This window comes from Aethalodelphis obliquidens, unplaced genomic scaffold (genome assembly GCF_003676395.1).
Source record: "Aethalodelphis obliquidens isolate GAN/ISIS:26980383/991018 unplaced genomic scaffold, ASM367639v1 scaffold30, whole genome shotgun sequence".
NCBI lineage: Eukaryota > Metazoa > Chordata > Mammalia > Artiodactyla > Delphinidae > Aethalodelphis > Aethalodelphis obliquidens.
Window position 1 is genome coordinate 21,458,098 of NW_020837974.1, and position 144,179 is coordinate 21,602,276.

The 144,179-nt window shown below is 40.4% G+C and overlaps 4 protein-coding genes and 1 pseudogene across 8 annotated transcripts in view; 2 read left to right on the forward strand and 3 right to left on the reverse strand.

The window, feature by feature from the left end:
* Positions 1-3,709: 3,709 nt before the first annotated feature.
* MOSMO (modulator of smoothened) lies at positions 3,710-66,314 on the reverse strand. Of its 3 annotated transcripts, XM_027126680.1 has the most exons (4): positions 66,126-66,314; positions 15,188-15,400; positions 5,938-5,970; positions 3,710-4,014 (listed from the first exon to the last, which is right to left on the reverse strand). In XM_027126680.1, the coding sequence occupies exons 1-4, from the start codon at positions 66,229-66,231 to the stop codon at positions 3,872-3,874; spliced, it is 495 nt and encodes a 164-aa protein (XP_026982481.1). In that variant the 5' UTR covers positions 66,232-66,314; the 3' UTR covers positions 3,710-3,871. The 3 variants fall into 3 exon arrangements, with proteins under 3 accessions (XP_026982481.1, XP_026982480.1, XP_026982482.1); XM_027126679.1 differs by lacking the exons at positions 3,710-4,014; positions 5,938-5,970 and adding an exon at positions 9,769-10,567 and having other exon boundaries at positions 66,126-66,305; XM_027126681.1 differs by lacking the exons at positions 3,710-4,014; positions 5,938-5,970; positions 15,188-15,400 and adding exons at positions 32,698-33,523; positions 45,765-45,843 and having other exon boundaries at positions 66,126-66,269.
* Positions 66,315-66,602: 288 nt separating this feature from the next.
* On the forward strand, positions 66,603-86,007 carry PDZD9 (PDZ domain containing 9). Of its 2 annotated transcripts, XM_027126682.1 has the most exons (5): positions 66,603-67,179; positions 71,950-72,192; positions 74,063-74,242; positions 80,587-80,776; positions 85,440-86,007. In XM_027126682.1, exons 2-5 carry the CDS (start codon positions 72,162-72,164, stop codon positions 85,834-85,836), a joined length of 798 nt encoding a protein of 265 aa, XP_026982483.1. In that variant the 5' UTR covers positions 66,603-67,179; positions 71,950-72,161; the 3' UTR covers positions 85,837-86,007. The 2 variants fall into 2 exon arrangements, 1 of the variants encoding a protein (XP_026982483.1); XR_003437088.1 differs by lacking the exon at positions 80,587-80,776 and having other exon boundaries at positions 85,440-85,543.
* A 1,071-nt stretch (positions 86,008-87,078) lies between these two features.
* UQCRC2 (ubiquinol-cytochrome c reductase core protein 2) lies at positions 87,079-118,783 on the reverse strand. The gene is made up of 14 exons (XM_027126683.1): positions 118,628-118,783; positions 115,776-115,859; positions 115,529-115,678; positions 114,509-114,573; positions 113,094-113,150; positions 112,753-112,877; positions 110,694-110,791; positions 101,224-101,281; positions 96,684-96,779; positions 96,180-96,379; positions 93,095-93,175; positions 90,747-90,823; positions 88,520-88,673; positions 87,079-87,348 (listed from the first exon to the last, which is right to left on the reverse strand). Exons 1-14 carry the CDS (start codon positions 118,658-118,660, stop codon positions 87,265-87,267), a joined length of 1,362 nt encoding a protein of 453 aa, XP_026982484.1. The 5' UTR covers positions 118,661-118,783; the 3' UTR covers positions 87,079-87,264.
* Positions 118,784-130,254: 11,471 nt separating this feature from the next.
* Positions 130,255-132,893, reverse strand: LOC113630797 (apoptosis-associated speck-like protein containing a CARD; annotated as a pseudogene).
* A 10,640-nt stretch (positions 132,894-143,533) lies between these two features.
* Positions 143,534-144,179, forward strand: part of CRYM (crystallin mu) — a 17,059-nt gene continuing 16,413 nt past the window's right edge. The window contains exon 1 of one of the 2 annotated variants that reach the window (XM_027126685.1): positions 143,534-143,865. In XM_027126685.1, coding sequence (XP_026982486.1) covers positions 143,696-143,865 — 170 coding nt within the window. In that variant the 5' untranslated portion in view covers positions 143,534-143,695. The remainder of the gene's footprint in view (positions 143,866-144,179) is intronic. The other variant, XM_027126684.1, reaches the window with a different exon arrangement.

A 144,179-nucleotide genomic window follows, 5' to 3' on the forward strand; every position in this document is an offset into this window, starting at 1 on the left:
ATACCGTAGTGATGTGTTATATTTAGTCCCTATTATCTTCATGTGTTAAAATGAGCAGATAATGGTGACTTTGATGGTTTTGTTTTCAGCATCTAAAATTCCTCTTTTTGGGAATTCCTTGGTGGTCCAGTGGTTAGGACTCTGCTCTCTCATTGCTAAGGGCCCAGGTTCGACCCCTGGTTGTGGAACTAAGATCCCATAAGCTGCTCGCGCCACGGCCAAAAAAAAAAAAAAAAAATCCTCTTTCCCTTTTTTTTAAAATTGAGGTATAATTGACATATAACATTACATTAGTTTCAGGTGTACAACATAATACGTATATATTGGGAAATGATCACCACAATAAATCTAGTTAACATCTAGTTAAATTTGTTTTTTATAAGCCACCTAAGTCTGTGGTGTTATAGTAGTCCAAACAGGCTAAGACAATATTATTGTGTGATATATTTCTTTAGGTATTAATTTGTATTTTGCTCTATTTCTTTCCTCCATTTCAAGCAGTTGCAGGTGCTTTTTAAGAAGCAGCTTGGGGCTTCCCTGGTGGCGCAGTGGTTGAGAGTCCGCCTGCCGATGCAGGGGACACGGGTCCGTACCCCGGTCCGGGAAGATCCCACATGCCGCGGAGCGGCTGGGCCCGTGAGCCATGGCCGCCGAACCTGCGCGTCCGGAGCCTGTGCTCTGCAACGGGAGAGGCCACAACAGTGAGAGGCCCGCGTACCGCAAAAAAAAAAAAAAAAAAAGAGAGAGAAGCGTCTTGAAGTCAACAGTTTTTTCTGTCTTTTGTAAAAGCCTAAGCTACCTGAAAGATTATAAAGTGACATGCCAAAGCACGGGATGTGAGGGATGTGTTTAATGTTAAGAGGAAAGTGGGAAGGTATAGAAAGATTCTTTCAGTTAAAGAGACAGAAACCCAGTTCAAACTGGCTTAAGGGAAAAAGGGAATTTATGTGATCAGATAAAAGAAAAATCCAGGGATAGTTCTGGCTTCAGGCATGGCTTGATCCAAAGGCTAAAATGTCAACAGAAATCTGTCTCCACTTCTCAGCTCCTTTCCTTCTGTGATGGCTTTATTCTTAGGTAGGCTCTTTAGGAGTGGTTGGTAAACTTGGGCCATCAGCACTAAGCTTTCCCCTCTATAGCTTTTAGCGCCCAAAGGAAGGAGAACAACTCTTTTCCAGCAGTTCCAGCAAAGTCCCAGGACATGCTCATTCTTGAACCAATCACTGTGACTCCAACTGGCCAGACCTGGTTTCTGCACCTAGTCCTGGAGCCAGAGGATGAAATCAGCCCCATGAAAAGAGCTGTTTTTGTTGTTTTATTTGTTTTGTTTTGTTTAACCAAAGAAGGGGACACTAGGCAAACAAGACTGAGGAAAGCCAAAGGGGAGAGAACAGTCCCCAGATAAACAGAGGTCAAGAAATCAGATCTGAAAAATCAGAGGGAGGAGGGACCTGCCCCGTGTTTGGTAGCAACAGTGGTGAGATGGCAAGACCTGAAAGGAAATGGGTCCTCGGTACATACAGGAAGAAAGTCCAGAGGCATAGGGGCTCACAGCTCATCAAAGGTTAGCATGCCTCAAGCGTGGGATTGGGTACTGTAGAACTACTGCACCATTCGGCCTGGAACAGTTGATGTTTCCGCAGCAATGGGTATAGGCAAATGACAAACGACCAGAGGGGACTTTCTAAAGTTTCAGCCATGGATCTGTGCACAACCCTAGGGTATCCCCAATGGCCAATAGATTTCCTACCAACAAGGAAGAAGGGATCTAGTTGATTTTTTAAAGTGCTACAGGGAGGATAGGAGATAGCTTCTTTGGGAAAATTTCCCTGGGTGCTCAATTCTCAAAAGGGTTCCGATAAAACCAATGGATAACATGGTATAATTCACCAGTCAAGGAAGTAAGTGCTATAAAATACCACTGAGCAATGATTGCAGAAATCTTGACAATGAGCAGGGAATGATGGCAGATTAAACACAACTTAATAACTTACATAATTTTTTTCTTTCAACAAAATATGTAATATTCACAAGTAGAGACTACTTTTTATGGTTGTTTGCATTCACATCCAGAAGAAGCAAACCATAGATTTAGCTGCTCATGTCTGAGCCAAGGAATCATGCAACTGGGACAAGCTATTTTTATTTCGTTTAGACTAGCCAAACTGGCAATGTGGGACAGCAGAAGCAGTCCTAGATTTGAAGTCAGGGAACCTAGGTTTGAAACCCAGATTCCCTAATAGAACTTTGGGTAAATTGCTCACCCTTCTGATCCTTAGTGTTTTCTAATCTATACAATACTATCTCCTACTTCATAGGAGGAGTATTAATTAAGATGACATATGGAAAAACACAACATGAATTTAATGTTAGTTTCTTTCTCTAAACTCTTATGAATGCCACTATTTGTTAACCACAGTTTTTCAAAAAATATGAATTGCCTTAATAGAGTACTTGATATGCTTCAGTTAGAGTGTCAGATTATTATGATATTTGGGAGGTTTCTGTCATCTAAGGGCTAAGTTCAGAGCAGCATTATTTGTAAGAGCAAAGACTTGGAAACAACTTAAATGTACAACAACAGGGGAAGAGAAATATATCTATATCTCTACAGTGTGTAATAGAGGTATCTATCTATACTATACAGCCATTAAAAATGAGGAAGATCTATATTTACTGACACTGAAAGATATTCATCATAAGTTAAAAAAGAAAGTAGTGGTAGTTATGTATAATATGATCTTGCTTTTGTTAAAACAACTGAACAGGACACACCCATCACACACACACACACACACACATATAAACACACCATACACACACATACACACTGTAAAGAAAGCAAAATGTCTGAAAGAATACCTAATAAACTGTCAACAGTGGTACTCTCTGGAAGGTGGATTGTGCGGGAGGGAACTTTTAATTTCCTATATTCATTAGAAAAAATTTACAGACAGGTGTTACTGTAAAAAAAAAATTCTTTTGTCCCACTTTAGGGTCATGTTAACTTCCTTCTCCATAGTAGCACTTAGGACAAGAGAAAAAGTTACTGAGACTTCCCTGGTGGCACTGTGGTTAAGAATCCGCCTGCCAATGCAGGACACAGGTTTGATCCCTGGGCTGGGAAGATTCCATGTGCCACGGAGCAACTAAGCCTGTGCGCCACAACTACTGAGCCTGTGCTCTAGAGCCTGCGCGCCGCAACTACTGAAGCCCGCACGCCTAGAGCCCGTGCTCCGCAACAAGAGAAGCCACCGCAATGAGAAGCCGGCGCACCTCAACGAAGAGTAGCCCCCGCTCACCGCAACTAGAGAAGGCCCCCAACACAGCCAAAAAAAAAAAAAAGTTACTAATGACCCAGAAAGCAGAAATGAGTTAAAGTATTTGAGTGGTGTGTGTGAGTGGGACTGCAACACACAAGTCCATTTTGCTCTAATTAATTAGCAAAATATGTAGAAGATGAGGTAGTAAAAAACTTTCTTAGATATGTGGATTATTTTTTTCCCCTAGAGTGGATAGTGGAAGGGGTTTTTTTTTGGGTGGTTCTTCAACTGCATTTGTATTTTGCCATAGAAAACAAAGCAATGTAAAAGAAAGGGTTTTTATTAAAGAAAATACTTGAATTGTCTTATACAACTAAATAAGTATTTAAACAACATGAAAAGAGTACCAGAGTCTATTTATTTATTTTACTGACTTGCCCCAAGAGATTTATTTTACTGACTTGCCCCAAGAGATAATAGAGATTGATTTAATGGTGACCAAACACATTGAAAGTATCTACTAAAATGCGCCATAAGATGGCCAGTTGGGGATAACCACATCTAAAATGAGATCAAATCCTTGAGTCTGTTCCTTTTAGCAGAAATAATTAAAACCATCTTGGCAGAACCAAGTCTCTGCAAAACATACCAAATGTATGGATGGCTTCAAGAGAACGGAGAACCCACAAGCTTGAAGAAGCCTCCAGAGTTCTCTTCAGGATCGACAGGGTACTTGCATCATCCTGGTCCTCTGTATAAGTATCAATATTAGAGCGCTGTGAGTTCAGTAGTAAAGGGTCTTGAGTCCAGAGAAATCCTAAGGAGGTCAGCAAGACTGGCATATTATACAGTCAAATACTTACCAGTAAAACAACCACACTTACTTATAAAGGCTGATGATCTATGCAAGCTTCTGCTTTCAGCAAAAACATTACTGAAACAATCCTGGAAGACAGGTGACTGGGCCTTTCACATCTCCAGGAAATATAGTTTCATAATTTTCCTTTATAACCTAGCCCCAAATTTAATCATGATAATTCATGTGTAAAGCACTGTGTCAGGTCTCTGGACTATGAGAAAGCCACATTCCTTGAGTTCAAGAGTTTATGATCTAGTTATAGAGAAGTGTTTAATAACATCAGCAGCTAACACTCGGAGGCTTACTTTGTACCAAGAACTTTCCACACTTTATCTCATTTAAACCAACAATAACCCTGTAAGGTAGGTACTATCAGGCCCGGTCTACAGATGAGAAAACCAAGGTGCACAGAGGTTAAGTGATTTATTAAGTGCTTTATTGTGGAACTGAGACTTGAATCCAGGCAGTCGATTCCCCTCTAGTAAGTTCTGTTACAGAGGAACAAGCAAAAGAGAAACAAAGCACAAAAAATTAGATTATTTCAAATAGAGGAGGGATTAAAGAAACTGCAAGGGGGAGGTCATACAGGCACAGCTAAGACAGAGAGCCAAGGCGTAGTAAAAGAATGGAGAATAGGCTGGTTTATCAGTAAAAAGCGAAAAGGGAGAATGATGGGAAATAAGGCTGAGGAGACAGCCTGAAGCCAGCTCGTTAAGGGTTTTCAGTATTATGCTAAAGAAGTTTGGATTTCATTCTGTAGACTGCTGGCGTGACAGGAACTCGAATAACGAAGTGAAAAGTTTCTTTTGTGTTAAGATTACTTTGGCAGAAATGATCTGGATGAATTGAAGTAGATGGAGATTAGTTGAAGAAAGATTCGTTTAAGTGGCTATAGAATTTGAACAACTGTCCTAGGCCAAAAACTGTCCAAGGCCTATTTGTCAAAGACATTCTTTTCTACATTGAGTGTCCTGAGACCTAGTTATGTGACTCTGGGAAAGTCCATAAGCCTTTGAGTCCTTGATTTCTTCATCTGGAAAATGGAAACACTGAACATGCTTTTAGATTTCATACAGCTCTGAAATTTTACAAGTCTTATGAAAAATTTCTTCTTGAAATTTAATCTTGGGTGGTCTTAGTCTTTGGAACTGGAGCTTCTTTGTAGAAACCTTAAATGTGATTCAAAATATCATCCCAGCATTTTTTTTTTCCTGCTGGGAAAAGAACCAAAATTCTAAAAAAATAATACAGCATTATGCTTTCTATCTTTAATACAATTTATAAATAACTACTTTTATTTTGTTGCTGGGTAACTGTGACCCAGAAGAGTTGACTTTGCATAAAAGGAACCCACAGTCCACTAGTCGTGGTGTTTTTCCTATAATCTTCTCATACAGTGGTTAGAAGGGAGTTGATGGAAGAGTAACTCAAAATAATTTTTTCACCCATGTTATTGTTTTTAAAGACAGTCTGTTGCCTTTTCCTACAGTATTACCAAAGAGAAGAAAAGTGTTTCCTTCCCCTCTCTTAGAAGTTCAGTATTTAGTCAACCATTACAATTTCCAGTGGACCTATTCATTAATGTTTATAGAAAAGAACTCTTCAAATACCTCTAATCTGTGTCATAAATCAGGGTGAGATTTGAATGGTGGAAAGGTAGGGTGACCAACTCATCCCTGTTTGCCTGGAACTTTCTCAGTTACAGCACTGAAAGTCTCATGTCCCAGAAGAGCCCTGTCTCAGGCAAACCAGGATGGTTGGTCACCCTAAGAAGATGACGTTAAGGTCCAGAAGCCAAGAACACCCAAATCCTACCTTGTCTTAAACTCCCAACTCCGCATGAGGCTCCTGCAGAGGCCATATAAAGGAGAAACAGCAGCAACGGGTAAGTATAGTGTTTCATTTGATTACTAGTTATTATTAGGCTAGGTCACTCCTGATACTCCTAGAGAGAGTTACAGTAAAGCTGTGATGGAGCACACGGATAAGTCTAGAGACCAAAGGGTTCTCTATTGCTCCTTCAACCCAAATTTTAAAATCTTACAAGCTAAGAGGACTTTGGCCTGAAATAAAGTAAAAACAGAAGAATGAAGCAAAGATGAAAGGGCTTAGGTCGATGTGCAAGGAAAAAAAGGAAAGAAAAATGAGAGCCTTGGCTCAGTACCTCTCTCCTGGTCCATGGAAACATGATGTAGAAGAGAGTGACACATGTGTGTGGTCTCTTATTGCTGAGTGCCTCTTCTTATTGGTAAACATAGCCTAATCCATGTTCTGGAACATTAATACATCTCCTCCCGAAGGGGGAGCTAGGAGTGAGAGTGGAAGAAGAGAGGGGAGACATTCCCCTGGCAAAATGCTAACAACAGAACTAAGCCAAGAGGCATGGAAGTGTCACTGTGTGAATATGTGAAACCTCTATAAGAAGTTCATTTCTGAAATAAATTTTTAAATTCAAAGCTTATTTCAAAGTAATAGAAGCCTTTTTAGTTTCTTTAGTAGACAATTTATTTTGATAAACTTGCTCAATAACAAAAATACAAGTGAAGAAAATTATGTTCATTTTATACAGTTTGTATTAACAATTTGTTTTGAAACTATTAATCGAAAAATGTTATAACCAATTAGAAAACAATTCTTAATAAAGTTGGGGTAATATACAGGCCTTGATGACAAACTTTAAAATCTCTTGAGGTGATATAACTAATAAGTCCTATGTAGGGAATCCAACCTACACAGGTCACTTTTTTCCTTCATATATTTTTATCTTTCAAAAATTAGTTCTGAAAGACAGCTTACTGTTTTGAATTGTGAATGTAAATTCAATATTTTAAAGAAGATCAAAGTGGGTTGCTAAAACAGTTACTACAATCAAAGTAACTGTGGCTAGTAGTCTTTTAATAAAGACAAAATAAATGCAACATGTTCCTCCCATGAAGCCCACGATGCAAAATAATAGCTAAGAGCAGTATATTCAAAGTTAGTTTCCAATACTTTTTCAGGGTCTTTCCTCTAAATCAATAGGTTGTATGTCACCAGGACTGTTCATTGTTTTACTTAAGAGATTAAACAGTGAATTCACAGAACATCAAGTGGGGATATCAAAGATTTAGGCAAAAGGGTAAAAACCAATGAAGTGTTTTGGTCATCTAGAACATTAAAAAGAAAAAAAAAAAAAAAGAGCCGTCCTTCAAAAACAAAACAAATGAAACGGAAAATAGGCTTATAAGAAGTAGAAGAGTCAGAAAAATTACATACACACATTAACAACATAGAACATGGATTACCTTTGGAAAGAATCATACTGAAATGTTTGCTTTTAATGAATTGAAGATTTTTCATGTTTACAGATGTTTAGGCATGTTCAATAGGAGCTTCCAAAACTTTCAAACTAATTAAGTCTTGTGCAAATAAAACCTATAAATATTTTTCAGCAGATTTTACAGTGATATTCTTAGGTATGAGAAGAATGCACACACTCTAAAAACAATGTAACAGACAAAAATTTGACAAATGATTGCACCATTAAACAGTGTTTTATATACAGTTTACAAGATATGATTTCCTGCTATAAATTAATACTGTACTATATAGTACTTATTATAGTGACCTTTTTAAATGCAACTGCTGACAGTTGTCTATCTTTTCACTTACAGGATTTATAGAATTTTATATGAATGAGTCCATTTCAATGTTTGGTCTGGAAGAGTACAAAGATTTGACTTCACATACTACTTGATGGGATGGTTTTAATCCTGGGTTAGAGTGCTGACTGGTTAGAGGGAGTTTTCCCCTATCAGCCCTTAGTGCACTGGACCTCCAAGACAATGATGAAATTAAAGACAATTTAATGGTTTGTGTAATAGATACAAATAAAACCTTAAATTCTGCAACCTTATATGCAATACCACTGTAAGTGAAAGACGTAAGCAGTGGGGAAATTCTTAGCAGCTGAGAAACTTTCTCTCCCCATGCTCATGATCCAGTTAAAAATATTTTGAGAAACTATTTACAATAAAATTCAACTTTTGGAAGAGAAAAGCTCTTGGTCATATCATAAGTTAATTTGAACCATACTTTGCTAACCCTTTATTTCAGTGGTATAATGGTGACAACCAAAGCTTTCCTTCAAAGTGATCCATTTGACTGAGGTCCAGTCAAATCGCAATGGGAACTGCCATCCCAAATGTCCACAGCACATGTCCAGTGGTATTCTTAGAACTGACTAGACATCGTAATACTTGGGGAAAATTAGTCTCCCTCAGGCATTTCCTAGAGGTTTCTTTGGACTCTGGGAAGGAAATGGGTGACATGCCCCCAGCACACTCAAGGAACTCACCCCAGTGGTGGTCTACCTCTTACCTGACTCCTGAGTGAGCTGAAACACTGGGGTTTTCTTCCACAATAAAATACTGCTGAATTAACAGTAAGATATATGAATGTCAAACAAGCCAGTGTGAAATACATCAGGCTCCTCCATTTCATACCTTGAATATCTGAGGAGGCAGCCCCATCTCTGAAGCAATCATTTAAAAAACAAAACAAAACAGTGCATTCATTTCAGTTTGTGTGAAACAAGGTACCCTAACTCTTCTGATAGGGACATTTCGGTTGCCGTTGCCATGAAAGACTCCATTGCCATGAAAAACCCTCCTGCCCCACATTTCAAACAGGAGATTATCTATTGTGTTCACCTGGAAAAACAACTAAGCATTGACATAAAGACATGGAGATGTGGAGAAGAGAAATACTATATTTTAAAACTATTTGTGGGCTCAAGGGTTAGCTGCAATGCTTCTTTCTGGAAGAAATGTAAAGCTGTGGGTCTAGTACAGCCCTTTAAAGTAAATGCAAAAATGTTAGCGTTTAGCAAACAAAGGCATATAGCATTTAAAGAAAATACTGTATTGCTCAGGTTTTTGGTAAAGGAGATTATTAATAATGCCTAGATGAAAAGAAACATAAATTTAATTTTTATGGCAGAGTGAAGTTAGTGTTATAAATAGCCAAAATATTGTAAATTGATATTACTAGTGAACTTTGTATTTATGTAAAGTTGTGTGCTTAAACATAGAAAATGCTTTACTAATGTAACAGAACGAGCCAGTAGAAAAAGAGAACCTCTGTACAACAGACAACAGTTGCCAATAATTTAAATAGTGTCAGATTCCCCAAATTATCAGGTTGACATGATCTTACCTTCTACTATCATAAACAAATAAATTAACCCTACAAAGAATTTTAGCTTAACTTAAAATTGCACCTAGAAGGGTATGGGATTATTTGTACCTATTACAAAAACCTGTTAAAATCAAGGGCTGCTACAAAGAATGAGGTAAACTGAAGACTCTCTCCACTATGCAGCCTTCAGATAAATGGCTTTTTTTCTATTGAGTTCTAGGTTTGCACACCACAGTGTTTTGCTAGCAAAGCATTCAGAGTTCTCTTCCAGGAACTGTTTGCATGTGTGTGTATATAAATTTACACACACACATACGCACACACACATATATACACACTGTATACTGCATCAGCAAAATATATATATTATATATATATTTATATAAATATAAGGAAAATTTCCCCCACCCAGCCCCCCGCCCCCCAACGACATGTTTCTTAGTGTTTGATTTTTTTTTTTTTTTTTTGTACACAGAGAATAGGGAATTTCAGAATTTTTACATACATTTTAGCAAACGAGTTTTGATCTATTGGCTTCTTGGTGCGGTAATGCAATGGCAATCCATTCTGGTGCCAAAGGCTCATACCATTACAAGGAAGCTGTGAACTCTAATTTCTTAGGAGGTGAGGCCAGCCCCACATGAACTTCTCTTGCATCCCTCTGGTCCGCCATGATTCATAAATACTTAGACTTATTTTTTCCTCCCTCAAATGAATCATTAGACGTTAAAAATGGAACCACAGAGTCACAAAGGGCCACATGCTTTTCAGTATAAAGCATTCTCCTTCACTAGGTTGCTATCACAGTGCAGACCTGACTGCCTGAATATGCTCAGGAGATTTAGTCAATATTGTCTGTATTTGGTTATGGAAAAGGCTCTCCTTATTTTTTGTTTTTAAATCCAAAGTGCATAGTGAGAACAAATCAAAGCATTTTTTTTTTCTTTTCAGCATCAGTTTCATCTAAGCATCTTCCTATGCGAGGACTACTCAGATGCCTTGCCTTTGTCCTCCCCACCCTCCAAAAATAAAAAAATAAAATAAAATTAAAAATAATAAGAGTCAAGCAATTCAGACATTCATCAGCCTGGTAAACAAACTTTGCCGGCAAATAGAAGTCCTACTATTGTAAAGAAAATTGATAAGACAAAAAGTACGTATGATGACCCAACTACTGTGTTGTTGGGTAATTTATATGGTTGACCTCCGACTTCATTGATGTAAAATCCTATTGGAAATATTAGGGCAGCCATACAGAAAAGGATCACTGTAAAACAAACCAGAACACAACATTAGTAACATGGTTTGGTGATTAAGAAAACAATGAAAATTTGGCACAAAGGAAGTTTATAAGAAGGGTTGTGGATTGATGACATGGTCAAATCTGTTACAATATGGATCACTTATCAAAAGATTTGTGTATACTACAGATCCCCAAAGCCTAACAATTAAATACAGTAAAAGCTAGCTTAGCCTTTTACATAGTTTTGAATATTAGCATTAAGGAAGGCCTCCAAACCTACTAAGTACTCGTATATACGATTCTTGACCATTTAAAGTAGTGACTAAGGGCTCTGGCTAGTGTCAGACAGGGGCTAAGTTCTGGCTCTACTACTTACTAATGGTGTAATCTTAGGCTTCTGAAATTCTGAAAATGGGTAAGTATATAGTACAAGGATAAACAAAACAATGTCAAGTCCTTCGCACAGTGAGTGACAGGTTGATAGTAAGTGCTGAATAAATGCTGTATATTATTATTGTCCTAGCATTATTTTGCCAATTCTCTGCTCTCTCAGTTGGTATTAACTATGAGGAATTGAGAAAAGGTGCATACAAATATAAATACTATTTATCTTACTCTGATTTAAAATCAGCTAGTGGAAAGAACCACAGGCTTCTGTGATGAGGAGCAAATTGTCAGACTGGTTATCTCTCATCACGGACAACGTTCCAAAAAAAAAAAATCTCCCAGGTTTCTGACTACAGAGTTTAAAGTGGGGGAGAGTGGGGAAATCTTCTGAATTTTGTATGCAAACACAATGAAATATATTATTTGCTAAAATGCTTCTAGAAAGATATCAGAAAACCCAGTGTCTGGGCAGAAGTAATTCCACAGTTGGCTGTTTTAGGAAACCGCGTGCTCCCCTGTGCTAACAAAGAAACACTCTTCTTAGGGAACACAAATTACCTATAGATAGGCTGGCGTTTCCAAGAAAATATTTTATGCTTTTTATTACTATTATTATTATTATTTTATGCTTTTTGAAAGCATGTTGGTCAAATGTTCATAGTCTTTCAAATTTCTTTGAAGGCAGAAACATTTCTTCAGTGTAATGTCATTCTATAGTCATTCCCAATATTAACTGAATGAGAAAACTTTTCTCAGTTAAACCCATCCCTAGCAATACTGACAGAGTCCTGGATAAATATACCAGCTGACACGTCCTAAATTATTTTTGTGTTACTCAATCTACAAAATTTAATAGGAGAGTCCTGAAAAAACCAGTTAGGAATATTTCCTGGAAGGAAGCTCCAGAAATGCTGTAAAACGTAACATTTTCTTAAGTAATACACTAGCTTAAGAAACACACCAGCACTCTCGTTTGCTTCGCACCATTTGGGTGGATTATTTTATATTAAGCAGACATAGAATCTGTTTCATTTTGGGCATATGACCACACCAAATAATGTTACATAAGCAGATTTAAATTCTTTTGGATACCTACTACAGAACAAATGAAAAATTCAGGTATTCAGTATTAGATCTTTTGGCCTTTCTGTTGTATAGTTAGCAATAAATAACTTTATTACTGCTGCCAGTGCCCCCTGATCTGTGGTATCTGTCACCAGTCTCTAATGGTGCTTATGCCTTAATACGGTTTGGTAAGTAAAATGAAACCACAATTAGACAATCTAATAAAAACAATGGGAAAACATTATTGCCTTAAAAACAATTTGTTCTTTAATGTGGATTAATCTCTAACCTCAAGAAACACTAAAATAATTTAGAAGTCCTTAAAAGATATGCAGATATTACTGTTGTTCATTCTGTTAATTGATGTGCCAACTTAATTCCTATCCTTTCCTATTTTCTACTGTAAAATAAAAATCTATCTTTTATAAAGGAGTAATCATTTAATGACTATATTTAAGGCAGGGTTTAATATTTTACAAGTGTTAAATATTTTCCAAATTGGTTAGGAAAAGCTTAATCAAATTTTAAGGAAGCAATGAACTCCTATCTAATTCTCCTATCTAATTCTATCTAATTCTCCTATCCTAATTCTATCCAATATTTGTTTTTAATCCAAGGAATCTAGTTCTCTACGCTGGGGAGATTTAATGTTGGTGGGTGAGGTTTTTTTGTTTTTGTTTTCCTGTTTTTTGTGGGGTTTTTTTAGCTATTGAGACTTGTGAAGTTACTTTAGATCTTAAAATACTGTTAATGCTGAAAATACGTATCAACTTTTGACAATTAAGTTCTGGGTCCTAAATAAGTCTGTAAAGACATAACTTCATATCCTGTAGAGCATAGATTTCTTGGTGGTGGAAGTCAATCAGGTGTACTGGTAGACAAGTAAATTACGGTGGCAAAAGCAAGGACAAGGGTCAGACTTGAAGAAAAAGGCACAGCTTTGTCACCCTTGCCCCCATAGGTGAGCCCCCTCATGTGTGGCTCTCCTTTGAACATTTCCACTGTGTAAATCCATCAGAAAATGTTAGCTTATATTCTTACCAAACTATAGCTTAACTGGAATAGAAGTGCATAAAATAGAGATGAAGTACATTTTCAAAGACTGAATGGAAACACTAGGGGGAGCCCAATCCCTCTTATGACTACCACCCCAGTAAACTAGCTCTAGGAATGTAGCTCTATGCTTCCTTAGATGACATCAACACCAAGATATATTGCTGAACGAAAAAACCAAGATACAGAATAGTATAAATAGAATAAATATGTATTTATAGAACACTCACACATATACATATATGTTTCTATGCATAGAACACCACTGGTAGGAAACCCCAGAAACTGGTGAGAATGGCTGCTTCCAGGAAAGGAGTATCAGACGACTGGGTGACAGGGCCACAAATGAGATTTACTTTTCACTTGGTGACCCTTTCATAGGCTTTGAATTATGTATCATGCACATATTATTTTAAAAAGTTAAATTATTTAAAATGGAAAATAAAGGAAAAACATTCTGCATTTCAAGGTAGCTATATATTAAATATGTACTTAAATATTTTCTCTTGAAGAGGAACGAAAAACAAGATAATCAAAGTTCTTTCCCTTTATTGGGTTATAAGAACCAATGGCTCATGTGAGCACCTTAATGCTTTTCTCTGACTCATATTACTTTGCTAAATAATATTTCAGATTTTTGGTATTCAGAGCACATGCACTCCCAAATTTCAACTAAATCCAGAAACTAAATCCTTCTTCTTTGATTTTATTTTACTCCTAAAGAGTGAATTCTAAAGAGTGGATAAGTAACTATATCTGTGAGTAAAGATTCTCTTTAAATTCCCCATCAATACCCTTTAATTTAGTAGCTCTGTCTCTATAACTGCCTCTAGACCCTACTATTTAGAAAAGAACTGTCTCAGGAGGTCTGTTTGACCTCAAAAAAGATCAACTTTTTTCACATTTCTTAACAAAGATGGAGAAGCCTTTTTATGTCAACTGCAACTTGATCTAAATTTTAAAATTAAGGGAGAAATACATACAAAAATAAAACAACAGATCCAGAAACATATACATTCTCTAAAGAGAGTTTCACAGAGAGATAGGGAGAAACAGAGACTCATGAACTAATATCCCTATCCTATGATCTTTAAGAATAAATTGAGTTTTAACATTAATAGGGATTATGCCTTAGCCCTGTAATACAAGTTCTACATGACAATATCAGGTGAAAGTAAGCTGTGTTATAATATTCATTTTTTAAAAACTTAAGAAAACCTGAGATGATTATAAGACACTGAATTAGAAATTAAATCCCATAGTATTTGGCATAGGGATAGTTATCCTGTTCTTTAGAGCAGGGTTTCTCAACAGGGCCCTATTGCCATTTGGGCCCAGATTAGTCTTTGCTGTGGAGGGCTGTTCTGTGCATTTGCACACTGTTCAGCAGCATCCCTGGACTCTACTCACTACATGCCAAGAGCATCCCCTTAGTTGGGACAATCAAAAATGTTTCCAGACTTTGACAAATGTTCCCTGGGGGACAAACCTGCTTTAGAAAGAAGCAAGCAGAATTACAGAAATCTTCCCTTTGAGCATTTTTGTTGCTTTTAGCTTGGGAAAAGCCTGCGTTGTGCTCTGAAATTAAACCAGTTTTGCAAAGTACATGAGAATGTGTAATATATAAGTATTATCACACCCTTGGGCATAGCTTAAATGGCATCAGAGATGTTGAGAAACGATTATTAAATAACCAAATGTGTTGATTTTTCAATGGTCACACCACAACTTATGGTAGAAACTCAAATCAATGATATTAAAAAGCAAATCACCACCTTAAACTAATTTGTATTTCTGTATATTTTCTTCTAGATTTATCTTTATTTGACAGACGATACCAATACCTTTAAGAAGAGGAAGACTCAGGTTAGTGGTAGCTCTGAGTCACAGACCTGGAACACTTAGGTCACAATGTGAGCAAAAATAAAATTCATTAAAATAGCACGTTATACAAAGCAATTAAGGTTTGGATGTCCTGGTCTTATGGTGAGAATTCGGAAGAGCTGATGGGACCGCGTAGAGTCTATCTGATGGCCGTACGCAAGTGGTGCCCTTTGATGATTAGAGAGTCCTTATTACTGAGTCTTGATTCCAGGGTGAGTGCCTTCTAGACAAATTTAGTTAGCACAGGTTACTTACTTCCAGTGAATGCTATCCATCGAGCATATTTTGTGGCTTCTCTTCGCCAGTGGGAAGCCACCAGCAAACCACATGTGACAGTCAATGAAATGATTCCCATGATGATAAAAAACAGTGTGGTGACCCACTCTGGGGGAAGCCGAGGTGGGATGCATGTCCGGTCTCGTCCATGGATTGTTTGACACTGTCGCACAAGGCCCACAGTGAGCGCTCCTGGAGAGATGCAAAACGTGGGAGTATTTTAGTGGGTTTGGCACACCCAGGGAATTGTCCCTACCAACACCCCTTTAGTCCTTTTCTCTCTGAGTGGGTCATTCAAGCACTGAATTCCAGAGTCCTATTCTTCAGCATCCTGCTGTAGTCCACTATGTAGTAATACTTTGTTTAAGGTACAAAGTGAACTTAAAAAAAAAAAAAAACCTCACAAGTCATAGAAGAAAATTCGTTCAGTCATTTATTAAATACTTTTCTGCGTACCTGTGTCTGGCACTGTTCTAGGCTCCAGGAAAATAACAGTGAACAAGAGAGATGAGGTTCCCGCTCTTGCTGAGATTACCATATTAGCAAAAAGAATTGGAACTTTTCTATTCCCAGATCCAAGACTCAAACGTATATGATTTTATTTTGGCTGAGGAGAAACACACGTTTTAAAAATTTGAAGGCAAACTTGAAATATGTCTAAGTGTAATACATAAATAAAATTAAATAATGGATTAAATACTGGAACTAATATTATTTTATTAAACTTAAAAGGTCTAAGAAAATTACAATATAAGTACTTTTCCACTAAATTCAAGAAAATGCTGGAAAAGCTAGTAGGTTCACCCCATTTGGTAAGTCAACAATTTTTGTACAATGTACAAGTACTCACAGTGCCAAATCATTACTAGTATGCTTCAGCAGAAAAGCATAAAGGCATCGGTGCTAATTTTTAAAGTGCCCCCTCTTCCATTTAAATAAATGAAAGTGGTTTTTGTAAAACATCAAGTGCTATTTTTAAACAAACATGTTCTCATGTCAAACCCAAGGAACCTCTCTATCAAATTTGGGGTGAATTAATTTACAGAGACCTAGATAAGGAAGATGAAAGAATTATTATTTTATCCTTTTCCCCAGTAAGAAGAACAATTAAAATGTCACTTTTGAGTAAAAGTTGCTTGCTTCCCCCTTTAAGGGCAACTGCAAATGGGAAAACAGCTGCCAGAAATACAAGAAAAGAAATTTCTGGAGCCACTGAAAACAACAGATTTCTGCATCTTTTATTGGTCTTATTTTCTCATTATGAACAACAACAACAACTACAACAAAAAGACATTAACCTCAAAAATCATAGCACCTGCCATGAACAAGTGCCTTTTTTGAGGACAGTCAGTAAAATTCCCAGAGGCATTTTGGGAAGCTGCCCTTGGTGGGAGAAGACAGACCAGGGCTGAACCTGTACATACAGATGTATATGTGGGTAGGTGGGGCTGTTGGAGGGAGGGGGTTTTCCTGCAACATGCCTTTGCCATTCGTACATTTGTAGAAATAAGCAATGTATTCAAAGAAAATGAAGAGAAAAATCAGTTCTGCTCTCAGAATTGAGTTGTGGTCTTTTTTCCTCTAATGCTAACTCTGACTATAACTTTTCAAAAGAGTGGAAGACGATAACGCAAACAAGTTGTACATTTTTCTCTCAAATAATCTAATAATTAGGCCCTTCTTGTGATCTCCGCATAGGTGCAAACAGCATTATAATTACAGGATCATCGCCAGCAAGATGGAGGCAGATGAGGGGCGGGAGACGGATAGAAAGTGAGCAAACTGTCACAGTAAGTAATGCCACCCTATCCCTCCTCCAAGCTGCTGTTTGGAGTGGAGTGATTCCACAGGCCAGAGAAGTAAATCAGTTCAAAGTTTTTGACAGTTACTAACATTTTTAGTATCATGGTCATTGCTTGAAACCAGAAAAGGGACGACAATAGGGGTGAGTAGGTACCAGGGAGTTGCATAACTGTTCTTAAAATGAAACATTAAAAAGTTTCCTTGAAAAGAAAACTTGAGGGAGAGGGCGTGTCTTATTATGATAAGGCATTTTATGGTAATTTTGGAAATAAAGAAGGCATTCACAGCAGTGCTCAAGCTCTTCTAACAGGAAACCACTCCTGATCACTCAGCAAAAATCTTCTAACAAATTACCCTCTGTAGTCACTATCTCATTTATAAAAGCTATCAGTACAGTGAGAATAGACAACAGGCAATGAAAGACCCTCTGGCAAAATTCAATATTATGGATTCTGATTATAGTAACAATTCTCTTCACAAATTTAAAATACAAAGAAACTTTCATTGGTAACTCTATAAATAGCTAGTGGACTGAGATTTACTTTTTTTTTTTTTTTTAATAAATTTATTTATTTATTTTTGGCTGCGTTGGGTCTTCGTTGCTGCACGCAGGCTTTCTCTAGTTGCGGAGAGCCGGGGCTACTCTTTGTTGCGGTGCGCGGGCTTCTCATTGCGGTGGCTCCTCTTGTTGTGGAGCACGGGCTCTAGGCGCGTGGGCTCAGTAGTTGTGGCTCTCGGGCTCTAGAGCACAGGCTCAGTAGTTGTGGCGCATGGGCTTAGTTGCTCCGTGGCATGTGGGATCTTCCAGGACCAGGGCTCGAACCCGTGTCCCCTGCACTGGCAGGTGGATTCTTAACTACTGCGCCACCAGGGAAGCCCTGAGATTTACATTTGAGAATTATTTTTTGCTGGCAAATATTTGAAGTTGTAGGTTCAATAAACCATAACTAAAACATTTCTCTTTCAAAATATTTTGAGTATCCTTATGTTGCCTCGTTTACTTTCCATTTATGGACATGGCAAGGAGGGCTCAAATTTAACTTCCTGTGCCTATAGGTTGTAAAGCTTTCTGAGTAGGATTGCTTTTTCCTCCTCTCCTGGCTGGCACACCACACCAAGTGAATACAAAGAGAACAAGTAAGAAAATGAAAATTATACCTATACTTTCTACAAATCAATGGAAATAACCTGACGGATGTTCCGCCGTAAAAGAAGAGTTATGCGTCTGTATTTACGAAAGTCCTTATCACCACAAATCAAGACCAAATATTCAACAGCTACATTCTGGAAGAAAAGAAAGCTAATGCTAACTAACAAGAAGGTGTACTGTATATAAGCAAATCAATTCATAAATATTTTATTGAGTCTCTTATGTGCTCACATTTTTGTAGTGGTCTGAGATTACAAAACTAATACTGTCACACTTTCAGTGAAAATAGAGTTTTCTTAAATTATGCAAAGGCTAGTGCAAACAGTGGTTGGTCAACATTGTCACTAAAATTCATTTTCTTAAGATTCTACGGCAATATAATTTATATCACAGTTACATATTTTCCATAAGCTGTCTGGGTGTAGGGATCTGCAAGGGTAACTGTGCTGCTACCATTGAATCTTGTAAATTCAGGTAACTGTTAGTACCCAAACTTTCACCAGGTCTTTAAACTTCATCTTTTGCCTCAAAGAATTATCTCCTCCCTGTAGATTCAAACCCATCACTCACATTGACTAGCCAAGATCTTTTACATCCTCCAAATTCTCTGAACACATTTAGACTGTATCACATAATCGTGCACTTGATTTTAAGGTAACTTCTTTTAACCCCAAACAGAAAATGAGCTTTTCAGGAGGGAACTGAACCTTCTGCTTCATTGGAAACCCTTAGAATGGCCTGCAGCAGTGGGCACAAAGCACGAATTAATAAACATTTGGTGAACTTAAATAAATTAAAAACAAGCTAAATTTAAAAATTATGCTGCATTAACTAGGTTCTCCTATAGAACTGTCTCAGTTTGATTTGTTGAAGCACACTAAATTAAGCATAAATTCAGCCATTCACTAATTTTTGTTTTATCCAACAGGTCTTTTGCCTCCTGAAGGGGCCTGTAATTCCATTTTCCAAATAGCCAATCCATCTTTACCCTGCAGCTGTTTCCTAGGTAACCAGTCTAGCCAAATAAAAACTTGCACACAATAGGAAAAAGGAAAACCAACTAGGAACTATAGCATCCCACATGCCTCTTAGTATCTCACCTGTGTTATCAAAACACAGAAAAGGAAGTCATAATGAATCTTACCCTGTTAAGTGGAGAATCTTAACTAAAGAGGCTTTTGACACCCATCATCTATAGATCCAGACACTGCTGAAATGATTTAACACAGTCTGAGCATGTCTGTTGCCACAATGAGGATGATTACAAGGCATGTCATCACTACATGTAAAAGCTGTGTCACCGAAAATTTGAAACACAGTAATTGTAAATCAGAAAGGCACACATTCCCACCAATCTGTCAGAGCAAATCATATGCAGTAACTGCTCACTAAACTGACTACGGAGAGGGTTTTCCAAGATAGGGCTGAATTTGAACAAAATTGTGAAGTTAACATTTGCTATTGCCCTCTCCCATCTCTCCCTTGAGTTCTCTTCCTACTCATGTTCTCTTCCTCTCAGGGGGCCCTCTTCGTTAGCTGTAGGTATTGTGAACGGGCCCACCCAATCCCTACAACTGATGTGGATTTCTTACTCTACTTTCTCCCTGGGGATATAAAAATCTAATCTTGGCAAGCTATCCTACTGGTAACACAAACCAAACACGTTACCACAAAAGTCTTAGTGACTGATAAAGGCTTAACATATTGCCCTTTCCAAGAGCACCTGTAGTTAAGTAAGGGACAATATTCCAACTTAACTGAAATTACAGAGTTTCATGTTTCAGTGACAGGTTGGCTGAGGAAATTTAGGAGAACCTGGAGGCAGGTGAGAAGGGGCCTGGTAGGGGGCCCCAATGTAGGCAGTGACACATACCTTCCGGTGTAAGTCATACCCTGGCAGCTCATACTTTAAATGAGTAGAAGCACAAGCACAGAAAATAATAGTCTATAGGTAACTTAAAAACTTCACATATTTAATTTTTTTCCTCCAGAAACACTGCTAGTGATGATTATTTTTTATCAGCTGTGATTTCTGGGTTCTACCTTAAGATGCGGGTGCTTATAAATAGTGAACTGGCCAAAAAGAGTCAACACGTAAAACAAGGAAACTTAATGAACCATACATAGGCAATGTCTGAAAACCCGAGTAACATAATAGGTTTATTAGGTCAGTCACTAGTGTCCACTATAGTAACAGTGTCCATTCCTGTTACTTTCACCTGTTCTTATACCTCCCTGGCACTTGCCCCTATTTTCTGCCCATCCATCACTTTCCTATTGTCTTCACTTCTTTCCTTATCCAGCCTAGAGTCCTTGATCCATCATATTACCACCTAACTTCTATCCTTTCACTGCACCCACCTGGCAAAAACCATAACCCTGATTCAACATAGGTTTTGCCCCTCCTGCACTTACCTCCAGTATGCTGAATGCTGATGAAGAAAATCGTATCTCAGAGCAGAGGTGTGCCACTATAAATTCCTAAGTTTCTATCTCATGACCATCACCACTACCCAGAAACTAATTAGATTTTCCTAATTCAGCGCTTCCCCATTCTCTACTGTGACCATTCCAAGTCTGCCGCACTCTCCCTCAATATGAGAGCCATTCACCACCCCTATCACTTAAGTAGGTGCCTGTGTCTGTTACTTTTCAGAAAAGATAGAGGCCATCAGACAGCAACCCCTCAACTGTCCACCATCAAAACTTATGAATTTATCTGCACACACTTGTTCTTTCATCCTATTGATCTTTCTCCCTTTGTTTTGGATCCCATTCCCTCTCACTTTCTTTGGGAGCTTGCCCAACTTATTATTTTCTTTCTCTTCTGGATTGCAAAATTGTTTGAATAAGCTTAATTCTTCCCTATTTTTTTTTCAACTGTTTATTTTTTATTTTATTTTTTGGCCGCACCGCGCAGCGTGTGGGATCCTAGCTCCCTGACCAGGGATAAAACCTGTGCCCCCTGCATTAGATGTGCGGAGTCTTAACCACTGGATTGACAGGGAAGTCCCCTAAGTCTCCCTTATCATAAAACAAAACTATCCCATCACGTCAAGCCATCCTCTGGTATCGACATGTTTGTGTTTCTGTCCGCTCCGCCTAGTATCCTTTGTCCCCTACCCTGTCAAGAGTCCCTGTCCCCACTTCCCAGAGTCTTGTTCACTCTTTAATCTACTGCAGCTTGGCTTTTACCCCAACCGCCCCACTGACACAGCTCTTGCCAGGCTCACTCATTCCATACTGCTGACTCTAATGGGCATTTCTAAGTCCTTTCCTTAATATTTTAGCAGCATCTGATACAGCTTCTTCAAACACATTTCCTTTCATTTTGGTGACTCCATGTTCTATTTATTTTCCTCATGCCCCTTTAGTTTTTCTTTCTCTGTCTTTTTTCACAGACACCTTTTTCTCTGCCATGTGTTAAAATTTGGCATTCTTTAGGGGTCTTTGTTGGATCTGGTTTTTCTTCTACACACTCTCTCTCCTCTAAGTCCAAATGTCCTACAAAGGTCTGGATGATATTGCTTTTTTTCCTTTTTTTACATTTGATGCTCAAATTCTTAAATTAACTCTTCAGTCATCTCTAACACACACACACACCCCAGGCCTTCGTATATGCTGTTCCCTCTGCCTAAACTACTCTTCCAAACTTCTTCTCCTGGTTTCTACGTATGATTCAAAACTCCAGTCACAGCTTAGAAGTCACTTCTGGGAAGTCTTCCTCGACAAGCTTACGTTCCCATTCTGGGCTGACTGCTCCTCTATGCTTCCATGGCCCCGTTCAAAGCATCATGACTGTCTCTCTGTTGAACTAGAGGGGGTCGTGAGAAATCCCAAATCTGTAGCCAGTAGGTCAGAAGTGCCCCGCCCCCCCGAACTTGTGGCAGTGTCTGAATTAGAGGCAATCTTGTGGAGGACAGAGCCCTTAATTTGTGGGATCTCTGCTAACTCTAGGTGGCTAGTGTCAGAATTGAAGTGTATAACAGTGTACTCAGTTGGAGTTAGAATATATACATTTATACAAAAACTTGTACATGAATGTTCATAGCATTATTCATAATAGCAAGAAAAGGGGAAACAACCCAAATGGCCATCAACCGATAAACAAAATCCATACAATAGAATATTATTCAGAAAAAATTTTTAAAGTACTGATACAAGCTGCAATATGGATGAACCCTATGTTAAGTGAAAAAGGCCAGACACAAAAGGCTACGTATTGTATTATTCCATTTATATGAAATATACAGAATAGGTAAATCCACAGAGGCAGAGACATCAGTGGATGCCAGGGGATGCGGGAGGAGGAATTAGGAAGTTTGGGGTTTCTTTTTCCTGGGGTGATGCAAATACTCTGGAATTAGATATTGGCGATGGCCACATACCACTGTGAATATACTAAAAATCACTGAACTGTACAGTTTAAAATGGTGGATTTTATCTCAAACGAAACCCAACAGCTTAGGTTTACCAACTTAATTTCAACAGTGTATCAAAATTTTTGCCCCAATATCCCTCTATTCCCTCCCTTTCTTTTGTAAAATTACATCTTTATACATTATAAGCCCATCAACACACTTTTATAATTACTGCTTTATTTTAAAGAGAAAAGAATTATTAGCAAAAAGATATTTATACTGACTTTTTAAACATCTTTATTGGAGTATAATTGCTTTACAGTGGTGTGTTAGTTTCTGCTGTATAACAAAGTGAATCAGCTATACGTATACATACATCCCCATAGCTCCTCCCTCTTGCGTCTCCCTCCCACCCTCCCTATCCTACCCCTCTAGGTGGACACAAAGCACCCAGCTGATCTCCCTGTGCTATGTGGCTGCTTCCCACTAGCCATCTATTTTACTTTTGGTAGTGTATATATGTCCATGCCACTCTCTCACTTCGTCCCAACTTACCCTTCCCCCTCCCCATGTCCTTAAGTCCATTCTCTATGTCTGCGTCTTTACTCCTGTCCTGCCCTTACGTTCTTCAGAACCTTTTTTTTTTTTTTAGATTCCACATACATGTGTTAACATACAGTATTTGTTCTTCTCTTTCTGACTCACTTCACTCTGTATGACAGTCTCTAGGTCCAGCTATCTCACTACAAATAACTCAATTTCCTTTCTTTTTATGGCTGAGTAATATTCCATTGTATATATGTGCCACATCTTCTTTATCCATTCATCTGCCAGTGGACACTTAGGTTGCTTCCATGTCCTGGCTATTGTAAATGGAGCTTCAATGAACATTGTGGTACATGACTCTTTTTGAATTATGGTTTTCTCAGGGTATATGCCCAGTAGTGGGACTGCTGGGTCATATGGTAGTTCTATTTTTAGTTTTTTGAGGAACCTCCATACTGTTCTCCATAGTGGCTGTATCAATTTACATTCCCACCAACAGTGCAAGAGGGTTCCCTTTTCTCCACACCCTCTCCAGGATTTATTGTTTATAGATTTTTTGATGATGGCCATTCTGACCGGTGTGAGGTGATACCTCATTGTAGTCTTTTTTTTTCTTTTTTTTTTTGTGGTACGTGGGCCTCTCACTGTTGTGGCCTCTCCCATTGTGGAGCACAGGCTCCAGACGCGCAGGCTCAGCGGCCATAGCTCACGGGCCCAGCCACCCCGCGGCATGTGGGATCTTCCCGGACCGGGGCACGAACCTGTGTCCCCTGCATCAGCAGGCGGACTCTCAACCACTGCACCACCAGGGAAGCCCCCTCATTGTAGTTTCAATTTGCATTTCTCTAATGATTAGTGATGTTGAGCATCCTTTCATGTATTTGCTGACAATCTCTATATCGTTTTTGGAGAAATGTCTATTTAGGTCTTCTGCCCATTTTTGGATTGGGTTTTTTGATACTGAGCTGCATGAGCTGCTTGTACATTTTGGAGATTAATCCTTTGTCACTTGCTTCATTTGCAAATATTTTCTCGCATTCTGAGGGTTGTCTTTTCATCTTGGTTATGGTTTCCTTTGCTGTGCGAAAGCTTTTAAGTTTCATTAGGCCCCATTTGTTTTTGTTTTTATTTCCATTTCTCTAGGAGGTGGGTCAAAAAGGATCTTGCTGTGATTTATGTCATAGAGTGTTCTGCCTACGTTTTCCTCTGAGAGTTTTATAGTGTCTGAACTTACATTTAGGTCTTTAACCCATTTTGAGTTTATTTTTGTGTATGGTGTTAGGGAGTGTTCTAATTTCATTCTTTTACATGTAGCTGTCCAGTTTTCCCAGCACCATTTATTGAAGAGGCTGTCTTTTCTCCATTGTATATTCTTACCTCCTTTATCAAAGATAAGGTGACCATATGTGCAGGGGTTTATCTCTGGGCTTTCTATCCTGTTCCATTGATCAATATTTCTGTTTTTGTGCCAGTACCATACTGTCTTGACTACTTGCTTTGTAGTATAGCCTGAAGTCAGGGAGTCTGATTCCTCCAGCTCTGTTTTTCTTTCTCAGGATTGCTTTGGCTATTTGGGGTCTTCTGTGTTTCCATACAAATAGTGAAATTTTTTGTTCTAGTTCTGTGAAAAATGCCATTGGTAGTTTGATAGGGATTGCATTGAATCTGTAGATTGCTTTGGGTCGTAGAGTCATTTTCACAATGTTGATTCTTCCAATCCAAGAACATGGTATACCTTTCCATCTGTTTGTATCACCTTTAATTTCTTTCATCAGTGTCTTATAGTTTTCTGCATACAGGTCTTTTATGTCCTTAGGTAGGTTTATTCCTAGGCATTTTATTCTTTTTGTTGCAATGGTAAATGGGAGTGTTTCCTTAATTTCTCTTTCAGATTTTTCATCATTAGTGTATAGGAATGCAAGAGATTTCTGTGCATTTTGTATCCTGCTACTTTACCAAATTCATTGATTAGCTCTAGTAGTTTTCTGGTAGCATCTTTAGGATTCTCTATGTATAGTATCATGGCATCTGCAAACAGTGACACTTTTATGTCTTGTTTTCTGATTTGGATTCCTTTTATTTCTTTTTCTTCTCTGACTGCTGTGGCTAAAACTTCCAAAACTATGTTGAATAAGAGTGGTGAGAGTGGGCAACCTTGTCTTGCTCCTGATCTTCGTGGAAATGATTTCAGTTTTTTCACCATAGAGAACGATATTGGCTGTGGGTTTGTCATATATGGCCTTTCTTATGTTGAGGTAAGTTCCCTCTATGCCTACTTTCTGCAGGGTTTTTATCATAAATGGGTGTTGAATTTTGTTGAAAGTTTTCTCTGAATCTATTGAGATGATCATGGGTTTTCTCCTTCAGTTTGTTAATGTGGTTTATCACACTGATTGATTTGCGTATACTGAAGAATCCTCGCATTCCTGGGATAAACCCCACTTGATCATGGTGTATGATCCTTTTAATGCACTGTTGGACTCTGTTTGCTAGTATTTTGTTGAGGATTTTTGCATCTATGTTCATCAGTGATATTGGCCTGTAGTTTTCTTTTTTTGTGGCATCTTTGTCTGGTTTTGGTATCAGGGTGATGGTGGCCTCATAGAATGAGTTTGGGAGCGTTCCTCTCTCTGCTATATTTTCGAAGAGTTTGAGAAGGATTGGTGTTAGCTCTTCTCTAAATGTTTGATAGAATTTGCCTGTGAAGCCATCTGGTCCTGGGCTTTTGTTTGTTGGAAGATTTTTAATCACAGTCTCAATTTCAGTGCTTGTGATTGGTCTGTTTATATTTTCTATTTCTTCCTGGTTCAGTCTTGGAAGGTTGTGCTTTCCTAAGAATTTGTCCATTTCTTCCAGGTTGTCCATTTTATTGGCATATAGTTGCTTGTAATAATCTCTCATGATCCTTTGTATTTCTGCAGTGTCATTTGTTACTTCTCCTTTTTCATTTATAATTCTATTGATTTGAGTTTTCTCCCATTTTTCTTGATAAGTCTGGCTAATGGTTTGTCAATTTTGTTTATCTTCTCAAAGAACCAGCTTTTAGTTTTATTGATCTTTGCTATTGTTTCCTTCATTTCTTTTTCATTTATTTCTGTTCTGATCTTTATGATTTCTTTCCTTCTGCTAACTTTGGGGGTTTTTTGTTCTTCTTTCTCTAATTGCTTTAGGTGCAAAGTTAGGTTGTTTATTTGAGATGTTTCTTGTTTCTTGCGGTAGGACTGTATTGCTATAAACATCCCTCTTAGAACTGCTTTTGCTGCGTCCCATAGGTTTTGGGTCATCATGTTTTCATTGTCATTTGTTTCTAGGTATTTTTTTATTTCCTCTTTGAATTCTTCAGTGATCTCATGGTTATTTAGTAGTGTATTGTTTAGCCTCCATGTGTTTGCATTTTTTACAGATTTTTTTCCTGTAATTGATATCTAGTCTCATAGCATTGTGGTTGGAAAAGATACTTGATACAATTTCAATTTTCTTAAATTTACCAAGGCTTGATTTGTGACCCAAGATATGATCTATCCTGGAGAATGTTCCATTAGCACTTGAGAAGAAAGTGTAATCTGTTTTTGGATGGAATGTCCTAATAATATCAACTAAGTCCATCTTGTTTAATGTATCATTTAAAGTTTGTGTTTCCTTATTTATTTTCATTTTGGATGATCTACATACTGACTTTTATATCCACCTTTGTAGTTACCTTTATTGTGCCCTATTTCTTTGTGTCGATTCAAAACACTGCCTAGTGCCCTTTTCTTTCAGTTTGAAGACTCCTTTCAGTATTTCTTATAGGACAGGTCTCTTAGTGATGGATTTTCTCAGTTTTTGTTTATCTTAGAATATCTTGATTTCTCCTTTGTTTCTATGGGATACTTTTGCAGAATTTTTAGTTGACAGTCTGTTTCTTGCAGCATTTTGAATATGTCATCCCACTGCTCTCTGGTCTCTTGGTTTCTGATGAGAAGTCAATTGTTAATGGTATTGAGGACCCCTTGTACATGAGGATTCACTTTTTTCCTGCTGTTTTCAAGATTCTCTTTATGTCTTTGGCTTTTGACTGTTTGACTATGACGTGTCTAGGTGTGAATTACTTTGAGTCTATTCTACTTGGAATTTGTTGAGATTCTTCAATGTGCAGATTAAAGTTTTTCATTAAACCTGGAGAGACTTTGGCTATTATTTATTCACATATTCTTTATGTCCCTTCTCTCTTCCCCTTCTGAGACTCCCATTATGCGTAGGCTGGAATACAGTATTCCCCTATTATCCACAGTTTTGCTTTATGCAGTTTGTACCTGCAGTCAACTGCAGTCCAAAAATATTAAATGGAAAATTCCAGAAGTAAACAATTCACTAGTTTTAAATTGCAAGCTGTTTTGAGTAGCATGATGAAATCTTGTACCATCTGGCTCCAGCCCACCTGGGACATGAATCATTCCATTGTCCAGAGCATCCACACTGTATGGGCTACCTACCACCTGTTAATCACTTATTGGTCATCTAAGTTATCCAATGGACTGTTGCAGCATTGCAGTGCTTGTGTTCAAGGAACCCTTACTTTACTTAATAATGGCCCCAAAGTACGAGACTAGTGATGCTGGCAGTTAGGATATGCCAAAGCAAAACCATAAAGTGCTTCTTTTATGTGAAAGGTGAGAGTTCTCAACTTAATAAGAAAAAAAATTTGTATGCTCAGATTGCTAAGATCTACAGTAAAAATGAATCTTCTTTCTGTGAAATTGTGAAGATGGAAAAAGAAATTCATGCCAGTTTTGCTGTTGTACCTCAAACTGCAAAAGTTACGGCCACGGTGTGTGATAAGTGCTTAGCTAAGGTGGAAAAGGCATTAAATCTGTGGGTGGAAGACATGCTGATTGATGGCAATGTGTTAAGCCAGAAAGCACTGAGCCTATAAGAAAACTTCAGCAAAGGATCCCCTGAAACAAGTGATACCAAGCCATTTACTGCAAGTAAAGTATGATTACATGGCTTCAGGAATAGGTTTGGACGAAAAATATAAAAACTATTAAAGAAACTTTATCTGCCAGTGAAGAAGCTGCTGCCACATTTCTGGCAGAGTTGAAGCTAAAGAGAGAGATCACATTCACATAACTTTTATTCAGTATATTGTTATAATTGTTCTCTTTATTTTAGCTATTGTTTTTAAGCTCTTTCTGTGCCTAATTTGTAAATTAAACTTTATCACAGGTATGTATGTATAGGAAAAAACATAGTGTATAGGGTTGGGTCCTATCTGCAGTTTTAGGCATCCACTGGGGGTCTTGGAACATATCCCCTTGCAGGGGGGGCGGTAAGGCAGGCACAACTGCATTTCCCTTATTGAAGTAAAAGAGCTCTTTAAATATTAAAGAAATTAACTACTTGTCTGTGATTTGAGCTACTGATATTTTATCCCAGATATTTTGAGAACTCCTGCTCTAGAGATAGGTTTACCTTCAATACTTGCTTCTAGTCATAGAGATGATCAGACCTAAAGAGTAACATCCAATTACATTTGGCAAGAAAGGTGTTTCTTAAACAATGGAATTATTTTTTTTGGAGTTTAATATTTTAAATCACCAAGTAAATTTTCTGGTGCTAGAGATATAATGAAGTATGCTCTTTAAAGATCACAAGGCAGAATGTTGATAGAGGAACACAAGCAGAACCCAAGTCAATTCACTTCACTTACTGTAGCTTAAGAGGGGTTTTCCTTTTAACTTCCAAAATTAAACTGTTTGAAAATACTTCCACAGAGTGCTTTCTTTCCAAGGTAAACTCTCTAGCCACAAAATAGATGCATCAATCAATAAAACAGAGTCAAATACACCTCAACAGGCCAAATATATATATGATGGCATTAGAAATCAATGGAAATAATGGATTATTTAGTAAACTGTTTTGGATAATTGGTTTACCATTTAGAAAAGAATTAAGATAGATTCCTACTTAATACCATGCATCAAAATAAGATGGCAGAAATATAAAAATGAAAATCATAAAATAAAAAGGAAAATAGTCTAGTTGTGTGGTCTTAGGAATGGGGAAGACCTTTCACCTATATATACAGTCAGATTCTATAAAGAAAAAGACCATGACTGTAATTTAAAAGTAAACAATAACCATCGTGCAATACACATGAAGGGGTAATATTCTTTATATATAGTGAGTCCTTTCAAATCAATGTGAAATCAAACACCAAAATTGAAAAATGGACAAAGGATATGAAGATGGCACACAGGATATCAAAAGGATATATGTTTTTTAAAGTTCGTGCTTTCCAGTAATCAAAGAAATGCAGACCAAAAAAACAAACGTTTAAAAATATCCGTATCTTCCAATCTAATACATATAGGAATTTAGAATACGGTAAAGGTGGCATTTCAAAACATCCGGGAAAAAATGTGCTAGTCAATGAATAGCACTGGGGCAATTGCCTATAGTTGGGGGAAAAAATAAAAGCTAATTATTTAAAATTATGGATAAAAATAAAATGCTATATACAGCTAAATGTAAAAACAAAACAAAACAAAAAACGATAAACTTGAAAGGACTTTCAAAAGAAAAGAAAAAAAAAGACACAAAACCCTAAACCCATGAAGAAAAAAAAGATAATCAAAACTTTAAACTTCTTTACAACAAAAGAAACCATAAACAATATTGAAAAATCAATTTGAAAACCAATGTGAGGCTGGGAGAAAGTATTACAACTATATAACAGTTTAATATCTGGAATATATGAATAGGTAGTAGAAATCAATGAGGAAAAATTAAAAACTTGAAGTATACAAACAGAAGAGTGGCCAGTAAGATGAAAAGATGTTCAGGGAATCCCCTGGCGGTCCAGTGGTTGGAACTCTGTGCTTTCACTGCCAAGGGCCTGGGTTTGATCCCTGGTCAGGGAACTAAAATCCCACGTGCTGTGGGACGCAGCCAAAAAAAAAAGTTCAACTTCATAATAAAGAAATAGAAATTAAGACAAAATACCATGTTTTGGTCATTAAATTGGCAAAAACTAAGATTTATATTAGCCAGTACCAGAAGAGGTATAGAGAAATGAATACTATTTTACACACTGTTGGGATGGTGGGAAGAAAACTGGTACAGTCTTTTGGGAGAGCAATTTGAAATAATAATAATAGCAACAATATCAGTTAATGCTTATGTAGTACATGTCCCAGGTACTATTCTAATTGCTTAAGATAAATTAGCTCATTTCATCTCTTTACAATACTATGAGGTAGGTACTATTATTTCTCCAGTTTATAGATGAAAAAACTGAGCCATAGAGATGTTGAGTAAAATCATACACAAAGATGTTGAACCTAGGAAGTTTGGCTCTAGACTCTGCTATTATCCACTATGCTATATTATCCTGCAGTGGCAGCTTTGGAAATACACTGCTCAGATCTCCCTTGAAGACACCTCAGAGTTTAACTCCAAAGTGCAATTAGCCTACAGCTGTTAGAGCCTTTAAGATTCACCTAATTTTTCAAAATGTAGCCACTTTTTCCTCAGACAGCCTCCGGTCAATAACTGAGCATGAAGGAGTTCTAGGGCCTAGCCATTTCTTTCCAACACAGTACTACTCCTCTAAGAAGTAATCTTTACTTCAGAGTATCCTGCTGAGTTGGCTGAGACTCTGATAGATCTGTATCATGATCTGACCACTTTCCCTCTCCTTCAGCATCTGCCCCTTGTCATTCACAGGCACTAACCCTTGAATACTATTTGCAGTTCTAACTCCATCTCAGTGTCAGCTTCCCAGAGGATCCAACTGATTCAACTGCCTTCCTAACAAAATTTTAAGTGCATATACTCTTCTATCCAGCAATTTCATTTTTACATATGTAATCCAGAGAAAACCCTGCACATATGGATAAAGAAACAGGTACAATGATATTCACTGCAGAACTGATGAGGATGATTATAATTTTTGTGACTTTCTGTTTGAATAAAAAATAAAAAAATTAAAAAAAAAGATGTTCACTGCAGTATTACTTATAATAATGAAAAAAACTAAACACGGATCAATAGAGGAATGGTTAATTAAATTGTGGTACATACACACCACAGAATACTGAAAAGAATGAGATAATTCTGTGCATACTGATATGAAAAGATTTAAGACATCATGAGAAAAAAATAAACCATAGAACAGTATGTATCATGAGATCCACTTATTTAAAAATATTTATTTCTGTAAGTACACATATATGTAGATGCAAAGGAAACTGAGTAACCACTGTTACTTCTGGAAAGGAAAGATGGAGCTGGGGGTAGGAAAGTTAGAGATGGGCAAGAAAACCCTGTATTTTCCCTTTTTTTTTTTTGGCTGCACCTCACGGTTTGTGGGATCTTAGTTCCTGGACCACGGATTGAACCTAGGCCCCGCAGTGAAAGTGCCGAGTCCCAACTACTGGACCATGAGGGAATTCCCCCATTTTTCATTTCAAAATTTAGAATGCATTCATATACAGTTGATCCTCATTATTTACAGATTCCATACTTGCAAATACGTCCACTCATTAAAATTTATTTGTGGGCTTCCCTGGTGGCGCAGTGGTTGGGAGTCCGCCTGCCGATGCAGGGGACACGGCTTCATGCCCCGGTCCGGGAGGATCCCACGTTCCGCAGAGCGGCTGGGCCCGTGGGCCATGGCCGCTGGGCCTGCGCATCCGGAGCCTGTGCTCCGCGACGGGAGAGGCCGCAGCAGTGAGAGGCCCGCGTACCACAAAAAAAAAAAAAAAAAAGTTTATTTGTAACCCTGAAATCAATAGTTGTGGCACTTTAGTGGTCATCCAAAGACATAGCACATGTGCGGTATGGCAAAAAACTGAGTCAGCTGACATACACACTTTCATTTGAAGTCAAACCAGGTGATGCTGTGCCTTGTTTCAGCTCTCATACAGAAAACAAGGGTTCTTTCCATGGTCTCTTTATACTGTCTTTTTTACATTTTTGTGCTTTTTATTGGTGATTTTGCTGTTTAAAATGGGCCCCAAGTGTAATGCTGAAGTGCTGCCTAGTGTTCCTAAGCGCAGGAAGGCTGTGACGTGCCTTTCAGAGAAAATATATGTATTAAATATGCTTCATTCAGACACGAGTTATGGTGCTGTCGGCACGATGTTATTATATATTATTAGTAGTATATAATATATGATATTATATATTAATATATAGTTGATTCATTGAATCCTTAAGGTGTCTTTAAACAGAAACACTCACAAAACTAGGTTACGAACTGACTAGTTGATGAAATGTGACCATAGGCTCGCAACAACCTAACCGCTGGGGACAATAATCCACTATTTACTAATCCAGTGTTCACAGTGATTTATTTATTTATTTATTTATGGCTGTGTTGGGTTTTCGTTTCTGTGCGAGGGCTTTCTCTAGTTGTCGCAAGCGGGGGCCACTCTTCATCGCCGTGTGCAGGTCTCTCACTATCGCGGCTTCTCTTGTTGCGGAGCACAGGCTCCAGACGTGCAGGCTCAGTAATTGTGGCTCACGGGCCCAGTTGCTCCACAGCATGTGGGATCCTCCCAGACCAGGGCTCGAACCCGTGTCCCCTGCACTGGCAGGCAGATTCTCAACCACTGCGCCACCAGGGAAGCCCCACAGTGATTTTATAGAACATAACTAGCACATGAGAATCAAGTGTGTTATTAAAGTTAAAAAAGAAAAAAAGCACAAGAGCTATGTTAACCAGAGTCCTTTAAAAATAGAGCAATAAAGTCATCAATAGGGGTCAAGTGTTCTTTTAGCTCTCCTGTGCACTCAAATTCCACACCCCTGAGCTGCCTGCTTTTTACACGGTGATGATACAGCTGTTTGGACTTTTATTAACTCAAATTTTTCTTCACAAGGCCCCACAAAAGAATTAAAGAAATCAGAAAAAATTACTATTGACACCCTGGGTTCATCCAAAGAGACTTAAGATCTTACTACATAAATGACCCCTTGGTCAGCTTGGACCTAAACTAATATGATAGCCACTAGCCACATGTGCCTATTAAGAACTTGAAATATATGTATCATAAAAATTTTTTAAAAACACTAATTAAAGTCCTTTTAAATTTAAGAAATGCAACGAGCAGACAAATTTTTATTTTCAGGATCCAATAACCACTTTTATCAGTTTCCAATTATTTTACTACCCACCAATGCCCACAGCCAACATTAGAGAATTCAATACATTTTATTTACAAAGATCATGGAGATCTATTCCAAATACTACTCTCCTGGGAATTCCCTGGTGGTCCAGTGGTTAGGACTCAGCACTTTCACTGCCATGGCCGGGGTTCAATCCCGGGGAACTAAAATCCTGCAAGCTGCGCAGTGTGGCCGAAAAAAACAAAACAAAACGAACACTGCTCTTCTTATGCCTTTCCCACTCTGGCAAAGTGTCACGAGAAAACATGTTGCATTCTTCTCAAATACCCAAACTTCACACTATGAATTAAATACAGACGTTAGAATCTTGACTGTGCATAAGAGATTATAGCGAAGACCTGATTCTTTCTTTTCACTTAGTTATATTATTGCTATTAAACATAAGGTCATCAGATGATGCAGAATAACTTGCTACGCTGTTTGAAAAGTTATCCTTATTTAACATGAGGGCCAGTGAAAGGCAGCACAGAATACTGGTTAAGAGCATAGTAAGCTGGAGAGCAAGTCTGTCTGGGGCTCTGTCACTTACTAGCTCTGTAGCTTTGGGCAAGTTATTTATCCTCTCACTTTCTTCATCTGTAAAATGAGGATGATAAATAGTACCTACCTTATAGGGTTACTGAAGATTAAATGAGTTTAATCTTGCAAAAAGCTTAGAACAATACCTGGCACACAGAAGGGCTTAATGAATTAGTTACTATTATTAATATTGAGAAGGTGTTTCAACAATACAAACAAAACACTTCTGGCTACCTAACTTGGGGAATAAGTAACTAAACAATCATGGGTTGCATTCTTTACAACTATTTTCTATACTATTTTCAGACAACTGATATTTCAGAATTTATCAAACCTACCTCAACTGATCATATATTTGAGGCAATCTAGGCACCTTAGCCTGTTTCCTTATTTGTAAATAGAGATCTTCTATTATCTATTATACAGATTGTTGAAAGTATTTAGTAAGATAAGTATAGTATGAACAGTATAGTGCCTAGGTGTTCCTCCCCACATAGTTCCAACTGATTCCTATTTATCCAAATCTACAGAAAGCAGGTTGGTTTCCTTTGCCCTGAGCCAGGGCCCTACATTCACTTGGTAACTTCTGGTGCTCAGGTGAAAACATACACCTTCCACAGAGCTGGCCTTAGAAACACCAATCTGTAATATGACAGCAAGCATCACATGAATTGTAATCAAAGTCCATAAAAACTTGAAGAGTATGGAGAAAATGAATGTAATTATGTTTTAGCAAATCACAGGAACTACCTTTTGAGTTGAAAGTCAGCTAAATTTTAAATACTTATAAAGTAAAATACCCTGTATATGTAGTTCATTATTCCATGAAGTGTGAGACAGGGTAAAATCGTCAAAAAAGGTGTAAGTAAATCTACAGATGACAGAGTCATGACGAATTACCGAGAAGAAACATGTTTTTAGGACTATTCCTTACTTTGAAAACTGTCAGGTAACTGCTGACTGGGTCTGCCAGTCATGCCACCTAACTTAACAGAAGCCTAATGCTGCTCAGCAGGGCTTAAGTTCCTCCTTGGTGCCTCTGTTGCATCTCCCACAACAGCTGTTTTGGACCTTTCCACTCTCCTCAAATTCTCTCTTGCCTGCCCAGAGTAGATAACCTTTCTTCCCACTTAAAGGAAAAATCAAGGTCATGCAAATGAAGCAAACTTATTTGCCCATCTCTCCACCTGAAAACATCTTTGAAGCTCAGTGTACAATCTCAGAATTTCTCTGTACCACCTCTTCCGATTTTTTGGTTTTTGAGAGCTTAATAGTAACTTTCACAGTGATTCTTTTTTTTTTTTAATTGACGTATAGTTGATGTATTTCCTGTTTCTTTTAAAGGAGATGAACTCCTTCTCCTTCCCACAGCTTAACCCTTAACTAATTCCCTTCCTACCCTTTCTTTTGACTTCAATTACTCCCTGGACCAGTGTTGGTCAGAGTGTGGTCTTAGTATTTAAACATATCAGAATCTCTTAAATGGGTACGTGTGCCTGTGTGTCTTGGGGGTGGGGGTGGGCGTGGGAGTTACTTGTTTTAAAATGCTGATATCTGGTACCCAGACCTATTGAATCGGGTTCCCCTTATACGTGCCAACAACTTGCATTTTAAACAAAACCTTCTTTTTTTTTTTTTGGCCGCATGGCATGTGGGATCTTGGTTCCCCGACCAGGGATTGAATCCACACCCCCTGCAGTGGAAGCACAGTCTTAACCACTGGACTACCAGGGAAGTCCAGGCAAAAGCTTCTTGTTATTCTTGTGCACACTAGAATTTGACAACTGTCTTAGACTGTCGATCTTTCTTCTGTCTACAAGATGTTTATGTCTTTATATAAAAAGCAAAACAAAGCAAACTATACTTCCTTTAAATGATTATCTCAGATTGCCACATTGCCTCTTCCTTTAGCTCTGTGGGGGAAATTTATCTCATTATCCACTCATTCCTCACACCCTTTGTAATATGATTTTCACTTCATTGCTCTATGTAGGTTGCTCTTTCCAAGGTTATTCTTGTCTTCTCCAGTCCTCATTTTCTTCAGCTTTTCCGAAGCATGCAACATTGGTAGCTCCTTCTTCCTGGCTCTGTCTTTGTTATCTTGAAACCATACTCCTGTTGTTCTCCCATCTCTGGGGCTGCCTCTTCTGTTTGGTTGGTTCTTTCCCCTTAAATGTTGTAAATCCCAAGGCTCTTGATTCTTTACAGAATTTTAGCCTCATCTTCTACCTGCTTGGGTGTCCTACTGTTACTTCAATCACACAATGCATATAAGATGGAACCTTCTGATTTCCCATTTTCCTTCCTTCATTCAAATATTTACTGCCCATCGCTATATGCTAGGCACTGTCCTAAGTATTGGACATAAAAAGTTGTAAAAGGAGATGGAGGCAGACACTTTCAATAATGAAACTGTCACTGCTCCAATCACCCAGTTTGGAAATCATGGAACCATCTTGTTGCTTGCCTCATTCTGTCCCTTCTAATACATTAAAAATCATTCTTTCTTTGTAATTTTTATTTGTTCCTTCCATTTCCACTGCTATCATCCCTATCTAGATCTTCATACCCTAATGTTGAAATTATTCTAATAATTCTTTTAATGTAACCTTTTTAAAAATTTTTTATTTATTTTTGGCTACGTTGGGTCTTCGTTGCTGCACATGGGCTTTCTCTAGTTGAGGTGTGCCGACTCCTCATTGTGGTGGCTTCTCTTGTTGTGGAGCACGGGCTCCAGGTGTGCGGGCTTCAGTAGTTGTAGCACGCAGGCTCAGTAGTTGTGGCTCACGTGCTCTAGGGCGTAGGCTCAGTAGTTGTGGCACACAGGCTTAGTTGCTCCACGGCATGTGGGATCTTCCTAGACCAGGGCTCAAACCCATGTCCCCTGCATTGGCAGGCAGATTCTTAACCACTGAGCCACCAGAGAAGCCCTCTAATAATTTCTTAACTAGTCTTTCTCCTTCTAGTTCCTTCTTATATTTCATTCATTCAACACATATTTACTGAATGGCTTCTATGTGCTAGGCACTCTTCTGGGTAATGGGATACAGCAGTAAGGCAAACAGCATCCCTTTTCTCATGAAGCATATATCTCAGCAGAGGGAGACAGGAAAAAAATAAACAAATAAATAAGGTAATTGTAGATAGTTACAAATGTTACTATGACATTGGAAAATGATATAGGGTAAGGGGTTAAAGAGGAGGAGGAAGCAAATCTTAGATTCTCAGGGTGGTTATGGAAAGCATCTCTGAAAAGGTGGTATCTGGCTTAGATTATAAATCCTATCACACTACTAAGTTAATATTCTCAAAACACCACTTTCATGTTATCTCTCTGCTAATGAACTTTTAAAGGCTACCTATTGATTATAAAACAAAGGTCAAAATTCCCACCTAATTTCCAATTTAATTTTCTAAAAAATCTCCTACAGATTCTGCTTCAACTCAAAGTTACTAAGTAGTGAAAAAGATATGCCTGGCATAGTGCTCTTTTTTTAAAAAATTTATTTATTTTATTTATTTTTGGCTGTGTTGGGTCTTCGTTGCTACACGCAGGCTTTCTCCAGTTGCGGTGAGAGGGGGCTACTCTTCGTTGCGGTGCGCAGGCTTCTCATTGTGGTGGCTTCTCTTGTTGCAGAGCATGGGCTCTAGGGTGTGTGGGCTTCAGCAGTTGTGGCTCATGGGCTCTAGGGCTTAGGTGCTCCAAGGAATGTGGGATCTTCCCGGACCAGGGCTTGAACCCCTGTCCCCTGCATTGGCAGGCATATTCTTAACCATTGCACCACCAGGGAAGCCTTGGCATAGTGCTTTTCTCCCTTCAAGATATCCAAATGAATACATACTCCCAACAAGTATTATAATGTCCTTTTTACAAATAAAAAGAAAAGAAACTTGCCTAAAATCATTCAGCTAATAACGGACAGGCCTGGGCCACAAATAACAATAAAAGCTGCTATTTATTAACATTTATGTGCCAAACTATGTGTTAAGGGACTTACTTGTTTGTCTCATTTATTCCTCATCACTGACAGAGATAGGTATTATTATGACTAGGAAACTGATATGGTTAGGTGTGGTTTGATTATTAGGAAACTGAAGCTTAGAGAAGCTTAAGTAATCTTCCTAAATCACTAAGTGGTCAAAATAGGATTAAAACTGAGACCCGTCTGATTTAAAAGTCTATTAGACAACTATGCTTAATCAACTCAATGTTATGTGGAACAAACTCCAACCCTGAATCAACACAATGATCTTTTCCCATATCTCCACTTAGTCTGTTGAACTCTACTGGAAAAAAATATATTACCAGAAGACTGGGATCATTAAAAAAAATTTATGCCCCATAGGCCCAGCTAGGCCCTCATTATGACCTAGAAATCTTCCTACTTTTCTAGCCAGCTCTCTCTCTCCCATTCTCTATAGCAGCTGTCTCAACCTTTTCCACTCTCCTCAAACTTCCAACCTTATCATCCCCTTTTCACTCCTAACAAATGACCCCTTCTGTTATACCACAGAGAAAATATAAGCCATCAGAAGTAAACTCCCTCAACTTTCTACCATCAGATCTAGAAACTAACTTAATCTACTTGCCCCTTACTTCCTTTCCTCTTGTCTCCTGAAGTCTGTTTCTCTGCTATGCTCTGTCTACCACTCTGCTTTGTATCATTAGGATCCTTACTTAACCAAGAATTCCTTCTCTTTGGTGCATTATCAACCCCTCCCTTTCTACCGACTCCTTATTACCATCAAGATAAGCCCAACTCCTCTCAAGCTAAAACTGACACACCCTGGACCCCACATTCTTTTCTATTTAACCTCCCTCTCCCTTCCACTGGCAAAATTCCATCTCCATTGCTATCTTACTTCACCTAGTCACTTCTCAACCCACTGTGAATGAGGCTCCTACTCTACCACTTCACTGAAACTTCTTTCATCAAGGTTATTAAAAATCTTTTTAAAACCAATTTCATTTTACTTTGGTAACACTGCTGACCATTTCTTTCTTCTTGAAGGCACTTTCTCCCCATGGTTTCCACAATATCAAATTTTCTTTTGGTTCTCCTCTTAAGTCTAGCTCTTTCTCAGCCTCCTAAAAATGTTGGTAATCTTCAGAGGTTTGTCCCAGGTTCTGTTCTCTTTTTTTCCCCCCTCACTCCTTGTACTCTCCCTGGGAAATACCATCCCTACACAGAGCTTCTAAAATAAATCATATACTAATGACTATTCTTTATCTTCACTCCAAGTCTGATTTATCAGTTTCAGGTTCACCTATATACCTGCCCAGCAGGCATATTCTCCAGTTTGACAAGCTCTTCAAATTCAAAATATTAAAATTGGGATTAATATTAAAATGGCCCCCTAATGCCCTAACAATCAAGTCCAAGTTCTTCACATAGCTTAAAAGCTTCTTTAGAAAACATGTTGGCAGTTTCTAAACTAATCATGCAACTACTATATGACCCAGCAATTGCACTCCTGGGCATTTGTCTCAGAGAAATGAAAACTTAGGTTCATATAAAAACCTGTACGTGAATGTTCATAGCAGCTTTATTTGTAATAGCCCCAAACTAGAATTAGCCCAGATGCACTTCAGCAGGTAAATGATTAAACAAACTATAAAAAGAAATTAACTATTGACACACACAACTTGGGGTGTCTGATCCTGACTGTGGTGGTGGACACATGAAACTACCCAAGTGATAAAACTGGGTAGCACTTATTAATACATAAACACAAGTGAGTACAAGTAAAAGTAAGTAAATCTGGATAAGATCTGTGAAATACATCGATGTCAATAACCTAGTTGTGATATTATACTATAGGTTTGCAAAAATGTAGGTATAGAATAGGAATAGGCTAGGAATAGAAATGAACTTCCTCAACCTGATAAATATCATATATATATAACACATTATAACAGTGGGATGTATATATTCCACCGTAACATACTTAATGGAGAAAGACTGAATGCTTTCCCCCTAAGATCAGGAATAAAGCAAGGATATCTACTCTTGCCGCCTCTATTCAACACTGTTCTAAAGGTTCTAGCTAAGGCAACTGGGCAAGAAAAATAAATTCATGGAAACACTATTAGAATAAATGACTTTAAAAAGATTGCAGGATATAAGATCAATACATAAAAATTAATTGTGTTTCCATATACTAATAATGAGCAATCTGAAAATTAAGAGGTAATGAGGGACTTCTCTGGTGGTGCAGTGTATAAGACTCCATGCTCCTAATGCAGGGGGCCTGGGTTTGATCCCTGGTCAGGGAACTAGATCCCACATGCATGCCACAACTAAGAGTTCGCATGCCACAACTAAGGAGCTCTGGAGCTGCAACTAAGAAGCCCACGAGCCACAACTAAGGAGCCTGTCTGCCACAACTAAGACTCCATGCAACTAAATAAATTAATTAAAAATTTTTAAAAAAGAAGGTAATGACTGTATTTACAATAACAGCAAAAAGAACAAAATACTCAGGAATAAATTTAACAAAATAAGTGGTGGGCTTCCCTAGTGGCGCAGTGGTTGAGAGTCCGCCTGCCGATGCAGGGGACGCGGGTTCGTGCCCCGGTCCGGGAAGATCCCACATGCTGTGGAGCGGCTGGGCCCGTGAGCCATGGCCATCTGGAGCCTGTGCTCTGCAACGGGAGAGGCCACAACAGTGAGAGGCCCGCGTACCGAAAAAAAAATAATAAGTGGTAACTTCTGGTTTCTAGACCAGTATGTAAGGAGCTTTGAAGCTGTCATTCTTGCCCACAGAACAAGAAAAGTGACGAACAAACTGAATATCAACAACTCTTCTTAGATCCATCTGAGAACTGAGGACACAGGGCAAACCACTACCTCCAAAATTAGAGAAACAAACAGGCAGATATAGAGAATTACAACCTACTGGAGCAGAAACCTTGAAACTTCCATGGGAACTGATACGAGGGTAGGAAAATCTAAACTGTAACTTATGAATTCTTGGAGGCTCAGTGTGATCAAGTTTAAGAGTTAAAAATTCCAGGAGTGTCTAGTTTTAGAAGGTCTCCCACACTTTTGTGAGTTTTACCTCTGGGAGCTCTACAAGGTTCTCACAGTGGAGATAAGAGAAAAATTTCCTTTTGCATCCAGCATGTAAAAGGAGAAAACAGCTATTTTAAAATAAACCCAGAACATTCTATTCTTAACGAGGCTTGGCCTCAAAAGAAACCATTTCACCAGAGCCTAACAGACTGGGGTTTTTACCAGCGCCTAATGGAGCTGGAGAAAGAGAAAGAGCCAACTCCAGCCCTTTTTAGCCTTAATGTCTCACCTAAGGAGGGCAGGGGGACTGAGAAATACTTGCAAAGGTCACAGCCCAGGGGCACAGGCTCACTAGAAGACTCACTAAAAGACCTGACCACAGAACTGTAAAATGCTCTCCCTCCCTACATACCTTGACATCACCTAAATAGGGTTCCTGTATAATAGCAGAGGAATACAACTCAAATAACTGCATGTATCAGATCTTATTTAAGAAGTCTCTAGAGAACCTCCAGACAACACTGAAGACAAAAGACAAGAGACAAAAAAAAAAGAAGACAAGACACCAAAGGAAATTTTAGCCACTGACACTACAGCTACAGTAAATACAGCCAAGCCCCTAGCCAGATAAACATAAAACCTCACACTAAAAGGCCTATTTATCTTAGTTTCCTTTTACCCAATATATCATGTGCAGCTGTCAACAAAAAATTACAAGACATACTAAAAAGATAAACAGTTTGAAGAGAAAGAGTGAACAGGCATCACAAGTAGACTCAGATAAGAAAGACACTGGAATTGTCAGACTCGAAATTTAAAATAACTATGATTAATATGCTAAAGGTATATCTAATGGAAAAAGTGGACATCATGCAGAAATAGATGGGCAATGTAAGCAGAGAGACAGAAACTCTAAGAAAGAAAATGCTAGAAATCAAAAACCCTGTAACAGAAATGAAGACTATCTTTGATGGGTTCATCAATACACTAGACACAGCTGAAAAAAGAATCAGCAAGCTTGGAGAAATGTCAATAGAAACTTCCGAAACTGAAATGCAAGGAGAAAAAAAGAAAGAAAAAGACAAAACAGAATATCCAAGAACTGTGGGACAATTACAAAAGGTATAACATAGTGTTGCGGGAATACCAGAAGGAGAAGAAAGAGAAAAAGGAACAAAAGAAATATTTGAAGCAATGACCAAGAATTTTCCAAAATTAGTGACAGGTACCAACCACAGATCCAGGAAACTCAGAACATCAAGCAGGATAAATACCAAAAAACATACAAGTATATATATTATATTCAAACTGAAGAAAATCAAACAGAAAATCTTGAAAGAAGCCACAGCAAAAAACACCTTACCTATAGAGGAGCAAGGGTAAGAGTTATATCAGGCACCATGCAAGAAGACAGTGGGGTGAAATATTTAAAGTCTGAAAGAAAAAGCCCCATCAATCTAGAATTCTGCATCCAGTGAAATTATCCTTCAAAAGTAAAGGAGAGAGGGACTTCCCTGGTGGCGCAATGGTTAAGAATCCACCTGCCAGTGCAGGGGACACAGGTTCGAGCGCTGGTCTGGAAGATCTCACAAGCCGCGGAGCAACTAAGCCCGTGCACCACAACTACTGAGCCTGTGCGCCACAACTACTGACGCCCATGCACTCTAGGGCCTGTGTGCCACAGCTACTGAGCCCGTGTGCTGCAACTACTGAAGTCCACTCGCCTAGAGCCCATGCTCCACAACAAGAGAAGCCACCACAATGAGAAGCCCACGCGCTGCAACAAAGAGTAGCTCCACTTGCTGCAACCAGAGAAAGCCCGCGCGCAGCAACGAAGATCCAACGCAGCCAAAAGAAAAAAGTAAATAAAGGTAGTCTTAAAAAAAAAAAGTAAAGGAGAAATAAAGACTGTCTCATACAAACAAAATTGAAAGAATTTTCCACCAGTAGACCTGCTTGTAAGAAATATTAAGAAATTCTTCAGAAAGAAGGAAAATTACATAGATCAGAAATTTGAATCTACAAAAAGAAAGGAAGAGCATGAAGGAATAAATGAAGGTAAAATAAAATCTTTTATTTTTCTTATTCATGATTGATCTAACAGAAAACAGTTTGCTCAAAGTAATAATAGCAACGATGTATTCAGTGAAGTGAATGACAGCAATGTTACAAGGAGGAACTGGGAATTGAATAATACTTTATAATAAGGTAGCTGCACTACCTCTGAAGTGGTGTAGTGTTATGTGAAAGAGGACTTGGATTAGCTATAAATACATACTGCAAACTTAAGGTCAGTCACTAAAAAAAAATTTTTTTTAAAGTATAACTCTTTTACACTGAACACTACAAAATGTTGCTGAAATTAATGAAGTTTTAAATAAATGGTAAGATATTCCATATCCGTGGATTGGAAGACTTAGATAATACTCCCCAAATTGATTTATAGATTCAGTGTGATCCTTATCAAAATCCCTGCTGGGTTGTTTTGTTTTGTTACTGTTGCAGCAATCGACAAGATGACCCTAAAATTTATATGGAAATGCAAGGGACTTAGAATAGCCACAAAAATCTTGAAAAAGAACAAAGCTGGAAGACACACTTCTTGACTTCAAACCTACTATAAAACTACAAGTAATCAAAATGGTGTAGCAATGGCATAAGGACAGACATATAGATCAATGGAGTAGAATTGAGAGTCCCAAAATAAACCCTCATATTCATGGCCAATTGATTTTTAACAAGGGTGCCAAGACTATTCAATGAAGAAAGAATAGTCTTTTCAACAAGTGGTGATGGGACACATGTGAAAGAATAAATGTAGACCCCTGCTTCACACCATATACAAAAATTAACTCAAAACTGAAGAGAAATCTAAATGTAAGCGCTAAACCTTCTAGAAGAAAACTTAGGAAAAGACCTTCATGACAGTGGATTAGGCAATAGTTTCTTAGATATGACACCAAAAGCACAAGCAATACAAGAAACAATAGATAAAATGGACTTCAAAATTAAAAGCGTCTGTGCATCAAAGAATACCATAAAGAAAGAGAAAAGATAACCTACAGGACAGGAGAAAATATTTGCAAGTCATATGTCTAACAATGAGTTATCTTTTATAACTCAATAATAAAAAGATAATTCAACATAAAAATGGGCAGAGGATCAAACAGACATTTTTCCAAAGACAGAAGAGAAATGGCCAAAAGCATATGAAAAATGCTTACCATTATTAGTCATCAGGGAAATGCAAATCAAAACCACAATGAGAACTACTTCATATCCACTAGGATGGCTATAATCAAAAACACAAATAACAAGTGTTGGTGAGATATGGAGAAACTGGAATCCTCATACATTGTTGGTGGGAATGTAAAATGGTGCAACCACTTTGGAAAACAGTCTGTCAGCTCCACATAAAGTAAGATACGATCCAGCAATTTCACTCCTAGGAAAGCAAGAGAAATGAAAAGGTATGTCCACATAAAAATGTGTACATGAATGTTCACAGTAGCATTACTCATAATAGCTACAAAAGGTAGAAACAACCCAAATGTTCACCAACTGATGAAATGCTGAACAATATTTAGCTTATCTATACAATGGAACATTATTTGGCCATAAAAAGAAGTGAAGTACTGATACATGCTATGACATGGATAAACCTTGAAAACATTATAGTGAAAGAAGCCAGTCACAAAAGACTACATATTATATGATTTCATTTATATAAAATCTGCAGAATAGGTAAATATATAGAGATAGAAGGTAGATTAGTAGTTGCTTAGGGCTGGGATAGTTGGTGGATATATAGAGACAGAAGGTAGATTAGTAGTTGCTTAGGGCTGGGATAGTTGGTGGGGGGTTAATAGCTTCAGGGTATAGGGTTTCTTTCTGAGGTGATGAAATGTTCTAAAATTGACTGTGCTGATGGTTGTACAACCCTGTTAATATACTAAAAACTGTACACTTTAAAGGGATGCACTATGTGGCATGTAAATTATATACCTCAATAAATCTGTTTTTTTAAAAAAAGGAGGAAGAGAGATGGAAAATATAAGCTCTTCATGATCTAGTCCCCATTTCCCCACCATCATCTGATACCACTCCTCCCTTCAAACTATTGTTATCAGGCACACTGAGCTTTCAGGTTCCCTACATATAACTTTTTTTTTTAAACCTCTGAGGCTTTAAACTTGCTTTTCCTTCTACATGAAACATTCTTACATTCTTCCCTTCTTTGGCCAATTTATTCCTTAGATCTCAGGTTGGATGTCATTATTCCATGTAGCTAGCCATTTCTAACATTCCAAGCCTGAATTAGAGGCACCCCAATGCACTCCCACAGCAATATGCATTTACTACTATTTCAGCACTCTTCTTACTGAATTCCAATTAACTGTTTAATTGTTTGTAGTTCTCACTGAAACTGGGTCTTATTTATTGCATTGTGCTCTACAGTAGGTAAAAAATACTTTGCAAAGAATGGAATAAACTAACCATAAGCCAGAATCACTTTTGTGATCATTAGTCAGCTCAATAGAATACTTTAAAAAAAAAAGACCTGAACTACTGGAAATATTTAATTGTAAAGAGAAAAGCACTGGCGCGGGCTTCCCTGGTGGTACAGTGTTTGAGAGTCCGCCTGCCGATGCAGGGGACACGGGTTCGTGCCCCGGTCCAGGAAGATCCCACTTGCCGCGGAGCGGCTGGGCCCGTGAGCCATGGTCGCTGGGCCTGCGTGTCCGGAGCCTGTGCTCCGCAAAGGGAGAGGCCACAACAATGAGACGCCCGCGTACCGCAAAAAAAAAAAAAAAAAAAAATCACTGGCGCACAATTTGCCTAGAAATATGCATGAAACACTTAATGTTCCAACACTCTAAGTTTTCAAATGGAGAAATACTGACCTGCCTTAGCTGGTTCAGCTTTATACAGATATACACGTTTAACATGACTGTTTGGAAAATACAGTTTTGATTTTCACATACTTTGACTGTATTTGAATCTTTTCCTGTGGTGATGCATGATAGGTTCTGAATCCCAGTGAGTATCTATCCACAGGTAAGTCTGCAATATAAAAGACCCAAGAGAATACTAAGGCTCAGAGCACTCATCAGTTCTGAGTCTGGGTCAAGTTTGAATAGACAGTATAGATTCCATATATATGGAAGATTATAACAGTTCCTAAAAGAAAGAGGTTCAGTAGAGTAAAAGGTAAGTTAAAAAGGAAAGAGTCACGGATATAGAAAAACTAGTGGTTACCAAAGGGGAGAGGGGCAAATGAAGGGTATGGGATTAAGAAATATAAGTCTAGGGCTTCCCTGGTGGCACAGTGGTTGAGAGTCCGCCTGCCGATGCAGGGGACGCGGGTTCGTGCCCTGGTCCGGGAGCATCCCACATGCCGCGGAGCGGCTGGGCCCGTGAGCCATGGTCGCTGGGCCCGCGTGTCCAGAGACTGTGCTCCGCAACGGGAGAGGCCACAACAGTGAGAGGCCCGTGTACTGCAAAAATTATATATATATATATACACATATATATATATATATATATATATATCTAAAACAATGTGGTGGTGTCCTTTGTATAGATTTCTTCTAACTTAAGAACGGACTTCAGAAAAAATTTTGCTAGGAAACGTTCTGAATCTGGGGGGTTGGGTAGAGAAACATGGGTTTATGGGGAAGGAATCTGAGAAAATGGTCTTTTTAGCCAAACATTGTTTTGTGTGAAGTTGTTTAGCAATCCTGTAATTTAGAAATTTCTATGAGAGGTCCAAATAACTGCTGAAAAGCCTTTAAGAACACAACAGCATTTTCTGTCCAGAAGATTTAATTGTCTGAAGTTCCAAGTCAACTGATTGCCAAACTACATTTTGGTGACACAATGAAAGGAGAGGTAAAAGCTTTAAAACTGGAAAGGAGATTGAAGAAAGGAGAATTTTCTCAAACCATAAGATCTATGATAATGACATTAAAGTATGTTAGATTTTTTTTTCCGTAGACAGATGATAAGGCTAGAAGACTATAAATGTCAACTCAATTAAGAAAGAAAAACAGGCAACCCTGTTTCATGTTATGAATCATACATGTATCTAACAGCCTTGAGAAAGAGTACTTTTGAACTTGGAAGTATTTAAAATGCTAGGAATGTACATTAAACAATCTGCCTTTTATAACTTTTAAAAACATGAACATTGCAGAAAGTGTAAAGGAAACAATGCTCTGATCATATACACTCATCCACATATACGATAGTGAGGGAATGCTAAGCAGAATGTAAATGTAGAACACGAAATATATAATTTTTCGCCTTTGGGAAAATAAGGTTTTAGAAAAGGAAAAATTAAAGGAAATATGACTGAGAAGGTTATATATAACAATTCCTAAAAGAAAGAGGTTCAGTATAGTAAAAGGTAATTAAAAACGGAAAGAGTGGGCTTCCCTGGTGGCGCAGTGGTTGAGGGTCCACCTGCCGATGCAGGGGACGTGGGTTCGTGCCCCGGTCTGGGAGGATCCCGCATGCCGCGGAGCGGCTGGGCCCGTGAGCCACAGCCACTGAGCCTATGCGTCCGGAGCCTGTGCTCCGCAGCGGGAGAGGCCACAACGGTGAGAGGCCCGCGTACCATAAAAAAAAAAAAAAAAAAAGGAAAGAGTCACAGATATAGAAAAACTAGTGGTTACCAAAGGGGAGAGGGGCAAATGAAGGGTATGGGATTAAGAAATATAAGCTGCTATGTATAAAATAGATAAACAACAAGGATATATTATATAGCACAGGAAATTATAGCCATTATCTTATAATAAATTTTAATGGAATATAATCTGTAAAATACTGAATCAATATGCTGCACACCTGAGACTAATATAAGCAACTATACTTCAATTTAAAAACAAGTTGTTTTAGAAGTAAGTTTAAGACACCCTTCTGATATTTACAAAGTATTAATTATTATGTGCTTCTGATGTTAGGATCCTCTCTTTTTTTGGGCCATGCTGTGCGGCATGTGGGATCTTAGTTCCCTGACCAGGGATCCAATCCGCACCCCCTGCATTGGAAGCATGGAGTCTTAACCACTGGAACTCCAGGGAAGTCCCGGAGCCTCTCTCTTTAAAGTCCAGGGACCAGCAGCTTATCCATGACATTGCTGAAATGATTATAATCAAACAAATATCATAACTTCTACTACTTAAAGCAATTGAGTAATCACAATAAAGGAAAATTACATTTGTATGTATGGGTATATATGTATATGCATGTATGTGTTTGGTGTAATGCTTATATTCTGAAACTGAGATAAGAAGGGAAAACTCCAGTAGTTTAATTGATAATAATTTTTATTGATAGTCAACTACATTCTTTGTATTTTCTGCATAAAAGATATACAGCTCTTAAAATGGATGGGCACAACCTAGGAAAAGAACTGAAATCAATAATTTAGAACTACAGAAATTTAATGACATAAAATATGATAGACTTTAAAAGCTGAAACTGCATCCAGATGTTCTTCCAGAAAGTTATGGTTAGCTAGCCATACTAAAACTCCTGGAGACTGTTCTTTGTTGTTTCAGTCAGACAAGAATCTCCAAACGAATACAGAAATTTTCATATTGAGACAAAGGAACTGAAGGCAAGGGCTTGAGGCAGGAAACAAATTAGAAATTCAATCTTCTTGTCACTGCACAAGTAGAGTAGATATTTGGCATCTGTCTTTCTCATTTCCCAAACAGAATCTCAAGTGTTTGGGTTCAGAAAAATCTGGTTTTGTCCTAAACTCTCCTTTAAAACCTTGACATTAGAATAAAGGGTGCTCAAAATAAATTTTGTTTTCCTATCACTCATAAATCTGGAGGAGGAAAAAGGATAAATAATAATAGCTGTCACTATATTCTGGGCACTTATTTAGTGCCATTCATGGTATTATTAAGTGCTTTACATATGCTCATTTAATTCTCAAAACAATACAAATGAAGGAACTGAATAACAGGCTAAATGAATAGGTACCAGCATGAAAAAGGTCTGATTCGACACTGTGCTCAAAGTTTACTATTTAGTAATATTTTGGTAGAACAGTTTAATTTTTTTGTATGTTTGTCCAGAGAGTTAAAACCTTAGAAACATCAACAAAGAGGTCTCATAGACCCTGTTTCCACAGACAATGGCACAATCTCCACAAACAACTTTGCACAGGAAATACTAAATTAATTTTCTCCAGGTGTTTAGAAACTCAGTTAATCCAATAAAAGACTATAACACTATTTTACTTTCTTAATTCTAATAAAAAGCAATTTTTAAAAATTAATCTGATTGCCAACCTTACTTCCTTTTAAAATTATATTGAAATTCTGGGCCTAGATCTTCTGGACAATTTCTCTGGTATATTATTTAAAATTACATTTTAAAGCCATGCACTTTAAAGATAGTAATTCATGAGTGATTAAAAAATAGACTGAATTCCATTTTGATTCTGCTAATTCAAGAAGTTCTTTAAATTCTGTAATTTATTTTAAAAGTTTGGAGATTTACAACACGAAGTACTTTAAGCAAGATCCAACTAAATTCTTGTACAGTTTAATTCTTCCTATCATTTTTACTCTGCAAAATCTCAAATAGCAGCTTGTGTACTCAAGTTATTTACATATTTTCTCCCTTAATCATTCGCTTTTCAAAGGACAGAGTTCATTTAACAACCAGTTATTATGTCTTTGTTTCGTTGCTATTTTTGTTTGCCTTCTTTAATGAATGAATCATTTCAAAATCACAGTTTATAACGTGATACTTGTTTCTACTACCTCTCATGGAAAAAATGCAGGTCCAACAACTGCATTCTTTATCACTCTCCCCGCTACATGTCTCACCACCAAATCCCCAAAAGATATGTTAAATTACAAATAGATATATGTCTTTAAGAAGGCATGTCTCTCATTTACAACTTTCAGGCTCAGTTATCAATAGACTATGCCCGTAAGTAATCATGACTTTGACACTAGCTATAATTCAGCAGGAAACTAATTACTGGTGCAGTAGGAGGAATGAGAATCAAGAGAAAGATGTGTCAGGCCACCTTAATTCGTAAAGAAAAGGGTGGGAAGTGTCACATACCCTTTAATTTAGGAAGGCAGATTTCAAAAAGGTAGGCATGATTGCATGGAATGAAATTCTTGAAGGAAAAGAGATGCAAGAGGTTAGGAAGCTCTTGAAAATGGGGTTCTGACTAATATTACAGATGATGCCAAGAAAAGGAGGTACTAAAGAAACCAGGGACTCACCTGAAGAGCATGCTATAAAAATAAAAAAAGTAGTACTGCATAAAGAACAGAGCATGGGCTTTTAAATCCAGTCTACCACCTAATTAAATGATGCCAAGCAAATCCTTCTCTAAATATGCTTCTTTTTCAGCAAAATGGGAATAACATTTCTTGTGAAGAGCTACTATAGGGGGTTTGCTAAGTTCAATATTTCTTTGCTGGTCTCTTTGCCCTTAGGCTATATACTATTAAGAAAGCACTATGTTCAAAAGTTACTTAATTCTTTTTTCCTTGATAGTTACATTATCAATTTGACATATAGTCAGGCTCACTGGTTTCAATTTGTATTCAATACTAGGATTTACTTTCTTGCTATCATTTTTAATTTATTTTTTTGAATATGTGACACACATATGTGGTTCAAGCAAAGCGTCCTCTTTGCCCTTCATTACAGTAGTGGTACTATTCTTTATATAGGGTAAAAATTTGACCATTTGTCCACGGGCTAGAATCTATATTCTAGTATGGTGACATTTATATCTATAACCTAAAACTACATAGCATTTATGATCAATTTTAAAATAACTGCCTATGGCTACTGAAAAGATTATAGCAAAGAATCTTCAAAAGTTAGTCCCATTAATTTTAGTTGACACACAGTGCTATGTGCCAAGCACTGTTTTATATACATGAACGTTTTAACCTTCAAAGAGACCTCTGAAGTATGTCGGCCAAGATCATGCTGCTAGCAAGTGGTACAGGTAGAATTTGAATCCAGACTCCAGAGTCTGTGTTATTAGCCACTTAACTATAATGTCTCCTGCATCCTAACCAGTCACACAGATGTTCTTGCCATATGGGTACTACAGAATTTAAACCTTTTCTGGCTTACCTTAAAAAAAAAAGTGTGACTGGGCTTCCCTGGTGGCGCAGTGGTTGAGAGTCCGCCTGCCGATGCAGGGGACACGGGTTCGTGCCCGGGTCCGGGAAGATCCCACATACCGCAGAGCGGCTGAGCCCGTGAGCCATGGCCGCTGGGCCTGTGCGTCCGGAGCCTGTGCTCCGCAACGGGAGAGGCCACAACGGTGAGAGGCCCGCATACCGCAAAAAAAAATAAATAAATAAGTGTGACTTAGGAAAATTACTGTATCACAACTTTTCCCATTATTAATAAAAATTTAAAAGATAAGCAAATATGGACTAAATCTCTTTTGATTTCTCTCATTCAATTAACATTTATTAAACACCTTTGGGAGATAAAGTGAATCAATTTGCTCTCCTTCCTTCTCCAAATCCCACTGAAATGACCCAAGCAATATATATGTAGAAAAATTCTATAACAGCATGGGAAAATGTCAACAACAAAGCAGAATCACTAAAGAATTTCTGGAATGTAGAAAAGAATACGTTCACAGAAAAGGAGTAAGTGTCTATGTTGCTTATAATAATACAGTTAAAAGACAGTTCTCTTCCTCAGAGAACTGGATGGATTTTCCTTTTTAGTTTTTTAACTCAGAAAAACCCCAAGCTCAGAAGATTGGAGCCCTCAACCATAGTAGAGGGCTTTGGGTGATATCTAAGGGGATACAAGAAGTCAGTGGGAACTGCACCAGTGTCCTGACCATTTGGGATGGCTGATGACATTTGCCAGCCAGACTTTTTCACCTGGGTGTGAACTGCTTGAAGTCAAGGTGGGGATTTGCCACATCAAGTTCCTAAAGAGGGAGGGCAGAGGGCAGTAGGAGGTGATATATGAGGGATAAAGTATTTTTGTTAACTCTAGGCTAACAAAGAGAACAAAAGCACCGGTCAACAATTTATAGAGGTAAAAATTAAAAATAAAAAAAAATAAAAGAAATAGCACAGTAGGGAAAACCCATAATGCACCCAACCCCCCTGATAACTCTGAAGACATTCACAATAACATTAATTAAAATCTTAAAGGGGGAGGGATAAATTGGGAGATTGGGATTGACATATATACACTACTATATATAAAATAGATAACTAATAAGGACCTACTGTATAGCACAGGGAACTCTACTCAACACTCTGTAATGACCTATATGGAAAAAGAATCTAAACAAAGAGTAGATATATGTGTATGTATAACAGATTCACTTTGCTGTACAGCAGAAACTAACACAACATTGTAAATCAACTATACTCCAATAAAAATTTTAAAATAAAATAAAACTTGAAAGTCAAAACAATAAAATAAAATGAAATCTTAAATACAGGGTGGTCCACTTAAAGCAGACATCTTACCGGCTACTGGTGTGATTGTAAATGGTTGATGGATGATAGCTACCTACTGGATGGTTAGTAGGCAGATACTAGAAATAGTCCTCCAAAGCTCTGGGGGTTAGTCCTATATCAGCCACACTTCAACATACATGAGTTTGTCTTCTGATCCTAACACATTAAATGTTACTGAGAGCGGGAGTCCTAAAGGTGATCTAACATGACTGTCTACATCTGTTTTAAATAAGATTCATTGCTATGGTTTTTTAAGTGATTCAATTAATGATTTTAAAACTTTAAACTCTCAAAGTAATTATTTTATCTACAAGATAAGAAAATATAAAGAGTTTCTCAGTTTATGCTCATAATAAGCAAATGAATAGGAGTGTAACAAATTATCTTACAGGCTACCTGTGATTATCAATCACCCTTTACTTTTAGAACTCTTTATACTTGGTTACTGACTTCAACTAATGAGGTCAGCGTCATGACTTATATACTTAGCTGGTTAGGGAGAAATCTACTTTAGGACGGCAGACTACATCCATAACCCACTTAGCAAATGTTAGCTAGAGTAAGAAGGTTGAGAGAATATTAATGGTTTAGTATAATATGTCATCATTACTGGAAAATCCCCAAATACATGTTACCTTTGATATGTAGAACAGAACTTGTATAAAAACGTTTAAATAGGCTTCCTGGTACTTTTTTCTCTTAGTGCACTAAGGTGGAAGGAAGAAGGCAGCAATCCAGGTTAAGCATCAGGGGCATCGTACAGCGTGTATGGTAAAAATGATAGGGTCAACCAGATCTAACACAGTGATACACCCTAGTTTAAAAGAAAATCAGGACTTCCGTGGTGGCATAGTGGTTAAGAATCCACCTGCTAATGCAGGGGACACGGGTTCGAGCCCTGGTCCGGGAAGATCCCATGTGCCGCCGAGCAACTAAGCTCATGTGCCACAACTACTGAGCCTGTGCACTAGAGCCCGCGACCCACAACTACTGAGCCCACGTGCCACAACTACTGAAGCCTGCACACCCAGAGCCCGCACTCCACAACAAGAGAGGCCACCACGATGAGAAGCCTGCGCACTGCAACGAAGAGTAGCCCCCACCCGCCACAACTAGAGAAAGCCCGTGTGCAGCAACGAAGACCCAATGCAGCCAAAAATAAATAAATAAATATTTTTTAAAAAATCAGATTGCTTTTGGTGACTATATGATGGGCAAATAGCCAATTGCAACATTATATTTTATGTACCACATGTGATAACAGATTAATCCATTCAGTTGCTTAACAACAGCCATCTATCATAGGTGACTGTACTGTGGTAGGTGTTTCAGGTATATTAACTTTGATTCGTACAGCCACTTTGCAAGATAAGAGGTATTATCCCCATTTATAGATGAGGAAACTAAAGCTCAGAGGCCAAACAACAAGTCCAAAGCCACATAGTTGGGAAATGGCAGAGCCAGAATTTGAACTGATTTCTGGCTTCACCCCCATACTCCTTTCACTATAACTTTCTTAATAAAATAATTTTCTAAGAATTCAATGTATCATATATACCCACTTTTATTTTAAATCAAGAGATGGGATTCATGAGGGTGAAGGAGGAACACAGAACTATTTTTTGGTTGGGGAAAATAAAGAATAAACATTTAGGTAATTTTTCAAGCACAAACAAAACATCTAGAGCAAATCCTAAACTAGAAGCCAAGTTTCAATGGAGGTACTCCTCAAGTTAAAAATACTTAATTTGTACCATTTTGTACCCCAATTGGCATAGAAAATACTGTTTTCCTCCTCCTTCCATCCATTCACAGGGCCCCTCAACAAACAGTGACCATACTAGCCAGGACTCACGGCCCCTCCCATGGAGGTTGAATGAGGAGCATTGGATCTAGCCTATTCTGTATCACTTTGCTTCCCCATGGAGAGATCATTTATCCATTACAAGTTCCTTATCTTCCCCATGTCCACTCACCACCACCATGCACCATACATATCACATGCACATTCATGCACTCATACCAATCTTCCTCATCTCCACTGAGTTAATTATATCTCAGGTTATTCCACTTCAGGAAATCTCTTAAACATACATTTTCTGCAAGTCCTTTTTCTTCCTTTGACAGGGCAATTTGTAAGTAAAAAAATGACCGAAAATATTGTTGACAAATGTAAGAAGAATCTCAGTGAAGCACCTATATCACACAGAAGAAATGTCATAAGTTTTAAAGTCAAATTGACAAATTAAAGGATCAGAGAAATAAGCCACCATTTCTTATTCCTTTTTAACTTTTTAAAAGCTATTTATTAGTAATACAACTGTATTGCTTTCTACTATTTTTTTTTGATGCAGAAGTAAATGTTTCAGTTATAACATGGCCTTACAGACTTGCTTAGGAATCTAATTTCTGTATTGACCCAGAGAATCAACTAATCAACCTACAAATTAACTTTCATCTTATAATATCTTTTCAAAGTTGGGAATAACTAGATGGTTGCTGGACCTTACTTTCCAAAATAAAAACCAACTGATAATCTGTCAAAAAAATTAAGAATGAATTTTGTGGACATGCAGTTATTGAACAAAAATTTGGCATATGTAACAATGTAAGTATCGTGTTTGTGAAAATGAGATAAGACAACTAGGAATGCCAAATAGTCCTCTTTCCTGACTAGCTCCTTTCTGCTTTGATATTCGAATTCTACTCTCACTTCAAACATAACGTCTAAACCACAATCATCACTTTTGCCCTTAAAGCAGCTCACTCTCCAAAGTTCCCAGTTCTATTCCCTACTCCAGGTTCAAAATCTTAGTGTCAACCATAACACTTCCTCTTTCCTACCATGTGCAAGCTTGGTGTGAGTGCTACCTACGATACGGAGACCAATAAATTTTATGCCCTGTTCTTAAGGAACTTTAAAAATCTACATTAGAGGGACTTCCCTGGTGGCACAGTGGTTAGGAATCTGTCTGCCAATGCAGGGAACACGGGTTTGAGCCCTGGTCAAGGAAGACCCCACATACCATGGAGCAACTAAGCCCGTGCGCCGCAACTACTGAAGCCCGCGCCTAAAGCCCGTACTCCACAACAAGAGAAGCCACCACAATAAGAAGCCTCCACTCGCTGCAACTAGAGAAAGCCTGTGCACAGCAACAAAGACCCAACGTGGCCGAAAATAAATAAATTTATTAAAAAAAAATCTACACTAGAAAACAGGGCAAGTAACACACACATAACCATGATATGGATACGCTACCATGAAAAACATGCAAGAGGGAAAAATCACTTTAGGTAGGGGATCAAAAAAGATTTTTATGAAGACAGCAGTTGACACACGCTTGGAAGATGGGTAGGATGCTGATACAACAGGAACTGCGAAGAGTGAGAGGGCATTTCAGACTGAGAATAAACAACATAAGCAAAGATTTAGAGATGAGACTATAGATCGTATTTAGGAAACATCAAGTAACACAGAGGGGCTGGAATGTAGATCCACATAGGGAAAATGTAAGATCTAAGGTTGGAAAGGTAAGCAAGAGCCATATTGTGAAGATCCTTGAGTGAGTGCCTTCTGTGCTATGGCAGATGAAGAGTCACTGAAGGTTTCTGTTTCAAGCATATGCAGTGGTTAAGAGCCAGGACTCTGGAGCTAGAGTTCCTGGATTCAAATCTCAGCTCTTCCACTTACCAGCTATGTGACCTTGGGCAAGTTACTTAATTTCTCTGTATCTCTGTGGGGCTAACAGCACTTAGGGATGCTGTGAGGATTAAATTAGTTCATACATGTAAAGTGCCTAGAAAAGTATCTGTCATAAAGTAAATGCTATATAAGTATTTGCAATTATTACTATCCTTATCCTTTAGAAAGATAAATTTAGCAGCGATGTATAGAAATGAACTGAAATGGAAATTTCCCTGTCTTCTATATATGTTTACTCATGCCATTCCACTTTCAAGCACTGCCCAAGTCTTCCTAATTATTTAAATACCATCATTGGTACTTCCCTGACGGTCCAGTGGTTAAGACTCCGTACTCCCAGTGCAGTGGGCATGTGTTCGATCCCTGCTCGGGGCACTAAGATCCCACATGCCGCAGGACGCGGCCAAAAAAAAAAAGAAAGAAAGAATTGAGTTTCATAAATACTCATCATTAAATGTATAATCTATTAAGCTCAAATTCTACCTCCTCCTCAACCACCTGGGCAGAAAGTAGTTTCATCACCTATGACACTTATTTCTTATGTATATAACTTTATCTTCCCAAACACAGTACAGGTTCCTCAAGGATAAAATACTTTTTCATTTGCTTAAAGGCAATCCCTCAGAATATTTAGTACAGTTCCTTACAGACCACACATACCTTAATAAACATCTGTTGTGAGACTGTCTGGAATAAAGTACAGTGGTATACGAAATATCTACGGGAAGATTTACAGAATACTCATAGTAAATTAAAGATTTATTTTATTAAAATGGATGGTACTTTATAAATGAAATGGTCATATAAATGAAATGGCTTTGGAAATCTCTGCCTTAATTTGAACATGTCCTATCTATTTTTGAAAAAAATTTCTATTATTATAGCTGAAAGTAGACCCAATAATGTTCCATGTGAATAACTTACTGTGAATAGACCACAAGTGGGAAGACCTAGTGAAATTCTCCTCTCCCATTTTCTTACTTGACCCAACCAACTGCATTTTCTTTACTCTTTTTAAATCTCTAACGATAGCAGTATATGGTCTCTGGTTGAACAGATCTATATTAAAAGTCAGCAGCTGCCTTTTTGCTCAATATACACAACAGCAAGTGTCAAAATACCAAATGTGACCTTTTATTTATAGCAAAGCTAGTATAAAGAGACATAAAAAGTGCAGTCTTTTCCTCCCAATTAAAAAAAAAAATTCAGCAATTCAAAGAAATGTTTGCTTCAAAACTGAAGTCATATACTGAAACTTCATGTAAGCAAATTATACTTGCTGGTTTATATATACTCATAAATACATGTAAGTATCATTGATAGCAATACCCAAATCTTTATTTTGTCAACTCTAAGGCAATAAATCCCAAAGGACTACTGCGTCCTACTTGCCCATGTCATATTCAGTAAGGATATGTAATTTAGCTATAATTTACAGCTAATGAGAGAATACATAGTAAAGTTTACAGAGGTATATTACTGAAAAGTGATTTTGATCCCGATATTTACTTTTAGGTACCTTGATTTTTAAGGATCCTTAGGTTCCCTCATGCTCTTATCTAACCTCTCTAGTATTTCAACAATAGCTTTGCTAAATATTACTTTTTCATCAGTCTACAGTCAATAAAGAATAAAATAATGTTACCACTACCCCCAACCTGTTGTTACCAGTGGACCAGGTTTTATAAGTATCAAACTTTTCAGCAGCTAGCTGCTAGTTGGGCAAAGAATTCTAAAAAGTACTTGGAAAAAATGTGTAATTTCAGTGCTTGAAAATAAAACATTCTGACAGCCAAAAAGATATGAATGTCATGTTTACATAAATCATCATAAACAAAGTTATAAATATGAAATTTATACCTATACATTGTCATTGCTGTCACTGTACAACCTAATTTCTTGGGTTACTTAGAAGATATAAAACAAGGTCACTACGTAAACAATTATCCATTCAGGTTGCACGATTAAGCTCTTATTTATAATTCAATAATAACAATTTCATAAACAGTAATACTTTACTACATGTCTAAATTTCCCCTATAAGATTATGTAATATGGCCCACTGCTTAAGTATGCATTGAAATAGGGTATGAAAAAATTCAAAGACTCACAGTTGCACTGAGGAAGCTAATGACAACTAGAAGAAAATTTATGCCATAAACAAAAACTAAATTTTCAGTTGTACTATTTGCTATTATACAGTTGTACTATTTGCTATTCAGTTGTACTATTCTATTAAGAAACAACTATCTCATATATTTCAAACTTATTTTCAGCCTTTGAGGTGAGACTAATTGACTCTCTATACTCCAACTGTAAAGCTTTACAGACCACTATATCCCTTTAAAAATAACTTCCGGGACTTCCCTGGTGGTCCAGCGGTTAAGAATCCGACTGTCAATGCAGGGGACACGGGTTCGATCCCTGGTCCGGGAAGATCCCACATGCCACGGGGCAACTAAGCCCATGTGCCACAACTACTGAGCCCATGCGCCTAGAGCCTGTACTCTGCAACAAGAGAAGCCACCGCAATGAGAAGCCCGTACACCGCAACGAAGAGTAGCCTGCCACTCACCACAACTAGAGAAAGCCCGCACGCAGCAATGAAGACCCAGCACAGCCAAAAAAAAAAAAACTTACGAAATAAATGATTTTCACAGTGCGCTGCAGATATTACTCTAATCTACAGAAGAACAGAAAGTTGGGGTCTGAACCTGCATAACAATTGGAAGTACTGCAAGAGGTATTAAGTACATCTGAATGACATAATTTTTATTAATAAAAAACCCTCAACGACAACTTGTCTAAGATCAATTACATGGCTAGCAAATAGTGGGACTGGGATTTGACTACATGTTGATTTAGCCCCCAAAGCTGTGAGCCCTTTCCACTATGCCAGGCTGCCTTTCACTTAGAAAACCTCTTTAGTCTGTTCCAGAAACATATAAACCCAATGCATTCCTTGGTTTTGGTACTTACGTGTATCCCATTAAGCTTATATCACCACTACAACTGACCTCAAAGTCTATCTTCCCAGAGACCTCCCCTCCCCAAGCAGGACTTCAGAAATATTCAATACAGACACATCGTGTTGCCTTAAATCTTTTTTAGAACAAGGCAAGATATAAGTAAATAAATAACACAAATAATACAAAAGGGAAATATTTTTAAATTCAGATGTTTTGATCTTTCATATAATAATACTAACATCTGAGCATTTGCTATGTATTAGACCATGTGCCAATTCTTCATATGCCACATTTTATTTTCTCACAAGCATCCTTTGAGATAAATGTATCATCCCCATTTTACAGCTGAGAAATCAAATTACATGCCCCAAATCATAAAACTCATAAAAAGGGAATCCAAGAATCAAATCTAGATATGTCTGACTCAAATCCCATAGGACCATTTTATTACACTGCAACTCCAATACAAACTCAATATTTATGAGGAAAGGGGTTAAACAACAACACTATTTTAGGACACACTAAGCTGAACAGTGGAGGACTGACGTATACGACTCCTACTATGCCAGCTTTGAAAGGGGCTCAGGCAGTCGAGTGAAGAAAAATTCAAGAAGTCTGGTTGCGTCTAATAAATGCAACAGCAGTCATCACTCTGTAATATCTTTTTCGGAATTTCCTTCCTCTTAGATTTTTCCATTCTCTCATGGCTTCTGTCCATGTTCTTGGTCCCAAATTCCCCTTCTCCAAACTTTTAGGCCAACTAGCTTACACCCTTCATCCTGAAGTGGCTACATCTCTGTTGATAATGGTAAAAACAGAGGCTTTCTGGAACTAAGGTTGTAAAGGGAATAAATGCTTTGTTCAGGAAATATCATCTCATATTGGAAAATCTGGCCTATGCTGTGAAATTCACAGTATTATAAGTGATTTCAAGTTTCGAGTATGACCTGTGAGCACTGTAAAAAGACTGGCCTTTGATTTTGGGGGTTCTTTTTGGCTGTACTGGGTTGTGGCACGTGGGACCTTCCTTGAGGCATGCAGGATCTTTCATTGTGGTGCGTGGTCTGTTCGTTGCAGTGCAAGAGCTTCTCTCTAGTTGTGGTGTGCGGGTTTTCTCTCTCTAGCTGTGAGGTCTTTGAATTTTTATTCAAAGTTCTTATTTGATATGTTGAAATAAATAATACTGATAATGTTACTTTTTAAAAAACCAAGGAGGACTTCCCTAGTGGTGCAGTGGTTAAGAATCCACCTGCCAATGCAGGGGACACGGGCCTGAGCCCTGGTCAGGGAAGATCCCACATGCCGCAGAGCAACTAAGCCCGTGCGCCACAACTACTGAGCCTGTGAGCCACAACTACTGAGCCTGTGTGCCACAACTACTGAGCCTGTGTGCCACAACTACTGAAGCCCATGCTCCTAGAGCCCGTGCTCTGCAACAAGAGAAGCCACCGCAATGAGAAGCCCACACACCGCAATGAAGGGTAGCCCCGCACAGCAACAAAGACACAACGCAGCCAAAAAAAAAAAATCTTCCATTAAAAAAAAAAAAAAACAAGGAAAAAATTTTATACCCCTTTACCATTATGAAGAAATGTTATTCTTGGAAGGCAAAGAAATTTACTGGCCCAAATTTCCATCAACTGATGAATGGATAAATAAACGGGGATATACCACACTAGTTGGCAATAAGAAGAAATGAACTGCTGATACTTGCTATAATATGGATAAATCTTGAAAATGTTATGCTAAGTGAAAGAAGCCAATCACAAAAGACCACATATTGTATGACTCCATTTATATGAAATGTCTAGAATAGGCAAATCTACTAAGACAGAAAGTAGACTGACTAAGAACCAGGAAGGTGGAGGGTGATAGCTAAGGCATCTGGGGTTTCTTTTTGGAGTACTGAGAATATTCTAAAACTGACTGTGGTGATGGTGGCACAACTTTATGAATATACTAAAAGCCACTGCACTGTATACTTTAAATAGGTGAATTTTATGGTTATGTGAATTATATCTCAATAAAGCTGTTTTTAAAAAAGAAATTTACTGGAAAAAGACTCAAAAGGCCATTGAAAAAGTTTTGTTAATGCTTTTTAAATTAAAGAAAAGCACAATCTCAAGATTTTTGCCCTCTTCGGTAACCCAATTATGTCCTTCTCTGTAAGTCATGTCCAAGATGATTAACAAGACAAAGTTATAGATAGGTTTGTTTGTTTAACAACTGATGTTACAGAGCTCCTTCACACCAAACCAACTTTGTGATTACTGAAGTTGTCACAGTTCAGGAGAAACGGCTTGTTATTTAACAATTTTCTAGTATTTAATAAACGGGTCTGCTTGGGAAGCTTGTAATTTTAATGCTTTAAACCAAAGACTCCCAACTTGTAGGCTAGGATCTACCTAAAGATCTTGAACTCTTATGTGATAGATGTCAAGCCCACAGTCCCCTATCTGAGGTTTACCAGCATTTCCTGTGGAGAGCGTAGTGAGTAACAGAATGGGAAATGAAACCCTCCCCACAAAGTCTTTTATTTCCCCAAGCATCTGCCAGTCTTTGTACTTGAGGAAAAAGAAAATTCTTCCTTGCAAAATGCCAGCCATATCCTGGGTTTCAACCAGGTAATGCTTTTTTTCCCATTTCTGATGTTTCTATCCATGAGGGGCGGGGTAGAGGTGTGGCTGTTAGAATATCTTAGCTTATCTGCGTCCCCTCACTCAATCCTTCTCAGATCAGGAGGAATGACTTCATCTGACTGACAGTTCAGGAGAAAAAACTGGGCATAAGTGGTCCAACTTCTTGCCCTTGGGAGCAAGTTGCCTAAAGGGAGCATTCATCTCTTCTGTTCTTTCATGCTGGAAGTCTTATAGGGCAGGTCCCAAGTCCTTCCTGGGATTGGACAGTTAAGTCTGTTCAATTTTGAGGCCCAGTAAGAGGAAGCGACTTGTCCAAGGATATAAGCCACATTCTCCAATATCCTCTTTATCAATAATATTTTGGCTCCTAATTATCTTATTCTCTTTTTTCTCAATTAGTTCAGAATATAAGTAGGGAAGAGGGTGTTATTGAGACTCCTTAAACACCCTAACATCCAATCTAAACAATTTTAAAAAGAAAAAGAATGAGAGTAAAAAAATAAATAAATAAGGTGGCAGTCATTATATCTTTAAAAGTTTGTGCATAATCCGCAAGCTATTAGAACAAACTCAGGAAATGCTATCACACACAGATGAAAATTAAAGGAACACGCTTTCTCTGTATTGGGGCCAGTACTATAAAAACTGCTGGTATGAAGCACGGTCCATAATATTATGGTAATATAGTTTATTAGTTGGGATTTTAGGAAGTTCTTCTACTCAGCTTTTTGTTTTAGGATATTTCATTTCCTTTTGTGGTAGTTCAAGTAGAAGCTGAGGAGTAGAGACACTAGAATATGGAGATGAGAGACTGAAAGAGGAGAAACAGTGATGGAGAAGTCCAAAGCCAAGAGGGAAGACAAATTTATTTGACTTACACTAAGCCTGGCTATATTATTCTTGATGTTTCTTCATTTCCAAGAACATCTAATAAAGAAACTGTGCCAGTTCTCACAGTAATAAGTTCTGAGCTTTAGTTTCAAAATTGGGATTCCGACACCTGTTATAAACTAGAACAGCAATATAACAATATCTAACTTTTACTGAGCACTTCCTATGTGTCAGGCACTGGTCTAAATGTTTTACATGGATTAACTCAATCATCACAACAACCCATTGAGATGGATACTATTATTACCCTTATTTTACATAAGGGGAACTATAAGGAGAGAGGCTAGGTAACTTTTCCAAAGTAACAGAGTTAGTAAGTGATAAAGTCTGGATCTGAATCCTAAACTTTCCCTTACTAGTTTACTGCAGTGGTTTTCAAACTACATTCTACAGAACCTTTCAGGCTCCAGGAGTTCTATTTTCAAAATATATTTTGTTCATTTAAAAAACTGCAGTAAAAACATCACAATCAAGACTTTTGTACAATGTATAATGCACCAAAGGGAATCAACACATTAACTTTTTGCTACCAGGTGAAGTCACTTTTATGCAGATCTTAGCATAAAGCTAGTCCTGTCACCTCTGAGATCTTAACTGAACTTCCTGTAAATGTTTCATTGATTTGGAAAGTATAACTCTGCACTGATTTTTTTTTTTTTAAACTCAAGACTGGATCTGTCCAGGTAAAAGTGTACAGTGAGCATACAAGCTCAAACACTAGGCAAAGTTCAGGTGCATCTTATCACAATGCAAAAGCACAAGAGTGAGCAAAGGAACATACCATACCATACCATCTCATTCATTTTACATTTTGGGGGGCTTATTGTCTGACATATTTAGCCGCAAGAAATACGGGTTAGGGAATTCCCTGCCAGTACAGTGGTTAGGCCAAAAAAAAAAAAAAAAAAAACGGGTTAGATACGATTTTGAACAATTTCCCCCTGTTCTTACTATCTCCTCCTATTCCTCTTTCTAGCCACAGAATATTTAACTGAAGATATCTTGAGATGGCAAGGGAAACTGTTAGAAAAAAAAATCACCGCCTCCAGGCCACTTCAGCCACACATCACCACTGTCACACTCTGGACCTTGTGCCCACAATGCCCTGCCCTTCCATTCTGCTGTATCAATCACTCCCAGTCAAGTCTTCAGCTCCACTGGGCCCAGGTCAACTATTCCACTGACCATATACCAACTGCTATTCAATGACCAATATACCAGCTTTTTCCCTTTTCCCTTTCACTCTTTATCCAGCTAAGATTTCATGAGCCATCATTACAATATTTTGACTAACACCCTAAACACCTTTGCTCCTCTGTCATTCTGTTGCATTTGCATCTGGCAAATCCCAACCCTGAATGAAGCCTTCTATTGGCTTTCACCACACACTGGTGACAAAGTAGTTGAGCACTACCAGAGACAGTCAACAAAGCAGATCCGTTATCACACTGTATGTTCACGACCACTGACTTCAATGAAGTGTCCACACTGCTAGATAATCCTACTGTCTCTGGTTGGCATGCTTTCTCTCACAACTATTTATTTCAAACATCTTCTACTTCTTTCAAACCTTGGACTTCTGTCCCTCCCATCTCCAAGGCAACTCACAGCAGATGACTTTGCCTAATTTGAAGGAGTTGTATTCATCCTATTCTTGCTTTCTTTCAAATATAATAGAGCATAACATCTCAGGAATGTTATGCTATTACTTATCTCTCTCTTCCCTCTCTCAACTCTATCTTTCCCATGGACATTTAGTCTATTTTATACATTGGGATTCCACTTGAAACTTCTTTACAAAAAAAGATCTGCTAGAACAGTGAACCTCTTTGCCCCTAAGTATGTTAAGTCTCAAAGAAAGTCTCATAAAAGGAGTCATTGCACACATAATCAGGATAAAAACAACAACAGGTCATGAACTGGACATCACACATATAACTATAAACTAGTACTAACAATGACATCACCAGCATTTTCAGAAACAAAGCCCATAGTTTCATCAAATTCTAAATCATTGATATTTTCTTTATATGCTTTACAGTTTAAAAAATTGAGATATAATTAACATATAACATTGTGTATGTTTAAGGTGCACAAAGTGTTTGATACATTTATATATTGCAATATTACCACTGTAGCATTAGCTAACACCTCTATAGAGTCACATAACAATCATATATGCTTTACAATTAAGAGCTCTGCTAAGACTATATAGGCAAGAAAAGGAGCAGAAATTTTTAGAGTGTTATTTTAATAACCAGTAAATCTGACGGCATGATTTTGTGTTACTAGGTCTAGATGGGGGAGAGAACGGAGGAGGAAGCAACAAATGTCCCAGCCACAGCTTTTTTTAAGGGCTAAAAATATTGCAGGATAAATACAGAACCATAAGTAATACTTAAGAAGTAAGTTTGACAGCATAGTGATACATTCTTACAACAAATTATTCACGGAGGGAGTCTGACATTCCCACCCCCCATTATTCCCTTCATCTGCACTGAACAAGCAGTTAGAAAACAAGCTCATTCCTTTATTCCCATCAGCTCTCCTGGCAGCTGTTACATTAATTAAAGGTTTGGTCTCACAGGTCTGGGTGAGTGTGAGTGAGTGAGTGTGTGTGGGAGGGTGGAGGGTGGCCCGAGCTGAGAAAAATCGTGCAAGGGCATTCACCTAGGATACCCTTCAGAAAGATGCCTGCCTCTTTCCTGAGGGCGCCACCTTGTCTCTGCTGCCCACAGCTCCGTGGTGTTACAGCAGGCACTGCTACTGGGCTGCCTGCAACTCTAATGTGTTATTTAATTTTGAAACTACTATTAGGATCACTAAAGCGTTTTGTGATGCTCCATAAAATGAAGTTTATTATTAAGGTTATTACAGCTCCGGGGCCTAAAATAAAGCAAAATTATAACCACACAGACGTCAAAGGGAAACTCGGAAGCCACATGCATCTCAAACACTGCCAAGTGGGCAGGGGCTGGGCGGGGGCGCGGGCAGGGGGCTCTCATCCGGCGCCCTCCACCGGCACCACTGCTCCCGGCACCATGAACCCGGCCCCGCCCGGACCTCTCCCCCGGACGCCGCTTCCTGGGGAGGGGTGGGGGGACGTCAGCGGTCGGACCCGACTCCTCTTGGTCTCTCATCGACCATCAGCTCTCGGGTGTCTCTCACACTCCATAGGCTGCCTCGCTCCCGGCCCCAGCCTCCCCGGCGGGTTTCTAATTCCTCACAGTGCGCCTCAGTTTCCTCCCGTCTCCCACCTTGACTTTTGTTTGTTTAAGTCCAGGACTAAGCTCGTTCCTCCACGGTCCCTCAAGTCGCCGGCTGTCTCCCCTCACTCTCCCTCCCCGGTCCAGGACCGCCAGCCCTGCCCAGGTCTCCTCGCCCTTCCGCCACTTAGCACTCAGCCTGGGGCGCAGCTCCCCTCCGCCCGGGGGTCCCGCTAGCGACCCGCGCGTCCCCTTCGCCATCCCCTCTGCCCCTCGGCCACCCGGCCCGGCAGCCCGGATCGCCTCTCCGCCCCCTTCTCCTCAGGCCGGCCTCCGCCTCGCACCCTCCAGCCCGGTCTTCTCCTCAGCCGGGTCTCCCTTCCCCTCCCTTCGCCCTCAGCCAGTCCTCCATCCGGCCCCGCGCGCCCGCCGCTCACCGGCGGACTCCCCGGTGTTGATCCAGTCCGGGTTGGCGATGCTGGCGATGGCGAAGATATCGGCGGCCAGAAAGAGACATCCTGAGATGATGGTCAGTTTATCCATCTCCCCGCCCCGCTCCCCCCACCCCCCGAGCCCCGGGCAGGCCGCGGCCTCACGCCTCCCGCCCCATGGGCCGCCGCCGGGGCCAGGAGACCCCGCGCCGCCGCCTCGCGCCCCCTCGGCCCCCGCGCGCCGCTCGCGCCCTCCGCGCGCCCGGGACCAGCAGCCGCGGCGCGGCCCGCACAGCCGGAACCGCCGCCCGCCCCGGAACTGCTCGGCCCGCCCGCCCCTCACCCGGAAGCGAAGCCGCGGCGCTGGCGAGGCCGGCTCCGGGTCCTGCCCGGCGACGAGCCCGTTGCGACCTCTCGGTCCTGCCCTGGCACGCGACCCGGACCCTCCGGCGCTCCCGCCTGGGGCCCCGCTCCGCCTGACTTCTCCTCGGCCGCCCGCCTCGCTGTCCTGGACAGGGCAGGAGCCGCCTGTCTTCAGCAGGAGGCGGCCCCGAGCCCGCGGAGGGAGTCGGTGACAACGCCTTGTCACCTTGTGTTACCATTGCCTCTGCCCTATCTGTCAGCCCCGGGACTGCGCCTTTTAGGAAATGGCTATGGACACCTGCTGTGCGTCAGGCACTGTAGCTGTAGGTGCTGGGGCTGCTGGAGTGGACCTGAGAGAGAAAGTTTTCGTTCTCAGGAAGCTTACCTCCTGGTGGGGAAGAAACGGAAACTGTTAAAAACTGATCTTTAAAATAAAGATAATGTTAGGTGTTGATCTATTAATTAAGTTGGGGGTCGGTCTGATGGGGGGTTTAGGGGGCGGCGATGGTACATAGGATAATCAGGGAAGGAAGGTTACACGGAGAACGCCAGGTTCATAAAAACCTGATCTATGAAGATCTGGGCAAGACTGTTCCAGACAGAGGGAAAAGGAAGTGCAAAGGACATTCGGGGAGCGGGCAAGGAAGAGGTTGGCCTGTTCAAGGAACCGCAATATATCCTGTGTGGCTGGAGAGTGGTAAGAAAAGACAGAGGTGGGCAGAGACCAGATGTAGGACTTTAAGAGCCATGATAAAGAGTTTGGATTGTGTTCTAAATGCAACGGGAAGGCACCGGAGGGTTTAGAACATGAGAGTGACAAGGGCTTATTTAATCTGTAAAGAGAGTGTCGATTGTAAGTGGGGAGGGGCAAAAATGAAAGCAAGGATACCAGTTAAGAAGCACAGTAGTCCAAGAGAGAGAGAAATGTAGCTTTAGCTAGGATGAGAGTAGTGAAGATAGGGGATGATGGGCAGATTGGCTGTTTTGTAGGCAGAGGGAAGGACTTGCTGATAAACGGGGGAAGGGTTGAAAGAAAGAGAGGACTCAGGGAATGACTCCTAAATTTTTGGCCTGAGTAATGGGGTGTTTGATGATACTGTTTATTGAGGTGGGATGTGGGGAGGGGCTTAGCTTGGATGGAGAATCAGAAAATAAACAAGACATTGGCATAATTTATTAGCAATACAGATGGCCTACCATATACAGTTTTGCTATCTAGTGGAGATTTCCTTTTCTTCCATGGCTCATGGACTAAACCACCATTAACCCTGACTTTGAGTCCAGCTCTTTCCTTCCCAGTTAGTTCCCCATGAGACGCTCATTTTCTCCATAAACGCCACCTAGGTCATCTCTAGAAAGACCTAGAAGAGTGACATCTGTCTCTATTTTTGGAATGCCTACATGTCCACAGAACTCAGCAAGTTTCAAATTCCACCAATCCAACAGCCTTGCAGAAGTGCACAGAGTTATCAGTATCACCACATAGATTGGGCAAGGAAGTTTGATTGCTAGCCTGCAGACTTTCCTGTCCAAACATTGGTCTCTTGGGGGTGGGGGGTAGTTTTTTATTATTATTATTAAACCATTCATTTTTCCTCTGCCACAGAAACTGATACAAGCTGATTTATATGTTCCAGGGATTTAGACATAATGCATATCACATTACTGCAGGAGGTTTCACTGTTTATTGTTGTTTAAACACTGGAGAAGTTTGGTGGAGTCATATTCTTGGCTTCTTTCTGGTGTTTCTGTTGCCAAGTAATAGAAGAAACTCCAACTATACAGTCCTGAATTCTCAAATAATATCCACTGATGTTCACTACTGGGCAGTTGATGAGAATCCTAGGGTGAAATGTTGGAACATTTACCTATTCTAACTCCAGCTAACTGGAACTATGACTTGATTCTTGTGTTTAAACAATACAAGTATAAATCCCTCCTTCTACCCAGGCATCCCTTCCTGGTCCCTCCAGCCTTTGCCCCTCCACGAAATGTTCTGGATCTAAGATTAAAGCATAAAAACAACCAGTACACAGTTAAAAGGATTTAAAACATTTTTTTAACCAGATTAATAGCTGCATATCACTACAGACAATAGTCACCTATCCCATTCCTTACCAACAAGGATGTGGGGTGGGTGGCATGGGTAGGACCAAATACTCTGTTTACAGATTTCCCATTAATCCCATTAATTTGGGGCTGTTTTTAGCCCCAAGTCTCATTCTTGCTTGCCAATGTACCTAGTGTTTCAAAGTCTCAAGTCTCTCAGGACAGGACAGATCAATTCTGTTCTCCTCTATATCTCAATCTAGATTTTAATAGAGACAAACCCTAGGAGTTAGGGACAGGTGGCGTGATGGAGTAAAAAGAATACAGAACCATATTTTAGTCCTGCCTGTGCTACTGACTTGAACTTGGGAAAGTCACGTCACCTCTCTGGGCCTCTTTCCCCTATCTGACCAACAGACTCCTAGAGTCAGGCACTCTGCTTCAGTGATAGAACTTCCCCATCCTCTCACCCCTAAGCAAACCAGCTAGGGCTTTTCTATTCAGAGAGAGGATGAGCCATGAGGCTACTTAAGGCAGAAAAGCCTTGAGGACCCGGAAGAACATAGAAGGCCCCCAGGAGGGAGCTATGCTGGCAGCCTGAAGTCATAAATAGTCATTCCGTGGTTGTTAAAGGGCCGTGAACACAGCGTGCTTTATGGTGATGGATGGTAGGCTTCAGCCCAGCAGAGGCTGAATCCAAATGGGACCTCAGGGAAAGCTGTGGAGGGGAGTGTGCAATCACTCTTCTCTTTAAGGAGGATCTTTGACCTGACAGGATGGAGAACACACTACCTCCCTGGAGGTTAAGTTTACCATCCAGGCTAAGAATGTGGTGGATGCACCACATGTGTTCACCTGGGGTTTCTGGGACTCGACAAAACAAAAGAGCTAAATCCAGAGGTTAACAGTCTGTGCCTTGAGCTCAAGTCTCATTTAGTCTCACGGATTGGGTTCTGCTGGAGCTGACTTGGAGACAAGAGATTATTGTCTACTGTGCAGGAAGTTTATTAGGGTGTGCTCTTAGGATCAACTCCTGTGGGGGAAGGGAAGGAAGCAGGACTGGACAGAGGGAGCAGTTTGACTGTGGTGCAGTCACAGGAGGCTTTGGCAGGGCCCAGGGGGAGCTCTGAAGCTGGGATGGCTGTTCTGAGTTGGAGTAAAGGGGCCAACCAAGCCTTTGTATCTCTGCATGGACCAGTCATTGGATGTTAGTCATGGGGCATGACCTTGGGTAAGGCGGCTCTCCAGCCAAGGACAATTCCTTGAGAGAGCTGACAGCTGAGAGCAGTCAACCTACAACCTCCCCAAGAGCTGGGGCCTAGGTTCTCCTGTCCTGAAAGGGGACTAGGCATGACAGTGCGGCACTTGCAACAGTGCACCCATTGTGCTGCACAGATCCACTTGCTTCTTTTTCTATTCTGAAAGCAGCACCTTTAGGACCCTGGTGGACGTCTTTTCCTGTGGGAAACTTATAAGAGGAAAGTTAGTGGGACAAAGTATAGCTCTTGCTGCTGCTGCTGCTGCTGTAGCTCACCTTAAGGTGTAACTGACATACTCATCATTTCCCTCCTCTCCTATCCATCCTAGGTTCCTCTCACCCTCTGCTAGCACCTCTATACTTCTCAGGCTGTGGCTACTGTTTTTGTCCATTTACTGTAAAATAGGCCAAAGGAGAACTAAGAGACACCAGGTGGATCATGTGGGTGCCACATCATTCCATTTTACTACTCGTGAAAAACTGAACAATCTTAGTGCCTCCCTGTGCTGAAGGCTACGTATGCTTCTCCTCTACTGGGGATGGGGTCCTCATTATTACCTGGGCAGCAGGTCCAGCTCCAAAATCCCATCTTAGCATCTACTCTTTCCTGTTGTCCCTGGCACAAGCTGTTGCAGGTTGGGTTCTCTGGGAAATACTCTTGAGTTGCAGGACATTTATTGAGGAGTGCTCTTGGGACCCACATCTGTGGAAGGAGAGAAGGAAGCAGGATCTGGCAGAGGGAGAAGTCAGGTTGCAGTGCAGCCATAGGAGGACCTCAGCAGACCCTTTAGGGAGCTCTGAAGCTGGGATGTCCCTCTAGAGTTGTTCAAGTTGGGCTGAGGGAGCCAGGTTTTTTACCCTGCATTGATCAGTCACTGGATGCTAGCTGCCCCGGGTAGGTGTGATGTTGGGCAAGGGGTTCTCTTCAGCTAGTGGCAGGGTTGGGGTGGAGGGAAAGGAATAGGTTCTTCAGTCCTGAAGGGGGAATCTGGGCAGCACAGTATCCTTCAGCTCCACCAATCAGTGTGATCTTGGCATTCACAATAAAGAGCTTTCAGTCTGGGATGGAGGGAAGGTGGATGGACCCTGTGTGCCAGGCACTGATATGCTCCCCTCATAGGACCTTAAATGCTGATGTGCTTTATTCCTTCAAACTCTCACCATTCTCTACCGATAGGAAAATGGAGGAAAAGGATGCATTTCATAATAGAATTAATTTCGTGTCTGGACAGAAGCCTTGCCAGACTGGAGGAGGAAACAGGCGATCTATCACAAGGCGCTACCTGCAGGAGATGCCTTGATGTTGAGAGTAACAGGGAATGGGATGACTCTTTGCATTTCCTCTGTCGCAGCCACTACAACACAAGATTTATCCAACCGGAAATCTGCCCTGGTTTATTGTCTGGGTAGAGCCACAGAAACAGCTGAATAAGCTGGGACCTCCCAGTTTACCATGGAAATCTTTGCACACTAATAGGTGCTTGATTACTATTTGCTGAAGGCATGAACACAAGAGGCTTTGCCTTTCTGTTTCATCAGAGTGGGGATGACAATAGGACCTACTACATTACATTGTTTTCTATTTCTTCTAGAATTTATTTTTGATACTTCATACTTTCCTAAAATTGTCCACTCCATCTGCTTTTTAAATCTAAGTTCCAAGAGCATAGAGCCCTTGCTTGTTTTGTCTACTGTTGTGTCCCCAGCATCAGCAAAAACCACAGAGCGGGCTTCCAGTAAATATTTGCTGTATGAGTAAACGTGTCTGGGGGAGGAAGAATTATTTTGGAAAAAAAAAGAAGGAAGAATTAATTCCTCTCCTAATCGTGACTCATTTTCTTCAGGTCACCCTTGGCCTTTTCTTATTCAAAACATCCGTGAAAAAAGGGCAGTTCCAAAGCAGTTGGCGCGGTTGATATAACAGTATTTGAAAACACCATTATCGGGAGCGCAGCAGGGCATGTGTGCTCTTGTATGAACTAGCTATGATCTTCCTCCGTAGACCATTCACATCTTTGAGACACCCTCCTCTGGGCTTCCTCCACCGTCTCCATTTCCGTTTCCCAAGAATGGGTGAGGAACCCACTGAGCCAGGCACTGTGCTAGTCCGTAGAAGTTTTGTTTTTCTGCACCAAAATTTTCACATACTGCGTTTTCCAGGGTCCACTGGAGACCTTGTGGTGACCGCACTGCAGCGCAACGTCTGGGCGACGTTGTCGCAGCGTCCCCTGGGGGCCAGCCCGAGATCTCCTCGCCGCCCGCGGTCGGCCTTCAGTGCGCCGGCTCCCGGAGGGTTCCAAACAGTTGGGGGTTGGACTGACTCCAGCTTCGGTTCCGGGAGACCCTCCTGATCGGCCTGCCGTCCCGGAGCCATGAAGAAGGCCGTCCACAAAAGCGTTAACGGTAACTGGGTGATGTCCTAGGGACCAAGACTTCTTCACTTTTCCTCCTCTGTAAAATGGGAAAGTCACACTCTTGGGCCTCTCACGATCATTTGTTTACCAAACTATAATTTACATACAGGAAGAGCCCCCCCCCCCTTTTTAGTGTACAGCTTTGTGAGTTTTGATAATCATATACCCACGTTTAACCACCACCACAATCAAGGTGTGGAGGTCTCACCACCCCCAAAATTACCTTGTGATGAAGCCCCTTTGCTGCCAGTGCCTTTCGCCACCCCAGTTCCTGACACTCCTGATTGTTTTCTACAGTTTTGCCCTTTCCATGGAGAATGTCACAAAAATGGAATCATATGGTATGGAGTCTTCTGAATCTGGCTTCTTTCACTTAACACTGCTGTCTTTTGAGACTGGGCTTCATAGTAGATTATATCATGAGCACTTTAATTTGCAAGCTGAGGTTGGAACTCAGACCCTGTCTATGATGCCAGTTCTCTGTTTGCTCAGGAGCCAGAGGCTCGAGGAGGGGATGACCTGTAATCCTGGAAAGTCTTGAAGATGGTACCTTCTTTATACTAGGTTACTTTATTTTCCAGACAGAGAGCATCTCTGGTTTGGGGGAGGGTGAGGTTGGAGATAGGCAAGGACACTTGCTTGGAGTCGAAAGGGCCATGAAACCGCCCAGCTCCCTGCAGCTGGAGATGTGGGAGCATGGGAAGCCCCTCCCCCAGGAGTGGGGAGGACTCCTGGGCCCCCCAGACACCACAGTCACATGGATTTGGCAAGGTAGCAGTTTGTCACTTCTCCTTAAGGGAAAGTGTTGTGTGTGTGAAATGCTGGAAGAGTGTGCTGAGAACAAGTTTCCCCAGAAGCTTCCTGTAGACTGAAAATGAGTCTCCTCAGAAGCTTCCTCTTGGGGGAAAAGAACTTGTTGTTTTAAATCACTCCTCCATCTTTGAAACTTTTCTTGTGAGATTTAGTTTTGTAGAAAACATACTTCAACACCTCCCTACCCATTTTTCCTGGATTTTCCTCCCAAATGCTTTTTTTCTACTGTCCATTTCCACTGACATTGCTTGGGTGACATGCTCTGGGTGAACGCAGTAACTCATTTCTCACTTCCACTCTGGACTCCACAATCCATATAAGAGCCAGAGGTTTTTGTTTGTGTGTTTCTTTGAAGGCAGACCTTAGCTTGTCCTGCTGAAATTGCTTCTAAGCTTTTCCAGTGAGGTAAACCTGCCAAGCAGCCTGTCTGCTCTGCCTTTGCCCCTCCTGCCTGCCCCCTACTGGTCTCCTTTATGTTCTTTCCTGTCTCAGAATCTTGATCTAATTTGCTCTCTCCCATCCTACTTTGCTTACAGCTTTCCTGTTGGTCTTTTCGACCTCAATTCAGATTTAACCTCCTCTGTGAAGCCTTGACCCGCCTTCCTCACGGGAGATGTTAGCCTGGTGGTCACCCTCAGAGCTCTCTGAACTTTTCCTTCATAGCATGTGTCACAGTTTGTTGTTCTAAATATGTTTACATGATTCATTGATATTTGTCTCAGCCACTAGGCTAGAAGATCCATGAGGGCAAGAAACACTTACGTTTCCTAGCACACTGCCCGTATCAATAACTATTTGTTAAGTGAATGGATAATAATAACTAACATTAATTAAACATTCACAGTGTGCTAGGCACTGTGCAAAAGCCCTTTAACTATCTCCTTTAATTTTCATAACAACCCTCTGAGTGGGCATTTTTATTATCATCACTTTACTGATGAGGAACCTAAGGAAGAGAGAGGTTGAGTAACTGCCCCAAGGGTCTGGCTTTCTACTGTCATGCTGATGTCTAGGTGAAGGACTAAAACACATCTCTCCTTTTTTAGAAAGACAAATCGGCCTCAAGGTCAAGCCATCTGTACACAACTTGAGCAAAACTCAGGAGACCAGACTCACTGTGGGCAGCCTGGGATTAGGCCTGATCATCATCCAGCATGGGCCCTACCTTCAGATCACCCACCTCATTAAGAAGGGGTCTGCAGCCAGTGATGGAAAACTCCAGCCAGGTGACTGTGCTTTCCCCATGCCTCCCAAACACTCCACCGCTTTCTCTCTCCCATCTGCCTTCAGGGAGACTCAGGTTTCACTGTAACAATGATAATGATGACATTGTTTGAGAGCTTTCAATGGGCAGGCCAGTTGGTATTACTTGTATAACCTTCGCTGTTGGGCATTTTTATTCATTGAATTCTTACAATAACCCTCTAGGTAGGAGCTATTATTGCCCTTTTACAGGTGAGGAAACTGAGGCTCAGTGAGACTGAGTTCCTTGTCGAGGTTCACCCCCATCTAGCACGTGGGATTCATATACAGGCACAGCGTCACTCCAGCGTTTATGGCTCTCTGTGGATAAAGCTTTCTTCTTTTGTAGGCAGTATTAATCATCATTAACATTTAGAAGCATGATCTTATTTCACCTTCCTGGCAATCCCTGAGGTAGATTCTACATTAAAAAAATTTTTTTTTAATTTTTTAATAGACCTTTATTAGAGTATAATTGCTTCACAATACTGTGTTAGTTTCTGTTGCACAGCAGAGTGAATCAGCCATATGCATACATATATCCCCATATCCACTCCCTCTTGAGCCTCCCTCCCATCCTCCCTTTCCCACCCCTCTAGGTCACTGCAAAGCACTGAGCCGGTCTCCCTGTGCTATGCTGCTGCTTCCCACCAGCCAACTATTTTACATTCGGTAGTGCCTATATGTCAATGCTACTCTCACTTCACCCCAGCTTCGCCCTCCCACCCCATGTCCTCAAGTCCATTTTCTATGTCTATCTCTTTATTCCTGCCCTGCACCTAGGTTCATCAGTACCATTTTTTTTTTTTTTTAGATTCCATATATATGCATTAGCATATGGTATTTGTTTTTCTCTTTCTGACTTACTTCACTCTGTATGACAGACTCTAGGTCCATCCACCTCACTGCAAATAACTCAGTTTTGTTTCTTTTTATGGCTGAGTGATACTCCACCGCATCTATGTGCCACATCTTCCTTATGCATTCATCTGTCGATGGACATTTAGGCTGTTCCATGTCCTGACTATTGTAAACAGTGCTGCAATGAACATTGTGGTACATGTCTCTTTTTGAATTATGGTTTTCTCAGGGTATATGCCCCGTACTGGGATTGCTGGGTAATATGGTAGTTCTCTTTTTAGTTTTCCAAGGAATCTCCATACTATTTTCCATAGTGGTTGTATCAATTTACATTCCCACCAACAGTGCAAGAGGGTTCCCTTTTCACCACACCCTTTGCAGCATTTATTGTTTCTAGATTTTTTGATAATGGCCATTCTGACCGGCATGAGGTGATACCTCATCATAGTTTTGATTTGCATTTCTCTAATAATTAGTGATGTTGACCATCTTTTCATGTGCCTCTTGGCCATCTGTATGTCTTCCTTGGTGAAATGTCTATTTAGGTCTTCTGCCCATTTTTTAACTGGACTGTTTGTTTTTTTGCTATTGAGCTCCATGAGCTGTTTGTATATTTTGGAGATTAATCCTTTGTCGGTTGTTTCAGTTGCAAATATTTTCTCCCATTCTGAGGGTTGTCTTTTTGCCTTGCTTTGGTTTCCTTTGCTGTGCAAAAGCTTTTAAGTTTAATTAAGTCCCATTTGTTTATTTTTGTTTTTATTTCCATTACTCTAGGAGGTGGGTCAAAAAAGATCTTGCTGTGGTTTATGTCAGAGAGTGTTTTTCCTATGTTTTCCTCTAAGAGTTTTATTGTGTCTGGTCTTACATTTAAGTCTTTAATCCATTTGGAGTTTATTTTTATGTATGGTGTTAGGTAGTGTTCTAATTTTATTCTTTTACATGTAGCTCTCTGGTTTTCCCAGCACCACTTATTTAAGAAGCTTTTCTCCATTGTATATTCTTGCCTCCTTTGTCATAAATTAGGTGCCCATATGTGCATGGGTTTATCTCTGGGCATTCTATCTTGTACCATTGATCTAGATTTCTGTTTCTGTGCCAGTACCATACTGTCTTGATTATTGTAGCTTTGTGGTATAGTTTGAAGTCAGGGAGCCCGAGTCCTCCAACTCCGTTTTTCTTTTTCAAGATTGCTTTGGCTGTTTGGGGTCATTTGTGTTTCCATACGAATTGTAAAATTCCATATGAATTTTTTGTTCTAATTCTGTGAAGAATGCCATTGGTAGTTTGATAGGGATTGCATTGAATCTGTAGATTGCTTTGGGTAGTATAGTCATTTTCACAATATTGATTCATCCAATCCAAGAACATGGTATATTCCTCCATCTGTTTATGTCATCTTTGATTTGTTTCATGATTGTCTTATAGTTTTCTGAGTACAGGTCTTTTGCCTCCTTAGGTAGGTTATTCTTAGGTATTTTATTCTTTTTGTTGCAGTGGTAAATGGGAGTGTTTCCTTAATTTCTCTTTCTGATTTTTCGTTGTTGGTGTATAGGAATGCCAGAGATTTCTGTGCATTAATTTTGTATCCTGCAACCTTACCAAATTCCTTGATTAGATTCTATATTAAACCACCTTACAGAGAAGGAATCAGATATTTAGTAACTTGTACCTTGTCACACCAAGGAGTGGGGATTTGAACCCTCTCTGTTACACTCTTTGTCAGTACTGCCCTGCTTCTCTTGGCTTTGGGTGAATGAATTTTCCATCCAATTCAAGACGTTTTCCCAGTGCCTACTCTGGGCCTGGTGCTGTGCTCAGGAGTCAGGGACGCACAATGGGATGGTAAGGTGGTGGGAAGGAAAGACCATTCAGTGGGAGCTGGCCTGAATTCAGGCCCAGGCTCTGCCACTTTCTAGTTCTGTGACCTTGGACAAAGTCCCTTAACTTTCCTGGCCTTAGTCACCTCATCTCTAAATTGGGATAATACCACCTTTGTCAGAAGTTGCTAGGATTTGATGAGATAATCTTTATGAAAGTGCTTTGAGGACTACAGTGCTATGGAAATACTGGCAGTAATTTCTCTTAGGCTGTTCTTACTTAGAGATTCTTTAGACTGGTATCTTTTTCGTTGTTAACCAAAAATGATTGTGGTACAGGAGCCCCCAGTGGATTAAACCACTGGTTTGCAACTCTGGTTACCTATTAGAATCGCCTGGAGGCCTTTTAAAGCAAAAATGCCTTGGCCCCATGTCCCCAGAGGTTCTGATTCAATTGGTTTGGCTTTGGGGATAGGGCAGTTCATGGTTTAAAAGCTCTTCAGGTGATTCTAATTGCAGCTAGGGTTAGAAGCAATGGATTAAAGAATTAAGTAGATCAATGATGCTATCACAAAAGTTTACCTCACCTTAAAATCCAAAGCATTTTCTCCACATAGAAAATGGTGCTGGGGAACAAACTGACAGAAAGAGAGTTCTGGACGCTCCAGACCAAAAGAACTCTAGGCCAGGTCCCATGGGCCTTTTCTGCTTGTTCTCCTTAGCTTCTCTGGGGTCAGGGGACAGATGCTGGTTGATAACCGGAGTGCACACTCACTAGAGTGGGACAGGAGTATGCTTTCATGCACATGAAACAGGAGCTCCTGGTGGGGCTACAGTTAGTAGGCTCCTGGAGGTCAGAGGCAGTCTTGAAATCACCTTTTAAATCCACAACTTACCTACAGCACTGGCACATTTATTAGGTCTGTGTTTGATAAGTGAATAGCAAGTGAGTATTTGTCCTAGGCATTTTGCAAGGTGTTTCCACATCTATTATCTCATTTAATCTTGGCAACACTCCTGGAAGGTAGATAACAAAACATAGAGCCTTAGAGAGATGAAGTAATTTGTTCAATACAGAGGTAAGTGGGTGGTCAGAGCTGAGACTTGAAACCATATCTGCTTAGAAAGCCCATACCTTTGACTAGAAAAGAGATTTCAATAGAGAATAAGTCCAGGGCCCCAAATCTCTTCATGACAAGTCAGCCACTTCTCTTCAAGGTCTAGGTTTCAAAGACTCTGTAACTCAGTCCTTTTGACAATAATTATGAGATTCTGAGAGGTGATGAACCTGATGTTTTTTTGACCCCATTACCTCCCAGCCCCATTATTTCTCATTCATGTGCTTTGAATTTCTCTCTTTTTGGTGTTTAATAATAGGGCTTCATCTTGATTTCCTAATTAGTTTATTCTGGCTAAACTTTAAAATCCTTTTGGCTAGTATAGCTTTAGCAAACTCTGATATCCAGAGTCTTATTAATATAGCTTTTTCTCCCTTTTCGTGGAGAAATTAATATAGCTTTGAAGGTAAATACAAGTCATGCACTGGTCACCACCCTCACTAGGCCACATTCATTCAATAAGCCTTTCCTGAATGCCTGCTCTGTGTAGGCATCCTGCTAGGCGCTGTGGTATAATGATGAACCAGACATACATGGTCTCTAACCACACAGAGCTTATGGAATTTACAGCCTAGTTTGTAGAGATGGTAGTGGCTTGGCTGCTGCAAAGTTGATTAAATATAGGTAATCGAGACAGTTTATATAATGTGGTTCCTATAGCCCATTAAATCAGAAAGAAAATGTATAATGTTGATATACATAAATACTAAATTGGTGTTTCTTTATGAAAGGCAACGTTAATGTCTATTGCCAGAGTACTCACATTCACACAAAGATATGTCTGGTTTACAGCCAGGAGGGTCAGGGAATTAAGCTGTTTATTTTCTGCCCTCATGATAAAAGTCACCCTTTAACAACATAATTAAGCAGAATGACAAGCCATAAACACTCCTTTTAAGATTAGGCAAGTAAGCTCATCCAGTGAGGTTTTCTTCCTCCCCCCACCATTTTAATTAACCTCCACAGGGTGAACAGTTTTAGATCACACAATCTGCAGGTTGCCGGGAGAAGCCCTATTTCATTCTGAAGTTAGCCCCAGCTATTTTTAAAGACCAAAGCAAAAGGTTTTCTTCACCCTTCTAAGTATTCATTTTCTTTAATACTGTGAACTTTTGTTGCTGATAGGATCTAGCACTATGGAAATTTGTCCTTGGCATTCCTTGGAGGCTTCCTTTGGGATCAGCATAATTCCCAATTATAGCACAGTGGGGAGCAGTATCAGAGCATGTACTTCATCTTGACTCTTTTCTCCTCTGAGGTTAGGCTTCAGCTGTCTTTGAGGTTGATTGAGGGGTCTCTAGCTTCCCATGCACAGAGAGGTGAACATGTCCTTTGGGACTCATTGGGGTCACTTTATCCGATGTTAGCTATAAGGTATCCATGACCATTTGGCAGGATGTTGGCAAGAGCTGATGACTAAGATTTTACCCCATGTGAGTCTGTCTGTCCTTAAAAAGCAATTTCCCTGTATTCCTTCCTCTCTTGCTGAATGCCCTTGTAGTAGTCAGAGGTCTTCAATGCAAGCAATAGAAAAGTTCTGTTAAGGCATTGGATTTAGAACACTGAGTCTGACAGAATTGCCAGAAAGCCTGGAGAACCAGGTTTGGAAAATGGTGAGAGAACAAAGGGCCATGGAAACTGGGTGCTCCTGTCACCTCTCTGCATCTCCCGCTCCAGGTTCAGTGACCCAGGGAGACTGACAAATAACTGGACCTAGTTTACATGTTCATGCCCTAGCTGCTGCGTACAAGTGAATAACTGGTCTTTTTAACATCCAGTTTGGAGGTCCAGGAGCTTGCTGTCAAGATGTGGTTCTCTTCCTATCTGCTGGGGGCTCAGGAGCTCCATGGTTGGCCATCACCCTCCCCTGTCTGTTCAGCACTGTGCTATGGTAGGGGACCTAGCTGTCAAATCCCTTTGAGCTGACATACTCTCTGTATACATAGCTTAAACTTAATTACAGCATGCTAATTGTCCAGTGTTTCATGTAGAATTACTTGCTCAACGAATACTATGTAAGGGCAAACATTAAACTGAAAGGCTTGATGTTTAATATGGTCTGCTTACTGTGAAGGGCATTGGAAATGGCCAGGCAGGTATAATAGAAAGGTCATTTATTCACTTAGTGTTAAGTGGTTTTTTCTTTAATAGTAATAGCCATTTATTTTACTTGAAACACATTTTTAGAATCCTAAAGGATGATTCAGATTATAAATGGTTTTTAGCCTCTGTCACACCAAGGACTTTAGAAGTGTTGTAAAAACGTGCTACAATATCTACCATCACACTATTAAGAAACATCTTGCATGTATTCTTCATTATTCAGAGGATACTTATGTCACTAAGAGGGTCATTTTTATTAAATAAAGGCTGAAGCCTGGCTTTGGTTCAAAATGAACCAACAATATGAACCCATAAAATGAAATACCTCACCCCCCCAAAAAAAAAAAAAACATCGCACAATAAAGCCAGAAATGGTATGATCCTTTTAAACCATTATCTTAATTTTACCAATTTTTTTTCCTTTTTCAGGTGATGTTTTGATTACTGTTGGCTATGCCAATGTGTTAGGATATACTCTTCGAGAATTTTTAAAGCTTTTGCAACATATCACCATAGGAACAGTGCTACAAATCAAGGTTTACCGAGATTTTATTGACATACCCCAAGAATGGCAAGAAATATATGATTTAATCCCTGAGACCAAATTCCCAATTACACAGTAAGTAGTTAAGTTTAGGAAATCTTTGTTATACTACAGAATTCCCCAGGGTCTATGAAGTAGAGTCTTAGTTTAATGTGAGAACTATCAGTTGGACCATGTAGGAGGGATTGATGACACTGCCACAATTTAGTGGGTTTCTAAGTCCTTTTGCAAAGTACAATCTGTAGGACCTAATATGAGGCAGAATGATAAAGGCAAGAGCCTTTGACATGGAGTTTAAAAAAACACCAAACTATCCAATGGCAACTCCACCTCCAAACTTACATGCGTGACTCTGCCTTTTCCAAAGTTAGCCCTTAAACGTGTGCTGTGAATCCCATTTCCTCGTTTGTCTCCGGCATATTCTACTTCTCTCTCTGGATCCTTCCCAATAACATTTAAGCCCTTTTAAAACCTCTACCATCTTAGCAAACCCCACCTAATTCCACTCTCCTCTCCTTTCCCTTCCAGCCACTGCCCTGTCCCTTGACTCCAAACCCATTGAAAGAGCTGTACTAGACTTTGCCATTTCCTCAGGAGACACCATTTCCCCCCTCAGTGCAGGCCTTGGCTGAGTCCTTTTTCCCAGGGTCACCTACAACCTTCATGCTGCTGATTTCAGTGGACTCTTCTCAGTCTTTATTTTGCTTGGCTTCTGAACAGCATTAGACACTGTATATACTCAACTCTGGTTGAAACATCATGTTCCCCAGACTTCTGGGATACCATACTCCCATGATTTTCCCATTTCCTCTAGTCACTTCCTCTTGATCTCCTTTTACCCAACCTCGGAGTTCCTCAAGGTTTAATCTTTGGCTTTCTTCTCTCAATCTCCTAAGCAAACTCCTTGATTTTTCTAAAAATAGAACTACCATATGACCCAGCAATCCCACTACTGGGCATATACCCTGAGAAAACCATAATTCAAAACGAGACATGTACCACAATGTTCACTGCAGCATGGAAGCAACCTAAGTGTCCATCGACAGATGAATGGATAGAGAAGATGTGGCACATGTATACAACGGAGTATTACTCAGCCATAAAAAGAAACGAAATTGAGTTATTTGTAGTGAGGTGGCTGGACCTAGAGACTGTCATACAGAGTGAATAAGTCAGAAAGAGAAAAACAAATACTGTATACTAACACATATATGGAATCTAAAAAAAAAAATGGTTCTGAAGAACCTAGGGGCAGGACAGGAATAAAGATGCAGATGTAGAGAATGGACTTGAGGACACGGGGAGGGGGAAGGGTAAGCTAGAATGAAGTGAGAGAGTGGCATGGACATATATACACTACCAAATGTAAAACAGATAGCTAGTGGGAAGCAGCCGCATGGCATAGGGAGATCAGCTCGGTGCTTTGTGACCACCTAGAAGGGTGGGATAGGGAGGGTGGGAGGGAGATGGAAGACGGAGGAGATCTGGGGATATATGTATATGTATAGCTGATTCACTTTGTTATAAAGCAGAAACTAACACAACATTGTAAAGCAATTATACTCCAATAAAGATGTTAAAAAAGAACTTGATTTCAGTGGTTTCTATTAGTATCCATAAATTAATAATTTTCAAATTGTATTATCTCCAAACTTGTATAAACATCCACTTGATATCTGCATTTGTATGTATCATAAACCCCTCAAACTCATTATGCCTAAAATCAAAAGCCAGCTTGCCACTGTCCTAGTGGAAGAACACTCACATAGTCAAACAAGTCAGAAATTTATGGGTTGTGCTTGATTTCTCCATCTCCCTTTTCTTTAAGTGACAAATTCAGTGCTCTGATGCAAGAGTGGTCCTCATTAATTCTGACCAGATTACTGACCACTAGTTGCTACAGCTGTGCACCTTTGCTTATTGGGATAGGCTCAAAGAAATATGGCTAGGGGCTTTACTAAGACTAAAAAATGGTCCATATTCCATAGACATTACTTTAGAGTCCAACTTGTGGCCCTAGGAACTGATATGGCCAGCAGATGTGCTTTGCTTGTCTTCCTCAGTGTTTTAAACACTGTAGAGAGAAAGGAGGATACGTAGGGGGGGGCTTTTCCAGGGGGCAGTAATAAGCTATTTCTTGACCTAGGCAGTAGCTACCAAGGTATTTATAATTTTCTTCATTCAACTTTTTTGCTTTTTTTTGTGTATTTCAAATTTTTTTTTTTTTTTTGTGGTACGCGGGCCTCTCACTGCCGTGGCCTCTCCCGTTGTGGAGCACAGGCTCCGGACGCGCAGGCTCAGCGGCCATGGCTCACGGGCCCAGCCGCTCCGCGGCATGTGGGATCTTCCCGGACTGGGGCATGAACCCGTGTCCCCTGCATCGGCAGGTGGACTCTCAACCACTGCGCCACCAGGGAGGCCCTCAAAAAAATTTTTAATGAAAAAATATTTGAATCGCTAAATTTACAAATCTAAGATTTCATGCAAAGAGTCTTTATCTCTGGTTTCTCCTGAAAAAACTAGAAGATGGGCTTGCATTCCCACACGGTGACAGTGGACTAGAGCTGGGCAGTTGTCCCCTTCAGATGAGGTACAGATTGGGGAAAAAATTCCCAATAACTAAGCCAATCCTGATTTGATTAAAAATCATTAATGATAATAGTGATAACTGCTTACTATGTGGTGGGCACTGCTTTACAAGCATTATACCATTTAATCCTCATGCCAATTCTTTTTATTTATCCTTGTTTTACAGATAAGAAAACTGAAGGCAATAGAGTGTATAAATTTGCCAGAGGCCACAGGGCTAAGTGGTATATGTCTGTCTCCAGAGCAGCAATGTCCAATAAGAACTTTCTGTGATAGTGGAAATGTTCTGTATCTGCATTATCCCATGTGGTAGCCACTAGCCACAGGTGTCTACTAACCCCTGAAATGTGAAGATTTGTAACTGAGGAATTTTAAATTTTATTCAAGTTTAACCAGTTTAAATTTAGCAGCCACACGTAGCTGGTGGACCTTGTATTGGGGAGTTCAGCTCCTGAACTTGAGCTCTTAACCATTTGCTTATAGAACAACTACATTCTAAGCTGAGTTTGAGATTCAGAATATTAAAAATCTAAGGACGGCAGTTTGACCATTCAAAAGCAAACACAGAACAGCACAACTTAAGTATGAGGCTAAAATCCACAAACTTAGGAACAATATCAATCATGTTCTGAATCCCTTTCTTAATTAAGCAAAGTGCTTGCAGCTAAGGCATTTTAGCATCTTACGTGGAAGAGGGCGGGGAAGGGGCAGAAGTGGAAGGAAAAGGCTTATTTGGTATGACTTCCTTCAGGAGCAAACAGCACTGTGTGCATAACGGAGAGAATACTCCATATGCTGCTCTGGGCAGGCCTAGTCGTATAAAAACTGTTTCCAGCTAACCCTGACCTCTGCTGGCTTGTGGCGTCACTATCTAATGCAGTTCAATAAGAACCTGGCTCTGCCGCCTGTCCTTGATGGTTATCTAATACAGTTACAAAGGATGTCCTTTGCACTCTGAAGGCAAACTGTTCTAGTCCTGAGATCTGAATCTCCTTGCACAGCACTAAATCAAGGATTAAAAGAAAATAGTACAATTAAGACTAGTGGCCCTTTGTAAAACTGACTCCACACCAACTGTCATTTCCAGAAGAGATAAACTTTAGGAAAAGCTTCAAAAGCTTAGGAGCAAATAAAACAGGCAGGCCTCCAAGGATGTTAGTGAAAACACCAGTAAGTCTGATAGCTTGGAGGGACTGGGGTAGGGAAGAAGTCTATTTCCTATTAGCAGCACAGAAAGTAACAGAGAAGGTAACCGAGGTTCATAATTACAAAGGTCTGGTTTTGGATCCGCTGGCAAATCCAGCACCAGAATGAGAGGTAGCAGGTAACAGACAGCATTTGTTCAGGAAAATAATAGCAGGTGCACGTGCTGCCATTAGAAAAGTTCATTAGAAAAGTTTGCTGTTGGCAAATTACAAAAAAAAAAGTCTTTACAAGTTTTTGGATGGCAACAGCGAGATGGAATAGTGAATGATGAGACACCTGGATAGAAGGTATTCTACAGATCCACATATGTAAACCCAGATGAGAAGCAAAGAATGATGCTCAGGGGAGGAAAGAAAAAGACTCAGATTAGCATGTTGAAGGTCTTTGAGGGCCATTATTTCTGGATGTCCCCTTGGAAATCAGTAATATTCTGTTATTGCCGACCCCATGTGACCCATGAAAACTGAGTTCTGTGGAGGAGATGGCCACATTGACCTGTCATTCTGTGTGAAGTGAAATTAACCCACCATTAAGGCCTGCTAATATTCTGGTCAATAGTCTGGCTTAAGTCTGTGCAAAGCTTTTTAAAGTAATGTGAAATAATTTAGGGCAGAATTTGATTTCCATTTAGGAATGGAAACAAATTTAAAGGTAATTTTTTTTTTGGCCGCATCTCGTGCCTTGTGGGATCTTAGTTCCCCTACCAGGGATTGAACCTGTGTCCTCGGCAGTGAAAGCTCAAGCCCTAAGCACTGGACTGCCAGGGAATTCCCTAAAGGTAATTTTAAAAAGAGAAAATTTTCAATAACACAGAAAGGTAGTGTTAAAGCTAAATTGTATTCTTTCTTTTACGAACCAAAGCAGGTTGTAAGACAATCTCTTAGGTGATAATGAATGTTCAGACATTAAGAATCCATTTCATTCACTATTCTTCTCATTTCAGCACAACAAAGAAAACTGAGGAGGCAAAAGATGACTCTTTCACAAGCAGTGATGACAATGAAGATGCAGTTTTAGATAAAAGACTTAAGTACTATAAATATCCACGGTCCACTGGGCATTACCCTGCAAGGAGACCGATGTCTATCTCCAGAGAATGGCATGGATATAAAAAGAAGAACTGTACTTTTAGTGTAGGAAAAGACAGTAACTGTGACGTGATGATTCACAGAGACCACAAGAAAGAAGTGAGGGCCCCTTCTCCATACTGGACAATGGTGAAGCAAGACGACGAAAGCTCCTCCTCCTCCTCGGCCTCCTCTACCTCAGATGCATTTTGGCTCGAAGACTATGCCCATGCTGAAAAGGGCAAGAGTGAACCTGTATCAAAAGTTGGTTAGGAGGCGACTTCCCTGGCCCCTTTCTCTCGGACCAATGAACCTCGCCCGGGAGCGTTCCCAAATAAAGCTTGCTTAAGTTCAAAAAAAAAAAAAAAAAAAAGTTGGTTAGGCAGCAGTTTGCAAATCTGTGACCACAGGAGCATTTGTCTTGAAAACACCCATTTTTTGTGCACTGCCATGTATACATTTGCTATACTTACAGGAATATGTACAGACTTAACATTTCTCTTTCACGAGTGTGTTGTAAAGCCTTTAGAGACCTTCTTCAGTGTGATATCCGAAGATTTCCTTGGGGTTTCACAGGCCTCACAATTATTCAGATCCTTAGGACCCTCCTTTCTGAGAAGAATGTCTCATCATTTAGAAAATGCAGCAGAGGAACCCAATATCAGAATGTGTAAACACAGTAGAGAATTTTACTCTTCAAGTATCACATTTTACTTTAGTTTCTCGTTTGTAAACTTCAAGTGCCCTACTTAAAAGAAATGAGATTTTTGCCTAGTTGTTCATACTAGTTTTTTTCCCCCTTTTCAGCCCCACTTTTACCTTTTTTTAAAAAATATTTATTTATTTGGCTGCACCGGGTCTTAGTTGTGGCATGTGGGATCTTTCATTGTGGTGTGCAGGCTCAGTAGTTGCGGCACAAGGGCTCTCTAGTTGTGGCACATGGGCCCTAGAGCGCTCGGGCTTAGTTGCCGCACAGCATGTGGGATCTTAGTTCCCCGACCAGGGATCCAACCCGTGTCCCCTGCACTGGAAGGTGGATTCTTAACCACTGGACCACCAGGGAAGTCCCCCTACTGTTACTTTGAATGTTGGGTTGATAGTTAATTACTTGAAAGAGATAGGATAGAAACAGATGAGGGAGAAGGCGAGGAAAAAAACCCACAAAATTCTGCCACAGTGAAGATAAAATGAAGCAGTGCGAATACAGGATATGACTGGCAGGGAATTTATATTTTTCACAAATAACTCTTTCGCAAAAAAGGCAAAAAAGGGGGTAAAACCCAGACCATTTAATTATTCTTACCCAAGAAGACAGACTTTTAACTGTGTTTATCTTAAAAAGCCACCAATAATAATCTGGAAATAGTTACTCTGATAGCCACTTAGCCTTAATTTTTAATAGTTTCTCATGCTTCTGTACTTATTATATTCCTGTTCTCCTTTAAAGCATCTAAAACAAAAACTCAGCATGTATCAAATACTTGTTGATTAACTGATTAGGAAAAACGCAAGAAAAACATTTAAACAGAAGTTTTATTGACTTTAGGTCAGTTGGGAACAATTACCTGCATTTATGCTTTTTGATATTTCATCTCACTGGAAAAAAAGATAAATGTTACATTAAAGACTTTTCACTTTCACATACTTGCTGCTCTTAGTTGAGAAAATGTTCAGCTCTTTCCTGCAATATGTGTTTCAGTACTACAACTCATCAACGAAAGGTGTATGCCCCAAATTTCCACTTGCTGCCATTGACTTCTGGCCAGAAACAAACTTCTTTGCAGCCTTTAAGTAAACAAACAAAATAAGACAGAAAGTTAATAGAAATAAGCAAGTAGATAAACTTGTTCCTTTGAGTATTTCATCCTACGTGTGACTGAGCAAGTGTGGTGCTCTAAATAGGAGCGTAGCTGTTAAAGAGGGAAAAGGAAAACCCTTCTGACGTTGCAAAACAGGGCAGAGTCTCCTTGAGCAGAGCTGTACTTCCCTGCTTTGGTATTGCAATGGCAAATAGTCTGAGTCAATAAAAATAAACTGATTGTTAACTTAAAAGTTACACTTTATATCCTAGTATTCCTTATGCCGCTACTTTGAGTCCAAAGGCTGGTTGTTTAGGTTAAGTGCAATACCACGAGGAGCAGTCCCACATTATCTCAGGCCAGCTTTTTTAATAGACAGTGTTGCAGGCAGCTGGGTTGGACTCACATGATAGTATGGTATATAAGATGAGCACAGCCATTTGGAAGAGTATGTAATGATGAACTTATGATTCAAGTGAAATCAAGTCAGGGCTGCTATCTTAAAATAGCCTGCTTCTTTTTTCTATCCCCAAGGGGAGACCCCTTGGTGAGAAGATGGTTAAGACCTCGACCATGGAAGGGGAGTTGGCATTTTTAATACAGAAAGGACTGATTTTGGGTTCATTCTGTAGTTCATGTACTTGTTAGGCATAGCAGGGAATACAAAGAGGTATAAGACATAGTCCTTGCCCTCAAAACAACTCAATTTTATAGGAAACAATATATGTGAAAAAAAAAATAGAGCAGGGGCAGGAGAAGGTCTTATGTTGAGAAGACTAAAGAAAATCTTGAGATGGTAGATTGCGAAAGATTGGCAGGATAGAGTTTATTTCTTAGGAGTGAGGAGGAAAATACCAAACTTGACAATTAGGTTGAATCGTATGAAACTGCCAATATTTGACTCTTCTTGACCTTTAAGAATTTAAAATGATTTAACCTAATGGTAATTTAGTTGCATGAGGAAGATACATCACCCTGAGTTGACAAGGAAGCTATCTGCAGATATGGGGATGAGCCCTTCTGCCTCCACACCAGGTACATAAGCACCAAACACCACGAGAACAGCATATACAACCCAAGGAAGGTTACGCATTCCTTCTGAAACTGGATCATTAAGGACAAGTTATTTGATGTTAAATAAATTTTCATTTGCTTACATTTATGACATCAGCGTCAGCTACCGAGTCAATCTGCTGAAGGACTGTGGATGGCGGCACATATGAACCAGCAACTAGAGCCTGGGACCCAACTTCATCCAGGAAACCCTCAGAAGACTCCACTGACATTAGGTACCCAGCTTTCAGCTTGTTCCTGTCCAATAAAAGGTGTGCAACTAAGGCAGATGCCAGTTTTACAGAGCAAGGCAAAGTATGTTCCCACACCTTAAACATGTTTGGGTAAATATACAAACTAACTAACAGCTTTGAAATCTTACAGTGCTAAAGGTCTCCATTCTATTTCTTCAATTCACCAACTATTTTAGATACATTTTTGGTGATGGTTTTAGGTATCTCTATTAAAGAACATCCCTATGTGGGCTCTTCTCACTGTCCCTTTAGCAGAATGCTGTGTGCTGATAATATAACTTCCCTTAACCCCACCCCTAGTCCATTTGTGTGCTGGGATTTGTCTCACTGAGGGTAGGGAAAGTGGGGAAGGACAGTATAGGTCTTATAAGTCCCTGTAGCTTAAATATGGGCACAAAAACATCAATTTGAAATAAAACAAAATCCAATTCATTCTTATCCCAGGAAGAAATTATGTTCAATAAGGCACTTGAGTTATTTAACTCAAACTAATCTCCTTGGCACTCTGTAGCAAGACTTCCATTTAAACATAATTACAATTTAATGTAGCAATTTTACCACACTGTCCACTTAATTGAAAAAAGATTTTACCTGCAATAAACTTTACCAAGTGATTATTAGTTTGTCCCTTCAGCAATGACACCTCACCTTCTCTTTTTCACTATAGGAGGAGTAAGAACCTTACAAAAAAAGTATCAACTCCATCAAAATGGCAGAAAATAAATATATCTTGACATTAACAACCAAAATTCCATTTTCTAAATGTTGCTGTACCTGATAAGAACTGTGCCACACTTATTAAGAAAATACATTTTCTTAAATAAATTAGATTTGAAACAGATTTCTCCTAAGCTTATCCATTGTTTCAATTTATTATAAGGTTTGTTTCTGATGCAATCATGCAGAGCTGCATCCTATCGATCCTTGGTTCCATGTATACAATATTTAATAAATTGTGTTGTACTTATTTGAGAGATGCACTTCTTAGTGTGTTCAGTATAACAAAAGTAATAATACTAATGAGAAGAGAAATGGTAAAAGACTGTTCCCTCCTGGGTTGTAATTCACCCTGTCATATTTCCTTTGTAGGCAATACTAAATGATCATAGAGGCCTCCGGAGTTTTAGGATTCACATTCTGAATTGTCCTAAATGGATGGAGTCAAATTTAAATGTTTTAAACTCCTGTATGAAAATGCAAGCTGATTTCCAACTCTGTCCAAAGTCTGTCTCTTTTAGAGAAACTCCCAGAGCTACTGAGTTAAGAGGAGTTGTTAGCACTTTCAATGTGGGAATTTAAAAATCACCATATAGGAGACAGATATTGCAATCTTTTAATCAGATACATTTTTTGGTCTATCAAATCAGTAAAGAGGAAAAAGTTGCCAATGGTTATGGTAGAACAGGCACTCTCATATATACTGACAATGTGCTTATCAACTGGTAAAACCTTTCAACATTGTGACTCCAAAATATAAAAATAAAAATATTACATAAACACAAACGTATATTTTAATACACAGCCTTTCATTATAATGTTTATAACTCTTGGCCCAGTTGCGAATCTATACCAAGAAAGTAATATGAAATACAAAAATGTTTTAAAACCCAAAGATATCCTTTATAGTTTATAATTTCAAACTGCCAACTTGTTGAAAATGTCCAATAAGTATATTTTGACACACCAATTAAAACTGTTTATGACAAATTTTTAGTAATAAAAATAAATGGAATAAATGCAAACAGCATTATAATGTTAAAAAAAGAGAAGAATCATTGGTAGGGAATGAAAAATAATTTTTGTCTTTGTAATTTTCAATTTCTACAATAAACACTAATAAGTATTATTTATTAACAAGTATATATACAATATTAACAATTATGTTTAAAAATGGTCAAGAAAATAATCAAAATGTTAACAATTATATCTCTAGGGGGTAGGAGTATATTTCCCTTTCCTTTTAAATACTTTTCTGTGCCTTTCAATCCTTTTTGTGTATTTATTACAATAGTGTTGTAACTAGAAAAGATACAACTTTCAAATAATTGAAACATGAGACATTAATATTGAAACTTACTTGGCAACTTGGACATCTGTATTAGAAAGGTTTCCTTGAGCAACTGTTTTTACTTGGTTATAGGCAGCCTTGATAACCTAGGATAGACAAGTAAAAGCTGGTCATCTTTGATCAGTGCCAAAGTCTGCTGCAGGGGCTTCTCTGGTGGCACAGTGGTTGAGAGTCCACCTGCCGATGCAGGGGACACGGGTTCGTGCCCCGGTCCGGGAAGATCCCACATGCCGCGGAGCGGCTGGGCCCGTGAGCCGTGGCCGCTGAGCCTGCGTGTCCGGAGCCTGTGCTCCGCAGCGGGAGGGGCCACAACAGTGAGAGGCCTGCGTACCGCAAAAAAACAAAACAAAACAAACAAAGAAACAAACAAAAAACAAAGTCTGCTGCTGCAGCATTCAAATGCTCCTCTACTGAGGCAAAAACAAAAGATGGAAGGTTAGTTCCAGAGAAACAGTATAGTGTCCATTTGGAATTCTTAATTCACTACGTGCTGCTTACTCTTCCAATGTTCCATAAAGCAGCTGTTTGTACAATATCCAAGTGGCCAAGTTTCTTAACAAACGTTAAGTGGCAGAGGGCAGAGGATGGCAGTAGGGTTTAGGAAAAGAAAACTCAGGGATTTATAATTGCCTACAAAGAATAAGCACCTCAAAATTTTCCCAAGACTCTCAAAGTATCATGTAATTAATACTGCTATCTCTTACTATTCACTAAGAAAAAAGTAGTAATCCATACATAGCCAATCTGAAAAGCCTGTCCATACCTGGAGTGCTAGAGTCACGAAGGAATCAACTTCTAGTGATGTGGGTGGGTACTTGGTAAATATATGTTGAATAAATAAATTAATAATAAACCTGGCCCATGATTTTCTCCCTCCCAACCCTGGCACCATTCTGGGTCTGCTATTTACTGTTCTTTCTAATCACCTAAACTCTAGGACCTTCATTTCCCCTCCAGGTGAGCTACCCATTTCCATAGCCATACCCCAGACATGCACATAACCTAGATCTGACCTACCTCTGAAATCCTCAATTCCAAGACCTCTGGCCTAAGTCTTTAATCACACTATCCTTATCTTCCATTTTATCAACATCTCTAGGTCCTTGATTTGCCCACTTTCAACCTATCAGGTCCCCTTGGCTTCACTTCTTTAGCCTAAATCCATGAATCATCTCTTCAATCACTCTTGCCAGTGCTTCCAACTTCCTGCCATCTTTTCATACTTCTGACCTGCCTACTTTGCAAGATTCCAGCCTGGGATCAACCCTACTGCCTGCCTCCTCCATTTCTGCATTAGGCTAGACGTCTGGCTGTACTATGCATTTGTGGTCACTTATCTCATGGAGACATCTGTACTGCTGTTATGCTCATTCTGTGTGCATCTAGCCACTCATCTGTCCCAAACCTCATTACTTTCTTTAAACTCTCCTCCCTTCTCTTATTCTCAAAACATGACTTAGCCTCCTACCTTAACAGGGATGTACTTCCTCATCTTCCCGACATCCTCTTCTCCCATCAGCCTTTGTGTCCAAGGCTAAAATGTCCGATTGTACTTTGGATCCTGCTTGCTCTTGCTTTTTCAGACTTGATCCATCTATAATTTATCTCCTATATTCGCTCCAATTTTCTTTCCTTTCAGTGTGAATGTCTCTTCCTACTTAATCTCTCAGTGGAAACTCTCCTAAAACTACCACCCACCTCAAGTCTAAGCTCCACCTGCCTGCACCAACTTTGTATCTCTTTCTTCCCATTCATTCCTTAATATTATAAATTTTAGTTCACTTCCAATACTCTGATAAAAACTGATAGTATCACCAATATTATCCTAGTTTGCTAAAACTACCAGACCTGTCTGTGGTAACTAAACGGATGTTAATCCAGAGTATATCGAAACAGTGTTAACCATTCTCTCTTTCCTGGCCTCCAAACGTGCCAGTTTCTCTTCTTTTTCTTTCTGTTTCTTTTTGGCCATTTTCCTTAGCTCGACCTTCAGTTTTCTTCTCCTCCAACCTTTCACGTGTAACCCTGACTTCAACACACTCTTTATAATGATGACTCCCAGTATACATCTTGGCCTTGACCTCAACTGAGGTCTTCATTTAGATATCCCAGAGACAACTCAATGCCACATGCCCACACAGAACAAAAATACCAAGGAAACATTTCCTCCCTCTTTTCTGGAAGCATCAGTATATGCGTTTTTCATTTCTAACTTTCCTCCACAGCAGATAACACTTTAATGATAATACACTATACAGAACTCTGATAAATCATGGCATTCAAACATTCTATGTTCTTACTAAAAATATGTTAATGGGGGAAAAAATCTTGTGAGAATTGATGAGTTTGCAACTTACATCTCCAGCAGCTGCAGCCTGTGAGATAGTGTAAATCCCAAAGAGTCCAGAATCTGAGTAACTGGCATTAAAAGCGGAAACCTGAAAATATAATGAAACTTTACTGTATGTCATTCTACCAGGTAAAACAGGGCACAATTTCCCTAAGGCCGTCTAGACAAAAACGTATACCTTCACAGTATAAGCAAAGACATGGATTAATATTTCACTTAAATGGTTCTATTAAGGACTGAAGTGTTCTATACACAGGTTACCTCTTTCACAACTGTAATGTTTTAGCTTTTCTCATTTAACTCTTTCTAAAATGACGGCTCACTTTCCTTGATATTTTCTAACCTTTTGATGATTAAAAGTTAAGGCAAACATTAACTTGTGAACATTACTACTGTAGATTCAGTACAGCTGAGTGGTATAAATCATGGGCTTTGGCCTTAGATAAACCTGCTTTCTTCCCTCTGCTGTTGGTGGTGACTTCCTTTTCACCAATTTGCTTTCACTTCTCCTATAGACTAAAATCAAAGGGTTAGGAAAAAAATTTCTGCTTAGTATCTATTATTCAGATGTCCAAGGGAGCAAGAAGTTTAGCCTCTGGAAAACGGGTATTTCTGTCTGTAGTCTGAGTAGAGTGTTAAGTTCCTTAAGGTGGACATGACACCCTAGTAAAGTGCTTTTCAGTGTTTATGTGGACCGTTTACATAAGGATCACTTGAGTTGTTATTAAAAATGTAGACTTTCAGGTTCCTACGACAGATCTACTCACTCAGATCACTAAAGATGCAGTCTGGGATTCCGAATTTTAAACTAGTGTTCCAGATGAAGTTTGAAAACCATTGGTTTGGCCCATACGAAGCACACAAAGATATGCACTTCAATCACCTGAAGTTTAATTACAATTCTGAGACTAACTAGTCATCCTCCAAATTTCTGGCCAAATTCTGAAGTAGGAATTTATATTAATTTTTCTTTTGGTGGATTTATCTTTTAAATTTATTTATTTATTTATTTATGGCTGCAATGGGTCTTCACTGCTGCACGCGGGTTTCCTCTAGTTGCGGAGAGCGGGGGCTGCTCTTCGTTGTGGTGCCTGGGCTTCTAATTGCGGTGGCTTCTCTTGTTGTGGAGCATGGGCTCTAGGTGCACGGGCTTCAGTAGTTGTGGTGTGCAGGCTCAGTAGTTGTGGTGCATGGGCCTAGTTGCTCCGCAGCATGTGGGATTTTCCCGGACCAGGGCTTGAACCCATGTCCCCTGCATTGGCAGGCGGATTGTTAACCACTGCGCCACCAGGGAATTCCCAGGAATTTCTATTATATTATGTCACTGGATTAGATTAAACTCCAACTACCCAAAGCATCATTAACATTCAATGGTGAAGAGTAAAGCATGAAGAAAAGAAAACAGAGTAGACCATGAACCAGGAGAAAGAAAATCTGGAGGATATCTAATTAAGGACTAGGACTAATTTAAGATAATGGTTTTTGGGAATTCCCTGGTGGTCCAGTGGGTAAGACTCTGAGCTGCAGGGAGCCTGGGTTCGATCCCTGGTCGGGAAACTAGATCCCATGTGCATGCCGCAACTAAGAAGCCCACACGCTGCAACTAAGAAGCCCGCATGCTGCAACTAAAAGATCCCGCATGCTACAACTAAACATGCCGCAATGAAGATCCCACGTGCCACAACTAAGACCCAGTGCAGCCAAAATAAATAAACTTAAAAAAAAAAATAAGATAATGGTTTTCAAACTGTGCTCCAGGGAACTCTAAGGTTCTGTACAGAAGATTCCAAGGGTTTCACTGTCAGGTAAGCCTTCTAAACTTCTTTAAAAGCAAGAACTTTTGTGTTGGGCATTGCAATTGGGGAATGGCACTGATGAAAAAGGCTCCTCTGCTAAAAAAAAAAAAAGTCTGACACTACCACTAAAGTATTAAACAGAGGAATAAAAAGAGAAGATGACTGATTTTAATTTTCACCATTAAGTGTCAAATGGCCAAAGACTCAGAGGCATAAACCTACCTGTGCCATGTACTATTGCTGAAATTATGAACGATACTTAATCCTACAATTTAGTACATTTGTTACTTTTTAAAGATATAATTGAAGGTCACATGGGGCATTACATTGGGCAAACTACCGTCACTCATTAAATATTTTGCCGGTTGACATTTTACATTCTCGATTTGAGTATAATTATTTTGAAAGCTTTAGCACTTTCCTCACTGTCATAAAAAGGTGTCTTCTAAGGCAACATAACTTTTGGTTATGGTTAAATGTCATTTTTCTCTTTTAACTTAATCACAAGCTGGAGGAGCAGGTCTGTAAGTAATTTCTTGCTGCATATCTTGTACACTTGGTTGGAAAACATGAAGGGCAGTGAAATTCAGGAAGTAGCCACAAGAATAGAAGGGGACAGAAGAAATCAGAAAAAATGACTAATTAGAATCTAGGGGAATGTTTAATATCTAAAACTTTATTCTAAAGGGAACTGAAGTGTGAATTTCTGACTTTTTAAGCATTCAATTCTTCCTTTTTTTTTTTTTTTTTTTACGGTACGCGGGCCTCTCACTGTTGTGGCCTCTCCCGCTGCAGAGCACAGGCTCCGGACGGCAGGCCCAGCAGCCATGGCTCACGTGCCCAGCCGCTCCGCGGCATGTGGGATCCTCCCGGACCGGGGCACAAACCCGTGTCCCCTGCATCGGCAGGCGGACTCTCAACCACTGCGCCACCAGGGAAGCCCCAATTCTTCCTTTTATATTAGAATAACAGCAAGTTTTTGACAGACCCACTAAGGTACTAAAATTAAGCCTGGCTGTCTCTTCAATTTTACAAAGATTTTCTTTGTGTTCATCTTAATTTTTTTTTTTTTTTTGGCCACACCACGTGGCATGTGGGATCTTAGTTCCCTGGCCAGGGATAGAACCCGTGCTACCTGCAGTGGAAGCGCCCTGAGTCTTAACCACTGGACCACCAGAGAAGTCCCTCATCTTAAATTTTAAAAGCAGATTAACATTAAGAGCAAGTTATCAGGACTACATCGTAAACACTGAGCCTGTGAAAACAAAAGGAGAGATATCGACTGTTCAGACTCACATCAAATGGCTGGTGAATTCCCTTGGCAACAGCTTGGTATAGAGAGCTGGTGGCATTGCTGCCCCTCTTAACATGTGGTCCAGCACCGAGGACATGCTGGAGAACACTAAACGCATTTGCTTCTGCACTTCCTGCAGCAGCACTTTCTGCTACAAGAGCAGCATGGACGAGACTGTCTCCATTCTGTTCTCGAATTTCACCTGGGGCCAGGTAAGGCAAGAACGAAGAAAGTGGCTTTTGGTTTTATTCTTCAATATTCTCTACAACACAGTATTAACCCATTAAGATTAAGCTTTTCCCTAGCTTGGTGCTCTCCTTGCTATCCTGCCCTTCCCCCAACACATACACAAACATGTTTAATACATAACACTCAAGCAATCTAATTCTTTCTTTCCACATTGATACTATTTGGTAGTAAATAATCAGGCCCATTATACTCCAATATGCTACTGGGGGGAGAGGCGGCACCCTGGTAAATTAACCTTAATGGAACAAAACGCTTACCTCCACGGTACTTGGTCTTTGCACCAGATAAACCAAGCCCACCCCTCATGTTGAGAAACTGTTCAGCAACTTGCTTTAAAACAGGATGACTCACACCTATTTCAAAAGAAACAAAAACAAACTAGAACCAGAATTTCTAGAACACAATTGTAAAACACTATTTTAAAAATACATCATTATACAATTCAAATATTACAGAAATAAACAGTAAAGAAAATAACAGCCTCCCATAATGCCACTCTTCCAGACATATGCATTTACAGCTTTACTATATATTCATCTAGAACTTTTTCTATGCAAATATTATCCTTTTTATTTTTAAAATGGTGTCATTCTATTGATATTGTTTCTAACTTGTCTTTCGTAATTTACATCTAAGTGAACGGACTACACCAAACATTTAATGGTTATAAAGAATTTTATTATATGGATATACCATCATTTATTTAATCAATCTCTTCTTGAGAGACATTAGTATGCTTCTAATAGTTGGCTATTAAAACAATATGGCAATGTGCATCAAAAGACATTTTCAAAAGAGTGAAAAGATAATCCACAAAATGGGAAAAAATCTGGTAAGGATTAGTATCCAGAATATATAATGAACTCTTATAACTCAACAATTAAAAAAAACAAACAACCCAATTAAAAAATGGGCAAGGGACTTGAATAAGCATTTCTCCAAATAAGATATATAGATGGCCAAAAAGCACAAAAAAATATGTTCAATGTTATCAATCACTACGGAAATGCATACCAAAACCACAATGAGACACTACTTCACATCCATTAGGATGGTCATAATCAAAGACAGATAATAAGTGTTGATAAGGATGTGGAGAAATTGGAACCCTTGTGCACTGCTGATGGAATGTAAAATGGTTCAACTGCTTTGGAAAACAGTCTGGCAGTTCTTCAAATGGATAAACAGAGAGATACCCTATCCTGGCAATTCTACTCCTAGGTATACACCCAAAACAATGAAAAAGATGTTTTGTTAAAAAACTTATATATGAATGTTTATATTCATAAAAGCCAAAACATTCAGGAACAACCCAAATGTCCAGCTAATGAATGAATAACAAAATGTGGTAATGAAATATATTTTTCAGCCAGAAAAGGGAATGGAACATTGGTACATGTTACAATATGGATGGACTTTGAAAACATTATGCTAAGTGACTAAGTGAAAGAAGCCAGTTACAAAGACTATTATTGTATAATTCCCTTTATATGAAATGTCCAGAATAGTCAGCTCTATACAGACAGAAAGGAGATTAATGGTTGCCAGAGGCAAGGAGGAGGTGGAATGAGGAGTGACTGCTAATGAGTATGGGGTTTCTTTTGGGGATGGTGAAAATGTTCTGGAATTAGATAGTGGCAATAGTTGCACAACTCTGTGAGTATACTAAAAACCACAAACTGTACACTTTAAAAGGGTAAATTTTATGGCATGTGAATTATACCTCAATTAAGCTGTTATTTATAAAACAAATGAACAAAAACCCAATATTGCAAATAATATTCTCACGCGACTATTTTGTAAACTTGACCAAATGTTTTGGCAGGGTAAATTCTTAAAAGTAAATGCTGGGCCTAAGAGTATAAACAATTACAATTTTAATATATTAAAATAGACCTCCAGGGACTTCCCTGGTAGCACAGTGGTTAAGAATCCACCTGCTGGGATTCCCTGATGGCGCAGCAGTTGAGAGTCCGCCTGCCGATGCAGGGGATGTGGGTTGGTGTCCCGGTCCGGGAAGATCCCACATGCCGCGGAGTGGCTGGGACCGTGAGCCATGGCCATTGAGCCTGCGTGTCCGGAGCCTGTGCTCGGCAATGGGAGAGGCCACAACAGTGAGAGGCCCGAGTACCGCAAAAACAAACAAACAAAAAGAATCCACCTGCTGATGCAGGAGACACGGGTTCAATCCCTGGTCCGGGAAGATCCCACATGACGCAGGGCAACAACTACTAAGCCCGTGCACCACAAAAGAGCCTGTGCTGTAGAGGCCGTGAGCCACAACTACTGAGGCCACGTGCTTCAACTACTGAAGCCCGCACGCCTAGAGCCTGTGCTACGCAATGAGAGAAGCCACCGCAATGAGAAGCCCGCGCACCACAATGAAGAGTAGCTCCCACGCGCCACAACTAGAGAAAGCCCGTGTGCAGCAACAAAGACCCAATGCAGCCAAAAAAAAAAAAAAAAAAAGTCCTCCAAAAATGTACCATTTTGGGGCTTCCCTGGTGGCGCAGTGGTTGCGAGTCCGCCTGCCGATGCAGGGGACACAGGTTCGTGCCCCGGTCTGGGAGGATCCCACATGCCGTGGAGCGGCTGGTCCCGTGAGACATGGCCACTGGGCCTGCGCGTCCGGAGCCTGTGCTCCGCAACGGGAGAGGCCACAACAGTGAGAGGCCCGCATACCGCAAAAAAAAAAGTACCATTTTACACTCCCACCAATAATTTTTGAGAGTGCCTATTTCTCCATACCATGGTTAATACCAGGCAGTGTCAATCTTTTAATTTTTGTCAATTTCACAGATAAAAAATTTTTTAGTTATCTTTTACAATAATTGGCCACACACACACACACACACACACACTTTCCCCACGAATTGGTTCATGCCCTTTGTCTATTTTTCTACTAAATTGTACTTAAAACAAAGCAAAACAAAAACAAAAGCTCTTTGTAAAAGCTCTTTGCTTAGAGAAATCTGCCCTTTGTCATAGGTTTTGCAAATACTGTAATGAATTTGAAAGCCAGTGCTTTAAAAAGTTAAATGCTGCATTCTGCTCAAAAATAAAAAAGACTATTTTTTTTTTTAGAGTTGTGGAGGATTTATTTATATGCTATAAAACTGTGTTGGGGAAGTTGTATTTTTTTTAATTTTTATTGACGTATAATTGATTTACAATGTTGTGTTAATTTCCGCTATAAAGTGACTCAGTTATACATATATATATTCTTTTTCATATTCTTTTCCATTATGGTTTATCACAGGATATTGAATATAGTTCTCTGTGCTATACAGTGGGACCTTGTTGTTTATCATTCTACATATAATAGTTTGCACCTACTAATCCCAAACTCCCAATCCTTCCCTCCCCCAGCCCCCTCCCCCTTGGCAACCACAAGTCTGTTCTCTGCGTGAGTCTGTTTCTATTTCATAGATAAGTTCATTTGTGTCATACTTTAGATATTATGTATAAGTGATATATGGTATTTGTCTTTCTCTTTCTGACTTACTTCGCTTAGTATGATAATCTCTATGTCCATCCGTGTTGCTGCAAATGGCATTATTGCATTCTTTTTAATGGCTGAGTAATATTCTATTGTATGTATGTACCACACCTTCTTTATCCATTCATCTGTCAATGGACATTTAGGTTGTTTCCATGAAAGACTAGCTATTAAAATCCTATCACATACTGACTTTCTTTTTTTTTTTTTCTTTTTCTTTTGCGGTACGCAGGCCTCTCACTGTTGTGGCCTCTCCCATTGCGGAGCACAGGCTCTGGACGCGCAGGTTCAGCGGCCATGGCTCACGGGCCCAGCCGCTCTGCGGCATGTGGGATCTTCCCGGACCGGGGCACGAACCCACATCCCTTGCATCGGCAGGCGGACTCTCAACCACTGTGCCACCAGGGAAGCCCCACATACTGACTTTCTGACAAACAGAGGATGAGTTCTGAAATTTTGTGTTCACATAATTATAGCTTAAAGAACTACTCTTTTTTTTTTAATGACTCACATTGAGACAGTGAAAAAATACTTTTATTCATAACTATAAGTGCCACATTTAACAGTAGCACACCTTAGAGTTTCTCTTTTTTCAATTAACCACCTTCTAGAATGAGACAGAACAACATAATGGAGAATTGTATAATCAGAATTTAAGAAAATACCCAAGTGAGTATATTATAAATTGAGGCTGGTTACCTATATAGTGACATAATTACAATGTACTGGAAAGGTGTCCCATCCCCTGCCACACCAAATTATAAAGGAAAAGTCAGCAGCCTCAGTGAATTTTCTGACTATCTACCACTTTCTCTGGGAGCCAAGAACCATGGAACTGTAAATTATCTAAATATCGCTCTATATATAACTATAAAAGATGTATATATACATAGTTACATATGATAGTACCTGATTTTTCAGAGTTTCAAGGATAATTCTACCTCCTCATTGAAAAAGTCAGTCACATGTTTCACTATCTGCCAAGTCATACTTCTTTTTTTTAACTGAAGATTTACAATGTTGTGTTAGTTTCTGGTATACAGCAAAGTGATTCAGTTATAAATATTCTTTTCCATTATTGTTTATTACAGGATATTGAATATAGTTTCCTGTAAAATAGGATCTTGTTGTTTATCCATTCTATATATAACAGTTTATATCTGCTATTCCCAAACTCCCAATCCAACCCTCCCCTGTCGCCCTCCCCGTTGGCAACCAAAAGTCTGTTTTCTATGTCTGTGACTTAAAAAACTACTCTTAAAAGAAGCAAACTGACATGCAGGCAATTCCCAACTTACCAAGTCCAATCAAAGCCATTCTTGCACTTGTAAAATGATTCTGTACATAGTCATGTAACTGAGGAAGTAAAAACATTTATTAGGTTATATTGGTATAAATATAAAAAGCTATAAAAATGTGAAACCGCAGTTCAGCAGAAGATAAATACTCAGGCTTAAAAGCTGCTATAATGAACTATAAAGGACTACTTAGTACTGAATGAAACTGAGCTTTCAAAAACCATTGCTTAAAAAGAACTAGAACTTAATGTGGTGATGGTTATGTAACTCAGTGAATATAATAAAAACCACTGAATTGTGCATTTTAAATGCGTGAACTGTATGGTATGTGAATTACATCTCAATGAAGCTGTTAATGGAAAAAAACAGAATTAAAAATTAGAGCACACATTGGCTTGAACTTGAAGATATGGGACTAAGTATGATTTTTATTATAATGTGATTTAAGTAGTATATCAGGTTTCTTTTGTCTTTATACAGGTAGTAATAAAGCACTGTTATTAACATTCTATAGTAGGGCTAATAGAGTTATATCACTACACCCCTATTGTGCATCTTTGAAGGTTTTTTTGCTCTGAGGTTACTGTCTATACCAGGGTTTCCAACCTGGATGATTACAGAATTATATGGGGAGCTTAAAAAACAAAAACAATGTCTCCCCACCCCATCCTATTCCTGTGCCCACTGTATAGACTGATATAGTAGATTCAATGTGAGATCTTGGAATCTTTATTTAAAACAAACCACCCACCCATCTAATCAACCACCCAGGTGATCTGAGGATCAGTGAGATTTGACAATCACTGGTTTATACTATCACTTTAGACCTAATATTCAAAAGTAGGGCTAAAACATGCATTCTAAACAGGCACACTATTGCTCCCACGGGAGTGAAAATTAGTTCTTTGGGGTAAGAAAAAAACCTTATTCCTTTATATATAAACTACAAATATACATACAGTACATAAACAGATATACAGTATATCCATGGCATTAAGTAAGAAGTCAGAAAAAGAAAAACAAATACCGTGTGCTAACACATATATACGGAATCTAAGAAAAAAAAAAAAAGGTCATGAAGAACCTAGGGATAAGACGGGAATAAAGACACAGACCTACTAGAGAATGGACTTGAAGATATGGGGAGGGGGAAGGGTAAGCTGGGACAAATTGAGAGAGTGGCATGGACATATATACACTACCAAACGTAAAATAGATAGCTAGTGGGAAGCAGCCGTATAGCACAGGGAGATAAGCTCGGTGCTTTGTGACCACCTAGAGGGGTGGGATAGGGAGGGTGGGAGGGAGGGAGACGCAAGAGGGAAGAGATATGGAAACATATGTATATGTATAACTGGTTCACTTTGTTATGAAGCAGAAACTAACGCACCATTGTAAAGCAATTATACTCCAATAAAGATGTTAAAAAAAAAAATTCATGAGGGGTGGGTATTGGCTGAAAAGGCTCCTTGGCTAATGTTGAGAACTGTGAAGCTAAGGTAATAAAACTAAACTTTTATTCAATTTATCAGAATTTGTGCCCTAAAATGAATGGTGTCTCCATCTATGGAGCCACCTTGGAAAGTCATATTCTTTTTTTTAAATGTTGATGTTTTTCTATTGAATGCTGCCTTTGCTCAAATTATTCTAGCAACCATTTCTTTAGAATTTCCTTTAGCCTAGGGATACATTTAAAAAATGCTAATAACTTTGAGATAACCATGGTTAACATCTTGGTATTTGTCTATGATGCACACACCTTATTTTTTTAAAAATGGGACCCCTTGGTACATCCTATTCATAAATTACCTTTCCTTTACTTGACAATAAGCTATGAAAACTTCATTATCAATTAATATTTTTGAATGGTTGAATAGTATTCCATTCTACAGATATTTAATATATTTAACTAGTTCTCTAATGTTGGATATTTGATTTGTTTCTTCTAATTTTTCACAATTACAAACAATGCCACAATAGACATCCTTGTAGGTAAATGTTTTGTTATGTGCATCCTTTTAGCTACCTCAATAATATATCTTCACAAGAGTGAATTTGATTTCTGAAAAACTTCAAAAACTTACTAGAGGCCAGTCTTATGAAAAATGTTGGCTGTTCGAAGTTGGATGATATCAGTTATAATTTTGTGAATGGTAGGCATTAAATTGATAACTGGATAGTTTTCTTAACCAGGAGATAAGTCAAAAGAGGAAAAGGATACAAAATTCAGTTTTCTGTAGTGGATAACCAGAAATGAGAATAAAAGCCTAATTTCTGAGTCATATATACTTTGAAAGTGTTGATAATTCCCAGTTTTTCTCTTAATGTCTCTTCGTAAAAAGTTTTTTTTGGGGTGGGTGAGGGGTAGGAGTAGGAAATTAAGATTGTATACACATACCTACACTTGCAAATTTAATGCTCAATGTTTCACACTTTGGAAACAAAGTTCTATGATATATACATGGCTGTGACATACGACAAATGTGCACTGCCAGCAAAGTGAGGCAGGTGTGCTGGAGAAGGTAAATGAGCTGGTGAGCAGGCTGATGACAGAACGGGAGGCAAGAAAGTGGGGTTCATTTCTACCTATGTATTCAGAGTGGTTAAAGGAAGACTTTTAGTCACAAGATTATGGTATTTAAACACTTACATACTGTTTAAAAGATAGATATACATAGACAAGGGTCTAGAAGAAAAATACACCTAGGTGCTAACAATGAGTGACTTTAGGTGTGGGAGATATCTTTTGTCCCCCTTTATTTTCTGAAATATCTGTAAGGAACATGTCCATTTTGTAATAAAAACTTTTTTAGTTGAAAGATACACAAAAATTGTTCAGATGGAATTTTAGTTAAAAAGCAAGCTGCTGGATAGGAAATTCCCTGGCTGTCCAGTGGTTAGAACTCTGCTCTTCCACTGCAGGGGGCACCAGTTCAGTCACTGGTAGGGGAACTAGGACCCCACAAGCTGCATGGCGTGGACAAAAAAAAAAAAAAAAAAAGCAAGCTGATGGAAAAAAAGCAAGCTAGAAAATTTCTTAAATTAGAAGATACGGGCTTCCCTGGTGGTGCAGTGGTTGAGAGTCCGCCTGCCAATGCAGGGGACATGGGTTCGTGCCCCAGTCCCACATGCTGCGGAGCAGCTGGGCCCGTGAGCCATGGCTGCTGGGCCTGCGCTCCGCAACGGGAGGGGCCACAGCAGTGAGAGGCCTGCGTACCGGGAAAAAAAAAAAAAAATTAGATGATACAAAAAACTAGCAAACGAAACTGAAGTGGTAGATGAACATTCAATTTAATGTGAAAATAAGCACATTTTAAAATGTAATGTGTTGGAGCCTGAACCAAGATGGCAGAGTAGAAGGACGTGCTCTCACTCCCTCTTGTGAGAACACCAGAATCACAACTAGCTGCTGGACAAGCATCGACAGGAAGACACTGGAACTCACCAAAAAATATACCCCACATCCAAAGACAAAGGAGAAGCCACAATGAGATGGTAGGAGGGGTGCAATCACAGCAAAATCTAATCCCATAACTGCTGGGTGGGTTACTCACAGACTGGAGAACACTTATATCACAGAAGTCCACCCACTGGAGTAAAGGTTCTGAGCCCCACGTCAGGCTTCCCAAACTAGAGGTCTGGCAACGGGAGGAGGAATTCCTAGAGAATCAGACTTTGAAACCTAGTGGGATTTGATTGCAGGACTTCAACAAGACTGGGGGAAACAGAGACTCCACTATTGGAGGGCGTACACAAAGTAGTGTGTGCATTGGGACCCAGGGGAAGGAGCAATGACACCAGGGGAGACTGAACCAGACCTGCATGCTAGTGTTGGAGGGTCTCCTGCAGAGGTGGGGTGTAGCTGTGGCTCACAGTGAGGACAAGGACACTGGCAGCAGAAGTTCTGGGAAGTACACCTTGGCGTGAGCCCTCTCAGAGTCCGCCACTAGCCCCACCAAAGAGCCCAGGTAGGCTCCAGTGTTGGGTTCCCTCAGGCCAAGCAACCAACAGGGAGGGAACCCAGCCCCACGCATCAGCAGACAAGTGGATTAAAGTTTTACTGAGCTCTGCCCACCAGAGCAACAGTCAGCTCTACCCACCACCAGTTCCTCCCATCAGGAAACCTGCACAAGCCTCTTAGATAGCCTCATCCACCAGAGGGCAGACAGCAGAAGCAGGAAGAACTACAATCCTGCAACCTGTGGAACAAAAACCACATTCACAGAAAGACAAAATGAAAAGGCAGAGGGCTATGTACCAGATGAAGGAACAAGATAAAACCCAAGAAAAACAACTAAATGAAGTGCAGATAGGCAATCTTCCAGAAAAAGAATTCAGAATATGATAGTGAAGATGATCCAGGACCTCGGAAAAAGAATGGAGGCAAAGATCGAGAAGATATGAGAAATGTTTAACAAAGACCTAGAAGACTTAAAGAACAAACAAACAGAGATGAACAATACAATAACTGAAAAGAAAAATACACTAGAAGGAAACAATAGCAGAATAACTGAGGCAGAAGAACGGATAAGTGGCCTGGAAGACAGAATGGTGGAATTCACTGCTGCGGAACAGAATAAAGAAAAAAGAATGAAAAGAAATGAAGACAGCCTGAGAGACCTCTGGGACAACATTAAACGCAACAACATTCGCATTACAGGGGTCCCAGAAGGAGAAGAGAGAGAGAAAGGACCAGGGAAAATATTTGCAGAGATTATAGTCAAAAACTTCCCTAACATGGGATAGGAAATAGCCACCCAAGTCCAGGAAGTGCAGAGTACCATACAGGATAAACCCAAGCAGAAACACGCCGAGACACATAGTAATCACGTTGGCAAAAATTAAAGACAAATTATTGAAAGCAGCAAGGGAAAAATGACAAATAACATACAAGGGAACTCCCATAAGGTTAACTGCTGATTTCTCAGCAGAAACTCTACAAGCCAGAAGGGAGTGCCATGATATACTTAAAGTGATGAAAGGGAAGAACCTACAACCAAGATTACTATACCCGGCAAGGATCTCATTCAGATTTGATGAAGGAATCAAAAGCTTTACAGACAAGCAAAAGCTAAGAGAATTCAGCACCACCAAACCAGCTCTACAACAAATGCTAAAGGAACTTCTCTAACTGGGAAACACAAGAGAAGAAAAGGACCTACAAAAACAAACCCAAAACATTTAAGAAAATGGTCATAGGAACATACATATTGATAATTACTTTAAATGTGAATGGATTAAATGCTCCAAGCAAAAGACACAGGCTTGCAGAATGGATACAAAAACAAGACCCATATATATGCTGTCTACAAGAGACCCACTTCAGACCTAGGGACACATACAGACTGAAAGTGAGGGGATAGAAAAAGATATTTCATGCAAATGGAAATCAAAAGAAAGCTGGAGTAGCAATATTCGTATCAGATAAAATAGACTTTAAAATAAAGAATGTTACAAGACACAAGGAAGGACACTACATAATGATAAAGGGATCAATCCAAGAAGAAGACAAAACAATTATAAATATATATGCACCCAACATAGGAGCACCTCAATACATACGGCAACTGCTAACAGCTGTAAAAGGAAATCGACAGTGACACAATAATAGTGTAGGACTTTAACACCTCACTTACACCAATGGACAGATCATCCAAAATGAAAATAAATAAGGAAACAGAAGCTTTAAATGACACAGTAGACCAGATAGATTTAATTGATATTTATAGAACATTCCAACAAAAAACAGCAGATTACACTTTCTTCTCAAGTGCACACGGAACACTCTCCAGGATAGATCACATCTTGGGTCACAAATCAAGCTTCAGTAAATTTAAGAAAATTGAAATCATATCAAGCATCTTTTCTGACCACAATGCTATGAGTTTAGAAATGAATTACAGGGGAAAAAAATGTAAAAAACAGGAACACATGGAGGTTAAACACTACGTTACTAAATAACCAAGAGATCAATGAAGAAATCAAAGAGGAAATCAAAAAATACCTAGAGACAAATGACAATGAAAACATGACAATCCAAAACCTATGGGATGCAGCAAAAGCAGTTCTAAGAGGGAAGTTTATAGGTATACAAGCCTATCTCAAGAAACAAGAAAAATCTCAAATAAACAATCTAACCTTACACCTAAAAGAACTAGAGAAAGAAGAACAAACAAAATCCAAAGTTAGCAGAAGGAAAGAAATCATAAAGACCAGAGCAGAAATAAATGAAATAGAAACAAAGAAAACAATAGCAAAGATCAATAAGATTAAAAGCTGGTTCTTTGAGAAGATAAACAAAATTGATAAACCATTAGCCAGACTCATCGAGAAAAAGAGGGCGAGGACTCAAATCAATAAAATTAGAAATGAAAAAGGAGAAGTTACAACAGACACCACAGAAACACAAAGCATCCTAACAGACTACTACAACCAACTCTATGCCATTAAAATGGACAACCTGGAAGAAATGGGCAAATTCTTAGAAAGGTATAACCTTACAACACTGAACTAGGAAGAAACAGAAAATATGAACAAACCAATCACAAGTAATGAAATTGAAACTGTGATTAAAAATCTTCCAACAAACAGAAGTCCAAGACCAGATGGCTTCACCGGTGAGTTCTATCAAACATTTAGAGAAGAGCTAACACCCATCCTTCTCAAACTCTTCCAAAAAATTGCAGAGGAAGGAACACTCCCAAACTCATTCTATGAGGCCACCATCACCCTGATACCAAAACCAGGCAAAGACACTACAAAAAAAGAAAATTACAGACCAATATCACTGATGAATATAGATGCAAAAATCCTCAACAAAATACTAGCAAACAGAATCCAACAACACATTAAAAGGATCATACATCATGATCAAGTGGGATTTGTCCCAGGGATGCAAGGATTCTTCAATATACGCAAATCAATCAATGTGATACACCATGTTAACAAACTGAATAATAAAAACCACGTATCATCTCAATAGACGCAGTAAAAGCTTTTGACTAAATTCAACACCCAGTTATGATAAAAACTCTCCAGAAAGTGGGCATAGAGGGAACCTAACTCAACATAATAAAGGCCATATACGACAAACCCACAGCAAACATCATTCTCAATGGTGAAAAACTGAAAGCATTTCCTCTAAGATCGGGAACAAGACAAGGATGTCCACTCTCGCCACTATTATTCAACAGTTTTGGAAGTCCTAGCCATGGCAATCAGAGAAGAAAAAGAAACAAAAGGAATACAAATTGGTAAAGAAGAAGTACAACTGTCACTTTTTGTAGATGATATGATACTATACATAGAGAATCCTGAAGATTTCACCAGAAAACTGCAAGAGCTAATGAATGAATTTAGTAAAGTCGCAGGATACAAAATTAATGCACAGAAATTTCTTGCAGTCCTATACACTAATGATGAAAAATCTGAAAGAGAAATTAAGGAAACACTCCCATTCACCATTGCAACAAAAAGAATAAAATACCTAGGAATAAACCTACCTAAGGAGGTGAAAGACCTATACTCAGAAAACTATAAAACACTGATGAAAGAAATCAAAGATAACACAAACAGATGGAGAGATATACTATGTTTTCGGATTGGAAGAATCAACACTGTGAAAATGACAATACTACCCAAAGCAATCTACAGATTCAATGCAATCCCTATCAAATTACCAATGGCTTTTTTTTTTTTTTTTTTTTTTTTTGCGGTACGTGGGTCTCTCACTGCTGTGGCCTCTCCTGTTGCAGAGCACAGGCTCCGGACACACAGGCTCAGTGGCCATGGCTCACGGGCCCAGCCACTCTGCGGCATGTGGGATCTTCCTGGACCAGGGCACGAACCCGTGTCCCCTGCATCGGCAGGCGGACTCTCAACCACTGCACCACCAGGGAAGCCCACCAATGGCATTTTTTACAGCACTAGAACAAAAAATCTTAAATTTGAATGGAGACACAAAAGACCCTGAATAGCAAAGGCAATCTTGAGGGAAAAAAATGGAGCTGGAGGAATCAGACTCCCTGACTTCAGACTATACTACAAAGCTACAGCAATCAAGACAATATGGTCCTGACAAAAAACAGAAATATAGATCAATGGAACAGGATAGAAAGCCCAGAGATAAACCCACACCCTATGGTCAACTAATCTATGACAAAGGAGGCAAGGATATATAATGGAGAAAAAACAGTCTCTTCAATAAGTGGTCCTGGGAAAACTGGACAGCTACATGTAAAAGAATGAAATTAGAACACTCCCTAACACCATACACAAAAAGAAACTCAAAATGTATTAGAGACCTAATGTAAGACCAGACACTAAAAAACTCTTAGGGGAAAACATACGCAGAACACTCTTTGACATAAATCACAGCAAGATTTTTTTTGATCCACCTCCTAGAGTAATGGAAATAAAAACAAAAATAAACAAATGGGACCGAATGAAACTTAAAAGCTCTTGCACAGCAAAGGAAACCATAAACAAGACGAAAAGACAACCGTCAGAATGGGAGAAAATATTTGCAAATGAATCAATGGACAAAGGATTAATCTCCAAAATATACAAACAGCTCATGCAGCTCAATATTAAAAAAACAAACAACAACCCAATCCAAAAATGGGCAGAAGACCTAAATAGACATTTCTCCAAAGACATGTAGATGGCCAAGAAGCACATGAAAAGATGCTCAACATCACTAATTATTAGAGAAATGCAAATCAAAACTACAATGAGGTTATCACCTCACACCAGTTAGAATGGTCATCATCAGAAAATCTACAAACAACAAATGCTGGAGAGGGTGTGGAGAAAAGGGAACCCTCTTGCACTGTTGGTGGGAATGTAAACTGATACAGCCACTATGGAGAACAGTATGAAGGTTCCTTAAAAAACTAAAAACAGAATTACCATATGATCCAGCAATCCCACTACTGGGCATATACCCAGATAAAACCACAATTCTAAAAGAAACATGCACCCCAATGTTCACTGCAGCACTATTTACAATAGCCAGGTCATGGAAGCAACCTAAATGCCCATCGACAGAAGAATGGACAAAGAAGTTGTGGTACATATATACAATGGAATATTACTCAGCCATAAAAAGGAACGAAATTGGGTCATTTGTTGAGATGCGGATGGATCTAGAGACCGTCATACAGAGTGCAGTAAGTCAGAAAGAGAAAAACAAATATCACATATTAATGCATATATGTGGAACCTAGAAAAATGGTACAGATGAACTGGTTTGCAGGGCAGAAATTGAGACACAGATGTAGAGAACAAACGTATGGACACCAAGGGGGGAAAGCCACGGTGGGGGTGGTGGTGGTGGTGAGCTGAATTGGGCAATTGTGATTGACATGTATACACTGATGTGTATAAAACTGATGACTAATAAGAACCTGCTGTATAAAAAAATAAATAAAATTAAATTTAAAAAAAAATGTAATGTGTTTTATCAGTACCTCATCTGGTGTCACTTTTCCAATCCTATAATCAGGACAATATAAGGAATTAGCCAAGGCATTTCGGTAAGCTGCAGCATGCAAATTTTCAATGACGTCTGTAAAATAAGTAAAGAAGCAGTTACAGAAGTGTGATTTAAATAAAGACAACACGACGTTTAGAGCCTAGAAAGCAACTAAACTACACAACTTTGGTCATCAAATTCAAGTATTAAGAGGACTGAAAATATAATTTCATTTAACCTCTAACAACTGTTAAAATTCTGCCACTCGAATGTGCTGAGAAAAATAAGAGTTTCTGTGATAGCAGCTTCTAAATGTCAGAGTCCACCTAAACTCTTCTCTAACTTTAATCGACCTGGTATCATCTAGAAACCATATATGGATTTTAGATTCAGAAGTCTGAATCTAATTACAGTTCTGCCACTGATTTGCCATGTGACCTTGATTAAGTCATCTAATCTGAATTTTGCTTACTTCTAGGTTCCCTCTCGAGGTAACAAAGGAGTCGTCAGGGTAAGAGGAGATATGAAAGTATCAGTGTTAGGTCATATTACTAGCTTACAGGGGTCAAATGCTACTGCCAAATTGTACACCTCCCTGGCACTGTTCCTACTTTCCTGGTTCAGTGCCTTTGCTTGAGGTATGTCTCTTTTATTTGCTTATTATTTGGGTGTCCCTCCATGCCAGGCACTGTGCTGGAAACACAGAGAGCAGTAAGACACATGTGTGCCCTCAAAATGTTGAGGGGGAAAAACTGTAAAATAAAGTATTACGGGTGTGATGTTAGTAGTATATCAAAAGTGCAGCGGGGGCACTAGGGAAGGGCAGTGGGAATTGGAAAGGAGTAATAAAAGTAAAATCTGGGATGAGTCTTACAGAATGAGTAGGTGTTTCCCAGGTGAATGATCTGGGAACAGCATTTGAGGCAGAGGACACAGACAAAAGCATAAAGTATGACAACAGTCTGATTCAAAGGGGAACTGCAGCTAGGAGAGCAAGAAACAAGGGAGGGAGGCAGGGGACAGATCATTAGAGTTACCATATATGCTAAGTTAAAGAGCTTGCCTTTAAAGGATTTTCACTGGATTTTCATGTCAGAAGGATCACTGTAATGGCAATGTAAAATGTACATTGCTATTGGTGGAAGATGTACACCTGGGGGCAGAGACACAAGCCAGGAGACTACAATAACTGTCCAGGCAGAAAGGATAAGGGCTGGAGCCTCACTGCTACCAGTGCGGAAGAAAGCTACTCTGGACACTGAAATCATCTTTCGTACAATTTTACCATTCTATCTATTTCTTTGGTAGAGGTGTGGAGTAACAAAGTTATCTCCGTGAAATAATATGAGCTAACAGGAACCAAGCACTCATTATGTTCCAGACACTTGACAGGAGACCCTCTCTTGACAGGCCTGCATCTGAGAAATCCATCCCATTCTAAGCCCCTGCAGCTGGTCACCTGCTTACACCTCAGTGGTCTACCTGCACACTTCCGCTCCTACCAGAAGCACTATGACTTCTGAGAATCAGTGGTGCTTTTTTTTAAAGATTTGTTTTGCCAGATGTGCTTGTCAAGATTAGATAACTAAACATTATATAAACACAAATATGAATATAAAAGTTTTTTTTAAAAAAAATTAAGTTGATTACTTTGGAAAGACACAATAAAAGTGAGTTGGCTAAACAATAATAGCAGCAGCAACAATAAACTGCTGCCAGATTTAGTGTAAGCAAAACAACCACTGAAAAAACACCAGGGGTGGGGTGGGGTGGGCAGTAGGGTGGATGGGTAGGGAGATGGGGGGAGTGGGGCGACACAGGCAAAAGGCCTAGGATTCTATAGTCAATTTACTTGCTATCAAAGATGAAAAATAACAATACAAATGTTTAGAAATGAACAATATGTTTTAAAAAGTGGACAAATTTTTGGAGAGGGTATTTTCAAACCCAAGGAGAAAAAGAATTTCGATAGCAATTTTATTCTTCTACAAATTGATCTTCTCAAAAACCCAGTATCTTAGAAACAACGGAATATAATCTAAAAGTGTACTTACGAGCCTGTGGATTCTGAAAAGCCACAGCTTTGTCAATCCTTAGCTGAGACTGAAGGGCAGCTACCTCCCAGCGATGAAATTCTGGTGCTGTGGTGACATTGAGCAGGAACTCCATTAGAATATCACTACAGAAGACATGAAGATAAGGGTTACCAGTCAAAAATTTAAAACCAACATCCATTCTACATAACTGTATTGCTCTCATTATTAAACTTTAGGCAGTTTGTGAATAATAATCTGAAACCAACATCAGAGGTCATAATGCCACATTAAAAAAAAGACAACTGAGCAACTTAGTATTTCTTTAAAAGCAGATGTTCTAAACACACAAAGGTACTTACACATCATCCCGCAGGCATTCCACAGTATAAGCCATGTTTTCCCTTGTTGAAATCACACTGAGTCAAAAATAAATTACAGTGAATTATCTAAATCAGAAGAACAAGCTTTCCCTTATATCTTTGTTAAGTCAACCAATTCTTTTGGAAAAAATTATTTTGAAGTACATAAAGTATAAATAATAGTATAACAAAAATACACTCAACTAAATTTAAAAAATATTTTTAAAAATCTTAAGAAAACTGCAAATATTTCAACCTTAAAAAAAAAGAAGAAAATCCTGACATGTTACACATGGATAAACCTTGAAGACATTTTGCTAAGTGAAGTCAGTCAGTCATGAAAGGACAACAAATACTGTATGATTCCACTGATACGAGGTACCTAGAGTAGTCAAAATCATAGAAAGAGAACACAGAATGGTGGTTGCCTGGGGCCAGGGGAAGAGGGGGATGGGGAGTTAGTGTTTAATAGCTACAGAGTTTCAGTTGGGGAAGATGAAAACATTCTGGACATGGGTGGTGGTGATGGTTGCTTAATGACACTTATTGCCATAGAACTTATACAACAGAAGATGGTAAATTTTACGTTAAGTATATTTTACCACTACTTAAAAAAAAAGGGCAACTTTAAAGTTGAAGGTCTCTTTGTACCATTCCCAGGCTAACTCTCACACTTTCTCCCACTCTAGAGACAAACATAATCATAGGCATTACATATTATTTTGTTAAAAACCTCATACCTTAAAAAAATCTTGAAACTTGTTTTTCCACAAAACATTTTGTTTTAAAGCCTGCTATGTTGAAACAGATTGAGTTCATTCTTAACTGCTGCATAGTAGTCCCAGCATATTACTATATCATACTTCACTTATGCATGTCTTTAAAGATAGGCATTTAGATTGTTTCCAGTCTCAATAACGATAAAGAATCCCTTTGTGCATGTGGATTAAAAACTGTTAGGTTGTAGAATATGCTCATTTTCAACATTAATAGATAGTCCTTGATTCTTTCCTATGTAGATGTATCAATTTATTCTCCCACCAGCAGTATAAAATGGTATCACACTGTTGATTATAAGTAAATATCATTGTTTCTGGCTTCCTCTTCTGGGAACAGCCTGTTCCTCTTCTATGTCTGTCCATTTACTCTTTGGTTGTTTTTTCCTAATTTGTAGTTCTTTATTTTTCCAAATAATCCTCTCCATGTTACATATGTTGCAAATATCTATTCCTAGTTACTTAAATTTTTACTTTAAGGCATAAAGATATTTTACATTTTATGCAGTCAAATTCATCAGTCTTTTCCTTCTTGTGCCTTAAGAAACTGTTAACCACCTTGATAACAGAGAAAAGTTCCTTTACAATTGATTACCTTCTGGTGTTTTCACTATTTCCGATTACTTATTTTTAACAAACCTTAATTCTCCACCAACTGCTTCAATTCCACGGGTTATCTTGAAAGATGAAGCTCCTTTTGTAGTCTTAGAAATGAAAAAACAATTGTTTTTAGTAGTTTTTTAATGCTAAGCTTGCCAAACATCACTTTATGTCAAAATCTAAACTCTAATTGTCATTAAATTCAAAAGGAATGCTAACCAAATAGTGAATCCTTTTTAGTTTAAGAATTATAAAACAAAGTTGACCAAAAAGCACAAGTATAGATTTTTATACAAAGTACATTTAGGTAAAAATTCCATTATCAAATAAAGCTTACTGGATTCATCCATTTATTCTGAAAGAGATTTGCGTATGAGAAAGAGTAATTTTCTTTCCGTTTCTGGCACTTCTTTTTTAAAATTAAAAATTTTGTTTTTTACTGATTTCTTATGCTCTAGCACTAACATTCGGATGGACACTAATTTAATGCTTCTCTATGGTAAATATCCTGTGGTTTTTCATGATGTATTAGGGGACTGTACTGGGTTGGAAGTGTCCCCCAAATTCATGTCCACCCAGAACCCGCAAATGTGACCTTATTTGGAAATAGCCTTTGCAGATATAAATATTTAAAATGAGGTCATGCTGGATTAGAGTGGGCCCTAAATCTAATATGACTGGAAAAATTCAATAAGAGGGATATTTGGACACAGAGACACAGAGGGGGCCATGTGAGAACAGGGGCAGATATTGGAATGATGCAGCTGCAAGTCAAGGAATGCCAAGGATTGCTAGCAACCACCAGAAGCTAGGAGAGACAAGGCAAGGTTCTTCCTAGAGCCTTTAGAGGGAGCACGGCTCTACTGACACCTTGACTTTGACTTCTAGCCTCTAGAACTGTGAGAGGATAAATTCTTGCTGTTTAAGCCACCCTGTTTGCAGTCATTTGTTACGGCAGCTCCAGGAAACTAATATACGGATGTTGCTTTTAGTTTTTCTTTTCTGTAGGACCAAGGTGCCACAGATTTCTAAACATATTGAGGTAGTAAAGATGCTTACCAAACTGGATGCAAGACGAAGCAAATGAGAGGTTCCTAAATTGTTGGAGTCCTCATATCTGCTGCCTGCTTTAATGAACAAACCAATTCTTGATGCAGGAGCATAGTTTTCGAGAGAAGCAATCACTAAACCATTTGGTAATTTGGTAAACTGTATTTAAAATAAAATAGGGATGTGATTAATGTCTTTATATTACCAAGGACAGTAAGGCACGTATGTGTCCAGTGAGCAACTCAGTGGGACTAACCTCAAGGTCCTGAGGATGTGGAGGCACTCCTGCAGGGGCAGTTGTGGCTTTAGCTTTGGGAGCAACTTTGAGGGAATAAAATCTCTAAACACAAAAAAGACAGGTTACCACATTTCTCAAAAGAATAGTGCATTGTACCCAAGTGGGCCCAAGCAATAGAGGATGTTCAGTGGTAAAAGAACTCCATGGGGGGATTTAGCTGATTAACTTTACTATGAAATTACTACCCACCAGTTTACCCATGCCACTCTTAAATCTCTAGTTATTTGTGACTTGTAGAGCCTGAAGGAATACTGAGTTGAACATGTTCATTTTGTACTATGTAAAGAATTACTGTATTTTCTTTTACCTTTTAACTACCTTATTAAAACTTCAAGTGGTCCTTTCTAGCTCTAATGCTTTGGAATTTTTTGAAAAAGTGTGGAATAGCCACATTCATACCCTTTTATAGATTTCAGCATTATTGTTTCCCTTATCTGCCCAAAGAGTCTCATCTTTTTAGTCTATTTTCCAATATGACTTCATTTCCTTAATCAGTTTAGTAATCTTTAAAAAAGACAAAGTATATCAAAGAAAACTTCCTCCAGCCCCCGATATTTCCCATAGTATCTTCACTCTCTTCTGTGCTACATTAAGACTACACAACCAAAGGTTTTATCTTCTTTGACTAATATACCCTGAGATTAACAATAGCTTCATCCATAGTAGATTCTCAGTATATATAATACGCAGCCACTGGAAAGGTAAAGGGGTCCTCTTAAATGTCAGATAATGGATCCAAAATGCATAACTTTACTCAGTTTTTTTTTTGGCAAATGATATATAATGCCACATAATTCATTTCGATTATGTCTAAGGATCTTAAGGTTACTAGTGGAGATGTTGAGAGTTAATCCTTGGTACTCCCAGGATCAAATGAACATGCTGCTAGAGTTTCCCAAGGACCCCCCTCAGAAGCTGCAATGCCTCTACTCCGTGTTGTCCAGGACGGTTTTTTGTTGTGCATTCAGCATCAGTGCTATACTATCGATAAGCTGGTTCCTAGTTTTCATTTGCTGTTAGTGCTTTCAAATTATAAATTCCAATTAGCTTTGCTTTATCATCATCAATTTCATTTCCTGGGTGTGGTATAGTTAACCCTACTATTGATTCTAGCTTTTGATTTTCCAGAAAGTAAAAAAACTGCTGTGGGCACAGCAGTTCAAATAATACATAGTTCTATTGCTAAGGTACATTTAGGTGCTCTCCTCTCAAATGTGCCTGAACAGTGATACTTTGTTGGTTAGGTACTTCCTATAATTTGTCCCATTCAAATCTGTTGCAAAATATTATCCTAGTAATTGTCCATACAACTACTATTTTGTTTCAATAACAAAAGATGTATAAATTTATTCTTATGTAAAATAAGTGTTACAAGTAGAAACAATTGCTTTCAAGCTTATTCCAATTTGTTTACATTGGTCCTCTTCAACTCTGTTATCTTTGAGTTCTTTTTTCTACTGGAAGGTGGGGATGGATGCAATGGAGGAAGAGCTTTTGGGGCCTTTTGCCAGTCTAACCGGGCTTCTCTCTAAGGGTTATTAATCACTGGTTAGTCTAGGTGTGCTAAGAAGGGTAAGAGAATTACAGTCTAAATTACAGCTATTTGTATAATTCATATTTTATCTATTTAAACATTAAGCACAGGGAAACTCCATTCCCTGGTCTTCTGCACCTCCTTCTAGAAGGTTACTAGGTTACTCAGTAACCCAGGTACTCTTGACACTTTGGGCTGGAAAATTCTTTATTGTGGGTGGCTTTGTGCACCGTAGGATGTTCAGCAGTAGCACTTCCCCCCAGGCTGTTACAACCAAAAATGTCTCTAGATACATTGCCAACTGTCCCCTGGGGGGCAAAATTGGCCTCGCTGAACTTTTTTTTTTTTTTTTTTTGCGGTACGCGGGCCTCTCACTGTTGTGGCCTCTCCCGCTGCGGAGCACAGGCTCCGGACGCGCAGGGTCAGCGGCCACGGCTCAAGGGCCCAGCCTCTCCGCGGCATGTGGGATCCTCCCGGACCGGGGCACGAACCCGAGTTCCCTGCATCGGCAAGCGGACTCCCAACCACTGCGCCACCAGGTAAGCCCTTCGCTGAACTTTAAATCTCAGAGACTGAGACTGTCCCCCCTTGACAACCACCGGTTCACACTGATATAACACTGACCCTAGAGGAGTTTTCCCCAAGCGACAGCTGTGTTTCACTCGGGCTTGAAGGAGTCTTAAGAAGCTCTAGAGGGCACGCCAAGAAACCCTCCTGGATAAACTCTAACAAGAGATCAAGAAAAGCACACTTTATACAGCCAGGACACCACAGTAACAATCAAGTTCCAGGCACAGTGAAAAAAGCTATAAAGGAATTAACTCATTTCTTCTTTATGATTTTACTCATAAGCCCACTTAACCGTTGGGGAAGCTGATGCTCCGTGATACGCCAAGAAGAGGCTGCAGTTGATAGGTTAGGGATGGGGGACTAGGTCTACGCCGGCCTCCTGCGGCCCAGATCTCGCGGTCTCCTTCTGCACACCAAGTGCAGCAGTGACCTTCAAAGGTGTCTCCACCCGAGTCGCTTCACCTCCGCTCTTAAGCCCTCCCCCTCTCTTCAGGTTTTCCAGCATTAAGTCTTCTCTGCTCAAAGCACGAGCTGGCCTTCCAACGCCCAATCCACCCAGCCTGCAGCCCACTTGGCCGGCAGGATTCACCTGAAGGGCAGAACAAAACCCAAGGCCCCGGGAGCCCAAACCAGGCACCTCCAGTCCGTATGACCTTGCTGACAATCTGCTCCCCCACCCTGCCCCAAGCCCGCCAGCTGTACTCACCGAGAAGGACCCAGCTCTGGCTATTAGCCTCATGGCTCAAGATTGCTCTGAGCCGCGGTCACAGCCGCCTTAGAGTAAAGCAAGATGGCGGCGGACGGCGGGAGCGGCCCAGACTGCCCCGCGGCACTCTTTCCCACGCCTCCTACGTGAGGGGACTCTCTATACGACCGACCGCACTCTACTGCTCCTTGGAGGATGTTGGAACAGTCCAACTCCTCCAAGACGCAGGATAGGGAGACGCATAATTTCGTAACGCAGTTTTCAGAAGATAATTTAGATGATTTAAGTTACCGCTTTTTGAGTTCTCTTCCTGGCCAGGATATCCGCTTTTTAATCCTCTTCTGACTACGTCTGCGACAGCCCATCGCAACCCCCCCCCTCCACTTTGGATTCTTCCGATCCCGGCTGTCCAATGAAAGAGCCCCGGTTCGCCGGATCCCATCCGCGGCCTCTGGGCTCCAGTCTTCTGAACTTCAGGACTTCCTGCACTGTGGAAGCCGGCGGCTGTAGGAGACTATTCCATATCTGACCTTCTACAGAGACATAGGCCTTGAAGCCGGGTATGATCGCCTCTTGCTTGGTGAGGTCCTCACTAGCTCATTAGCTCCATAGGAACGGAGCCCTTGTCCAATGAATTCGCCGCTCTAACTCGCAGACCAGGCTTGGGACACACATAGGTGAGACCGAAACTTAGGAAATGCTTACGACTAAGGTCTCTGGTCTGATGGAGTTTATATTCTAGGCTGAGATTACGTAGAAAATAAAAACTGAAATATAGTTTTGTCTTAGAAAAATTAAAATGTTTTGAATAGTAGTGGTGTGTGTGTGAGAGACTTCTGATCTGAAGCCTGCATATGGAGAGTCACGTGACAGCTTTTGTGGGAAGAAAATTCCATGCTGTCTTCAACGAGTGTTAGCTAATAAGTTGCCTGTGCCAGACACTATACTAAAGATTAAGGCACGGTCCCTCCCCTTCAGGGAAGTATAATCTCGTACCTTGCAACGTTGCGTGGTTGGGAAACCAACATTAATGTCATTTAGGGGTTTGTTAGAAATGCAGAATCTTCAGATTACATAATGGATCAAAATCTGAGTTTTACAAGGTCCCGAGGTGATTCGTATGCACATTAAAATTTCATAAGGACTGGTTTTAGGCGTTACAGAGCATAGACAAAATTTATGCCCTCGGCCTATGTCCGAATTTCTTCACACTTACAAGTGGTTCTCTAACAGGAGATTCCAGGTGACATCTAAGACCCGGTCATTAAGAATCCGGCAGGAGTTCCCTGGTGGCCTAGTGGTTAAGATTCTGCACTGTCATGGGTTCAATCCTTGGTCAGGAACAGAGATCCCGCAAGCCACGGGTGGTGTGGCTAAAATATATTAAAACAAACAAACAGATCTTAAGACTCTGGCACAAAACTGTGGTAGATTTACATAGTGGTGCATGAGATGATTTAAAGTTGGTACATAAATGAACATTGTTCTACTTTAATAGTTATATATTTATTTTGAATATTTATTACGGCAAGCAATGGTGGTAATGAGTTTCCTCTTGACATATGTTTGTAAAAGAATAAAAGGTTAGTTTGAACAACATTAAGTAAATTAACTACAGGTGATATGAAGATAAGGCAAAAATCATGAAGGTGTTATAATGAGTGAAGTTTGAGAAACATTTTGCTGATCAAGTCACCCACCTGCTTAAACTTTTTCAATGATTTCCCATGTTTTTCAGGATAAAGTTCAAATTGATTAACATGGCATACAAATCTCTGTCTCCAGTACTTTTCTTTATTTTTTAATCCCACCACTCTCCCCCACTTTCCCCCCCTTGTTGTCCATTCGTTTGTTCTCTACATCTGTGTCTTTATTTCTGCCTTGCAAACCGGTTCATCTGTACCATTTTCTAGATTCCACATATGTGTGTTTAATATATGATATTTGTTTTTCTCTTTCTGACTTACTTCACTCTGTATGACAGTCTCTAGGTCCATCCACATCTCTATAAATCACCCAATTTCGTTCCTTTTTATGGCTGAGTAATATTCCATTGTATATATGGACCACTTCTTCTTTATCCATTCGTCTGTCAATGGGAAATTAGGTTGCTTCCATACCCTGGTTATTGTAAATAGTGCTGCAATGAACATTGGGGTGCATGTGTCTTTTTGAATTATGGTTTTCTCTGGGTTATGCCCTGTAGTAGGATTGCTGGATCATATGGTAATTCTAGTTTTAGTTTTTTAAGGAACCTCCATACTGTTATCCATAGTGGCTATATCAATTTACATTCCCACAAACAGTTCAAGAGGGTTCCCTTTTCTCCACACCCTCTCCAGCATTTGTTGTTTGTAGATTTTCTGATGATGCCCATTCTAACCTGTGTGAGGTGATACCTCATGTAGTCTTGATTTGCATTTCTCTAATAATGAGTGATGTTGAGCAGCTTTTCATGTGCCTCTTTGCCACCTGTATGTCTTCTTTGGAGAGATGTCTATTTAGATCTTCTGCCCATTTTTTGATTGGGTTGTTTGTGTTTTTAACATTGAGCTGCATGAGCTGTTTATATATTTTGGAGATTAATCCTTTGTCCATTGATTCATTTGCAAATATTTTCTCCCATTGTGAGGTTTGTCTTTTCGTCTTGTTTATAGTTTCCTTCGCTGTGCAAAAGCTTTTAAGTTTCATTCGGTCCCATTTGTTTATTTTTGTTTTTATTTCCATTACTCTAGGAGGTGGGTCAAAAAAGATCTTGCTGTGATTTATGTCAAAGAGTGTTCTGCCTATGTTTTTCTCGAAGAGTTTTATAGTGTCCGGGCTTACATTTAGGTCTCTAATACATTTTGAGTTTATTTTTGTGTATGGTGTTAGGGAGTGTTCTAATTTCATTCTTTTACATGTAGCTGTCCAGTTTTCCCAGGACCACTTATTGAAGAGACTGTCTTTTCTCCATTATATATCCTTGCCTCCTTTGTCAAAGATTAGTTGACCATAGGTGCGTGGGTTTATCTCTGGGCTTTCTATCCTGTTCCATTGATCTATATTTCTGTTTTTTGTCAGGACCACATTGTCTTGATTGCTGTAGCTTTGTAGTATAGTCTGAAGTCAGGGAGTCTGATTCCTCCAGCTCCGTTTTTTTCCCTCAAGATTGCCTTTTGCTATTCAGGGTCTTTTGTGTCTCCATACAAATTTTAAGATTCGTTGGTAGTTTGATAGGGATTGCATTCAGTCTGTAGATTGCTTTGGGTAGTATAGTCATTTTCACAATCTTGATTCTTCCAATCCAAGAACATGGTATATCTCTCCATCTGTTTGTGTCATCTTTGATTTCTTTCATCAGTGTCTTATAGTTTTCTGAGTACAGGTCTTTTACGTCCTTAGGTAGGTTTATTCCTAGGTATTTTATTCTTTTTGTTGCAATGGTGAATGGGAGTGTTTCCTTAATTTCTCTTTCAGATTTTTCATCATTAGTGTATAGGACTGCAAGAGATTTCTGTACATTAATTTTATATCCTGCGACTTTACTAAATTCATTCATTAGCTCTAGCAGTTTTTTGGTGACATCTTCAGGATTCTCTATGTATAGTATCATATCATCTACAAAAAGTGACAGTTGTACTTCTTCTTTACCAATTTGTATTCCTTTTGTTTCTTTTTCTTCTCTGATTACCATGGCTAGGACTTTCAAAACTGCTGAATAATAATGGCGAGAGTGGACATCCTTGTCTTGTTCCTAATCTTAGTGGAAATCCTTTCAGTTTTTCACCTTTGAGAATGATGTTTGCTGTGGGCTTGTCGTATATGGCCTTCATTATGTTGAGTTAGGTTCCCTCTATGCCCATTTTCTGGAGAGTTTTTATCATAACTGGGTGTTGAATTTTGTCAAAAGCTTTTTCTGCATCTATGAGATGATCATATGGTTTTTATTATGCAATTTGTTAATATGGTGTATCACACTGATTGATTCGCATATATTGAAGAATCCTTACATCCCTGGGATAAATCCCACTTGATCATGGTATATGATCCTTTTAATGTGTTGTTGGATTCTGTTTGCTAGTATTTTGTTGAGGATTTTTGCATCCATATTAATCAGTGATATTGGTCTGTAATTTTCTTCTTTTGTAGTATGTCTGTCTGGTTTTGGTATCAGGGTGATGGTGGCCTTGTAGAATGAGTTTGGGAGTGTTCCTTCCTCTGCAGTTTTTTAGAAGAGTTTGAGAAGGATGGCTGTTAGCTCTTCTCTAAATGATATAATTCACCTGTGAAGCCATCTGGTCCTGGACTTTCGTTTACTGGAAGATTTTTAATTACAGTTTCAATTTTATTACTTGTGATTGGTCTTTCATATTTTCTATTTCTTCCTTGTTCAGTCTTGGAAGGTTATACCTTTCTAAGAATTTGTCCATTTCTTCCAGGTTGTCCATTTTATTGGCATATAGTTGCTTGTAGTAGTGTCTTAGGATGCTTTGTATTTCTGCAGTGTCTGTTTTAACTTCTCCTTTTTCATTTCTTATTTTGTTGATTTGAGTCCTCTCCCTCTTTCTTGATGAGTGTGGCTAAAGGTTTATCAATTTTGTTTATCTTCTCAAAGAACCAGCTTTTAGTTTTATTGATCTTTGCTGTTGTTTTCTTTGTTTCTATTTCATTTATTTCTGCTCTGATCTTTATGATTTCCTTCCTTCTACTAATTTTGGGTTTTGTTTGTTCTTCTTTCTCTACTTGCTTTAGGTGTAAGGTTAGATTGTTTATTTGAGTTTTTCTTTTTTCTTGAGGCATTGCTATAAACGTCCCTCTTAGAACTGCTTTTGCTGCATCTCATAGGTTTTGGACTGCTGTGTTTTCATTGTCATTTGTCTCTAGGTATTTTTTGGTTTCCTCTTTGATTTCTTCATTGATCTCTTGGTTATTTAGTAACATATTGGTTAGTCTCCCATGTGTTTGTGTTTTTTACTTTTTCTTCCCTGTAATTGATTTCTAGTCTCATAGAGCTGTGGTCGGAAAAGACCCTTGATATGTTCTCTCTCTAATTGCTTTAGGTGTAAGGTTTTTATTTGAGATTTTTCTTGTTTCTTGAGGTAGGATTATATTGCTATAAACTTCCCTCTTAGAACTGCTTTTGCTGCATCCCATAGGTTTTGGGTCATCGTGATTTCATTGTCATTTGTTTCTAGGTGTATTTTGATTTCATTTTTGATTTCTTCAGTGATTCCTTGGTTCCCTAGTAGCATATTTTTTAGCCTCCATGTGTTTGTATTTTTTACAGTTTTTTTCCTGTAATTGATATCTAGTCTCACAGCGTCGTGGTCAGAAAAGATGCCTGATATGATTTCAATTTTCTTAAATTTACTGAGGCTTGATTTGTGACCCAAGATGTGATCTATCCTGGAGAATGTTCTGTGTGCACTTGAGAAGAATTTCTATTCTGTTGTTTTTAGATGGAATGTCCTATAAATATTGATTAAGTCCATCTGGTCTAATGTGTCATTTAAAGCTTGTGTTTCCTGGGGCTTCCCTGGTGGCACAGTGGTTAAGAATCTGCCTGCCAGTGCAGGGGACACAGGCTCGAGCCTTAGTCCGGGAAGATCCCACATGCCACGGAGCAACTAAGCCCATGCGCCACAACTACTGATCCTGCACTGTAGAACCCATGTGCCACACTACTGAAGGCATGCGCCTTAGAGCCCGTGCTCCGCAACAAGAGAAGCCACTGCAATGAGACACCTGCGCACTGCACGGAAGAGTGACCCCACTCGCCCCAACTAGAGAAAGCATGTGGGCAGCAACGAAGACCCAATGTAGCCAAAAAAATAAATAAATAAAGTTAAATTTAAAAAAAAAAAGCTTGTGTTTCATTATTTATTTTCTGTTTGGATGATCAGTCCATTGATGAAAGTGGGGTGTTAAATTCCCCTAGTATTATTGTGTTACTGTGGATTTCCCTTTTTATGGCTGTTAGCATTTGCCTTACGTATTGAAGTGCTCCTATGTTGGGTGCGTAGATATTTACAATTGTCATATCTTCTTCTTGGATTGATCCCTTGATCATTGTGTAGTGTCCTTCCTTGTGTCTTGTAATAGTCTTTATTTTAAAGTCTGTATTGTCTTATATGAGTATTGCTACTGCAGCTTTCTTTTGATTTCCATTTGCATGAAGTATCTTTTTCCATTCCCTTACTTTCGGTCTGTATGTGTCCCTAGGTTTGAAGTGGGTCTCTTGTAGACAGCGTACATATAGGTGTTGTTTTTGTATCCATTCATCTAGTCTGTGTCTTTGGTTGGATTGTTTAATCCATTTACATTTAAGGGAATTATTGATATGTATGTTCCTATTACCATTTTCTTAACTGTTTGGGGTTTCTTTTTGTAGGTCTTTTTCTTCTCTTGTGTTTCCTGCCTGGAGAAGTTTCTTTAGCATTTGTTGTACAGCTGGTTTGGTGGTGCTGAATTCTCTTAACTTTTGCTTGTCGGTAAAGCTTTTGATTTCTTCATCAAATCTGAATGAGATCCTTGCCGGGTTGAGTAATCTTGGTTGTAGATTTTTCCCTTTCAGCACTTTAAATATATCCTGTCACTCCCTTCCGACCTGCAGAGTTTCTGCCGAAAAATCAGCTGATAATCTTATCGGGATTCCCTTGTATGTCATTTGTTGCTTTTCCCTTGCTGCTTTTAATATTTTTTCTTTGACTTTAATTTTGGTTAGTTTGATTAATATATATCTTGGTGTGTTTCCCCTAGGGTTATCCTGTAGGGACTCTCTGTGCTTCCTAAACTTGGGTGGCTATTTCCTTTCCCTTGTTAGGGCCGTTTTTGACTATAATCTTTTCAAATATTTTCTCAGACCCTTTCTCTTTCTAGTCTTCTTCTGGGACCCCTATAGTTCGAAAGTTGGTGCATTAACTGTTTCCCAGAAGTCTCTGAGACAGTCATTTCTTTTCATTCTTTTTTCTTTATTCTGTTCCTCGGCAGTTATTTCCACCATTCTGTCCTCCAGCTCACTTATTCATTCTTCTGCCTCAGTTATTCTGCTATTGATTACTTCTAGTGTATTTTTCATTTCAGTTATTGTGTTGTTCCTCACCATTTGTTTGTTCTTTAGTTCTATGTCCTTGTTAAACATTTCTTATATTTTCTCAATCCATGCCTCCATTCTGTTTCCGAGACTGTGGATCATCTTTACCATCATCACTCTGAATTCTTTTTCAGGTAGATTGCCTATTTCCTCTTCATTTATTTGGTCTAATAGGTTTTTACCTTGCTCCTTCATCTGTAACACATTTCTCTGTCATCTCGTTTTTGTTGATGGGCGTGGCTGTGTTCCTGTCTTGCTGGTTGTTTGATCCGAGGCGTCCAGCACTGGAGCTTGCAGGCAGTTGGGTGGAGCTGGATCTTGCTACCGAGATGAGGACCTCTGAGAGAGCTCACACCAGTTAATATTTCCTCGGGCCTGAAGTTCTCTGGTAGTCCAGTGGCTCAGACTCGGTGCTCCCACCACAGGGGCTCAGGCCTGACCCCCGGCCTGGGAACCAAGACCCCACAAGCAACAAGGCGTGGCAAAAAACAAACAAACAAACAGAAAAACCCTAAAATAGACAAAGCCCAAGGCAAATAATAAAAACAAAACCAACCAAACAAAAAAAAGAAAACACAAAACCTGAGACAAATAACAAAAACAAATCCAAGCAAACAAAAAGCAAACCAACAACAACAAAACAACATGGTTAGGAAAAAACAAAACACCCAAACAAACAAGAGGGCCCTCAAACCATAACCAGTAATAGAAATGAAACTAAACAGAAAACAAACAATAATACAAAATAAAAAAACAAACTAAAAGAAAAGCTAAGAGAAAAGACAAACACTAAAATGACAAAAACAAACAAAAGATAAAAAAGCAAAAAAATAACAAAATGAAAGAAAACAACACAAAAATATCAAAAGAACAAACCACCACCACCGAGAAAACAAAAAACAGACAACAAGTGGAAAAGAGCAGAACAATAACAGAATAAAAAATAAAATAAGAAAAATAAAAAATATATTAGAAAAAAATTAAAATGAAGCAATGATAAAACGAAAGAGGATAGCAACAAAAAATAAAATAAAATTGAAAAAATGAAAAATTCCCTGGTGCCTCTGCTATCAGTGTCCTTGCGCCTACAGTGAGCTACACGCAATCCCCGCCTCCCCAGGAGGCCCTCCGAGACCTCTAGGTAGGTCTCTGGACCTGCTGTGTCAGCCCCACCTCTGCATGTGTTCCTTTTACCAGCATCTGCTCCTGAACCTGGCCTGGAGCACACATGCTCGTGTAGGCCAGGTGGGCGCAGGCTTCCACAGGTGTGTCCACAGGGGCTGGGACAGCCAGAGGAGGCTTAGGAGGGTGGTGGCACTTGGCCCGCCTGGACCCATGTGGGCGGAGGAGGCTTTGTCAGGGGCGGCCCATGGGCCACCACAGAGGCTTGGACGGGGGAGGGCTGGTGCTCGGGTCCGTTGGGACCGCGGGACCCTCACAGGCTTTGGCAGACGCGGGGCTCAGGCCCGGGACCTGTGCAGCCATACTAAAATTCCTAATATGCTTGAGGCAGGAACAGACGGATGTCAGGAGTTTGGGTCTGGGAATAGTGCTCTGTGGATGGATTGTGCTCTCTCAGCTCCTTGGATTGTGGCTTTAGCCTTAAACCTTGGGGTTATAGTGCTAGCAAGAAGGGCTCCTTTAACAGGAAGGATGATTGAGAGCCACCAGTTTGGGGACTGGAGACAGGAAGGGAGCTTGGCCTACAGGGTCGAAGATTGGGGGTTCCTTGCGTGTAGCGGGGAACCAAGCTTAGGCAATTGCAGGTAGAGAATGTCAAGGAGGGTGGGGTGGGGTGGGTATGGGAAGAAGAAACTGAAGGGAGCGGGAGCCAGGCTTTCTAGGTGGCGTCTTGCACATGCACCTCAGGGTGGCAGTGTTGCACAACTGCGCTGATTTTCTGTAGCTGTTTCTGCAGGATCCTTAGGGCCTCACTGCAGCCTGCTCATGGTAAGAACCTGTCTGTTAGATCTAGCCTGATGGCTGTTTTTCATTTGTTTGTTTGTTTTATTTTATTTTTTCCCAGAATTTGAGGGGAAGCAGGCCCATCCTGTGTACTCTTTCCCTGAGTGAAAAGCAAGGCAAATCCCCATGTAAGAAGGCTTCTGCAAACCTGTCGCAGTCTAACTGAGGTGGCAGAGCCAGATCCTCCCTGTAGCGTTGTGTGTCTAAGTTGAATACGTACCTGAATCACGTGGAAGTATGGTTAGCAGGTGGGTTCTAATTCCATGTGTAGGTCTTGGTGGGGTACAAGCTCTCTGGTGATGTTGCTGTTTCAGCAGCACACTTTTAGAGCCATGCTCTGAAGTTCTGCAGAGACTCCTCTTCTGCTCATTCCCCCCACCTTCTCTGTGAAGGGGTAAGTGATTTGGTATAAAGCTTTCTGTGTAGACGATTTGAGCCAGGAGCTAAGAAAAAGGTCACTCACAGAAGGCTGGGTCTTGCATATGGGTTTTTGTTCTAATTAGCACAGGCCCAGTGAACATTGGGTATTGATCTGCTTGTTCTTTTTTCAGTCTTGTGATGCTTAGAGGTTTGGGCAGAAAATGGTGATTGTTTCAGATTGAGGGCCACTGAGGAGCCTAGGCCACTGAGCAGCTAGGAACAAAAACATCCTGGAGGGCTTCCCTGGTGGCGCAGTGGTTGAGAGTCCGCCTGCCGATGCAGGGGACACGGGTTCGTGCCCCGGTCTGGGAAGATCCCACATGCCGCGGAGCGGCTGGGCCCGTGAGCCATGGCCGCTGAGCCTGCGCGTCCAGAGCCTGTGCTCCGCAACGGGAGAGGCCACAACAGTGAGAGGCCCGTGTACTGCAAAAAACAAACAAACAAACAAACAAACAAAAACATCCTGGAGATCACTGTTGACACTAATGTGTGCTCACTGTGGGCATCTGCTGTTAGGTGATGAGCTGTGTCCTGTTGTCCGTACTTTATAGATGGGGATGCTTAGGTACAAACTGTCCTTAAGTCTCATAACTCGTGAGTGAAGTGGAGCAGGGATTTGAATCTATCCTTTGGCTGCAGAAGTTGTGTCCTTAACCAGTATGCTGTGGCTGGTAGAACTCTGAGCCTCGCCCTTCCTCCCCCTCCAATAAAAAGGAAAAATAAAGCCCCCAAGAAGTCTTTCAACTTAGTGGAGCTGTTTCTTCGAACCATACCTTTTGCCTCAGGCCTGCCCTGGTTTTTGTAGCTGCTCTGTTTGAGCATCTGCTGTGCAGGGAAGTGTTAGTTATGGCTCCATCTCATGAGAAGCACTGGGTTCCTGTGAAGTTTTTGAAGAAATCCTCTGTCAGACACTAGACATACACAGGAACTGCTGTTTATTATTTTTCACATGCAAGGCACTGTACAGAGGTTGAAAATATGTCTTTTTATGGGGCTTACTCTAATGGGAGGGTCTTGTGTGAAAATAGACATGACAATATGGTTTGCTCTCCCACAGGGACAGTAGGTGAAAATGCCACTGGAGACCAGAGGAAGGCCACCTGTGGGCATGCTAGGACAGATGGGTTTCAAGGTGTCCAGAGTTAAGGGACCAATGTGTGCTAGGGCATGGGGTGTAAGTAGTGTTGGGATCCAGGGGTAGGTGAAAAGGAAGGTAGGAGAGGTTGGATGGATCATTCAGGATCAGGCTGGAAGAGGGGCTTAGGTGTCCTAGTGTTAGAAGGGAGTCCATTTCCATCATCAGTTTTGATCACTCAGGACCTTGAAGGTGGTTGACTAGAAGCAGGGAGATCAGGAAGCCTGTTGTGGGTAAGACATGAAGGCATAAGCCAGATGGGGGTAGTGAAGTTGAAAAGGAAGGTGTTTGGATATAAGCTGGAAGACTGACTAAATCTGGGCTTTATGGAACAGGCTAGGATTTCTTATTTTCTGGTTAGGCTGCTGCTGTTGCCATATGTCGAGATACAGGGGTAGTAAAAGGAAGACAACTTCAGTTTGGGAAATGGTAAGGTCCTTGCAGAACGTAAGTGAACAAACACATCTCAGGGATTGAATAAGGCTTGGTTTATAAGATTTAAGAAGACTTGGTAGAAAAGGGCTGAGGGTGAAATGGGGAACATCAGCATTTATTTTATGGAGTGGTTGACTAAAGAAGATAAGCCCAGGGGATCCTCAGTATTGGGGCTGGATCCCGATTTGGGGGAAGCTCAGCTTTCCTCCTGGAGTCCTAAATGGCATTAGGAGCAGTCCCATGTGACTGTGTAGCCTTGACAGTGGTCATTAGCTTAGCTTCTTGGTAGCTTCCTCCTACAGCAAATTACTTGTTCTCTCCTGTTGCTCTGGTGATCTGGTCATCAGAATAGGGAAATGTTACACAGACTGTGTGTGTGTGTGTGTGTGTGTGTGTGCGTGTGTGTGTGTGTGTGTGTGTGTGTGTGTGTGGAGGGAGGCGGGGAATAAAAACTACATTTGCTAATTCTTGTGTTTAGGGAGGGTATTCCAGGTGAAGCCTTCATACAGGTTTGTTCATTCTGCACTGGTGTATCATTGTGAATGGTACAACCTTGCACCCTCATACCTGGATCCCTGAGTCTGATGATCTGACTCCTAAGGATAGGATAACTGGCCTCCTTGGGGCCTGCCTGTTGCTTTGCGTCCACCCCTTCTAAGCCAGAAAGAATTTGGGTGCAAAATGTACTCAGGAAGTGGTCCTAGGATCCTGGTTCCCTAACAGCCTCTGGAAAGGCCCCTTAAGTGCTGTTTTCTGGAAATAAATATCCGTATTTTCTTTTGTTGGCACAATTCCATCAAGAGAAGGAACAGCTACTAGAACTCATTTCCTAAAGTTCTACTTTTGTGGTTGGCATGTTTTCTGGGCAAAGTGTGACCTATAACCCCTCTTGTACTAGGTGGGAGGGAGCAGAAGGAGGAGTGACACCTGCTGGTGTCCGTGCCAGAAGGAGCCCTAGGGACACTCGGTGGCTTGTGCTCTTCTGTCCTGTTTAGATGATACTCTTGTCACTTCCCCTGAAAATTACTCTCATTTTGCAAATTTTTTTTCCTATGAAAAAGTGAGAGATTGAGAAGCTTGGTAGACGAGTCTGTTTCTAAATGCATCTGTCAAATATGGCCCCCCACAGTTCCAGGCCCTTTGTACATACCTCTATTTTAACTTTTAGACCGTGGCCACAAGGCTAACTTGTATTCACAGGTCTCAAGGGCAGACCCTCTGGGGTGGCATTGAAGGAGCCACAAAATGGTGAGGGACTATTCCATGGTGACTGAGGCAGGAAGGATGAAGTGTCTGGGGAGCCTGCTGCCCCAGGAACAGGCGGAAACTAGAGCTTCACCTGAGCCTCTGTGGGGCTTGGATGTGTAGCTCAGCTCCGCATGTGCTTCCAGGCTGGAAGTAGGAAACACACCAAGTACAAGCTGGTTTTTCATATATCGTGTATAAAAAAAATCAGAGACTCCAGGTAAGATGGCTGGAACAGCCAGGGGTCGTCTGTGGGACCGCTGCTGGGGAAGATGCCTCAGCTCTGCTCCAGGTCGACCACCAGGTGGGGCTGGGTGTCCCTCAGGGCCTGGAGGAGCAGATCCTTGCAGGTCGGGTTCCAGGCTGAGCAAAGCTGAGAGCTTCCTCATCTTGGTAGGATTGGTGCGCTCCACCCGCACTGCCTGGTACTGCTTCTCTGTCAGGACCTTCCCGTACAGGGCGTCCAGCACCCCATCCACGTCTGTGACCCGCGCAATGAGGGCCGCCCGATGCTGCTCCACAAAGTGCAGTGCTGGGGCGGGAGGGAGGAGAGGGGATGAGCTGGGACCAGGGTGGGTGCTGGAGCCTGTCCCTCTTGAACACTAGGCTTTCTTCAGAAATTGCCCTGAATGCAACCCTAAGCGGTGGGGCTCAAGGTGGGCATGCCACCGGGACTCTACATATAGTGGGATGGGTTTAACTTTGTCTCCCTTTCTCCTCCCAACCAGGCTCGGGCCCTGGAGGTGTGTGAGTAGGTGGGTGGGGAGGGTTGGCCTAGCTTTGCGCTCTCTGGGTGCTCTTGGCCTTGGGACAACAGATTTAGGCTGTGCAGGGGTGCAGTGGGGCGGGGCTGGTGAGGTGCCCAGGTAGGTGAGGTTGGGTGTTGAAGCCTTTACTCGGTGCTGTCTGGCGAGGGGCCTTCATCTCGGTTGGCACGGTTCCAGGGCCTGTAAGAAAATGTTAAGTGGTGTCTCCAAGTCTTTCTGGGGTCAGGGATCTCCTGGTCCGGAAGCCAAGGTCAGTACCAAGCCTCCCCAGCAGGAGAAGCTTTTATTAAAGGGTAGGAGGAACAGGAAGCGAAAGCGCGGGGAGAGGCAAATGTTCGGGTTGGAAGGAGGGTACAGATGAGGGCATACTGGTCTGCACCTCTGCGCGGAGGGTGGAGGAGGTGAGCTCCCCCTTGCCCCAGGTCTCCTGCATGCCCAGGTCACGAAGCACGAGCGCCGTGAGGTTGGCACCGTACGCCTCCAGATAGTGGCTGACGAGCTTGTCGGTGAGGTCCACAGCATCCGTGGGTAGCAGCGTCCCCCGCGGGATGCGTCCGTAGCCTTCATGCGGCGGCACTGAAAGCAGCTTCGTCTTGAACTTCTTGAACTCCTCTGCAGTCAGGTTCTCCAGCGCATCCAGGATGGCATCACGCGTGCACCCCATGGCTCCCGGGGTCCCCCACTGTAGCTCACTTGGGCTGTCTGCCAAGCAGGAGGTCTGCTCTGCGGCGGGACCTGGAACTCTCCGCCTTCTCTCAACTCCGGCCTCTGCCCCAGAACATTGCCCTAGGGTGTAAGGCTCCCGACTATCCCGTTCCTTCCCATCCTCTCCTGGCTATCGGGGGGTGCCCAGATCGCATCCTTTGGCTGGTCTGTGAGGTGGGACCCAGGAGACCGGGTGGAAAAGGGCTCGTGGGTGGTGCCTGCCTCTCCAGGCTTGGACTAGCTAGCACACATCAGGAACCTGGTTTATTGGAGCGCTAAGGCTTAGAACTGTGGAATTTTAGAACCCTGAAATCTCCATGTTTCCCTAAACCTTAGCATCCTCTCTGACATGTCATAGAATCAGAGTCATAGAATCCTAACAGCCAGACCATGTAGCTTCCCAAATTCTGGGGAATACTGGGGAGAAATGAGGTGTCAAAAGAGTGTAGAGGGCTTCCCTGGTGGCGCAGTGCTTGAGAGTCCACCTGCCGATGCAGGGGACACGGGTTCGTGCCCCGGTCTGGGAAGATCCCACATGCCGCGGAGCGGCTGGGCCCGTGAGCCACGGCCGCTGAGCCTGCACGTCCAGAGCCTGTGTTCCGCAATGGGAGAGGCCACAACAGTGAGAGGCCTGCGTACCGCAAAATATAAAAAATAATTAAAAAAAAGAGTGTAGAGATAACTGTGTGTGCTTTATCTCTCCAAACCTCAGTTTCGTTAGCTATAAAATGGGGATAAGAACACTCACTCTTCCACTTAGTAAATATTCCAACATAACGTGGGCTACCTGATGGTACCTGAGACCTTGACAAATGCTTCCTGGGAGAGCCAGAATTTGGTCCCCCAGGAATTGAATTTCTTGGGAAGTGATGACAAGAGACACTTGCAATGGTTGAGAAAATTCTTGACTGGAGGGAAAGTCATGGGTAGAGAGCAATTCTGGGGTCAGAGGGCTTGACCCAGAAGAGCAGATGAAAGGTGGTGTGGGATGGCATTGGAGGCCAAGCTGTGCCCAGAATCATTAACTTGCCCTTAACGTGGCTGGGAAGGCCCTGCTGGTCTGTCCCTGTGGACCTCACCAGCCTTGTCTTGCATCACACCCTGCCCCCCACTCCACCTCTGAGTTCCAACCACACTGGCCTCTCAGTTCCTCAAATCTGCCAGGCTCCTTTGCTTCTCCAAGCCTTTGCACATGCTGTTCCCTCAGCCTGGAGCTCTCTTCCCTCACTCTTTGCCTGACAGACTCTCAAGACTTTAGATCTTAAGTTAAATGCTACTTCCTCTGGGAGGAAGTATATTAACGCGTATATGTGAAATCTAGAAAAATGGTACAGATGAACCGGTTTGCAAGGCAGAAATAGAGACACAGATGTAGAGAACGAACGTATGGACACCAAGGGGGGAAAGCAGGGGAGGGGTGGTGGTGGGATGAACTGGGAGATTGGGATTGACATATATACACTAATAAGTATAAAATAGATAGCTAATAAGAACCTGGTGTATAAAAAAAAAACAAAATTCAAAAAAAAAAATGATAAAGGGATCAATTAACTAAGAGGATACAACATTTATAAATATTTATGTACCCTACCTCAGAGCACCTATATAAAGCAAATATTTAAAGAACTGAAGGGAGAAGTAGACAGCAATACATTAATAGTAGATTCCCATCACCAGCCTCTAAGGCAGTGTGCATACCTGTAGCAATATCCTGCTGCCATGGAATTGCACACTGACAGCTGGGGCCCCCACAGCTGCCTGAGGGCTCAGCTCTGGCCTTATCTCCTGTCACTGGCCTGCACCACTAGGCTCACCTGCAGCTGTCCCCATAAACTGTGCACCTGCACCCAGCCAGCTAGATCCCCATTAAGCCTCCATTGCTGTGCATGTCTGATGTGAGATCCTGCAGGCACAGAATGTACATACACCAACATCCAGGGCCTCTGAAGCTGCCTGTGTACCCTCACGTGGCCCTGGCCCTTGTTCCTGGCCCTGGCCCCTACCACTGTGTGTGTATCCGCAACCAGCCTCTGCCATTACTTAGGCACCAGTTGGTGGTATGTACACACCACCACCAGCTCCATGCCACTGCTGCCTGCCCTTGTGTGTAGCCTCTGGACCTGGAGGCACCACAAGGACCCCAATAGCCCTTGTAGCCATTGCAGATACCCCACTATGCTCACCAAGGACCACATAGTTGTCAATGCTGTGGACCCCTGTGGCCTGACCGAGAGAGACATCATGCCCCCACCCCCCACCCTGGACCCAGAGCTGCCACATGCCCCTGCCCTTGGCAGCCTGCGCCACTAGATACAGAGTCACAACAGATTCCAGCATGCTCCCACCCACAGAAGGTCTTTGATTACCAGAGTCAGTCCATAAAGTCTGGAAGAGGTGACTATTTCTTCCGTTGTGCAGACACCTACACAAGACTACCAGGGTCACAAAGAATTGGGGAAACATGACACCTCCAAAGGAACATAGCAAACTTCCAGTAACTGACCCCAAACAAATGGAGATAGTTTAATTGCCTGGCAAAGGATTCAAAATAATTATTCAAAAGATGTTCAGAGAGCTCAAGAGAACACATAAACAATTTAATGAAATCAGGAAGACAATACAAGAACAAAACGACAGGTTCAACAAGGAGACAAAAAACAATCCCATTCACAAAAGCATCAAAAATAATAAAATACTTAAGGAGTAAATTTAAAGAAGTGAAAGATGTATTCACTGAAAACAAGATATTAATGAAAGAAATTGAATACACAAATAAATGGAAAGCTATCCCATGTTCATGGATCAGAAGAGTTATTGTTAAAATGTTCCTACTGCCCAAAGTCATCTATAGATTAAATGTAATCTCTAGGTTGCCATGGCTAAGGGGTGAGGGAGATGGAGAGAGGTTGGCAAAAAAGTACAAACTTTCAGTTATAAGATGAATAAGTTCTGAGGGTCTAATGTAAAACACGGTGACTATAGTTGATAATACTGTATTGTATAATTGCAATTTGCTAAGAGAGTAAATTGTAAGTGTTCTTACCAAAAAAAGGAGAGGGGGCAACTTTGTGAAGTGATTGATATGCTAATGAACTTGAATGTGGGAATTCTTTCACAAGGTATACATATATCAAATCATCATGTTGTACACTTTAAATATAGTACAATTTTATTTGTCAATTATACCTCAATAAAACTGGGGGAAGAGAAATTAAAGAACACCTAAATAGGGCTTCCCTGGTGGCGCAGTGGTTGAGAATCCGCCTGCTAATGCAAAGAACACGGGTTCGAGCCCTGGTCTGGGAAGATCCCACATGCCACGGAGCAACTAGGCCCGTGAGCCACAACTACTGAGCCTGCGCGTCTGGAGCCTGTGGTCTGCAACAAGAGAGGCCACGACAGTAAGAGGCCTGCGCATGGCGATGAAGAATGGCCCCCGCTCTCCGCAACTGGAGAAAGCCCTCACACAGAAACGAAGACCCAACACAGCCAAAAATAAATAAATTAAAAAAAAAAAAAAAAAAAAAAGAACACCTAAATAAATGAAGACAGCCCATGTTCATGAAAAATTCAATATTGTTAGCATTGCAGTATTCCCGAAATTGATCTACAGTCAGTCAATTCCCAGCTGCCTTTTTTGCAGAAATGCACACACTGATCCTAAAATTCATATAGAATTGCAGGGAGCCCTGGATAGCCAAAAATTTCTTTAAAAAGAAGAACAAAGTTTGAGGTCTCACACTTCCTGATTTCAATACTTTCTACAAAAGTGACAATAATCAAAGCAGTTTGGTACTGGCAGAAGCATAGATATATCTTAATCTAATGAAATAGAATTGAGAATCCAAAAATAAGCCCGTACATCTATGGTCAATTGATTTTCAACAATAAATAACAGTCTTTTGAACAAACAGTGTTTAAACAACTAAATAGGTGTGAGACTGGAAGACAAGAGTACAGCCATTTTTGAAAAGGACCCAGGGAAAGACCTTGCGCAAGCAGGCTTCACAGATCCCTTAAAACAAAGTGCCTAAAGCTTTCCAGTTCCCTGAAAGATATAGATAAAGGCGTGGCAGACATTCCCAAGTTGTTTTTGCAGGAGGCAGATCCCCACCAGATGAAAACTGCTGACCGCAAGTGCATAGACCCCCACACCAGTTGACGGTTGATGATTCTTGAAACTTCATCTTGATGCCAACCAATCTGAGAATCGAGCGCAAGCTGATCGGGCACCTGCTGCCCCCTCCCTCACACTCGCTTTAAAACCTGTTCCCTGAAAGTCCTTGGGGAGTTGGCACTCTTTTCTGCCTTCTCCCCTGTGCACAAACTATCCTTTTAATAAAAAGCTTTGCTTACCTAAGAGCCTTGTGGGAGTGAAATTCATTTCTATGGTATTGCTGTCCAAGAATCTGGAGAGGGCCTGGTAACAGACACATGCAAAAGAATAAAGTTGGACTCTTACCTCACAATATATACAAAAATTAATTTAAAATGGATCAAACACCCAAAAGTAACAGCTAAAACAATAAACTCTTAAAAGAAAACATAGGTAAATCTTCATAACCTGGATTCAGCAATGCATTCTTAGATATGACACCAGAAGAAAATATACATTAATTGGGCTTCATCAGAATCAAAACTTTTGAGCATCAAAGGACAAAAATGTGAAAAGAGAAGTCATAGAATGGAAAACATTTTCAAATCATATGTCTGATAAGGATTTCACGTTATGAACGAACAAAGAACTCTTACAACTCAACAACAAAATGACAAACCAACAAAATAAAGGGCAAAAGGATCTATAGACATTTCTCCAAAGAAATTATACAAATGGCCAACAAGCACATGAAAAGATGCTCAACATAGCTGTTAGGGAAATTTAAACCAAAACCACAATGAGAAACCATTTACCCACTAAGAGGGCTATAATTTTAAAAACATTTTAATTTTTTAAACAGAAAGTAAGTGTTGGCAAGAATGTAGAAAACTGGAACCCTCACACACGGCTAGTGGGGCTGTAACGTGGTATATAGCAGCTGTGGTAAAGTTTGGCCATTCCTCAAAAAGTTAATCATATAATTACCATATTGTAATAGCGGCCTCCCCAGCCCGAACCCAAACTGTGACGGGCCCTCTCCTCCTCCCTCTCTGGCGCCGGCGGCTGCGCGGTTGGGGCAGGGGCTGCTCCGCTGCTCCTCTCCGCGCTCCGGCTGGGCCTAGCCCACCGGCCTGGTCCCGCACCTGCCGGCCACCCACTGCGCAAGCGGGCAGGCGGGCGGGAGCTCCGCCCTGGGGACACCCGCTCCCAGGCCACGTCATCAGTCATGAACTGACCGGTGAGGCCAGCCGCGGGTTGAGCCCAGGGGGCCCGCCGCCTCAGACAGCGATCCCAGGAAAGGGTGTGTCAACAGCCTCCACGTGGCCACCGGGGTCTCAGCGGCTTCTGCGCCTCGCTTCACCTAGACCTGGAGGACGACGTTGCTGGAGCAACCTGGTACTTCTTCAGACCTGGCGGCTTTCTGGGGTCGCACCTCTCTACTCAGGGTGTGAGACCTGAGAGGCAGGCGCGAGCTGCAGCAGCCTCGCTCAGCCATTGGTCGGTGCCACAGTGGCCCCGCCCCCTCCCCCCTCTGGTATATAAAAGGAGCCCGAATTCGGACTGAGGTAAGGTGGATTTTTGAGACGCTAGTCTGCCGTATTCTCGGTCTGCTAGCTTTCCCATTAAAATCGTTATTCCTTGTTGCAATAACTCCTCTCCCGATTTATTGGCCTGTTGTGCGATGAGCAGAAGGAGCTTGGGCTTGGTAACAATATGACCTTGCAATTCCATTCCTAGGTTTCTAGGAATGGAAAGCATATGTCAACACAAAAACTTGTACACAGTAGCATTATTCATAATACCCAAAAAGTGGAAACAACCCGAAAGTCCATGAGAATGGATGAACAAAATGTGGTGTTATCCAAAATGTAATACATGGCACAACACTCATGAATCTTGAAAATATGCTAAGTGGAAGAAGCCAAACACAAAAGACCATATATTATAATGATTCTATATATAAATGTGATGGAAGAAATTTTCACATATTGAGTTATGAGGCAGTCATTCTAGCTTATACAGGATTTAACTTGAATTTTATGCTAGCTAAAACAGCCTGTTTGTAGCCTATCAAACATACATTGTACATCTGCTTTAATCATTAAAGAAAAGGGTACCTGAAGTAAAGAATGTCCTTTTAAAAAATAAAGATTAAACGCCTCCCTTCCTGGGATGTCAGTGCTACATACTTCTTCGATAAGACTCCCTTCCCAGGTGCCAAGGCCATACTGACTCACTGTATACATGCTGATCTGTTTTTTTTGTTTTTGTGAAATCTTGAAGGAATGTATTCCTGACTTGTTTGGTGTTCTTTGTTCTGATGAGATATAAAACTATGCGGAAAATCATGCTTCTCTGGAGCAGTTCCTCAGAGTTATCTGGGAGACCGTCTCCCGGACGATCATCCTCAATTTGGCTCTAATTGGCTTATTGATTATTTCCATCCACATAAGAAATGCCCAGAATTGGCAAATCCATACAGACAGAAAGCCGATTTGTGGTTGCCAGTGGGTGGAAATACGGGGAATGATGAATGACTGCTCATGAGTACAGGGTTTATCTTAGAGAAGATTAAAATGTTCTGGAATGAGTGGTGACAGTTTCACAGCATTGTGAATGTAATAAAAGCCACTGAATTCTAATACTTTAAAATGGTGAACTTTACCTCAATTTTTTTTAAAAAAGAAAAATCCTATGGGATGGGTAAAATGATATTCCTACATAATAGCTGAGATTCAGAGGTCAACTCATTTGTCTAAAGTCAAATTAAAATTAAAGCTGACTGAACCTCCCAAAACCTTCCTTCTAATCACTGTTACAACCAAAATAAAAACAGTTAAAAATTAACTCTAAGTCCCTAGTGGGTTTTTGCGTGTTTGTAGGGAGTTGGGGCGGGGGGAGGAAAGGAAGCGCGCTCTTGGGCTGGAAGGAGGACGGGGGGGGGGGCGGTAGGCGGAGCATCCCGATTTGGAGGGCTTAGGGAGGAGGAGGAAGGGCGAGGAGGTCCGTACACTCGCGGCCGAGGCCTTGGTAACTGCTTCCGCCCCGCCGTTGAGGGGCGCCAGTCGACCGAGCGCGGTACCTCCTTCCAACGCTTTACCCGAGCGCCCCGCCGGCGGCCCCGCGGACAGGTTTGCAGCCTCTTCCCCGCACGGACCCCCCCAAAGGCGAGGCCCGACCCCGTACCAGGCGGGCGGGAGGACCCAGCAAGCGCTGCCTCGGCCCCTTTCCCGCCCACGGACCGTGGAGCCCCTACCTTCCTGGCAGCCTGCCGGCTCCTGGCTCGCCCAACCCACCTGTCTCAGGTTTCCCAAATATTTTACCACTTGCTCTTCCTGGCCCACCACACAGTCCCCCACTTCCCGAAGACAGACTAGGAGTGAGAGGAGTGAGACGCTTGCCTTGACATTATTAAAATAATGAAACTACTATTAGTAGTAATGACTTAATAGGAAGAATATTAATAAACTTATTAGTAATGTAGGGGCCAGTAACCAGGATGCCTTGCTTGCCTGTTTAAGAGGAAACCAACTCAATAAGCAAGATAAATACTTTAATATGACATTTAGAAATTTTTTCAAAATAAAAAGCTTAAAAGTACCATGAGGTGCTATATGGGAGGCTAAAACAAAAGGAAAAATCAGTAATCCTGATCCTAGATTTATTTAAAATGTTGGTAGTTTCGTTATCATGGAATTTTTTTAGTGTTTTTTTTTTCAATATTACATTAAAAAAATTTTTTTTAGGGGCTTCCTTGGTGGCGCAGTGGTTGAGAGTCCGCCTGCCGATGCAGGGGACACGGGTTCGTGCCTGGTCCGGGAAGATCCCACATGCCGCGGAGCGGCTGGGCCCATGAGCCATGGCCGCTGAGCCTGCGCGTCCGGAGCCTGTGCTCCGCAACGGGAGAGGCCACAGCAGTGAGAGGCCCGCGTATCGCAAAAAAAAAAAAAATCTTCAGTACTGAGTATCTTGAGTTCTGAGTATGTCCCCAAATTTTGCGCTGGAAGTGAGTACTTAAGTCACTGTGCTTGGCTTACCCTAGTGACAGCCCTGCCCTACTGTCAGCTTTAGTGTGGTAGTGGCAGTACGGAAGGGTAGGGAAGTGCAAGTGGCCACCTTCTCCCCAAAGTCTACGGAGGCTTAGCAAGGAACTTCCAGAGGTGCAGGCACAGGGGCCTGTAAACCCTCTAGGCGTGTCATTACTGCTAATAGTAGTTTCATTATTTTAATAATATAAACTAAAAAGCATCAATAATACTTATATAATATAATACTCATTAAACACCTACCAGCTAAACACTTCACAAAATGATTTCATTTATGCCTCACCACAACTCTGGGAGGTTGGTCCTAATATTACTAATACTATCTGATTTTACAGTGCAGGAAACAGGATCAGAGTGGTTAAATCTCTTGTTTAAGGTCATCCAGCATGTACAGTGGCAGAACTAGGATTCAAATCCAAACTGGCTGAGCAGAGAGCCTTTACTTGGGAATCACAAAGTACAAAGTTCCTAATCCTCTACCTGGAAATGACTTGGGGATTTCATCTCCAAAGCATTAGAACTCCAATAAAAACCTTAGAAACAAATTGAGATGTTAGGATATCTGCTCGTACAATGTATCACATCAATGAGTTAAAAAAAACAATATGATAATTTCCATGGAAGCTCCTTGTAAACTAAGCCTAGAAAGGTATTTATTTACATGTTATACAAAAGTATGCTAACTCCATAGCCCAGCCAAGTGGTGTAGCACCAGCAACCCCCTTCCCTCTGGACAATTTGGGCCAATGTTTGTTGTACACTGGTTAATCTGCTGTCAGTCCACAGTGCAAAACAGCTTCTAACCTATATTCTAGATCATTGATCTTCAGCTGGCCACCAGACCTGTGCTGCTCCCCTGGAATTCCTACCAGCCTCCCCAGAACCACTGCTGCTACCACCAGGCTGGGAAGGAGGAAGAAGGCTGCCCTCCCCTTTTATGACGACTTCTTTCCAGACCCTTGAGCTAAAACCAGACCACCATGTTTGGCAGCTAAAACTTTGCTGAGGACCTGGGTGATATCACCCAAAGCCATATGAGGAAGATGATTTGAGGTGACTCACAGACCTACTGTCTTTTGAATAATCATACATTTATTTTGATGCAAATTCAAAATGATTGAAATAGCATATTAAACTACAATAGCAGGCTCATTTTGCTCCTAGTGAAGCTAAAAAGAGTAGTAAAAATTTTAACACAATATATTTAAAGTAAATAATAAAAGATCTCAAGGAGGTATTAGAGCTTCAACAGAACATGGCAGTTGGACTCATAGCATATGTGATCACCTAAGAATTCCCTTCTACCTGCCCAGGTTGTACAACTTCTGACCCTAATCAGATATTGCATATTGCATAACTTTCATTTTGGAAAGGCTCTGGTTACTTGGGACCAGTTAGTTCCCTGGGTCTCCAGTCCCAACAGAATTAATTCAATCAAGACCAATTTTCCCAGCGCTACTTTAGTGAGGGACTGGGTGATGGTACGCAAAGCTTTATAAAGAACACGATTTGAGGTGATTTACAGACTAGTCCTGTTCCTACAGGATTTGCTAGAAACAAATACAAAAGCTTTCTACTTGACCAGGGCTCAATTTTTAAATACACAATGGAAACAAACAAAAAACCATCTGGCTTTCCTATTTCATTTCTCTTTTAGTTGGTGAGTATTTGGTTTTGCTTTTTTTCCCTCAAGAATAATGAGACACACTGCTGTTTTCTTTATACCTCTGTCATTTTTTAAACCCAGTAATTGTTACATCATAATAATTATAACAACACAAATAATGAGCCGTAAACACTTCCGTAATCCCAGCAGCCCTGGGCCTGCATTTCTAAGGATGGTGAACTGAAGAAACAAATTTGTGTAATTGAAATAAGCTTTTCCAACCACCGCCACATCTTCTCTGTGTTTTGATGATACAAGAGGTTTTCATTTATTATGTGGCTACTCTGTGCCAAGCACTGTGCTAAGTACATTACATGTGATTTATTATTTCATTGGTACGTATTTTGACACTTACTACACTGTCTTTCATTATGATGTGACCATTTCCTAAGAAGTGCCCTATGTAGCTCCCAGTGAAAATATCAGGGGAGCACAACTTACGCACTGGAGTCTCCTGACCTGTCTCCCAGGCTACACTCTTGCTCCTTTGTTTCACCCTCTGCATTGGTACAAGACCCTTCTATCTAAATGTTTAATCTCTTTAACCATGTAATTCCCTTCCAAAGAATCACCCTCTTAGCTGCTTGACTTCAAGAAGCATCCCAGTTTTACGTCTTGGTGCTCCTAGATATCAGTCCCTGGTTCCAGTCCAACTCTGTCCTCAAGGAGGAGACAACATTCCTTCCACCCCTGGGTTTAACCTGGCCCGAAATGCCCTCTTACACCCTTTCTGCCAATGTAGCCTAATGGCTAGGAGTAGAGTTCTGGAGTCTCACTTCAAGGGCAGATCCCAACTCCTCTGCTGACATGACATCTTATGCATTTGGCGATTTGTGACTAAGGCCATTATATCTTGTCCTGGGAACTTCCCTCTTTTCTAAAGGTGAAGGTTAGTTCAATTAATTAGCCCAGGAGAATACTGTGCACTCGAAGCGGTCAACAGCCCGGGATCTGGGGGTGGGGATGGGGTAGGGGTGGGAGCGAGGTTGGGATAAGGGACTCCAGATGGGGACAGAATTGAAAGGAAAATGTTTTTTAATAACCTTCTATCTCCTTTCATCTAAGAGCTCCTAAAAAGCAGGCAATAATTTAAGAAATAAGGGAGCCCATCATTGTTTGCCCCCATCTCCCTCTGTCTCCTCTTTCCCAGGCAGCAGGACCTAGACAGCAAATAGAGGCGTTGGGGGGAGGGAAGAAGGTAGGGCGCCAAACTAACATGTTTTGCAAGGAATGTGACTACAGCTAACTACAGGAATTGAGAAAGTGGAGCCAAGAATACTAACTCCCAGCCAGCCCGCCGCGTCAACTCCAATCTCGGGGAACCTGTGTCTGGAGCGGACCCAGCTCGCCCACCCCTGCGGATGGGGGTTGGAGGAAACCAGCTTTGCTCCGCCCCCGGAGCTGGGCGGTGACCTGTAGGCGGCAGCGCGCCCTGGGCGCTCTCGCATAGGGCACAGCGCTGGAAGCGCGGATCCCCTTGAGCTCGCGGAGGTAGAAGGCCCGCGGCGACATGAGCTCTGTGCCAGCGTTCCTGAGCGCGGCAGATGTGCAGGACCACCTCCGCAGCTCTAGCCTACTCATCCCGCCTCTGGAGGCGGCTCTGGCCAACTTCTCCAGCGGCCCCGAAGGAGGGGTCATGCAGCCGGTGCGCACCGTGGTGCCCGTGGCCAAACACAGTGGGTGAGTGAGGAAGGCCGGGCCAGGGTCTGGAGAAACTGGAAAGGAGGAAGAGGAGGGGTGAGAATGGAAGCAGCGGGAGGAAGGAAGGGAGGGCTTACCTAACCACTGCTAATAACAGCTCCCACCTGATTTTTGCAACCCACTGTGTCAAGTGGGCGCTTTACAGGAATTACCTTGTTCAATTCAACACACTCCATATATAGGTAGGTATTGATGCAACATTTACTGATGGGAAAACCGAGACTCAGAGAGGTGAAGTGAAGTACCCAGGGTTACGCAGCTAGTAAGTGGCAGAACTGGGGTGACTTTTCTCA

Bases quoted from the DNA above. Each gene is read 5' to 3' on its own strand.
- PDZD9 (XM_027126682.1), top strand. From the start codon at position 72,162: ATGAAGAAGGCCGTCCACAAAAGCGTTAACG. The intron at 72,193-74,062 runs GTAACTGGGTGA...CTCCTTTTTTAG, and splicing joins CGTCCACAAAAGCGTTAACG to AAAGACAAATCGGCCTCAAG. The intron at 80,777-85,439 runs GTAAGTAGTTAA...TTCTCATTTCAG, and splicing joins ACCAAATTCCCAATTACACA to CACAACAAAGAAAACTGAGG.
- UQCRC2 (XM_027126683.1), bottom strand. From the start codon at position 118,660: ATGAGGCTAATAGCCAGAGCTGGGTCCTTCTCG. The intron at 110,792-112,752 runs GTAAGTACACTT...CTTATTTTACAG, and splicing joins TTTTCAGAATCCACAGGCTC to ACGTCATTGAAAATTTGCAT. The intron at 96,780-101,223 runs GTAAGTTGGGAA...CTTTTGAAATAG, and splicing joins AATGGCTTTGATTGGACTTG to GTGTGAGTCATCCTGTTTTA.
- MOSMO (XM_027126679.1), bottom strand. From the start codon at position 66,231: ATGGATAAACTGACCATCATCTCAGGATGTCTCTTTCTGGCCGCCGAT. The intron at 15,401-66,125 runs GTGAGCGGCGGG...GCATCTCTCCAG, and splicing joins CAACACCGGGGAGTCCGCCG to GAGCGCTCACTGTGGGCCTT. The intron at 10,568-15,187 runs GTAAGTAACCTG...TTTGTTTTACAG, and splicing joins ATGGATAGCATTCACTGGAA to TGATCCTTTTCTGTATGGCT.